Source organism: Rhea pennata, chromosome 25 (genome assembly GCF_028389875.1).
Source record: "Rhea pennata isolate bPtePen1 chromosome 25, bPtePen1.pri, whole genome shotgun sequence".
In the NCBI taxonomy this organism is placed as follows: Eukaryota; Metazoa; Chordata; class Aves; order Rheiformes; family Rheidae; genus Rhea; species Rhea pennata.
The window spans coordinates 6,793,185-6,931,384 of record NC_084687.1 but is presented as its reverse complement, the minus strand read 5'-3'; the positions used below and the strand labels follow the sequence as shown (position 1 = coordinate 6,931,384).

Here is a 138,200-nt window from a genome sequence, read left to right as displayed (position 1 = left end):
GCAGGTCAGACACAGGGAAAGCAACCTCGGCTAGATGCAACCCACCCTGAGAGGGATGAGCTGTGGGCTGCCTTGTTCCTGCGGGCACTGCTGCTGCTGTGTGCTCCGAGGCCCTTGGCAGATGCTTGCCATTGGGATGCTGGGCTGCAGGAGGCACCAGAGTGAGGTCACAGATATGCATATTACCCCAAATAGTTCAAAACATCCTCTTCTGACATGGTGTTGTGCCCCCCCCATCTACTTATGTGAACAGATGGTGGCAACAGAGAGAGCAGGGATTGAAAGGGCCAAGCTGGACTCCCCCAAAGGAGTGCAACTGCTCTAGCTCAAAGGGGCTATGTGACAGACAGGAGGTTTGCAGTGAAACACTGAATATTCTGGGCTATTTTTGCAGAGAAAGGTCCTTGCTCCTATGCTTCCTGTTACAACTTTTTTTTCAGGAGTTTCTTAAGACTTTTAAGTGAATATATTCCAAGAAAAATCAGATAACATCCATTATTTCACTATGTTTAGGCAGCAGCAAATTAGATGTCTTAGGTCTTATATAATAGTTATGAATTACTTAACAAAGTAGGTCTAGTGCTGGAATCTTCATAGATTGTAGGACTGTCATGGAAATTAATTTGCTTCTGAAATTACTTTGCTAAATCCTGTGCTTTCTCAACATGGGGAAAAGCAGTGTTTACAAGGACAAGAGTGTCATCTGCAGCGCAGGGAGCAGTAGCTGCAACATGGTTTAATTTGCATAGGCACAAAATGGTGGTTCTCTGTCTCACAGACTACATTTCCTAAAATTACCCAGGCATCGCAGATCTTAAGAAACATTGAGTGTATCTTCCTTCTCCCAATGAAACCAACTAGCTAAAAATAGTTTGCCTCCCCTGTACATCCCAGTCCTATAATTGGCTGAGAAAGGCAGCTTTGGAGTAATAATAATAATAAAGCAGAGTCGCTGTGCAGTGCAGCCAGGCATGCACAGACCCCTCCACCATAATGATCCAGAAAGAATTATTAATATGATTTTTTTCCTAATTGCAGCTTTAAAATAAAGATGGTCTAATTTAATAACATACTCGGCAGGACCATGTGGCCTCTCTGGCATTGCCTCTGCTTTACAGCTTCCCTGCTCCGCCCCTTTCTGCTTCAGTATCAGCTTTCCCGTTTTGATAAGAAGTAACCCACATTTGGTCAGATAACACTGTTTCAGCAACCCTACCTTTTCCCAGTCTCTTTGCTTTAAACTTTGATCATAATTAAGTGACCATTTAATTCTTCGGATTGAAAAACTAAAATAATTAACCCTACTTCAGCTGTGATCTCATTTGTGTTGTGGGTAGGAACAGAGGCTCTTCTAAGATACTCCTGGTTATTATTAGCATTAGGATATTGTAATAAAGCAATAACTCTCCACCTTTCTGCAATGCCTCCAAGTGTGTTGCGAAGGTAACGTGCTCCGAGCAACAGCATACTTTGCACTCCAGTCACCTCTGTGAAATGTAGAGCCTGAGGCATGTGGGTGGGTATCGAGCAAAACACTGCACTTGTGGCAGAGACTGAGTATTGCTGGTATGGACTGTTTATTCAAAATTGTTTATTTTTGTGTGAGCCTTTGGAAAACGAAAGGAAAATAACATTTAAGTCAGCTGAAATACTGAACTCTATGTGAAGCAACATATCTGTTTTGTACATCATATAAACTTTTTATAAATGACATTTCATGAATGTGCTATTTGAGTGTGTTTGTTCAGATGAAGCAAAGGAGGGGTTCTGCTGGCATCTCCTGGCAGTAGCTGTGGTGGCACTGGAGGACCAGCCAGCCAGGGGACCATGCTTAACTGCCTGATATGGATTTTCACTGTTGCCTGTCACCTTTCCAGGGCTTTGCTACTTCTTACCCCCTCCTTGTTTTTTGGGGAGGGGGGGAGTTATTTTGCTTTATACAACTTAAGAACTTGTTTTTAACCTCTTCTTTGGAATGGGGAGAGGAAAGCAGAAGGACAGCAGTCTGAAGGCACTGTCTGCCCCATGAGATTGGGTGCACTGCAGCAGGGCCAGCCACAACCAAAGTGGTTCTGGTTGGAGCTGCATTGTTGTGTCACCCATAATAACAAACTGAACTGACACATGAGGGAGCATGGCCAGGCAGTAGCAACTAACTGCTTGAACACTTAAGCAAGCAAGCAATGCCTCCTAATCGGTGCACTAGTAGCAAGAAGAAGCTGTTACTCTGAAACAGCTTCATCTAAATTAGGCTGAATGAATCCCCCACCCCACTACAGGTCACTTCTGTATCTCTTATCTACTTTGAACTGTATTTCTCAGAGATGTGATGGCTGGGTACTGTACTAACTGCTCTGTACAGATGAGGTTGTTCTTTTAGTGCAATCCATAGCTCCCTTGAAAGGAATGAAGACATGAAAGAAATTTGTTCTGACAACAAATTGGCAGAGCAGCAACTATAAGCTACTGGAGAGTCACTCCCAAACATTGCAACAAGGTGTAGCATGGAAAGAGTACATTGAACAGGCAGGGTTGAGTTTTAGGCAGGTTTGTGCATGCAAGTCAAATTTGGGAATTCAAAAGTACTTGGCAGAAATAAAAATAAAATTTTATTTTATTTAGTTTATTTAGTGACATTTGATTTCTTTTCCATCTCATTATCAAATCTCTTTGCTAAATACAGAAGATTTTTCTCTTTTTCTCTTCTTTCCTGTATGACATAGACAAGAAACACAATTTCTCATACTCAACTCGCCCAAAGTCCTTTATCATGAGTACAGGTATAATTCCTTTCTTTAAAGATAGGGATATCATCCTTATAAAGGGTGTCCCTCAGGGATACTGATGTTGGTCAGATGTGCATATCAACGTAAGCTTTTAAGCTATAACCACTTTATCTCTTTTTTACCCACTGATGCATGCAGCTTCATCCTGGCTTCTGAAAATGTGTGCAGGAAATACCTACATCCTCCAAATGCCATTGCTGTTGCAGCTGTACTCCTGAAAAATACATTCAAAACTCCCAGTAATAGTAGGAAGAAATATTGACTCAGTATTTCCACTTGCTGCCAGTTTAACAGAAATATGGTGATGTTTAAGCCACTTCTAAACATTATGTCTATTTTTACCTGAGTAACCCAATCAGAAATTGCTTCCTTGGTATTTTTTTGTTGGCACTCTGACTGCGGTCGCTTTGAGTCTTGGCCACTAGCCATGTTCCTAATGCCCTTGGTGTTGGATGGGGTAAGAGAGGAGAAAGAGGCTGATATGTTTATCCGGACCCCTAAATTTAGCTTGGCGGCTTTTGAAACGTGCAGATTCCAAACCGCAAATAGCAAGCAAGGACTTTAGAAAGACATTCAGCTCATGCCCTTGAAGTGTATTAGTGTGTAAGCAAGGGCTTTTGCATTTTAGGTAGCATTCAGCGCTGTCATCTTATGAAGGCCTGGACACAGGCCCCAGGTGGAAATAAGATCTTTGAAGAGGTGCTGAAGGATGGATAGAGGCAAATATACATGAGATCATGCCAGATGCCATTTTCCTGAGAATGTAATGCATAGAGAATTTTCAGTTTCACAGGTTAGAGTAAACTGAATTCAGAGAAGTCATGAAAGAAACAGAATAATAGAAATCAAACTCTCATGACATCCAGTGATGTAACTTACACCTTGAGCTATGTGTGGATTTAATACTTAGACCTAACCCAGTCTTAAGTGTTCTATATGTTTTCATGCTCTAGTTTGCCTGAGAAGTCCTTGCTATTACTGATTTCTTATTCTCTTCTTCTACTTAATCTCATTATTTATTCCAACTGATTGTTCACCGGTATATCCCAATATTCAAAATTTCTCCTTGCAGTTCACACATGGACTTTTGGAATGGATGTGCCATGCTCTATTGCCTCTGTGTGTGGACACAGTCTACTAACTGCAAGTGCTTGCATTTGTGTAATTTGCACTGGGCAGAACTGTCTGCAGTTCTCTTTGGTGTCAGTGTTTGAATGCAGGTGTGAGGAGGGCTCCAAAAATAGGACTGGGATAAGCAGACCACTTAGGAAATTTTGTCGTAGTTTAAGGAGAAAGAGGTTTGTTAAAAGCCTTTTGATCTACCGCATTGGATGAGTCCTGTCATTCGTTGTAGTTAGCGTGATATTAAATGAACCCACATTGAGGTCATCATTGTATGATTTAAGTAGGACTTTATGTGGCCATTTTGGTAGAATTGGGCACTAATACCTGTCTAATTTGCCACTCTGCAGGAAGCTACTCTTATCTAAAATCAAGTGCAAACTGTTGTGGATATGGTAACATGTCAGCTTGAGCTTTCAGGTTGACCTTTGAGTGTGCAGTAAATCAGGAGGCAGAAGAGTGTGTCCCAGGAAGAATGATTTTACCAAGTTGACTTCAGAATTGCTGGCACAGTTACAGTTATTTAGTTGTCTAATCCAGTTAGCTGTCCTTAAAAGCTATTTTGATTGTTCTACAAACCTCTTTGCTTTAAGCTTATAAACCCTGTGACCAGATGACTCTGTAGGAAGGAGGTGTGGGTAGCAGGGCACCAGTATGATGGGAAAAACATCTTTACGTGGTGCAAAGCTGAAAACAAGGCCTGAGCTTAGAAGGGGACAAGGCCTGATGGACTCACCTAAAGCTCCTGAATCTGCCCTGGTGGATTTCCCAGCTGTGACAGTTGAGAACAGCTGTACCTACTTTTTTAAGTTCTCCCTTTCTCAAAGGGCAGATTAAGAGACCCGTAACTTGTAAAGAAGGGCTAATATTGTGAACTAATGTACAACTGACAGAGTCTGTAGCTGGCTTGGACAAAGATGTGATTCTCATCTGAGTCAAATCCATTTATCATCTGTTTAGCTCTGCTTGCCACAGTAGTGATGCTTCTGAACTACTGTAATGTGAGAGCACTCAAACCTGGGCAGTATTTTCATGTCTTCATACAATCAGATATTTATGTCCCTGGTTTGTCTGTCCAGGAGGAGTACCATGAGGAGTAACAGACTAGCCTTCCCTGTACCTGAGGCCATGCTACAAACATGTAAAATTATTAAAGTTGGAATTGTGGGGAACTATTCAGCTGACTGTTTTCTTCAGGATGTTCCTTTTATATTTGCTAATGAAACTTCCATTGATACTAACAAGATGTTGAACTGTTCCAGCCTTGCAAAAGAGATCAAAATGCTTGGTTGCAGCCTAAATGAAGCATTTCTCAAAAGCTGGTTTTAATTGGATTCTGTTCTTTTTCCTGTAGAGAAAGGGTATTTTATACTTAATTCAAAACTTCCAGAGTTTTTGTGCAGACTTGGTAGGATTCCTCTTCCACTATATGTTGCCATTTTTTGACAAAAATAATTGTCAGCACAATGAATTATGTGGTTATGTATTTTGAAATGCAAGGGTGCACTTCAGCTGGTTTCTTAGATTCTAAGATTCTGGTCTTAAATTTATGCAGCTCTAGGAGGAGCGATGTTTTTGGCACTTACTGATATTGCTGGTACATCTAACTGTTACTGTACGAGATATGTAGTGTACCCCCAGCCTCTGGCCTGCTGACTCTGCTTTTTGGGAGGAATAAAGAGGGATATTTTTTTCTTCAGCAGTGAGTGGTGAAGACTGTTTCTGTTCCCTCTATTTTCTAGTGGGGCCAGGACCTTTTAGTTACAGTCACCTAGAGTTTGTTTAATCAACTTAAATAATATACTAAGAATCTGCTATGTAAAAGACTAAGCCCATGGATCATTTTAACATTGGGAAAGTTCTGTAACAAGATGAGCACTGTTAGGAGATGTGCCTCAGGACAGGATCTTCTGGGCCGTTTTTGCCTCCCTCTGGGCTTGCTGGGCCATTTGATCTGTCTGTGCTTTCCACCGAAGAGATTCCTGGGACCGAGACCAAACAATATTGTTAGTATTATTTTTTACTGTGTGGCCATTTTCGGAAGGATCTCAGTAACTGTTTTTTTTTAATGTATATATATATATTTTTTTTCCTTAGCTGAGCAGCAGCCGTAGCTTGTTGGAAGTCTATGGGGTCAAGGCATTTTGTAAACAGCAATGGGTACTCTCTGGCACAGCGGACGCACAGCTGACTGCAGGTACAGCCCCCATCTCCACATTAGGATACATGTGGGTCATCAATGTGAGATATGCTGTCTGCACCCCCCCCCAAATTTGGCCCTTTTTGGTTTCAGATGGGAAGAGTTTCTGAAATTAACTCAAAACCCACCAGTCTCAGCATAGTCCCCAGGACAGAGCAACACTCAGTGGGGCTGCCTGAGTTACAGGCCTCAACTGTTTTACTAGGTCAAACCAGATACTTGCTGGGAGGAGCCAATGGCTTCCATAGAGGGTTGAGAGTGAGTACTATTTGCAGTTAAGAGGAGAAGAGTTTGAAATGAATTCAGCTAGAGAGTTTTGCTACCATATAAAATATTTATTGATTTTTGCAAAATGTTTTCAAATGCATCTGTAATAAAAATAAGAAACCATGCTGTGCATCTTGCACATTTTTATACCAACAAAAGGTATTTTTCTTTCTGCTGCACAGCAGCAAATATAACCATTCACTTCTTTCAAGTCTTGCACTTGCAGTCTCATTTGGCCAATCCTTCACTCTTCTTGCTGGAACCACCACCTCCAGATACACCAGGACAGCAGTCTCTACTTTGTTGATCAGCAGATACCTCTCCAGATACAGGTCTTTTAAGAGGCATGCTGTCTGGTCACCATGCTCCTTTGCATCGTTGCTGGTTTATTACTCTTTTCCAAGATCAAATTCTCCTGTTTCTGTTTCATTTGCTCTTGTGTTGGGGCATCTTTCTTCTCCTCCTCCTCTAGCCTCTCTTCAGAGGTAAAAGGACTGCACACTGTCTCCACAAGACCAATAACAACACCAAAGAAAGCCAGCACGCTGCCCAGCATATACAGCTTGACCATTTTCCTGTTGGGCTTCTGGCTGAGCATTTCTTTGGCAAAGGGGATCAGCTCATGCATGGTTTCCATCTTTTGCAGCAGATTTGGAAGATGTTAATCCTATAAAACAGGAGAGAGAGGAGTGTATCAATTATAATCCAGCTGCTTATTCACATAGCATTTGGAGCGCTCCACTCAGCCCACGCTATTTACGCTACATCCCTAGCCCTGCTTTAAGCAGAGAATTTAATTTTTGCTGAAAGCCTGCTCTAGCAAAATGCATTTGCCTCAGCTATCTGGCATGTAGGAGTGGGACGCAGGCTACCGCAGTGCTCCCTCCCCAAGTGGACCTGGGCTCTGGAGCAGGACAGGAATGGTAGCAGATGGAGGAGGAGAGGGTCGGTCTGCTGGGGCCTCCGGTGCATCCCACCCGCTGCTTGCACCCCCTTACCTAGCGCTGGGCGGCTGTAGCAGGCGGGAGCGGTCAATGTTGCGGGGCGGGCTGGCTCGGCTCGGCTCGGCTCGGCTCGGCTCGGCTCGGCTCGGCTCGGCTCGGCTCGGCAGCTGCTGCCCGCCGGCGGCGGCCGCTGCTTTATATCGCCGGCGGGGCGGGCGGTGCCTGCGGCAGGGCGGGCGGTGGGGCCGGGCATGCCCTGGGCACGCCGCGAGCACGGGCCGCCCCCCCCCGCCCGGCGCCTTTGGCTCGCTCTTCACTCTGTTAGCCAAAAATAAAAATAAAACTGCGATTATGATAATACAATGATTATGCAATTCTCCCCCCTCAGGCGTTAACCCTTCCTCCCCTAAAATCAACCCAAAGGCTCTTTGGTGGAGTTGCGATGCAGCTGCTGCTTCTGTAAGAAATAGAGGTGTTTTAATGCATTAGTGGGAACTTTAGTGAGCTACTCCAGAACTTTAGTTGGAAGAGAGGGAGAAGATGGGAATCTGTATCTCAGCTTGTAAAACATCATGACATTTGGATCTAGGGCTTGGCTTTATGCTTGTGTAATATTCAATTCAGTAAAACAGATGTTTAGGTCTTTCTGTCCTTTCTTGCAATAAAGAAAGTAGTGGTAAAAAAGGCATCAATGAAGCATAGCAAAGATGTTACCCAGTGCATGACGCGAAGGCTTTTGTTAAAGATTTCTGTAGATGGCTCATAGCAGAGGGAACATTAGCTAAATTGCATGCAGAACGTGATAGCAACTCAGTTTATCTGAGATAAGAGATTAGCAGGAAATTCCTAAATTAACAAAAGCTGCAAGGCACCTGCTAAAACTCTATTTTCATTTTCCTGTAGTTGTTGCTGAAACACTGTGGCACCTTGTTTTAAGTGTAATCCCCTTGTGATTTATGTAAACTAAAGGACAGTGCATTTCCTTTTTTGGGGAAAAAAAAGAACATAGTTCTGTCATGCTTCTTCTTTGGCTTACTTTCAAGGAATATTTCATCAGTAACGTACAGCAGATTACATCATCTGCTTCTGCTAATGCCGAGTTATTAACTCTGTCAGTGTACATATACTGCTTTTTCTGGAAAAGCTGTGAACACTTCTGGTGGATGCTGACCTTAACGCAGTTGCTAAAGCCAGGAGAATTTGCTGGGATTTACAGCCTCTAATTTCACACACAGATTATGGAGTCTGGGCAGACTTGTGGCAGGGATAATGGGAATCTTTGCCAGGACAGTATATAGGAATTACAGCCTTTTGTGTGAATGGTGCAATAGCAGTGCTTTCAAGGATCGATGTGGAAAGCAGTTAAGTTCAGAGCGGGCCTCCATGAAAGGTGCTGTGAATGAGGCTGGTGAATCTTGAGGGCTGAGTCTTCTTGATGGGTGCCATGTTTTTGCTAGCTGCATGGGCCAGGCTTGAGCCAGCAGCCACTCTGGCAAATGGGAACTGATGGGAGAACTTGTGTCCATAGCAGAGGGGAAAAGGCCAGCCTGTGTTGGTTCTCTATAGCTCCTGCCCAGGAGAAACCACTCTGTGAAATGAGTAATTTTTATGATGTCTCCACTTCCCGTTTCCACAGCGTAATAGCTTGCTGGTGACGCTCCTGGGATGTCCATGCAGGCCTTGTACTGGGTTTAGCACAACTGAAGGGTGAGATTTGGTTTTGTTTCTGAGTGTGAGAGAAGAAGCAAGAATACAGCTTTGAAAAATTAAGGAATTCTTGGAACTTGTATTATCCAAGTCATGTTTTTCTTTTCTGGCAGGATTTAAACGTCTTTGCTTCTGCAAAAACAGTCTAGGAGATGATATGGCCAGAACTATGCCCTAAAATCATTGAACTGGCTCACAATTAAAACCGGCCTAAAGAATTGCGTGTGCTGGGATCATAATCTTAACCTTTTGTTCATAACCTGAAGGTGAGAAACTTGCTGTTAAGCTCCTTTTTTCCTCCCCGTGTACCAGGGCTTTTGAGTTAAAAGCTTTGAGGAAAGCCCCTAAATGCTGCAAGAGGTGGTAACCATGTGAAAATTGGCAGTGTTGGTGAGGTAAACAAAAGGTCTGCCTCATGTATGAATGTGTTGCTTAAATTTGGTTTTTATTCCTTGTTGAGCTCTTCACTGGGCGTGTGAGAGTGGGTGAGTCACAGCAGGCTCCTCACATCCCGCACGTAGAAGGAGGTTGCAGCTTCCCGGCTGCAGCCTGCTCTTCCCTTCCCGCTGTGGGAGTGGGAGCACGTTCTGCTGAACAGCGGGAGGGGAGAGTGCTTTAAGAAAACACTGCCAATGAAAACCTTTTTTCTTTTTTTTTCCCCCCAAGTTTTGAATGCACTTAGGAAATTGTATTGCAAGACTGGCCGTAAAAGTTGCTAAAGACTTGTCTGTCCTCCTTCAGTGTCTATCTTTTTTGAAAATAAAAAATCCTTAACTCTGCCAACTTGGCAGCAAAGGTTGCAGCCAATTTTTATGTTCATTTACTTTTTTTGTCCTCTGCAGTGCTTTGGAAACATTGCAGAAAAGATAGCTGGAGGAGACAGCAATTAGACAGAGAAAGTTCAAGGTCACTGTAACTCTAACCAGGAACAGCTGCTGGCTGGCATGCTGAGACTGCTGGCTTGTCACTGTGTAAGGTAGGCTCTCTCCTCCTTAGATGAGGATAGTGGTGATGGTATAAGCTGTTAGGCCCTGCACAAACACAGCACGGCACTATGTCTGAGCACTAGGTAATCCCAGAAACAAAGGTCAATATGAAGTGTTCGAATCATGATATTTTGCCTAAAAATTTTTGAAGCTGTATTTTTTCTTTGCCTCCTGAACCCTTTATGTGACAGCATCTTTCTCCATCTGAGGGCTACAAATTTTACCTCTTATTTTTTTAGGTATGTATGGAGATGTCCATGTAATCGCAAAATACTAAGAGCTGGAGATTCCAAGAAGAACACAGGGCTCAAAATAGTATTGAGAGTTAACCAAACAGACTTGATAATGATCTGTGGCAAATGCCTGCTATGGCATTACTCAGAAATTGTCTTGATTTAATTAAATAGTTTTTAATTCAATTTTGTTTCAAACTGAAGTAACAAAGTCTGTGCAAGCTTGTTGTGTGGACATTTAAATTGGATTAAGAGTGGATAAAAGGATTAATGATTAACATTAAATTAGACTAATTTTAGGTGCTCCTAATCTTATTTAAGGGAGTCTGCACAATGAGGTTGTCAGATTTAATTGCAACTTTGATTAAAGCAGGCTTTATAGCTGGGAAAATTGCACGAGTTTAACGTCATCCGAAAGAAGAGCTGAATTTGCAAACACCTCAGGTTTAACCTGAATATCGGCAGCTGATGGGAAGGCTGAAATATGTGACCACTGACAGTGGCTCCAAGGTGATGCCTGTCAGCCTGGCTCTGCTGTGGGTTTTGCATGCGCTGAGCTCAGTCCATGTCCAGTGCAGCTGTGGTCATGTGTGCAGTGCCTGAGCTGGGAGCTGAAGTAAAAGCTGCTTTGAAATTACCATAGCAGGGTGTTTGCAGGGAGGTACTAAAAAAGGTAGAGCTGTGCTGCCAGCGAGGATAACTTTGGTAATGCCTGTAGGGAATGGACACCCTCAGTTAAAGCACTGTAGCTCCTGTTTGTGGATGGGCTGGGGGAGATGTAGGAAAACAGTGAGCATGGGAGAGAGGTGATGGCTGAGCTGAATGCTTTGCACAAGAAATCGCACTCTGCCTGCTCCTGTGGGGCGATAGTCCGGGGAAAGTGTGCTGCTCCATGGGAAAACCTGTGGGGTTCATGTAGGTGGTGGTGGGAGAGCACAAGTGAGCTGAGAAAAGTGATGCTGAATGAGGAAGGTTTTTAGGTCTGCAAAGGGGATGTGGAAGAGTCATCTCCTTTGGCCTAAAGCTCAAAGGACTCTGTGAGCTGCTGAATGGGGGAGGTCTTTGGCTGATCAAAGAGGATCTGCAGCTGGTAGAAATGAGGAATGCTCTGAGGTCTGCACCCTCCTATCGCTGAGCAGGTGGTGTGTGTTGAGTTTCAGAGGTGTTTCTGGGGGCTGCCTTTGGCACGGCCAGCTTGCTCATGCCAGGGATGCTTGCTGGCATTGCTGAACTTGAGTGCCCAGCTGCGCCCACAGCCAGGAGAGGTGGGGAGAGTAGCAACCACAGCGTGAGCTGCAGCCTGCCCAGCCAGGGCCCCTCACGGGCAAACCTCCCACAGACTTCAGGACTGGGCTTGCATGAGCATCAGCCTGCTGTACACCTTGTCCTCCAAAATGCTGAAGTAAAATACTTATATGAAAAGCAGAACAATCCTGAAACTGCAGCAAGCCATATTAATGCCTGTCCCAATTAAAAATAAATCGAAAGATAAAATTCTAATTTCCTTCTCTGCTGCTATCTAGAAGTGCTTTCCAGCTTTTTCCTTTTTTTTGTCTACTTTGCTCCAACCACTGGTCCACGGCAAGGAGTTAAGTGATGTAACAAAAGTCCAAAATAACAACATCAGTTTTTCATAGGTTTCCAAGTCCAAGGCGGTTGGCTCTCCAGTGATGGAAGTAGTGCCTTGCTCTGCTTGTATCCAGCATTGCGATGCCCTCATCTTGGTAGGCTGGTAACGTTGAGCGCTACCTGTTTTCCAGGACTCAGTTGCATTAGTGTGTTATCTGTCAATCAGACTGTGTGGCTAGGTAGGACTGTGATGAATTTGTACAAGAATTTTAGAAATAAAAGAAGTCACCTGCCATGAAGGTCAGAAACTGTTTGGTTCAGCTACTGCTGGAGAGGCCCTGCCCACTGCAGGAGTGATTGCCCAGGAAACAGGGAGCAGAGCAGCAGCTGCCTCCGTCCCATGTCACCAGGCATCTGCTGTGAAGTGGTCTGGGAACAGGACACTAAAGTTTCTGGGTCCTGTTTACTAACAAAAGCATATAACTGAATTTAGGCTTGGTATATAAAATGTGGTCATTGAATTGTTGGTATCTGATGTAAAATAACTTAATAGAACTGCATTTTTAGGTACTGTTAACATTTGACAGGAACTCAGAAGAGTTTTGAGTAAAAGCTACTGGAAAAATAGGAAAAGCAGTTTTTTTTTCCTCTTTATTTTCTAAAGGAAAACTTCAGAGCAAACAGAAAATGTAATTTTTCAAAATGCACATTACATTTTGTCCAATTTCATCATTGAAATTTCAGAGGATTTCAGCAGAGTGCAAAGTCAATCATTTATTCACTAGTCTGTACTTCAGACCTGTTTGCAACCGTGAATGCTTTTTTCTCTTCTCTCTCTTGCTACAATGAGACAAGGAAATACTGAATCCTTTAAGAACATGTTCCTGAGCATGAAACAGTGGTGAGGGAAGTGGTCTTGTGTAATTTTTGTTTGTTGATAAGACCGCTATGGCTGAGTGGGATAGCACCTTTTTGTGATGCTGTATGTGGTGATAATAATGGCTATCATCTGGCAGTAGGAGATTTAAAGGATTTGCCACCAAGATCTTATATTAGCTTGGCAGTTTCTGCTCAACTTAAGCATTGTATTTAAAATATACCTGAGTTTCTGGCATAGGCATAGAAAAGCCTGCATAAAATTGAAAGAAATGGAACACAAGATTAATGGGAATTAACAGTGGTGGCATGAAATAACCCAGGTGATTTGTGTTTGTTCTCTGATTGGATCCAGAGGAAGTCTGGGGCATCCCTAGGAACAAAAGGTGACTTCTGAAGAGGAGGCTATATGAAGTAATGGTAGCAGTAATTTCAGTGTTTAACTACAGAAGGGTATCTAATATAATACCAGTTTTAGTGCAACTTTGTATCTGGATGCTCTTCTAGCCCTGACAGCTACCCTACTGCAGGCCAAGCAAAATTTCTTGTGCCTCAATATAACCTCCAAGTTTTTATTAAATCAATTGGATTTTATCAGCAAGGCAAGGGGGAAGATAAACTGGGAGGGACGTGTCTCCCTCAGTTAGCTTGTGAGTGCTTCTCAAAGATGCATTGCATGCAATAGCAAGTGTTTTAGTGGAGAACTCACTAGAAGGCAGACCAGATTTTCTCAGGCCAACAAAAATGGGGCATGCTGGCTCTCCATTTCTTTCCTCCCTGTTCTGTATTCAAATACTTTATTTCTTTTAATATGATTTACCTTGGAAGAAGATGTTCAACTATAATTAACACAATGCTCTTGTGCAGGCCCTAATTAGGAAAGTGGCCCTGTTCTGAGCAGGACGTTGTGCTGGATGACCTCCAGAGGTCCCATCCCACCTGAACTGTGCCATGGTTCTTTGATACTGCATTTTACAAAGTAGTGGGGAAGCTTGAGAGAAAATATAGAAATAACCACTTATTTCTGTTAGTGAAATTTCCAAAATGTTTATAGTATTGTCTTCGTATGTCTTGGTACTTCTACTGATGAAGTGGAAAGATTTGCTTCATCTTCCACATGTCCCATCTTCGGGCAAGGATCAGGCGCTTTGGACTTTGTAATACACGAGTTCAGAGGTGAATGATTTGGCGTCTCTTGGTGTGGAATGGAAGTTGCCTAACAGTTATCGATGTCTGGAAGAAGCAAAAAAAAGCTGAGAGCAGTCTGAGCCATATGGCTGTGCTCATCAGCTCCAGACTAATGAGGCTGTATCTGAAGTTGTAAAGTGCCATGTGGGGTGGGAGAGGGGGATGATGACACGCAGAGTGAGGATGGAGCAAAACACTTCCATTTTACCCAGGTAGGATCAAAAGCTGTGCACCGTGAACGCCTTATTTCAGTTTTATCAAGTGGAAGAGGACACCAATTGATAATTAGAAGCAAAAATAATGTGACTTCTATTCACATTGTCGGTGGAGATACGTGTGTGAAAGTGAGTTCTTAAAACACTCCATTATTTTAAACCTTCTACAATTGCTCTTTGCAGGTAGAAAGGCTGAGATGAGGTTCTCCCACAAAGCAAGCTGCTACTCCATCTGCACTGGTTGTGAGTACTGGGAGAGATCCCTCTGTCCCTTTTCCATTTGTGCACTCTGAAAGTTCCATTTCCCAAATGGTCCAGATTGCAGCTGGAAGCTTCCTTAATGGAATATGTTGCCCTTTTGAGAGCAGGAATATGGCAAAAATAAAGATGTTCCCCTGCAATGCTTTCCACTGGGATCAGATCTTCCAGTGGAAAGCAGACAGGCTTCAAAGAGCCTCTGATCCTGCCAGCTGTGCTGCCCACATGAGTGGTGCCCAAAGGGCTGCTGCGCTGCAGGGATATCAGTACCTGCAGTTGGTCCAGCTCTGTGCAGGATTTTATGGTGCACTCCTTGCTGTGGTGTACTGTGTTGTGTTTGGGCACGTAAAATTCCACTGCATGTGGGAAGGAGCTGCCCCATGTCTGCAGGCCAGGGGAGCTACTGTTTTTGAAAAACTGAGGAAAAAATGACATTCTTAAAAACAGACAAACATACAAACAAAACAATGACTTAAAGGCAAATATTGTCAGCAGCCTTTCCTTTAGCTTTAATCTAAATCTCCTAAAAGAGATCTAATCCTGCATTTTACATTTAGCAAAACAGTCCATTTATAACCTTTGGGATGGTTAATGTGCACAGGTCAGTTGCCTGATGCACATACCACGCTTTTGTGTGGGGCCAGTTGCAGCCAATATGTTACACTTGCTGAGCTACTGCTGTCTGGGAGGGCAGACGGTTTCTGAGCTTTTCTGACCAAGGCACTAAACAAGGAGGCCTCTTTTGGTTTATCTTCCAGCACCTGACCCATGCTGCAGAGGGGCTGCAAGCATAGGCAGCAGCCCATGTAAGCTGAGTCAGTGAAGCATTGACCTTTGGAACTAGCTCCCAGGGTAACTTGAATTTAGACCTAAACTAGGTCAACTCTTTTTCAGTTCGAAGTTTTATTTGCTTTCAAAGCAAGGAATACTGTTTGGGGGAGATGTATTGGAATTTCATTAGAAATTCCTGAAACACTTTTAAAAGAAAACATGACAATTAGCAGAGACAGCATTTTAACTAAAATATAGGCAGTTTTTTTTTTAATCTGCATTTGCTATAATGAAGAGATAGTTTGCTGGTCAGTTTTTAATAAAAATGAAAAAAAATCTATGGAGGAAATGGCATTTTATTACTGAAATCAGTAGAGATAGTTGTCAAAAGCTACAATGCGGATTGCGTATCTCGCCCCAAAAAGCCTTCCCACGCTTCCTTCTTCTAATGCTGCTTCAGCACTTCCAGCTCTGTCTTCTACCTCCTTCCATCCTTTTGCCACAGAAATTTGCATGAGGCTTGCAAGCTGCCTGTTCATCGCACTTACATTAATGACAGAGAATATCTAGGTTTTCAATCCTGGCTCTGGGAAGGGGAGAGTTGGAGCAGAAGTGACTAAGATTCTGAACTCCTGAGTGTGTCCTCAGCTGTGCCAAAATCCTGCTTTATGTCACTAAGCAGATCACCCCTCTGTCTTATTTTTCTGTTGTAATAGCAGCTGCCTGTATAGCAAGTGTGCTTTGAGGACTTGTGTTTGAGGCAGTTCTAATCCTTTGCAGAAAAATAATGCAGCAGCATAAAGTATTGTTCTTGTTTAATTTTGATATGCACTAGTTATGAAATTATGCTCCATTACCATCTTTTTTCCCATAACAGAGGTTTTAAGTTTCAAGAGATTAAGTGTTCTTGCATAGTGCTCTGCCCCTGATTTCCAGTTGCGTTTGTGTTCCTCTGAACTCTGGAGAAGAAATAAATTAAAAAGTGATTGGACACAGTAATTCAAGACTGCTCAGTGCTAACTAACTAGTCTCACACCTCAGCAACTGTATCTACTGAGTTTAGAAATCATCCTTGAAGCTCTCAAAGGAATAAAGACTTTGTGTGCCTTTAATTCTAACAGCAAGTAAATGTCAGATCTGTGAGAGGAAGTAAAACAGCTATTCATGCAGTAGTTGCATCCTTACAAACTTTGGCTGCCACTGCCTTAAAGCATTCATTACTGAGTTCATTCTGAGTGCAACACCAGTGGAGTTACTAGAGGATAATTAACTTGTGCCTCCCTCCAGCCACCCCTATTTGCTTGTCCCTATTTGTCACCAAAGTCTGATTGTAGAAGGAGCATGGGGAATCTGAATGCACATGGAACTGAGCTCTGGACTATCTGTCAAATTAAGCATTCTAATTTTAAAAATTGCAGACCTGGTATTTATTAGCCATGACAGAATTTGAACTTGGGATGCTGATTGAAGTACGTGCCACAAGCTGGCAGGACTGTTCTGTACACCCTCATGCATTTTTATGGGAAGATTAGTTTTTAAACAACTGGCTGTGATGCGTTTCTATTCTGAATACTGCTACCTCTTTTCACCTGAAACTTAAAACCAACCCAGCAGCATCTTTCTTGGTTGCTGCCAGACCACAGCTAGGGCATTAAGATTTTCCTAATGGCAGCCTATTGTCATGGGGTACAGAATCACATGAGATGGGAAGACACCTCTGGAACAGAATATAGAAGCTACTTAGCTGATCACACAAATACACCACTACAGAGTAAGGCAGCGGCTCAGAGAGCAGTGTGTTATCCTCTGACTCAGCAACACAACTTCCTGCAGGAATAAGTTTTATCTACTATCCAGGGAATGTCTTAGCCCAACCCTTTGAGTCTGTGGACTCTGACAAAGCTCAGGACAGATTGGTGCAGCTGTGGGCTACACGGAAGAAGCATTTGAAGTCCTGAGAGTGTCATTCCCTATGATCACAAAGGATTTCTCACTTTTTTTTTTTGTAGTGCACTTTTACCATTCTGTTCTGTATTTAGCCAGATGTAGCTGTACTGATGTATCTCAATCTGTAATGCATTTGTACTGCTTGACATTCACCTGAACAATGCTATTATCTGTACATTGCGAAGTGGGCAGCCTACAGCCTGGAGCTGGATTCAACCCACCTAGTATAGGGGTCTAAGATGGGAACATACTCATCCTAGGCTCCCTTTAAAGTTAATGGAGGGCAACATAGGCATCTCCAGAGAGTGAATAAATATAGTCAAAGGTGCTTTATCTGAACATTGAGAGTCCTTGTAAATGGATTAAATCCCCATCAATCTGATCAGGGTTTTTAAAAGTGGCTTGCTCAGGCACTGGCCCTCAGAGGTAACAGCTGAGTGTAGCTCCTGGTTACACCTTCACACAGAAGATGGTGTTTGGCATCCTCTGTGTATCCCTTTGGAAGAGCTTGAACGTCATTAGATGGCACATGTACTATGGTTGGGAACATTGCACTAAGCCATGCGGTTCCTGAACAGCCACCTGAGGTACAGCAACTGTGTTTGTTCTGTGCTTTTATTAATTTGCAGATAATATTCTGCAAATGACCTTGTTCCCTGCTTTTATTCCTATTTGAACTTGCAGAGCCTGAAATATCAGGTGATTGCTTACCTTGTTTCAGCAAGCCACTGGGGGAAGCCAAGAGGAAAAAAGCATGGAATAAAGTATTTCAGGTAACTCATTTGTTCAGCTTGTGGTCAAGGTATCATTTCCCCAGGCCTTACCCTGTTTGTGCAGCCAAATTGCAATGTTCTCTTCTTTACAGTAAGTTGGGGGGAGTATTGCCATTTCAGAGCATATAAATACTCAGAATGTATGGATCTGATAGGAAGGATGCATACATAGCATTTGCAGTCTTTTCAAGAGTTGTCACAAAGTTATGCCTCTGTTCTGCTACTAATGGGCCTGATTCACGAGGGGAAGGAAAGTTTAAGAGGAGGAAACCTATGGAAAGATGAGCTGAGCAATTTAGCTGAAGCTTGCACTGCAGATTAGGGGACAGCTCCATCAGTTTGAAGGGCAGCTGATCCTTCCAGCCTCATAAGTGTGATTTCTAAAAGCATGAGCACTGACTAGATCAGCATCAACCTTCCTTTTGCATATGGCTTTAAACCAGATGGAATAGGCATCTCTCAGTGGACATTCAGTCCAGACTCTGTGTCCTTTGCTGACTTGCAAGAATGTCTTGTCCTATATCATCAGAAGCTTTGCATAAGCCAAAACTTGTCATACTTCATCTCCTTTGTCTTTTCTGGGACCATTACTCTACTCTACCAGGTAATGAAGGTAGAAAGGTTTGCTGTGGTTTTTTATAAAGCCTTTATTAGATGTTTAGCCCTTTACTGCATACAGTTACTGGTATTGGTGAATTTGTCAGAGCTTGGAAACAGTTCTGTGTCTAGACAGATAAACAACCAGCATGCAGAAACAGTATCTGCAGCTCATGACAAGCTTAATCCTTTGCTTTTTCTGTAAAGTGTATCAGCATTTCTTTTCACTTCCTTTGACATGCTGTGAGCTGCTAGCTGAGGAGGGGAGGAGGCATCTTCAAAGGAAGGCTGCAGGAGGAGGAATGCAGCGTTACAGCATTGCTGAGCAGCTGTCTAAGGGCAGGCACACCCAGGTCTGCTCCCTGCTTACACAATGGTGCAGGCACACCTAAGGAGAGACGGAAGCTGAGCCAATGTTTCACATACTGTAGCCTTAGGGACAATATTTTTTTTCCAGCTTTGTTGTATGCACTTTCTGCGAGTTCCTGCTCCTCAGATCGCACACGTCTATGTTGTTCCATGTGAAGACGGTGGAGGTAGGTAGTGTACACTAGCAAAATGACAGAATCACAGATGCAGAGCAGTCTGACAGTCAGCCGTTGCTAGCTTAGCACTCCTGAAAGCAGGAGAGAGGAATTTATTTGGGGGTTGCTTCAGTGAAGCAAACAGCAAAGACTTGACAAAGGTTCCATTTTTCTGAAGTTTGGGAAAAGGGGGTTGTTAGAACAGGTGTTTTGGGGTTTCACAAAGTAAATGCAGAGCTTTTCACCTCTCCAGCTGCAGCTGAAACACAACACACGTTGGCAGGGCTGCGAGCCACTAGGAGCCGAGCAGCTGGGTGGTCACTGCACGGGTGAGTTGCAGTGCTAGCGCAACTTACTTAACATTTTTTTTTTTTTTTAGGCAGAGCTGTCAAAAACTGAATAACCTTTGGGAAGAAAAGGCCTTTAGTGCCATCTCACACACTTTGCAGGCACACTACAAAATTGAACTTAAGACACTGTTTTCATTAACACTACCATAAGCTGACTGTGACTACTGAATTGTGTCAAGCTGAATTGTGTCAAATGTAAGGAGACCTGATTTAGGTCTGAAGTAGGGGTGAAGGAATGCTCTCACCCGTGCGGCATTAAGCTATGGGTCTGGCTCTTCCACAGGCTCCCTTTGTGGTCTTGGTTGATTTATGTATAGGATGATATTCAAAATCATCTTGGTGTGATAAATATGGAGCCTCTTTGGAAATCTTAGCACTTTTCTAGGTACCTAAATGGGCACCTAAGTGGATGCATTACCAAGTCTGCCTGTAAAACCGTGTCACTGTGCTCGAGGAATTCAGGCTCAAGCCTTGTATATGAATATGTAGGGTAATTATAGTTCATATCGATGTCCCTAAGTAGACTTTAAGTTATCAAGTTTAGGTGCTGGCAACTGCATTGCCTTTCTAGCACAGTGCTAAGTGTGGTCTGCAAACCCTGCCTGGGGAGCTGGGCGAATGTGTGGGTGTGTGGGCTGTGCTGAGGGGCTCAGCTGCAGCATCTCTCTTGCCGGTGCTCAAGCTAACCGATTTAAAACCAAATTGGGAATGTTTTGGTAGTGTCCACACAAGACCCAGGTGCACTAGTACTGTCCCAAGCTGCAGATAAAAATTCACTTGATGGTAAACTATGGAAGTGTTCAATCACACTGCTGTCACCCTCCTGCTCAGTGACTTCTGTCTGCAGCTATATCCTGTCTGGGAGCTGCTGTGAGTTATACAGTATTGGGTGTGTATGTCTGAAGATGCCTGAATCACTCCCTTTATCGTATTACACCCACAGGTACTTACTTACTGAGGTGAGGTAGCTGTATGTTAAAAGCAAAGAGAGGAAAGAGTCAGCGCCTCAGAGCACTGCAGGCTTTCAGATCAGCTGTGGGATAACACCAGAGCACAAAAGTCCTTGCCTCGAGCCAGGTATGTGCAGTATACCACAGGCATCAGAGACAAACTGTGCATGCCTTTAATTCTTGATGTAAAGCAGGGAAGAACATTTCTTAATGCTGGCAGTTCTGTTGTTAGCAGGCTCTTGTGCAGGATTTCTGCACAGAACTTCTGTAGATGTCACTTATTTTGCAATTACTTCTACAGATTTCTTTTTTTCTGTCATAGAATAAGAATAGTTATGGACTATTTGAAATGTCAGCAAGTTTTGACCTATAATCAAATCTGAAAACGTAGGGCAAAGGGTGGGGCTGCTGAACAGAGACTGCACTGTGTGCATATAAAGAAGCAGCAGCCCAGTTGCTGTCCTTATCAGGATGTACTTTCTAGGTTTGTGTTGTGACTCGGCTTTGACAGGGGTCCCTTGCCCCCAGCTGATCATGCTGCTGGGAGCTGTGGGTTCTCAACCTCCCTGGGAAAGCAGGCAGTTGGGAATTACAACTCTGTTAAGAATAATGTGCTATGCTTGTATTTGTGGTTCACCTCAGTAATAATAATAATAAAAAATCCAAAGATAGTGTTTGGGGAAGAGGACGATCTTTGATATAGTTTGAGGGAATCTTGTATATGCTTCATGAGTTAGATGAAAAGCTGAGATTCTCTGCAGTTGTTCATTTTTAATGTATAATCTGAGGGTCTGATTATCCTCTTATTCTGGATTTTCACCCATGCTGCTCTTCTGTAGATCAATGAAATTACCTCTCTGTAAATTGTGAAGGAACATAAAGGACCAAGACTGTGCTTTAGACAGCATTTTCTGCTTCTTTTTGCTTACACTGCAAATTCTTCCCTAGGTGTGTCTTCAGCAGTATGGACTCTCACTGCCAACTTTGTCCATGGATGTTTTTTATATTCGTGGGTAAGCCTTAGCCCACTTGCTGTGCTTCTGAAAGGATATTGGGGGAAGCTGACTAAGTATTTCCTACCACTTGGGAATGACTTTGTCGTGTTTATAATTGGGGTGGTATATTTTTGTAATATAATGAACTATATTGCCTATAGCCTCCATAAATATTGTGTTTTAGGCAAGGTGGTTTTATACACACCTAAAATTCTTGCAAAAATAATCAGAACATTAACTTTATTGATGAGAAGTGAATGACAGGAAGGTTTTCCTCTTGAGATTAAGAAATACTGCTAGTGTAAGCATTGTATTAGCCATTAGGTTATGGTGGCAGCTGGGAGATTGGTGTTAAAGAGCAGTGCAGGTGTTCTGCAAAAGGATGCTCTCTGTCCAGGCTGCTACAGGTGGCCATGGGTGCCTACAGATAAGTGGGGGAAACCAGATGGTGCTATTCAGTATGATGGGCAGTGAACTGAGCATCCCTGAAGCCCACCATTGGGAATTTTTGGTAGGCAAAGAAGAGTTTCAGAAGTAATTGTTAGTACAAACCAATTATTTTAAATATCTTTCTTATTAAAAACAAAAGCAATTCAGGGGCAAAATATTTGTGTCCTATTTGACACACATTTATATTGTAGCTTTGTCTAAACATGACCTCATGATTGGTTTATTGGGGAAAATAGTTATCAGTTAGTAAGTGTGCTTTTGTACCACTCTCACATGTTACTGAAGTCTTATTTCTCTGCAGTTCCAGCTTTACCGCAGCTTCTAGATGCACAGAGATCCTGTTCTCATGGAGCTTGCTACCCATCAGTGGGAGACCTCCTTGTAGGAAGAATCCATCACTTGAAAGCCTCCTCTACGTGTGGCCTTACCAAACCTGAGACTTACTGCACACCATATGGGGAAGTATGTTCACCTCCTTCTTCTGTATTCATAAACCTTACATAGGAATGCCAATGGCTTTACCCATGTCATCCTTGCTACCCTTTTACAGTGATGAGTTTAACCTATTTCAGGTATTTGTCACCCTTCCAATGATGTCAGATAATCTCACCATTTTCAGTGTCATCTTGAACTTGTTTAGAGGCATGAGAGTGCTTCATTCCCATTTTGTTGAAGTGGAGCTGAATGTCAATGCTGTGGCAGGGCAAGGGCAGCAAATCTCTGAAGTCTGTGCCCCTGGATCATCCTGGAGCCAGAAAGGAAACTGATGGTGTTTGAGAGCAAAGTATGCGCTTTCACATCAAAAAATCCCAAGCTTTCTTAGCACCTCAGACTTTTTAGTTGTAAACTAAACCCAAATTTCAGTCACCAAAAATGGGATCATTTCAGGTCTTTCACAAAGATCTGGAAACACTTCTAAGTCATTGAATGTTTTTGATTAGGTTGGTATTGAGAGGATAGGAAATCACGCTGAGAGTGTAACATTTCAGCCAGCTGCAGTTGCAAATTCCCAGTTTCTAAATCTGCCACCAAAATCAAAGTAATGCTTTATGAATAAATCTGCACAGAGCTGAAAATATTGCAGGATTAATATCCATAACATGAACACGTCCTAAAGCCTTTCTGTGTTTGTCTGGAATTTTTAACTTCTATAACATTGTGGAGGAAGCTCAAAATGAAGTGGGTTAAAGGCAGGTCAGGTTATAAGGGTTTTGGAAGGGCTAGCTGGAGGACATACTTGAGAGGGAATGGCAGACCTCTCATAAGGAAATGTTTTCTATAGTGAAATCCATTTCCAGTAAGTCACCCTTCTGCTTCTAATTCCCCTTAGTGAAAAGGCCAAGATAAGGCAGTAAATGGATGTGTGTTACATAACTAGTGCCTTTCTCACTGAATTGGAGAGATTTTCATTCTTTTTTTCATTTTGGGCTGTTAGGTCAGAGTGGCTTGGGAGCTTTTATTTTGTATGAAACTGAAGCAGCCCCCTAGCCTGGACGTGTGTGAAAATGATGCCTCTCCCAGACTCTTACACTTGGTGTACTATCTGTAGTTTGTCAGGTCTTTTTCTGTGCTGGCAGTTGTTGTTGGACATTTCTGCAGTTCAGCTCCCACTCACTTTATTCAGAGCTGTTTTGCTGCTCCAAAGGAGCTGAATTGTTTACTTGCCTCCTCAATACGCAGCAAAACCCCATGCTCCTTCTCAAGGGTGCTATGGCTTATGGACAGGAAAAGATTGAGTATTTCTTTCTGGTCTGACAATGTTTTTCTTTCTAATTTCTGTTGGTACTGGAGCAGCATTGTGCACACATGTACCTTTGAAATCTTCACCTAACGGTGCCTTTTGCTAGAAGAGGAAGCCTGTTTTATAGGAAGTAAGCATCTTCAAAATCTTAATTAAGCTAGTAGTGTGCGTAATAGCTAGAGTGGGCTAGTTATTCATTTTATGTAAGGAATTTTTACTCTGTTACTCTGAAGAGCCTTCATTTGTGATAATCTGCATCATTTCTCATCTTCGAGTAGTAGGCTGGATGTGTTTCTTATGGTTATAATGTACCTGAGTAGAAATCATCCGTTCAGTGCAGAATTAATGAGTGAGGTCCTGCATTGCACAGGAGGGCAGAATGGTAGAATTGCATTTTTTCTGGTCCTGAAGTTCCTAAAATATTCAGTCTTTATATTCCTTATACCTTGTCTTTTAAGTACCAGAGTTAAAAGAAACTGTGACAACTAACACATGTCATATTAAAGTTGGATTCTCTACTTCTAGCTTTGAGAATGGAGTCTTTACTTCCCGAGTTTCTACGTGTATATGACCTTTCCTTTACTGAAAAGAGGGATGCATTGTTACTGCTAATAAATTCCTGAAAGACTCTTGTTTCTGTTCTGCAATTATAATGGCTGCTAAGAGTTTTGAATATCAGTTTCTATTTTTGCAGAAGGAGAAATCCCCCTATGTTGAGCATTTCTTGATCTCCCCCGCCTTTGATATTTCCCTAATATAAATGAACTTACTATTTCCTAGTCCAATCTCATAAAAAGTAGGTTTAATTTATATATTCTTATGACTTTTTTTTTTTTTTTTTTTGCTCTGTGTCTAGCTCATGTGCCAAATAGGTACAAATTTGGAGTCCATTTTGCAATCTCAACAGAGGGCATGGGATGAGAGGTTGCTCTCATTCTCTGTGTGCTGCTCCCCACTGCCAGCTGGCTGGTGCCTGCTGTCTGACTTTGGTGCCAGCCTGTGCTGACCCCACATACGCTCTTTTGCAATACTAGTAGGTCAGTTGCTGTGGGCATCAGTTTCAGCCTCTGCTCCATTGTCTGCTTCTAGAGCTCTGGCTCTGAGTCCCTCTAACCTTTATACTTTGCGCTACTGATTGCTCCATTTCTTGGCTGTAGGATCAGTCTAGTGAAATCCAGGAGGGACTCTGCATTGCCATTTATAGCACAGGGGACTGCAGCAATGATTAGGTAAGTGATGGGGGGTGGAAACCAGGCGGACCAATGGTATGGTGTCAAAGGAACTTACAGCTTGGGAAATGGCTGTTAAGTCAGCATGGAAAGTAAAAGCAAGAGGAAAACTGAAAATAGAATTTAAATATAAAGGAGCCTGGATTTGGAGTCCTGCAGTCACTGATGTACATGGAAAGACTCTCGTTGAGGTATTGTTTGAGGCCCAGTAAATTCATTCGTTTATTTAAATGCTAAGCACAGCATTTTAATAGGAATAGGAATATTACCTAGTCATAGGTAAGAGAAGGCACTGTACAATTTTCTTCAGATTAGGAGGTTCCACATCCTCTTGCCTGGCTATCTCTTCTGTGACAACATGACAGCTTTGTGGCACATTCAGCTCTTGACTTCTCTTCTTGGAAGAAGCAGTAACAGGACCTTGGCTTGTTCAGACCAAGCAAGATTAACACTTCTCTTTTACTTTCTACAGGGCTTATGCAGTACTTTCAGCTTAGAAAACATAAAACCAGAAAACAGCTACAGGTTTTCTAGTTGTTTTCTGGTTAATTGGTTTTGAGGTACCCCAAACACCCTGTACATCATTGTAAAGGCTTTTGAAAAAGAAAATAGGCAAGACGAGAACAAAATTGGGTTTCCCTGTGTTTACCTTGCTGCTCTGAATCCTACTTTCTACAGTGAAAGCAGTTCGTGTGTGTGTGTCAGTTCCATGGATCCTTACATCCTGACTTTCCCCAAAGGTTTTTCATGTGAGATACTAAAATTCTGTTTGCATAAGGTTAAAGACCAATATTTTCTGCTTTTTCTCACTTGCTTTTCATGAGCAATTGGTGGATATGAGCAATGAAGAGTAAGAAGTCATCTTTATCACTCTGAGCCTGGTGATAAAATGGGTCAGCCAGTTGAGGAAGCGAGAAGACAAGTATTAGATAGCTCTAATCCTTTAAACAATTGCTGGGAGGGAAGCGTGAGACTGTCAGGCAGAGAGAAATCCTGAAGTGTCTTTTACTGACAGATCATTGCAGTCATCTGGCTGAAGTTATCCTTAGCATCTCTCCCTGTAGTATCTAAGCACTGAATCATTTTTGACTGATTCCAGAAATACAGGCCAGTATCTGTGAAAGGGAATAGGTTGAAGATTCTGATGCTTCTGTCTACCTTATTGCTACCATCCAATGGTTACATATGCTTGCCCACTTACATGAGTTTTTAAGGGACCTCAGGAATGATTCTATATCACAAGAAACATTTCCAGTCCAAGTTATACTGCCTGCTGAATGGTTCAAGAGCCCTTAGATATGTTAGAATAGGCGAGTCATGCTAAAAGCCACTGTGCCTCTCAGTTCATTTTCTTTTCAGACCCAAGGAATGAATCAAGACCAAGTCTCCTATGGAGGAATATGCATCCCTAGAATAATGAAATAATGGTGGTTGGATGGGACCACAGGAGGTCCGAACGCCTGCTCAAAGTAGGGCTGCTAGTCTTGGGTATTCCTTCATAATGTTTAGGATTTGTACCAAATAATTTGTATTCCTGACCTGCTGAAGGTAACGCAGTAACAGTGAGCTACTGATCTATGCTTATCGCATCTTGCATTCACACACATCCTGTTCTGTGCTTCAGGGATATGTCTCTACTTGCAGAGGCTGTACAGAAGAAAAAGGCAGTTTCCCTGCATATTTTCTCCTCCTCCATTCTCTATATCCTCTTTCTGCCACATAATTGCAAATTTCCACATATGCTCTGAGACATTATGTATTCCCTGACAGACAAATTGTAGAGGCAGCCGGACTCTGGCAATGTATGCACTGTGCGGAGCTAAAATGGTACAATATGGTTTCTCCAGACTGTCATTCTAGCAGATTTAAAACAATGTTTTACTGAGGGGGCATAATGAGTGAACAGACTGGGTGAGGAAAATAGGTACTCACATGTTTGCTTTCAAGCAAGAGAAATGAATTGAACTTCATCTCCTTAAACTTGTGCTCTGTATGTCTAGGATGCTTGTCCAGCAGATTACATTCGCTGTTAGAGGCTGTGCTTAGTCTGGATTCTGGTCATTTAGTATGTATTTGGTAACTTTGAATATATTGGCCTTATTAACTATAAGACTCAAACTGTCCCTAGAGGCCACATACATGTTTATTCAAGGTATTTGCCCTTAGTCACAGATATTCAGCAAAAACCTCTGCTTTCTGGCTGTGAGTTAGCTTTGAGAAGGGAGGAAAGATACATGGGTTAAAGCATGTAGATACAGTTAAACTCCCTGAAGGAATATACTACCATAATTTTTAATTGATCACTGCTGTCCTTTACTGATATTAAATTAGGTTGCACTTGACGTATCAGGCCCCAAACACAACTGGCTCCAAACAGCGTAGCGCTCTTCTCGGAGCAGCAAGTGCCAAGATCTTGCTGGAATATTTATCACAAGAAGGAAATGGAGTTCTTAAACAAGAACTGGGCAAGACTATAATTATTCGCTGAGAACCGGCAAGGCCAAATCTTTGTTTAAGCGGTACTGAATACCTCATTCCTGTTGGAGCAGCAGAATAAGCCGATCCATAACCTGGATGGGTCATGAGAGAACTCTTCCTGAATCTCTGCCTCACTTGTGATTAGGGACAATGCCCCATATGGGCCACTTGTTTGAGGGATGGACTAGATGATCTCCAGAGGTCCCTTCCAACCCTACTGATTCTATGATTCTAGTATGCTCAGGCAAAGCTGAAGTTAGAGGAAAGTCATTTAACTGCTCATTGCCTCTGTAATGGTGTGCCAAGCATTTAAGATCTTGAGTCTGATCTACATCTAGCTGTGGGGTCCTTCTCTTTTCAGTCTGTTTCTTTAAATAGGCACAAACTATTATTTAGTATTTCTTCTTTATCCATTCTTCTTCCCTATCTCCTCTGTCACCTCTGAGTTTTGAGGTCTCCACTAAAACCAAACTGAGGGTCAGTTCACTGTATTTGTGTTTGGGCATAACATCAGAACTCAGACTTCACTGTGTCACTTCTGACTGGCTGGGAAGGATGTGAAATTGGGCATTATGGCTAAGTTTTCTATCTGTGATTCAAAATTGGAATGCAAGTGAGAGGTCTCTTTTCAAATAAAAATTGCTCACTTAGAAGCTTGACGATGACAACATGTCCATTGGTAATTTCTATGGTGTTTTCCGTGGAACATATATGGAGTACTTTACAGGCAAAATGAGACCTACTGCAGTGGCCTGGCATAAGATTGCCATGCTGCTGGTGCTAACAATTAAAATAGACTGAAATAGAATTTCATAACCTGACTTTAACAGACGCCCTTGTTCCTAAGATAACTTCCTCTTGCTGCTCATCTTATTTTGAATAACTCTCAGTCTCTCTATATACATATCTATAAATTCCTGCTGTCTTTCAGAACTTTCTAAAATAAACTTGGAATGGTAATTATTGTCCCAATACAATATTTATCATGCAAGACTACACTTGGTTACCATATGGGAGGCTGGATACCAGGAAACCGACTGACAGAGTGCCTCTTGTTGACATGAAACAGAATTGATACAAGACCACCAAGGTCTCAACAGCTATTAAAGGTCTTCATTTCAAGGCTTGAGAGAAGCAGCTTCCCATTTTTGCTGATGAGTAATTTCAGTTTATTTTAGTTCATGCACTTATGCCAGGAGGTGTTATTTCAAGGGCTCTCTACTCATGTTAAAATGGCAACTATAGCTGCTTAAAATACTTTGGTCAGAGTCCATCAGCTTAAAATTCTTTGAGGTTTGCTGCCTGTGCATGTATGGAGAGAAGGAAAGCATGGAAGGTTAATGAGTAACTGGTTTTACAAGCTCTTAAGAAAATGAGAGCTGCAAAGATCTGAAGCAGAACTGAGGGAGAATTGCACAGCCCAGCACTGTGTTTGTGTTAGGTGAGACTGTGTTCTCGTGCATGCACACACACAGTTCGCAAGTATCCAAATGCCATATCTTTGTCCTTTACAGGTATCAGTCACCTGCAGACAGAAACACATTCTCTCATACAGCATGCTGTGTGCATACTTCCCATTCTAGTTCACAGTCTTGGTTTGCTCTTACGTGTGGTGTGTGTGCATTTTTATTTGCAATTGCTAGATGTTCTTCTAAATAAATGCCCCCTGCCATTTATTTCTAAAACATAAATCTTTTTTTTTTTCCTTCGGTATGCTAGTTTTTCCTCTAAAATGACGGTCTCATGAACTACTTTTCAAGCAGCTTGAAAAATGTTTTCTTTAATCTCTGAGTTTTCATAACCAGTATTTTGGGTGATTGTAAGAGCTGCTTTGCAGGTTTGAAATGTAGAAGGGCAGAGAGCTGTTGTCAGAACTGCAGCTTCTTCTGCAATCCTGTAGGCCTTTTCCACACCACATCTCACAAGATCGCTCCTTGCACCTCTTACAGTGCATACATATTCTTTATGTCTCAGTAGCCTGTGGGCTGGCTGCTGGGGTTTTGCCATGTGCACCTGGGACAGCATTGGATTAGACCAAGTATGGGAGAGGCATGGGAGAGCTGGCGTCCAGGACTGCCCTGTGGGTCAGTGACCCAGTTTAGACTCCGACCACTTCATTTCCATTTCTGTCATGTACTCCCACAGGCTTGGTTTATTCCTGGCCAGCTCATCTCAGATGAATCTACTGAATCATTCACTATGCTGGTAAAAAAAGAGGGGGAAAAGCAGGGAAAGATATTTTCTTGCTAAATCTCCCTGCAAACCACAGCTAGATGGTCATTTTGGCAATTCCCTCTGTCCCAAGGAACTGTGAGACACATAGTCAGTAAAAGCAAATTCTCTTGTGCAATAGAGTTTCACAATTTGCTCAAAGTATGTGTAATGAAATTTGAATTCTGCTTGCAGTGTTAATTTTAGTTTAAAAAAAATAGTAAACCATTCCCCAGCTTAGATTTCAGTATTCAAGTCTGTCGCATTTTTTCCCTCCCTCCCTGTCCCCAAGCGCAAACCTTCTCAGTCTGCCTGGCAGGAGAGCTGCAGCTGGAGCTCGCTCAGAGCTACTCTGTGTTGGCCTCAGCAAGGCAAGCATGAGCCAGGCTTAACGGGCAGATCTTTTCCTTAATAAGGGATACATGGGACAGGTGCGATCCAAACAGCTGCAGATTGCAGAAGCTCCATGAGGTTAAATGATAAAACTTTACCAATAAACTGGAAAAGATTTTCACACTGAGCACAGCTCCAGGATGATTCTTGGATAAATTTGAAGGGTCTATCTCAGGCAGATACTTTCATCTTTGCTTAGGACTGCATTTTAAAAGGGATTGAAGCTTTATTGCCAAAGCATTAATTTCATTTTAGCTGCTAGAAAGTACTTTTATTTATGGCTGTGTGAATAGTGTTAATAAATATGCGTGAATAATTCCAAATAAATAATTTATTTGAGGTTAAACCTTCCTTTTCCCGTTTCTAATCATAGTCAGAATCCTGAAATTTAATATTATTGTGAATAATAATATTATTCACTAACTTATTTCTGTGGATAATTCCCATTGCTTTATGAAAACAATTTGCTACTAGTAGTCATTATCTGAAATGAATTCTTCTAGAATATGAATACCATATTGTATTGTTTCTAGATGTTTATAGATAGAGCATAAAGAGTGCAAATATAATAGAAACAGATCTGTTTAAACTGAGGATCTCCTTTCAATATCCATCTTAACTCTGCTGAAAGATTCCCAGGTCCATGGGCAGGGGGCTCAGTTCTACATTTTGCTAGAAACTAAAACCAAACCACTATCTGTGCTTAGAGCTCTCGTAAGGTGCTGGAGCTTCATGACTGCTTAACTTCCTTGTCATCAGCGAAGCACTATCCACTAATGATGAATGAACACAACCTCAAGTTGAGAAAGCCATCAAACAGCTGTGGATCTGCTTTAAATAATTATGATAACAGTTCTGTTTTCCATTCAAAACCAACTTATGCTTTGTATGATTTGGCTTTTGTGCAAGTGCAAGCAACAAGGTAATTTTGGACAGAGTTTTCCTTTGATTTTTTCTTCAGCTTAAAAAAAAAAAGTTCTGGAACTAAGTGCCTTTTGTAGAAACAGAAGAAACTTACTTGACTTAAATGATCCTGTTCAGGGAAAAATAAATGTGTAAACTGTGACTCAACTTTTTCATGGTTAGAATGGGAAAGAGAAATCTCCATTCTACCACCCCATAGCCACTACCTTCTGCTGCCTCGCCACGGCACTCTCCTGAGCACAGATTTATCCTTAAACTTGACAAATGCAGAGCAGCATGCTCAATGTTTCAATTGGAATCTGCTCATTTGTTTTAATAACAGGTGGGGAGATTTTAACACAGAGGTAGTTGTAAAAGGCTTCTTGTTACTTGCTCCGGGCACTTGATGTCTCTGCCCTGATGCTGAAAGCTGATCTCATCATTGGGGTCCCAAGTATGCCCCATGCCTATGGTGTGCCTCATACTACCCTGGAGACCTCCAGCCCTTGCAGCTAGAGCACCTTGTATTGCCTTCTTGTGGTCAGCACTTAACACCTTGTGTCGAATATTCTTCCCTTCTTCTCCGTGCTTCTCTCCTGTTAAACCTGGTTTCCTCTCAAGCTAGCTTTCTGAACCGCCTCTGCATTGAATGTGTCAACCTGTGCATGTCACCAAGCCTTCAAAGCCAGTCTCCTGCTATTGCAGCAAAATCTTCAAATAATCTTTGAAAATTTTATCCAGCTTCAGGATGTGTTGTTTTAAAGTGCAAAGCCCTCCCTGTTTCAAGGGTGCCCTAACCCAGCCTGTTTGCCATATCATGGCTGGCATTCCTTTTTGCCTAAACTAGGAGTTTCTTAATCTATTTTCTACTGCTTTTGACATGTTTCTGAGCCCAGTCATGTGCCACATGCACTGGAAGGCTTTCTGGAAGTTATGGCATTTACTGTTGTTTGGTTAGTCAAAACCAGGATATTTGTTTGTTCCTCAGGGACCTGTGATTTTTTTTTTTTTTTTCAGTCTCTGCATTCCCAATGCTATGTTTCTGTTTCCTTCTTGAATTACTTGCTTAATGGGAGAGCTGAACTTTGAGCTGCTCGACTCCCCACCCGCTCACTTTTCACCCACTGAGCTGTTTGCTCCTGCTTTGCACAGAGCGGAGAGTGCAGAGGGGCTGAGCTACACTTAGTTTTTTGGATACTAGAGAAAGGCTGGTCTGTTTGCCCAAACAGCCCTACTCAGTTCTGTGGAAAAGGCAAAGTGGTGCTGAAAAGCTGCAAAGAGATTTTTGTCAAGCACTGCCATTGCAGTGACATAAGGCCAAACAGGGATATGGTTTAAGAAAAGGCATTTTTTTTTATGATTGGCCAAAAGTATGTTTTAGTTAAAACAATTTTGGTTTTAGTTTTTAGCCCTTAAAACCACAAGCTTTTTAATGGGACATGAGGGGGTCCACTTGAGTTTTGATTAATGTTTATTACTAATTATTACTGTTTATTACTACTTAATAATTACTATATTATTACTAACTTGTTTAGCTGTCTAATAAAACAGCTTTATTTCATTTGTTCATCTGCAAGTTCATGCCTAATTTGAGCCTCTTCTCTGGGTGAAAGCTGAGTTCATGGCAGCTTCCCTTCAGCCATATGCTGATGGCTATTTCCACCTGCATTTTTCCTTTCAGTGGAGTATGAAATGCTGCAGGTGCGACTCTCGGGTGCCTCACTCCCACAACAGTCACCGTGTGGAAAATGTGCTGTCCTCCAAAGGGCACCTGCGCTGGTGGCAGTCCCAGAACAGTGAGTGCTGGGGAGGCTGGGATCCCTCCACAGTGGGCTTTCATGTATCTGAGCCTTCAGGCCCGTGCGTTCTACAGCAGGAATCCTGTCTCAGTTCCCCTGCCTGCCTGGGATCAGCCTTAAGTATTCCCAGCATCATAGGTGACTGGATGCTGCATTTAGGTCTTGAAAACAATTGAACAGAAACTTTTGTTTTCCCAAAGATATTTCAAAGTGGATGTTGAAACTTCAATTCCTGTTTTGAACAAGCCATTCCCTGTGGGATGGTAATTCCAAGTTTGTAACTTCATGTTCTCACAGACACTTGTTGACTTAAATGATTGGAATACTGTCACTGAGGGGAGGAAAAGAGGTGTTAAATTCAATTGGATTGAAAGATTGGAAGGAAGGAGGGAAATAAATGACTTGACTCAGACAACTAAGTGTTTTATTTTTCTGAAGTCCATGGTCTGCATCTCTGAAAACTGTTTCTTTGTGTCTCCAGGTGTGGATCAAGTCTCTCTGCAGCTGGATCTGGACAAGAAATTCCTGCTCAGTAGCATCATCCTTGACTTCAGGGTTTGTATGCACCTTCCCAACTTTCAAAGAAGCTACAAAACATAGTGGAAGGGCCCTACTGGCTCTTAGCAGGATGTGGGAATCCAGATGCAAAGTTGCTGCTGGGCTGCACATAAGCAGGCCAGGGACTGTGCCTCCATTTCTCTCTTCTTTTTCATTCGTATGGCTGTTTCCGAGGGCTATTAGGAGGACCAGAACAGGCTGGCTTCCAGTAGGTGGTAGGTTCCCATGTAACTGATTGTCTGCTGTAAAAATCTCTTTGATGCAAGCCTTAATCACAGATATGCCTCTTTTTTCCTCCTGGCCACTGCAGTCTCTCCTCCCTGCTGCAATGCTGATAGAGCGCTCCACTGACTTTGGCAAGACCTGGAAGGTTTATCAGTACCTAGCCTCTGACTGTGCTGCCTCCTTTCCTCGGATCCCTCAGGACTCCCCCAAGAACTGGCAGGATGTACAGTGCCAAGCACTGCATGCCCAGCATGGATACCCGTTACACGGGCGCAAGGTACGATTTATAGGATTTTGTTGCAGGAGGCTCCAGCATTTGTACATTCCTTGCAATGTGACCCTGTAATAGGGGCCAGATCACCTAAGTTACATTGCAGAAAGATATAGTGGCTTGGAAGTGCTGGGATTTGTGTGTGTCACAGGAAATCTTCTACAAATATACCTAGCAAGTGATGTGAGTCAGTGGACATCCAAGAGTGCTGAGGAGAGTCCTCTGGAAGATTCTTACTCCTTCCAAAAGGAAAACCCTTACTGCTTTGTGGGAAAGCTATGGGTTTTGTCAGTCTTCTGCTAAATCTTCAGCAGTTCTGAGGCCTTTTTTCTGCATTAAGTGACAGTTCTGCAGAGGAGGCAGGTTCAGGGCACTGTCTTACTGCTTAGGTTGTGAAAAGAAAGAACTTTCTACATTTTAATTTTCTTAATCGTTTCCTTCTAAGGTCAAATTCAGTGTCCAAGACCTGGCATCTACCATTTCTAACTCTTACAGCCAGATTGTCAACAGTAAGTGAATGACCTTCTGTGTATCTGAGAAAGGGAGGGGAGGGTGATGCACCTTATGGTTTTACCTGCATGTGATGGAGGGCACTGACTGAGCCTTGGTAAACCCTTCTGAGGGAGCAAGCCCTTTGCAAAGCAAACCTTCAGCTGCATGTCTGATGGCTGCCCTGACACCTCTCTGATGTATGATGTCCTCTGTGCACACCGCAGGTACAGCACTGACACAACTTTCCTTTGTGGTGCCCCTCAGATATGCTGCAGACTGGCATGTCAAATATCTTGAATGCAGGAGCAGGTTTTGGTCTTCACTGATAGTTCAACTACTGCTTTGTGCTGAGGCTGCTGTCGGTTTCTTGTTCCTAACCTTCAGTGCTAATTGTGATGTTCTTCTCCAGCTTGTCTCTGTTTCTGCTGCCTCCTCACATCTCTTATTGATCCCTAACAGATCTGGGAGAATTCACCAACCTGCGAATTAACTTCACTCAGCTCCCTCACATTGTGCACCAGGGTTACCGCTCACCCAGCACTTTCTATGCTGTGACAGAAATGCAGGTGCAGGGAAGCTGCTTCTGTAATGGACATGCCAACCGTTGTGCTCCTTCTGGAGATCAGCATGCCATGGTGAGTGCCAGGGTGTAAGGAGAAGCTGGGAGACGAATACTGTTTGGTATCAGTCTGTCCCTGAATCCAGCCCCATCATATGCCCTGGCCTCCTGTGTCTCAGGGAATACTGATCAGGAGAGTTTGGACAGGATGACCAGCAATTTGATGTGAGAGAATCTTATCCCTGGCCAGAGGCTGCTTTGAATCAATCAAAGGGAAATGTTGCCCTGTTTTGCCTGCAGCATTAGGGTGATGGCTGTGAGACCAGTGTAAAACTATTTCTTGTGTATGAAGGAAGTTAAAGGGCTTTACAAGGAGTTACAAAAGTTTGTGCCTGTAGGAGTTTGTAGTCTGGATGTAATTGCACCTGCTGTCACTGGGTCATTTGGCCTATCTGGAAGACACTGAAGTTTCTAGCAGGCTCCTTCATATTCAAAAAGTATTTGCCGATGTAGATTGCTTGTGTGAGATTTCCCTGTCTGCAGCCTGTGTTTGTCCTCTTAGCCTCAGTTGTGTTTGTCCTCAAGTATATTGTAGAGGTGATGGGAATTCATTGTTGCTGTGGGCTAGGGAGCAGCTTGTCCCTGTTGTTACGGTTCTTGCTGTCTGAGTGTAAGAAAGCTTGATCTTTCTGCCCTCATCTTTGTAGTGCTTGAGAACAGGCAGGTGAGCCAGAAACAGAAGCATGCCAGATGATACGTGTATCAGAAAAAAATCAAAAGAAAACTGTGAAATTCACAGAACATCCATAAGTAGCGGGTAATATTTTGTCTCTATTCCAGGTTCATGGACATTGCGTATGTCAGCACAACACTGCAGGGCCGAACTGCAATCATTGTGCAGACCTCTACAATGACCAGCCTTGGCGACCTGCAGAGAACAACAATCCCCACGAATGCCAGAGTAAATCCAACTGTCTTTCCCTCTTTCCTCTTCCTTAGGCCTTTCTAACTTCTGCTCATTCATGAATGATAGGAGAGGGAACAAATTCTGAGTCCTTTTACCTGGACACTGCTGGGGTCTGGATGTTAATATGAACCGTCTTTGCAAAACCTATTCCTGAAATGACTATACTGATACTGGTTTGGTGGAACTGCAATAGGGCTGATGCCCCCAGGGTCACAAACTGGATCAAGATAGTGCTCCTTTAAAACTGTCTGGCTGGTGCAAGTTTCACACTGCTGCAGTTTATGGGTGCTAATATGCATTGCAGATGATGAGGGCACCATCTAGTGACAATGTGGCAGAGCCTCCAGCTGCTAGGAGATTTTTACACAGCTGCAGTGTCAAATAGGCTTGCTTACTTTCTTTTTAGGGTGCAGCTGCAATGGTCACTCCGACTCGTGCCATTTTGACGCAGATGTTTACCAAGCCAGTGGTGGGGAGAGCGGAGGTGTGTGTGACAACTGCCAGCACAATACAGAAGGGCGAAACTGTGAGCGGTGCAAAACTAACTATTTTCGCAACCAGCAGCAAGATTTTGCCCATCCTGAAGCCTGTCTGCGTAAGAGCCTGGTTATACCTGTGTAATGTCTTCCCTGAAACTCCCACCGACTTCTCCTCAGACTCCTCATTGATGCTGTTTATTGCATGTTTCCAGCCTGTGAATGTGATCCAGACGGCACTGTGCCAGGCTCCATTTGCGACCCTCTCACTGGACGCTGTGTCTGCAAGGAAAATGTGCAGGGGGAGCGCTGTCACCTCTGCAAGCCAGGATTCACCCAGCTGGCTAACACCAATCCCCAGGGATGCCACAGTGAGTAGACCATGAAATAGCTACTGCTGCCTGGGAGCTAGCTCACATCTAGCCTTTGCATGCAGCATCTTTAGTAACTCTGAAAGGGACCTGGTTCTCAGCCAGCATTGATTTGGGGTTTCCAAATCAGAAACCTGACAGGCAGGGACTTATAAACCTCCTTACTTAGGGATGTAGTCTGTATCAGGTTTGAGTTTGGCAAAAGTTGTTGGAAGACTGGAGTTGAGAACATATGTAGGGCTGTATCCTCCATTGTGGGTGCCTCCCCTGACAAACAGAGGGCTTGTGAATCCATCAGGGCTGCTGAAAGCAATGCTGTGTGGGGCTGAGTGTAGCTGCACAGCAGCAGAGAGCTGCCATGGCTTGGGTTAGCACTGCCTGCATCAGCTGGGACTGGAGGGGGATAGAGGCCTCCCAGGGCTGCTGAGACCTGCTGCAATGCTTGGGTGGACACGTGGTGTTAAAGTAGGGGCACAGCTCCTTCGTGCCAAGCTCTAACGTTAAGGGAGAGAAAGGAGAGCACATCTTTCAGCAGCAGTAAGGTGCTTGGATGGACCTGACTTGTGGGAAGACAGGCTGGTACTAAACACTCAGTTTTGACAAGACTAAACCCTTCCTGTTTCAGGATGCACCTGCAACCTACTAGGATCACGCCAGGACATGCCCTGTGATGATGAGACAGGGAGGTGCTTCTGTCTGCCCAACGTGGTGGGAGCCAACTGTGACCAGTGTGCCGTTGACCACTGGAAGATTGCCAGTGGCCAGGGCTGCCAGCCCTGCAGCTGCGACCCTCGCCACTCACTCAGCACCCAGTGCAACCAGGTACTGTCAAGCCCTGGATACACGGCATTCCTGGGGCTGGGGCTCTTGCTCTAGGATGCTGCAATCCCTTGGTACGTGCTGCAGGTAGCTGGGCAGAGGTCGAAATTACCTGCTGGCTGCATATTCTGTGTGTCCTAGGGCAGTCACTTAGTGTCCCTGTGCCTTGGCTCAAATGTCAAGCTAATGATGCTCCTGGACACTGTGAGGATAAGTGCTTTAGACTTTAGGTGCTCTATGTGCTGCTCATACAGCTGTGAGACAGGTATGAGGGAATGATTTTGCTATGCACTTCTCCTCTCCCTTTCCCTTTCTTTTTCCAGCCAACTCTGAAAACAGTCCTGTGTGGAACTGCTGGCACCCTGCTGGCCCAGAGGGAAGTGGGGAGATAAGCTGTCAGGGCTTTGCACTGCAACAGCTGAGGATGCTGTTGACAACAGGAGCCAGTGTCCCTGCTGTGGCACAGCATCCTTATGTTACTGAGACATCAGAGCATCAAAACTACTTGTTAGATGGTGTCATCTTGCCATCCCATGTGTGTGGGACCCTCCAAAGAAGGGCAGTGCATTTCTTAATGCATTATGCTCTTGTTTTCTACTTTTCATTTCCTAGAAGCAATGTGACAGGCTATTCAGGAAAATGAAGGAAAGTGGTAATTACAGAGACAAGATTAAGCTATTGTAAAAGACCCAATACTTGTTCAGGAAATCCTAATATGAGATTTTCACTCAATAAGAGATTTTCACACAGGCAAGGCAGGTTAATTATCCTCATTTGTCAATGAGAAGTGTGTTTGTTACTTCGGGCTTAAGAGACAACTGGGAAAATTAAAATTAAATGAAAAAAAAAGATATATTATAAGAGACAAAGACAGGTCCCAAGCCAGCTCAGCACAAGGAGGAAATCTGAAACACAAAGGAGACCTAATTTCTCACAGATGATTCCTTTGTCTTTGAAACATAACCTAAAACCTGAACATCGTAATACTTGTAAGTGGGGGCTGTTTGGAAATCTGGACACAAGCCTCTTATGGTTGTGCCCAGGGACCAGCTGGGCCTGAAGCCCAGGGTGTGCAGTGCTGACATGTAATAAGATACAGTCTAAATAGGCAAAATTGACAGAGTGCTAGTAACAGAAAGAGAGGATTATTATTATTTCCATCTCATCTTCCTCTGTGGGAGGATGTCAGGGGAACAGAGACAAACTCTTTTCAGTTGTCCCGTGTGACAAGACAAGAGGCAATGGGCAGAAATTGAACGACAGAAGTTCCGCCTGAACATGAGGGGGAATTTCTTCACTGTGAGAGTGATGGAGCACTGGACGAGGTTGCCCAGAGAGGTTGTGGAGTCTCCTTCTCTGGAGATCTTCAAGACCCGCCTGGATGCAACCCTGTCTGACATGCTCTAGGTGACCCTGCTGAGCAGGGAGGTTGGACTAGATGATCTCCAGAGGTCCCTTCCAACCTTACTGATTCTATGATTCTATAATTCTGTATTGGAGAATGGCGCTTGCAAAGAGCTCACAGCAGACCTTTGCTCCCCTATTTGCTAAAAATCAACTGCTGTAACTGTGGACAATTTCCCAACGTAGAAGTGACTGCCACGTGCAGACCCCACGTGGCAATCCCTTTCTAACATCTTTGCTGGGCTGATGGGGAGAGTCAGAGATTCCCTTAGAAAGGTTCAGGTTGATGGCAGTGGTCATCAGACTGGTGAGAGGAAACCTCCTCTCTTTTGTTCTCTCTCCCTTCTACACCCTGGCAATAAACCCCAGTGCTGGCAGTGATGAGACGATCCTCTCCCTAGGACTGAAAGATCAAAGCTGTGTGCCTTCTGTTGTTTTTCCTACCCTTAGGTAGGAGACAGACAGATTGAAAACAGAAAGGATTGAGAGTGGTTCAGGCTCTACAGTTCAGGGTATGCTGCATGGAGTGGTTTGCATCATGATGTAGGCCTGAATTAGCAGCTGAGCTCACACGGGACTTAAACAGTGATGATAAACACAAGTGCTGGGAGATAGTGCCTGAATTCCCACACATGCCTGACTTTTCATTGTCACTCAAGGAGTTGGAGAGGTTCAACAACAGCAGAAGTGCCTGTGTAGGATGAAAATGTGACTAATTCTGTCAGGGTCTGACAGCAGAAGGGTTTAACAAGGGATAGTTAGAGAGAAAACTGATGTTGCATATCGGGCTGGAGCTTCCTTCTGTTCCAGAAAGGAAATGCAGGAGCCTTTGGTTGGAATTTCCTGCTACTGAAGTCAGCAAAGGGTCGGAATACAGGGCAGCTTTACTGATTCAAGAGCAAATCAAGAGAGGGCTTTCCTAGGAAGATATTCAGAGCTGGATCTCCCTAATGCATTTTTCTTGCTTCAGTTCACAGGACAGTGTCCTTGCAGAGAAGGCTTCACAGGACGAACATGTTCTGCTGTACAGGAGCAAGTTTGCCCAGATAGACACTATGGAGATGTCAGGGTAGGATGCACAGGTATGGAAGAGCCATTTCTCATTGGCATACTGTTACTTAGTACAGCGAAATCACTGGTTATCTGGAAAAACAGCATCTGGCCAATGACTTGACATCAGACTTTCCACAGTATTTTACAAGAGAACTTTCCTCTCTGGAAGAGCCTCCCTGTTTGGCTCTGTTCCTCTCTCCTATCTCTGGGTACCATGAGCAATCAGGCTTTGGGGACCTGTTTCTTTTATTGTGTCCATGCCATCTTCTTCCCAGACATGGGAAAGGGTGAAAGAGGTAGACTGAACTTCAGATTATATTGGCATTCAATTTAAAGGGCCTGATTCCCAACACCCCCTTTTAGTGGGATTGACCTCTGTATCTTTTCACCTTTCCATCCACTAGAATGCAACTGTGATTTCCAGGGCACAGAGGAAACGGGATGTGACAAGACCACAGGCCACTGTCTCTGTCGCCCAGGCATTACAGGGCTCCACTGTGACCAGTGCAAGCGAGGTCACTGCAGCACCTACCCCCAGTGTGAGCTATGCCACCCCTGTTTCCAAGCCTATGACAGCGACATCCAGCGCCTTAACACGCGCAAGGTCAGCCTGAGCAACTCGACTTCACAGCTGTACTTTGGGACTGGAGGCTCCCGCTTCAGTGCCCGCCTCTCAGAAATGGAGGACAATGCTCAGCAGGCCCAGAGCATCCTTGACGGTTCTCTAGTGATGGAGCAGGACTTGACCCAGCTGGCCAGCATGCTCACTGTGATCAGGTAAAGGACTTTAACTCGATGATGCAGTGCCCAGAGCTCCATGGGCCCATAGTGCCAACACACAGGCTTTGAGCTAGTAGAGTAGCTGCCTTAGCTAGATAGAGCTAAGATATAAGCTTTTTCTACGCACTGATTCGACTTGTCATACCTGATCACTTGGATATTTTCTGCTTTGTTTCCATAATTGAAAATGTTGCTAGGCTCACACAATTATCAGGGACACAAGAGGCCTGTGCTTCCAACATGCTCCTCCTGTGGGCTGGTCTTACCCTGCAAATAGAGGAGAGCATTTGACAGGCTTTTGATGATCATCTTGCATCCCATGTATAGACACAGGCCTGAAAGATGAGGTAGAGAGGACCCAGAAGAAGAGAGCTCTAACCTGGCTCTGCTATCTAAGGGCTGTGCAAACCTCTGAGGTTATTGTGTATACTTGGGCAGTCAATTCTCTGGGCAAAGAGAAGTGCCTCTTCTCCATGTGTTTGTAGCATCCCAGCACATGAGGACCTGATCTCCGTCCACAGATAATTTGCTCTGTACTTGAATACATGTTTTTTGCTTTTTCTCTCTCAGAAAGCAAGCCCAAGGCATAAATCCTGACCTTCATTTTCTGGATGAGACTACTTCTCTATCTAGTGAGCTTGACACCCTTAACAGAAGTTCAGTTATCATTAACACCCAGTATCAGACTAAGAAGAACCAGTTTGAAACCAGCCGCAGCACAGATGTTTCAGGTACAGTTGTACTATTTCTTAATTTGTGGCTGTTAATTTACTCAATGTGCCTGTGGGTCTGGTGGCTTTCCCATGGCTTGAATGTATAAAATGGAAAGGCTTTAACTGGCTGTCAGCTTAGGAACAATAAATAGCTCTTCTCCTGATAAAGAGAGAAACTCTTTCTATCCAACCTCTAATTTTAGCAATTACTAGCAATTTTATGCTAACAGATTATTTGCTCTCAAGTATTGAGGTTGGAAGACTCAATGTGCATGCATCATTTTCCTGATGTCCCAGCAGGCTGGCTGATTTCTCTCTCAGCCAGCACAAACTTTCTTCTACATGCAAAAGTGCCTCTCCTCCCAGGGCCCAGCATGAGCTATTAGAAAAGGGGGTGAGCCCATCTGAAAATGTGTCACAGAAACTGGGAGGAAGCTGAAATAATGAAGGTTCTGCACAGATGGAAAGGATGGAGGGGTGGGAAAGGGAGTCAGGCAGCTGTCACACACTTAGGAGAAGAGCTAATTAAGCCTTATGATGATGATAGTAGTAGGTTGCCATTATATCCCTGCTGCAGCTAATTCTCTCCAAGTATCTTACTGTCTTCTGCCTTCCCTCCTTTGTATGTTGCACAGTGTAGCTCAGCTTACCAGGGATGCGCTAATCCAGAGCACATGGAGAATGACCTCTGCATGTGCAGATTCACTCTGAATCTCTGATTGTCTAAGCAAGGTTTATAGATCTAAGTCCTGACTGTTCTCCTTTCAGGCTGCAATGGTAGAGGGAAGTGGGGGAGTGGTGGGCTCCACCTGCAAATGATGAAAAGGGAGCCCTTCCAAAGGAGCCCTTCCTCCCTCCCCCTGCCAAAGCTCACCTTCTGAATTGTGCTGAGCAAAGCAGGGGTTTAGCTCAGGATCAGCACCAGTGTTTCTTTTGCTCTAATTTTGTTTCGATCTTTGAGCCTCAAACTAGAATTCAGTCCTTTAGGAAGGCTATCTAGCTCACTACAAAAGAATGGCTGAAAGGTATTTGGAATTAGAAGGAGCTTTTTAGTTGTGCTTTAGTGACTAATCTCTGTTATTGTGTCCCCCTCCCCTCTGTGCACACATCCACTTGCAGGGTATAGTCAATGACTTTGTTTAGGTAGCTATGCTGCATTTATGAGTCATGAAAGCATTCGTGTCATTTATTGTTTTTTCTCCTGTAGGAGCCTTCAAGACAATCAGATCTGCTTATCAGACATCCACCAATGCCAGCAATCTCATAGCTGGTGCCTCCAGGCTGCTAGCTGAATCCAGAGAGAAACGGAAAAATGCTGAAGGACTGGAAGGGGGTTTTACAGACTATACCTCCACATTGCAAGCTCTCCAGGGCAAGATAGCCTCATCTCCCAACTTGACTCCAGTTATTAATAAGGTGAAAATAGAAAGTGATTTTCTGACTTTCCTGCTTGCATATATCTAGTTTTTAAGAGGGCTTTGTAGTGCTCACGAGTCAGAAGTCTTATCCTGTGGTCATTCATCTCTCCTCAAACAATCTAGCATGGTAGGATGAAATCTCTGGACAGAAAATCTCACCATAAAGAACATCCCAGCAAATTGCTGCTTTGGAACATCAGTGGGGAACAGTCTGAGCATCCCTTGTCTAGTAACAACAGATAACAAAGTACTGCACCCCCCCCAATCTCTTTTCAGACATACATTTTTTTCCTCCAAGGACTCTCTTATGTGTCAGTTTTTGTATCTCAAAGACCCACTTAATTTATGGGTAAGGTTCCTTTTCTTTCTCCTTCACTGCTTTGTTATTGCCATGGAGATCCATTTTAGTGTCTCCTAATGCACTGTTGCTGTGGAGACCACCAACATTCCATCTCTGCTTTTCAGGGCATCAGAGTGTTTCCAAGTAATCAGCCTGGGCTGATTTTTGCACTCTCTCTGAATTTGCTTGTGCCCATGCTGCAATGCGTTCTTTGGATGGTGACTCTAGAACATGACCTGCAGTTAAAAACACTCATGTGTAGGCAAAAGAGCAGGATCTTCTCAACCTGTTATCCCTTTAAAAGAAAATTGGTCAGGTTGCAGGGTTTCCAAGAACTGTGAGGAGAATTGCTATCTTGTGAGTAAATGAAATGTTTGCTCCATATAGACACACCCTCTGTTATATTTCATGAGCTGCTGGGATTTGGCTCCTACTTTGCTCCTGTTTGTGCTCCGGCTTATACTTGGAGGTGGTGACGAGAAGTTCAGTCCTCACAGTACTGTCTCAGATATGGGCATTCAAAGCCAGTATGTGTGTGCGTAGTTCTGACTGCCCTTCTCTGACATAGTCATAGTCTTTGCTCGTTTGGGCTTAATCACACAATTGGGTATATGTCACTGGCAGCCATGTTCATGTGCTTTGGCCACCCAAATCAAAGGGTTGGTACTTCTGACATCCCACATATCGCTTCCACTGCAGAAGTGTTGCAAGTTCATGCCCAGGTCCCTTGGCATGAGTCTGTCCAAAGAGCCTGGCATAGGCTAGCTATAATATACTGGTTTGTCTTCCTGAAACCACTGAGGTCTCTGTGCCACTGATGATGACATGGCACCAGTGAGATCTCAGTCCTATGTGCTGCTCTCTCCCCATTTAGATTTGTGGTGGTTTCAGAATGGAGAAGTGTACTCCTGCTCAGTGTGAAAGGTTGCTTTGCTTGCAAGACAACAGCACAGAATGTGGAGCTGGTCTGAGCTGCAAAGGCATCTTCCCTCTGTCACGAGGTGCCCTCAGGAAGGCTGAGAAAGCTGCGAGCGAGTTCCATAGCTTGAGTGTTCGGCTTCAGGAAACCACACAGCTGGTGAGTGCAAGGAGCATGATGCTTCCTGGGCCTGACCAAAGGCGTGGATGCTACTGTGCAGCATGCTGCAGGAGCCTATAGCTCTGTGCTCAGTTCTTTGTTATTATGCGACCTGGAAAGAACAGGTTGTGATAAAATAAACAATCTCAAACTTGATTTGAGACTTGATCTTTTGGACTGCTTCAGAAATTCAGAATTTCTTTTAATGAACATCTTTATGCTACCTCTGCAGTTCTTGGCTCTCATTAGCCTGGAAGCCATAGAGCTGAAATGCCATGGGATCTTTTCTTTTAGTATTTCCAGTCATGCAAGAAGCTCCAGAAATGTCCCAGGGAAGCCTGTCTTCCTTGTATTTTGGGATTAGTATGGCAGAAGGGGTAGGAATTTGAATACACCTCTGAATCTGCAGGTATCTGCTCTAACATTTGTTCGAATCTGGAATGTGTGTTAGCGCTGCTGCACCTTTTCTCTATAGCATTTCAGAGTTCTTGCATGGACAAAGTGGGTTTTCAGAGTCGTTCAAAATGCATTTCAAAGGCATTTTCAAATGCCTTTTTGAAACCTTATGTGCAAAACCAACCATCAATCTTTACCATTTACAATCCTCTAAGCTGAGGCATGTTAAAAATGGGTAAAAGCATAATTTTCAAGTGACTTGTCCAATTTCTTAAGGGTTTGTTAAGGGCTGATGGGATTTCATATTAAGTGAAATGGCTTCAGTAAGATATTGTTGTTCTCAGATTAAAGCAACAGAGACATCTGCAAATCAGATACAAAGCAATACTCAGCGTCTCGTGGAGCAGATCAGTATAACAAGGACCCAGATAAAAAGTGATGTCCGACGCATCCAGCAGTTCATCCAGAAAGTTCGAAACTTCTTGTCAGGTAGCACTGTGCAAACTTACAGTATGCATATGCAAGTTGATTTGTGCATAGGAGATCTAATTTTGTACAGTGATATTATATATGAATACAAAAATTGAATCAACTAAATAGCTTACCTAGTTTAGGCTCAGAGATATCCAGTTCATCTGCACATGAGTTTATTAACATGCCCAAGATAATGTGCATCCACAGAGTGTTTCCTGAGAAGCAGAGGAGAAGAAATTACAGCAGTACAAAACTCACTGATTTTTCTCAGTAGGTGAAGTTTGGCCAGCTGATTTGGTCAAGCATGATTGTGCCATTCACATGGAACCAAATTAATCCTGGATGTTTTAGCCATATTGACTTTTCTATCACTTCATCAAAGGCAAACCGGGCCTACTTCCTTTCAGGCTTGTTAAGAGCCATCCATTAATGGACGCCCGGGGTAAGAGCATACCAAATGTTGAGCTTGGCCTTCTGTGCTGTGGGGCTTTGTGGAGGAATTTTTAATGGCCAAATCTGGTGTCAAATCTCTTTGTTCTAAAACAAAAAACTGAATTTAACAAAAGTGGAAAGCTCTAGATTGACAGCTCTGAGGAAGAGGAGTCTTTCGTTTGTTTGTAGCATGAGCAACAGATTTCTTTGCATAATGTTCTCTGCCATAGTTCCTTTCTTTGTCTCTGGGGCTTGGGGACAAACATATTCACCCATGGCCTCTGTGCTAAAGCTGTCTGTGAGTGTTACCAGTTAGCACTGGTTAGGATGGCAGCTTCTGAGCAGCCTTCCAATGCAGAAGAGTTTGTCACCAACATTTACTGACCGGAGATAAACTCAGACCAGTCTTCTCTGGAGCAGACTATTTATCAGACTACAATTCCTTGTTGTCCTATAAAACAACAAGATGACTTACTGTTCACAGACAGATTGTAATAACATAATAAGCTTCATGAGCATTAGCTGAATAAGAAAATCAGGTCATTTGATGCTGCCTGGTGTTAATGATGAGTGAAGATATTTCTGAGCTAATCACTGGGCTAATGTCCCTTGGGCTTTGCCTGCATCTGATTCCTCAGATTTGTTAACTTTTATTTGTGAAATAAGAAAAGGCTTGTCTTGAAACACAATCTCATCTCGTCAATGAGATCTACTTGACTGGGCTTAGCCATCTTACTCTCTTTGCCAAATTAAAGATACAATTTTAGTACTTTTCTTGCAAATTTTGCTGAGATGAATGAAAAGTACATACTAAATATAAACTCAGTTCTCATTTTATTCTAAGCAGTAGGAAAACTTTTCAATACTGAAACAAACCTAAACTCATCGTATTTGTTCCCCCTCAAGTACAACAGAGTCATGTAAGTCCGTAAGAGTAATCAGTGAAAGGGTCAGTTCAGTCTACAATTAAAGACCTACAGCAAATCCTTGGGACTGTTGACAGAGCTTTTTATGTCAGCAATTCTAAAGCATCAAATACGCCAGAAGATGCTAATCAACATAGTTGGGACATACTTAGGAACTATTCTAGCGTGACTTCCATGCTGAGTGGTAACATAGACCCACTCTGGGAAAAGGAGATGTGAGAGGTGTTTTTTAGAATAATGGAGAAAGAATCACAGAGCATCAACAGAATGCTTAAAACCTTGAAGATACAGCACAAATCTAGAATAGACAGCAGAAATGGGTACATTCCTGCACACTTGAATATGGAGGAAGAAAATGAAAAAGGGGTAGGTTTAGTTAAAAGGACTACTATTACTGCTCCACTCACTCACTTGCCCCACAACTGAAGATGGCCTGCTCTGTCTGTCATTGAATGCTCTATCCACCTGAGCCCAGAAGGTTCGGTTTTTGGAGAATCAGATGCTGAGCACTGCCCTGTAGCTGGATCATAGTGTACCTAGACAGGTTCACAAATATTGCCTTGCATCAGGGATATGCAATCTGTGTCCTGTCTATACTCTCTCAGGGAATATGTGGTAGAACTGTTGCCTCCATCTTTTTGATGCTTCCTATTTGGTATCTTATTTCAGTCAGCATGGGGAAAATCACCTTCAGACTGAGCTTTCCTTTAAAAACAGGCACCTGCTCTAGCTAATTAAATTCAAAGTGAACTTTGGCAGCTTTCTGGAACAGAGACCAAGTATGTGTGAGAACATGCAGAGCTGGATATCTGCCTTCATGCTCCCTTGCATTTGCATTCCTACCTTTCTGTTCTTTTCTTCTATTTCTGACATTTGTTTATTTGCAAATTCTTTAGACACAGATACTGACCCTGCTGCTATCCACGAAATCAGTGAGTCTGTTCTCTCACTACATCTCCCTACGGATGCTGCTGCAGTCCTGAGAAAAATGACTGAGATCCAAAATTTGGCTACTAAGCTTCAGTGTCCAGAGAGCATACTGGCCCAGACAGCTGAGGATATTGCTAAGGCCAAGCAGCTTCAACAGGAAGCAGAACAAGCCAGGTCAGTTGGGACTCAAAGGCTTTTAGTAGCTAAGGCTTACACAGCCAGCATGAATGTGGTGATTCTCAGTTGGGTTTAAATCTAACTTTGCTGGAGCTGTACTGACTTGCATAACTGGATGTTTTAGCCCAGGGTCTTCTATGTCCGTACAGTACCTAAAAGAATGAGTTTGCAGTCTGTCTGATGCCAGAATACAAATAAGAAATCTGACAGCTAATAATAGATCTCATTATAGGTACTAGAACAAGAAGGTCTTTACCCAAAGTAATGGATGCTCTTTTCCTTCTCTTGAGCTCCCGCAATGAGGGATGATAGGCTTGCTCATGTACTACTTGTTACTGGTGACCTATATCCTAATTGCACAAGAAAGTGTGAGGGGATTAAATGGACTATTTATTTTCTGGGTGAAAGTTGGGAGGATTATCCCACAGTCCCTTGAAAAGTAATTACAGACTGTCCTTGCAAATTTGGAGCATCTGCTTTGTCGCATGTTGACTTTCAGCAATATCCCAGAGAGCAGGTTAGAAGGATAAGTATATAAACTCCTCGGTAGTGTCTGACACCTGCTTAACCTGCTGGAAGTGATGAGGCAAGGGAGTCTGGCTTTCTAGAAGAAGCTCTTATCACCCAGTTTGAGTAATTTCACTGCAGAGAAGTGTCTGTTGTAACTGGTTCAATGGTTGCTTTCCCTTTAATATTTTTTCCTGTACCATTTCCAAAAGAAATCAGTTCACTACTTTTCAGTTACAGTCCCATCTTGCTTTTTTCACTTGCTTATTTTGTCTCTGCCATCTTAACTTCCAACTCCTGCAAGTATCTACATTTACTTCTGACTCTTTCTCATGTTTCCCAGGAACCGGGCAAATGCTGTAGAGGGCAATGTGGAAGAGGTGGTTGGGAATTTGAGACAAGCAAACACTGTGCTCCTAGAGGCCCAGGGTGCTATCAGGGGCTCTAGTTCTTCGCTTCGATTCATCCAGGAGCGCATTGATGAAGTAAGTGGTGTACACTGACTTCCTAAATAGCAATATTCTGCCCTGTTCACTGCTCCTTTGTAACTTCCCAGCTTGATAGTATCCTGTACCAACACAATGTAGAAACTGGATCTGGTAAAGTCCTTGCTATACTTTCTTTCTTCTTCTTCTTCTTCGTCCTTTTCTTTTTTTTTCCTGTTGTGTCTCATTTGTTGTGTACTCCAAATTCCAGTCAAAAACTGCAGCTGAGCTCCCTGAGACAAGACATATCTTTTGCTGTGCTCGGTTGTACAGTGATGTCTCTAATCCCTGACGAAAACCTCAGTTCTGTAATTTGTCAATCAAGACAGAAATACTACGTTTTTTGGATGTGATTTCCTTCTTAATGCACAACACTGTTCTTTTAGATCAAGGCTGTTCTTGGCCCAACTGAGAATAATGTGAAGTCCATTGCTGGTCAAATGGATGGACTTGCAGAAAGACTCACCCAGTTGCAGTACAAAGCAGATCAGAATCGTCTGAGAGCCACAGATGCACAACAGACAGCAGCTAAGGCTGGCGAGCAAGCAAGGAGTGCTCAGCAGGTACCCAAGCTCGGACAAGTCAGGAATTAAAGTAGTTCACAGCTGTGCACTTATTGTCATAAGACAGCAAAGCCAGCTATGTCAAGGCACATTTTTGGGTGGGACAAGGAGAATTCCCTACACAGGCCACTACTTGTGCATTGTCATTTTCTCATTCATCTGATGTAATATCCCACTACTGAATTCTTCCAGGCCATTTCTCAATCCTAATGTCTGTTGCTGAAAACTTATTTTTGCTATATCTCCTATATGAGATAGCATGGCCCACATAGCTATCAGTCAGCACTGACATGGGTATGTATATGTAAGCCTTTATGAGTCTGTATAATAATACTAATAGCAAAGCTCTAGTGCACTATTCATTTACTATTTAAAATGGATTCAACATTGCAAAATCTCCTTTCCCCCAGTTTGTTTGATTCTACATACGCTGCATGTTTGCTTTCCCACAGGCGTTTGAACAAGTAAAACAAACGTACGCTGAGGTGAAGGGAAGACTGAAGCAGAGTTCAAAACTGGGAGTGCAGGGCAGCAGGGTACAAAGCATAAACCTGGAAGCAAAAGATCTACTTGAGGAAACCTTGGCCATAATGCTCAGGATGGAAAGTAAGACTCTTTGTGACCTAATGTAATAATCTCAGGTAGTGAGGAGGGGCCTCTAGAAGGGAGAGGGAAAGTGACTACAAGGAAGACAACATACTTCTGGTGGTGTGGTGGTATGCATTTGGGTTGCAAGCGCTGGTACTAAGCTAGTAAATCTAGAGTTAGTAAGGGTATGTACACCTGATATAGAGGGACACTTGTGTCTGCAAAGCAGATAGGCCCTTAGCAGCATCTTGGCTTTCCTCCTCCCATTCTCTTGATTTTTAAGCATTCGAAATAGCTTTGTTTGGTGACTCTTCAGGGCCAGCCAGCATGTGATTCTAGCTGACCGGGAGGCTGGAACCACCTTCTGTGTGGATGGAGAGTGAATGAATGCCTGGACCAGGCCATTGTTGGTGAGGGCCTTGGCATTGCTGGCATTGCTAAGCAGTGGGGCACATTGAAAAAGCTTCTCTAGGCCAGGTGCTCAGAAGAATGCTGCTTGGTGCTATTAACAGCAGGCATGTAGCACTGTACACCTGTTTCCACATGCAACAAGGGTTTCTGATATTGCTGAGCAGGCCAGCATGCAGTTTTCCTCCCAAAGCATGAAGTGCATACATATGAGCTTGCTCCTGCCCTACTGACATCAGTGAACAACAGCAGTACAGGTGTTCATCTGCTTCAGAAGTGTCCGGAGAAACCAGAGCTGTTTGGGAGAGAGCAGCAGCCAGCATGACCCTCCTGCAGAGTGGTTGGTGTGTGTCAGGATGTGCTTTGTGGCCATATCATGACCAGAGTGGGCATGTAACACACACACACAGGGAGCTGGCACATCTGGCTGATCTGTGAAACTTTGCAGCGCTTGTGAACTGAATCAACATTCAGAGCAGTTGTGTTCAGATTTTCTGAGGAGTAAGAGGGAAATGCAAAAGGAGAAGGCAGTGCTAACTGTCCTCCCTTTGCCCCTGCATGAGCAATATCTGCCCCACGACAGAGGTGGAGGCTCAGTCCAACCTGAACGGCCTCTGAAAGCTGGGAAGGGTAACTGGATATGTCTTCCTCCAACTGTGATCTTCCTGTAACCCTTTCTTTCCCTCTCTCCTCAGCTTTAGAGGCAGAAATTCAGAGAAGTAACAAAGCTTTAATCTCCAAGTCGGCAAGCCTTGTGGGCCTGGAAGAGCAGGTCGAAAGGATTCGGAATTCGATCAACAAGCGAGTCGCATACTATGACAGCTGCTGATGAACGAACAGTTGAGGCTCTGTCTTGCCATACAGTTGTATTGTCTTCCTTCTCTTCAGACAGTTACTTCTGTATTTATTTACATTTTCTGCATGAAGTTTTCATGTTCCTAATTCTCTGATATTAGCAAATTGAATTACTGGGTCTTTGGAAAATAGCTACACTGAGCCAAAGGAGCAACCGGAATTATGACGTTTGGTCTGGCTGAAGCCACCTAATTCTTATAGGAAAGGGAGACAGAAACCAATCTTCATTGCAAATAAAAAACATCCAGAAAGTTGCTATTTCTGTAGGAGTTTATAAACCAGTAATTTTTTTTTTCCTTATTTTAGCCAATTCAAGCTCTTGCAGCTGGATTTCACTGTTCAAATTGAAGCCTTCATATGAGGCCCTTTAAAACATTTTATCTACATGCAGTTTATCCTTAAAACTTGCTTTGGATTCAGTACTCTCCTCCTTTATTCAAAGAACCAGATCACAGAAACGTAGAATTTTATCTCTATCATATCTATATATCATACCTATACTTACACAAATAGCAGAAATGCAACTTCTAATTCAAAGATAGAGTCAAATTTTTTCTTTGACTTTCTGCCACAATCTGCTTATTTACCACGTAGCACTCTGCCAGCAGAATACTAGAGGGAATAGGTCTGCAGATGCACAGAGATTGCTTTAGAAGGGAGTTAATAGACCATTTCCACATCAAATTTCTATGAATAACCAACAAGCATTTTACAAAACAAAAGTCGGCTTTATTAAGCAAGTATTTATTGCACAGTTACAGACTTGGAAGCAGGGAATTTAGACCTTGCTGAGATTATTGTCAGACATGTGGAAGTTGCTAGCAGGTTGTCTCCTTTTGTAGTTTAAGTGAAGACTGCACAGCCTAGGCAGCTGTTTGACACTGAACTTCAGGGTACTGAAGGTTGGGAGTAAACAAAATCCCAGGAGTGATAGAGTGCAGATTGTATTAAAAGAAAAAAAAAGAGCTGCCACTGAGTAAAACTCTGCATGGCTTTGGTTTATAGGATTTATGCTGTGCAGTGCACTTATTATGCATTGGACAACTACACAGTATACAGAAAACAAAAGCTTATAGCATTGAGCAGTGTTGTATGAACAATATACACTGAAAATGCTAGCAGAAGCCTCAGACTTTCCTTTGCTAAAGTGCCATCTCCCAGCGTTAACAATCCAGAAACACTTTGAGGTCACTGCATTGATCAATTCCCAGGACTAAGAAGCGTGCAGCTTGTCACTGGTCGGTCACCGCTCTCTGAGAAACTGCTGCCCATCTGCTCCTGGCAGGACACAGCTTCCTGTCTTCTTGCTTGCACTATTGATGTCTGGCTTTGAAGTGCAGAAAAGAGTAAAACAGCCCTTCTGTTTCTGCAAGAGACAGAATTTCAAACGAGGTTTGAACTTTGTTTTACTAGACTGCTACCTTCAAAACATTCTTTTAATAAGCAGAAGCATCAGGGGTTAGGAACAGCTTAGATCCTTTTATATGCCATGTCTCTAAAGGGTTATTGCATGACCAATCATTTCAATTCCTATTTGGGGTCTGTAGTAAATCCTACCTGCATTTCTCTCTTCTATTAATCCTTTATATATTACAATTCTGTTCATATAATCTCATCAGTAGAGAATGTGATAAAAGATTGTAGCATGTGGCTCACTTCACTGTATCCAGCTTTTGTGGAGAACTAAGCATATATTCACCTTTGAGGAATAATTTTTCTTGCAGAATCTTAATAGTAATACTTCCTCCTGATCGTATATAATGCACTGAGAATGGTAACTTAATGAGTCTAGAATTAATCTGATCTATGGTCAGACAGGGAGGAATCTTTCACGATTGTACTTCTCTGCTGTTTCTTGCTCAACCAGAAGACAAGCATCTCCATGCCTTCTGGTAAGAAAACAACTTAAACTGTGCTGCTTGGACCAAACCTGAGAAAGGGACTGGCAGTTCAGGCTCCAGGAGCAGCCATGGGCTTAAGCAGCCCAGGGGCCACCCTCTGCTTATGGCCACAGTTGAGACACATGTGAAAAGCCCTGGTCCCAGTTGATGAAATTGTTGCAAAAAAGTATTAAGTCAATTTCTTTTGTAAGTCACTTTGCTCTTCTTGCCTTTTTATTTTTCATTCATTTTCATTAATGGGTTTAATGTAAAGCAGCTGGTGGCTGGACTGTGGTATACATACCTTTGAAGATGGGAGAGCCCAGTGCCTGACTTCCCCATCACATGATCAAACAAACTCCAGTTTGCCCAGTACCACAGTGAAAGTGTTTACCATTTTTCACTGGAACAAGAACTTCTGAGTTGAAAGGACTGTTTGAAAACGGAAGAATTGGAAGAGGGGAAAAAAAAAGAAATAGCAATAATTATGATCATTCTTCAGGTGCATTAAAATTATATTCTTAATATAAAGAGTATCAGCTGCTGAACATGAAGTATAGTTGTTGTGCCAGTTAACACTGCAGCAAAGGGAGGTTCAAGTTAGGCAACGCCAGCTGAGTAATTGGCAGCAGTAGCTTTGGCCATAGGCAATTTCAGTTTCTGGAAGGCTTGTGCACTAACGTCAGTCAAATATGGCAGCTGAAGCCCCATTAGCTCGGCTCACTGCAAGCTTTTCCATGTAGCCTGGGCAGTGTGCCTCCCCTGATGTTCACAGAAGCATAGAAGACATTTGGCTGGCCGCTATATACCCAGCCCAAAAGTTGGCTTCCATCCCTGTTCCTCACCCTTTATACCAGCGCCTGGGCTGGCAACTTAATGTGTCAGCCAATCATTTGCAGAAAGGTTCATCACATATATTTTGTCAGTGGTTATAGCTAGCAATTTGGATACCTACTGGGATTTTGCAGCTTTTTTAAGAAGCACTGTCTCAGAGCAAAAGGATGCCTTTGCTCTCTCATGCCCTACACAGGCTGAGCTGCAGCCACAAGAAGTTCTGTTTGGTGAGCTTGGAGGGTCTGGCAGAACTGGACTGCTGTCTCCCGGCAGGGACCCATTAATGGAGTGCTTTTGCAGCTTCCCCTCCATCATTCCTGTGTCTTGTTCCAGGTGTGTGGGAAGGTTTTGACATCCCAATGTGGGTACCAGAGGAAATGGTACGGTCTTGTCTTCATTTGACATTCCCGAGCTGACAATGTTAGGTGTGTTAGGTCTGGATGCTTCAGAGACTTGTATAACAGGAAGGTTGTTTTCACCCACTGCATGACCATTCATGTGGAGTTTCTTCATGTGGTGCACAACAGCTGCAGCATTGAAGGCTTGCTGAGAAAGAAGACAAAAATCCTGTGGTGAACATGTAGTGAAGCTGAGCTGTGTGAGCACTACAGGATGGAGGCACTGCACATCTTCTCTTAAGCAATAATTCACATATAGAGATGATAGTGCTGTATTGGTTAGCACTGTCTGTCTGTTTGGACAATATAGAGAAAGCTCATTCCATACATATACACCAAGGTTTCCATTGACTACAAACTGCTGATGCTTTTTAAGATCACAACCACTTCTAGATAAGGAAATCACAGGGAACAGCTATAAACTACCCCATAGTGTGAAATAGAGATCAGAGCTGAATTTTGAATGACAGTATCTAAAATGCCATGAAACAAGTGCTTCTAAAGAATTTCTCTCTCCACGTAAATTCCTACAAGAATGCTTGGTATAGAGGAAATTCCAGTTTATGTTCAAGGCTGAAAGAAGGAAGGGCTGGATTAAGCTTCCAAGAGCTCCGTTAATGGAGCAGCAATTTCAGTCCTACATTATGAAGGTAAAAAGCTTACCCTTCTACCCTTTACTTGTTGGCAGGGGTACTATATTGCTATGTTTGTGGTAAATCTACCACTATGTATTATGCAGGGGATATTGGTCTAAGAATACTATAAACACTAACTGTATGTGCTTTTCAGGTGACTTTTGGAGGAACTCAGCTTTTGGGTGCTTACCCATGCAGGCGAAGCCTTGCTTGTAGCTAAAAGGCAACAGCAAACAACTTACCCTCCATTTGCTCTTCGCAAAGTTTTTCTGAATCTGTGCGCTGACAGATGGGTATATGTCACGGTGAAGGGCTGTATTTCCATTAATCCTGCAGATGGGAGAGAAGAAAATGGGCTCATAGGCAGATGGCAGTTGTAAGGCATTCCACATTCTAGAAGCAACTAACTGCTTTGTATATTCAATCAGCAATAATTAAACCCAAAGGAAAAACAGCAACAAAATGTAACACAAATACACACTTAAAAGCTTGGAAAAGCTCAGAATGGGATTTCTTCTTTGCCTCTGCTTATGGAGGCAAATATTATGCAAATTGTACTTTAATTATTCATCATTTTCTTTTTTTCACACACAAAGAAGAAACACACAGGGCCACTCCAAGGCAGATAGTGATGTTAATGGGGATTAGGAGAACACCTCTCAGTCTCTCAGTTACAACTAAGCATGTGGATCTAAATGCGTAGGCTGGTAAATCCCCTTTGTCACTAGTTGGCAACGTTAACTCCCAGGAGTTGTGTTCCTCTCACCATGGGTGCCTCAAGGCTTCTTCACACGTAAACCTTGTGTTTGGATTTTTCTCCAGTAAATGTCTAATGAAATCCTTGGCTGTTCGGGAGAGGAGGAGGAGGAGAAGCAGAGAGAAAAGATTATTTTCTTGTTGTTCCAAGATATGATTCTAGCAGGACATAGCAGACAAACACTGCAACTATCAACCTCAAGAAGGACGTGCTACTATTGTGTTATTACATCAGTAAATGGATATATTTATAGTGAAATGTTCCTTATGAAAAAGAGATCTATCCGAGGATGCACCAAACTTTATGCTTAAGTTACATGATTTTAAGCAGAATTTTTCACTGCCAATAGAAAGCATAAGAAAATCTAAACATAGCAGGCTTGTCCTATCCTACTTCCTTTAAACCTTGGCTTAAAGGGAACTTACATCTTTCCCAATCTTTTTCTTTGCAAGGAGGGTAGTGTTGCTTCCTATTACATCCAAACAAATCTTCTGCCAGATTTTTTTGTATGTATATGAGGAGGATGTTCAAAAAATGCTGCTAAGATGTTGGTGCAACCAAAACTACCAGGGCAGGCTGCTTTGGTATCATCACCCCCACCATGGGCGGCGCTGGGAGCCTCTGCAATCGGATTCCACAGCTGGGGGTTTGCCGCTCTCTTAGTGTAACTCAATTTAAATGTGCAACACTTCCTGCTATTCACATCCCCGCCGGTGTGTGGGAAGGGTGCTTGGGAGATGCCGAGTGTTGCAGCTTCATTTCTTATGCAATGTTGTCTGCTTGGGCTCATCTGTGATTAAGAGGACTCTGGATTGCAGACACTGCATTTGTGAGACAGAGCAAAGTGTTTTCCAGTGTCTGAGCTTTACCTGACTCAGAGATATCGTCCCAAAATGGCGATTCAAACTCATAGTAACCTTCCTTAATCTTTTCAAACAGTTTAGATTCAGTCTCTTCATAGAAAGGAGGATACCCACACAGCCTGGAACAGACCAGAAGAGAGTGGTACTTCAGTGCCTCAGTCCATGTATGCACTTGCTCTTCTTTAGCTCTATTCGGTTACTTGTGCAACAGGATTGGATGAAGAACAGAAGGGACCTCTGTAGCTCCATCTGTCCCTCACATCTCAATGCAAAAAGAATTAAAAACTTAACTGCAGCAGCAAAAGGACAAAGCCACAGCTGTTACCTAGCTGCATGGTGTGGGAGGAAATGAAACAGAAAGTACTGAGGAAGATTGAGCAGTATTTGTAGACAACAGAAAAAAACAAAACATGGGATGAAGCATGTAGTGGAAAAAATGCGTTTCCTTTCATCTCCTCCCTGATACTTAATTCCCCAAATCCCTTTGCTTTCTATGATCTAGTGAATTAGTGCAAAGGAAGAATATATTGCTACTGTGAGCACAAAGCTGGAAGGTCCAGATCAACACTTTCACTCTGCAGAGGTATGTGAAGCTGTATACAAGGTGGGTACTCCTGGGAAAATAAGTGGGATGCTCACAGGATATAGGTGATGACTCCAATGGACCAGCAATCAACAGCTTTGCTGTATGGCTTTTGAGTGAGGACTTCTGGGGCTGCAGAAAAGCAAAACATAATCAAGAAAACAAGCAATATTAAATGACTCAATATTGGAGAAAAAGGTGATTTCTAGTATGCCTGGCCTCTGACATGCCTCTGTTTACTGATAGGATTAATATGTCCTTTTTGTATCTACTTTAGGACATTGGGTTTTTGGAAGTGAAGCACAAAATAATAGAATGGTTGAGGTTGCCAGGGACCTCTGGAGATCATGCAGATCCCCCTGCTCAAGCAAGGTCGCCTAGAGTACATTGTACAGGATTTCATCCAGGCAGGTTTTGAATATCTGTAGAGAAGAAGACTCCAACTACATGACACATAGTACTACTATCATAGAAACAACCACTGAGACTTTCTGCCTGCATCTTAAGGTTTCAACCAGTAATCTGTGGATCAAGCTAATGCCTTCTGGCTGAAATTAAACAAAGCTCCTTGTGCTAAAATTCTTTTAGTAATTGTTCAATGTTCACATACATGGTGCATCTGTTACTAGTACATGCTGTTGATGTGATTATATATTTCCGTCTTTTCTGCTAGGCAGCATACTGTAAAAGTGTAATCTTTTCTCCGGACAGACCACTAGTGAAAACCTGTTCCTGATCCTTGGCTTACCAACATATCCTGGAGTCCCACAGGCAGTGGACATGATGCCGTTCTGTTCCATTTTAGACAAGCCGAAGTCTGTGATCATAATTTTGGAGTTTTCTTCAGGAGTAAGGTAAAGAAGATTTTCAGGCTGTGAACACAAAATTCCATGAAACAATGGAAGGTCATAGGACGGAGCATGAGCTTATTCCTGATGTGTGGTGGTTCAGGAGTTAGGGTAACCTGCTGGGCAGTGCAAAGAGTATCTTGGTGCAGTCTGCTAACAGAATCACTATGCTGTTTCATGTGGTGCCTGCTTCTGTTTTTGGTGTGAAAAGCTAGGAGTCAAACTTTGATTTGAGGGTTTGTAAGATTACACTATGTGCTTTAGAAAAGTCTGCAGATACATCAATCTATAAGGCATTGTTATTTCAAGGGAACACGTTTCACCTTTAAGTCTCGGTGAACTATTCCATTTTCGTGGAGATACTTCACAGCTGTCAAGACCTGGTGGATTACCACGCTTGCATCTTTTTCAGTGTAAACTCCCCTTTCCAAAATTCGGTCAAATAACTCTCCACCAGATACCCTGTTGAAATGATAGTTCAGAAAGAAAAAGACTGAACATTAAACAAATCTAATTGTGCTTTCATGTTTGAGGCAAGCCAAATTTTCAGCCCTTTTACAACTCTATCTACAGCTCAACTGTTCCTATACTTTGGTGTACTTTGGCCTGCCATACTTTGGTAGACTTAGACACCAGCAAGCACTCTTAAGTATAGTTTTTGAGCATCAATAAACATTCCTGGTGAAGCTAGTGAATTCAGGTCAAGGTTGTGATGCAACTGCCTGCATGTTTGAGCCATGGGCTTTCAGAAACATGCACAGAACTGGTACCAGTCTGCGTTACACAACCTAATGCACAGCCTGGTGTGCATTTTTGTGTAACTTCTTCCTTTAGGTAAATTTGCAAGTTAGCAGTAGTAGCCAGGTTATCTGAAGCTGATGCCCACTGCAAGGTGCTTTCTTTGAAGCTGACATGTTGCCTACTTTCAGTTTCAGAAATCCTGCATGGCATAGCTTTAATTAGAAATGCCTCTGTCTCTGTCCTGCTAAACTGGGATGAATTAATTTGCATGAATAGATCCTAATCTGGGTTTAGAAATTTACTGCTAGAGTGAACACAGGCTGAGAGAGTATGAGAAATGTCCATGTTAGTTCAAACCATGTAGCTTTTACTTCATTAGTGAGGAATGTTTGTGCACGCAACTTTTAAATGTGACAAACTCCTGTACATAGGTCCTGACCTAGGATGCATAACCTTGGTCCTACCACTGTTCTTTCTCTGTGGCCTAGAAAGATGTGACTCTGCTAATACTTACAGTTGCATGACCAGGTAAAAGTGGGTTGTGCTCTCATAAATATCTTCCAGAGTCACAATGTTTTCGTGCTTTATTCTGCAGAAATAAACATGGGTCACAGATGTATCTGACAGAGACAAAAGTGTTTTTCAAGCTGAAAGCCCAATAGTCATCTTGCTTTAATCATGAAAGAAAGTTCACTGAGCTACTTTGTGGCTGTCCTCCTTTGCCCTGTGTGGTAGTGTCTTCTCTTCAGGCATCAACAATAAAGAACTAGACTCTTCATCTTTAAGCAGCTTTCTTCTCTGCATCACATGTGTTATAAGTACTGAAAAAGCATTAACTCTAACTTTCCCTTCCCTGAGTACTGCTCTATTTAATCTATCCAGTTTCTCAGATTTGGGGCAGTATGGCTGTATTGAAGTTACAGATACAGTATGAGAATAAGAAGAAACTTTACTAGTATATTCATTTACTATAATAGTTATATATTCTTGAAAAATAAATTATTTTTATTTTATTTTATTCTCACTCTTGCACTTCTTAACGTAAAACAATTTTGTGCCCTGGGAGCAGGAGCAAATATCATTTGTTCCTAACCTCAATTCATGTAAGTCTCAAGAGCTACTTGTCTTGGGAAAGGACGTTTGTTTTACTTTAAATTAAAAAAATTATATATATACTCACTTTTTCAATACTGCTATTTCATTCTCCAAGCTGCTATCCCTAGTGAGAGGAGATTTCTTGATGCATTTCAGAGCAAAGAGCTTGCCAGTGCTTCTTTGTTTCACTAGGAAAACTTCTGAAAAGGCTCCTCTGCAGAGAGGAAAAGTAAGTGCATTTCAGCAAATGATGCTGTTATGAACTAGAAGGAAACTTACAGAAAGGAAGGGAAAAAGCCAAAAAAAAAAAAAAAAAAAAAAAAAAAAAAAAAAAAAGGAAAAAGGAAAAGGGAAAAAATTCAATTCTAAGTGGATGCTAACTGTAAAGCTAGAACTAGATCATTTCCAGATTTCCAGCAGCCCCAAACTTAGGATATTCAATGCAATAGTTATTCAATATATAGAAAAAGCCATTTTCTCTGTATGTAAGGAAAAGGTTATATTTGCATAGTTTATCCTGAAGTTGTGTAGAGGGAGTTAACAAAAAGATCCTTGCAGTGAAATTAAAGCACATTCTTCAGGACAGCGACATGTCTGTAAAGACAGCCAAACATTTTAGTCCTGTGTCTGCCAGGCTATGAGTTAACTTTGCTCTTACTAGACTCAAGAGCACACCTCAGGGAAGGAAGATGGCAGGCACACTTTTTAACATATGCTTCAGTGATCAGTACAGAAGAAAGAGGCACGATCCAAGGTTTCCCAGCTTACTGCTTTCAAGGAACCTTGGCACTTTAATTCGTTGGGACTGAGGATGCAGTTTCCAGGCTGAGGGCAATTCCAGCTGAGGGGCTTTATTAAAAACTCTCTCTCTAATGGGACAAGCTGAAGTTTGAATGCTTGTTACTGTTAACAGCCCTGTGGAGAGATCAGTAGCCTCCATTCTGACTTGACCAAGTTAAAGTTGTCCTTCACTTTTCCTCTTCAGCATTGCTGGGAAGGTTGAAATACCTGAATTTCAGTGAGGAAGACCCAATTATATTGCAGTTTGGGTACATTAATCAAAGTTCTATAGATCTGAAGTGCAAAACAACCAGGGAACTTCAGCCTGCTGCTTGATGTTTTCATTTGACACCCAATATCTTTTCTTTTCTGTGGAGCCTGCTTATACCTGTTTATTCTTAGTTAAAAAAGCTGCAATGAGTACCTAGCATGTTCCTGGTAAGAGTACAACTCTGTATTATGAAGAGTAGATATTTATAACATCCTTAAAGTGTACAATCCTGTTAAAGGATTTTTGTTGGCACATGTCTTGGGATAGTGACAATGCATGCTTTGCTAGGTCAGTCCTCAATAATCCTCATCAAATGATCAACAGATTAATTGATGGTAGTTAAATGGAATGTGCTGCTGTGTCTGAGAGCCTTGAAGGGCAGAGTAAAGAAGGTGAGGTAGGCACAGCAGATGTACATCTCAGTTAGTATGCTGTTGTGGCAAAAAAGCAATAAACAAGGGCAAAAAAACTATGTCTCCTATAAGCTGAAGATTATATGCATGTAAGTGAAGAATCCAGCATATTCTGCAGATAGATTTGACTAAGCACAGAGCTTTACCTATCTAGCATGTGGCTATTTGCTCATGATTTTGTTAGCTAATGGCAACCAGTTATGCAAAGGGAGAGCAAGAGTCTAAGCAGCTCCTTGCTCTTCTCACCTCCCTCCTTATTCTAAGGGCCTACCTGAGTACAGCCAAAACCATGTAAAAGACATTAGGGTTATGAACAATTAGGTTCTGCAAGTGAAGCAGTCTGACACAAGGCCTTCAAAGAGGTAGATTTGGAATCTGTTTTACTCAGTAATTTATATGCAATGGTCTCTCTCTTTTGGTTCAAAAAGCAGTAGATATTGGAGCCTTTTACACATTTTCTCATTTAATTCAGAAGATTGTTTCATGGAAATGCCTTTCAATTTCATGAGAAGTCTCAAGCAATACTCAGGGATGTTCTCTTTAAGATCTCTAATCCAGCAGTTGTGGATATGGGGAGAAAACAAGGAGCAGGGACTATGGAGGTGGCCAGGATTGCAAGGGATCTCTAACTAGCATCTCCTGTTATCCCTATGTGAGACAGGTTACAAGTCAGTGTTGGCTAGTGGTCTGAGCCCGCACAGCATTGCTTATGTTCCTGAGATGCCTCTGAAAACAGCTGCAAGAACTTCAGAATTCTTAAGCTTCATAGAAAACTGATTAATAAATTTCTAGGTAGTTTTAGCTCCCAGATCCTAATTTATTTTCTTCAACTAGTTGAAGCAGTGCATGTGGAATGCATGCATATTTTTTCTAATACTGACTTTTCCTATCAGTGTAATAGTAGGAAATGAACAACCTACAAATCAGATGCTAGGGCATCTGTTCTGTATTTCAGTCCCAAACAGTTTATAATAATTATGGCCCTTATTAAAAACTCATGAATCAACAAGTTAGTGAAGAGAGAACAAAACATTTCTAACCTCTTTCGTTTAGAAGAATGTTTTTGGATAACTTAATTTCTGAGGCTGGCCAGGAACATCACAATTTAAAACATAGCTGAATTCTGGAATAAATGTTCTTTTGAAAGTTTTTCCTTGTATTCTAAAGTTACGGAAAATTTGGATGTGATAAAATTTCCTGTTAGAAGTAGTTTAGTTCTTCCTCCACCACCTTGAAATATTTTGTTGTTTCATTCATATAGACAACCATGTTAAACAGTTTCCTCACAGAGGAGTTGCATACAACTTGGGCATCCTTGTTCTTGGTTCATTCCTAAACTGAGTTTGGCAATATGAGATAAAATACATGACATATTATTATGGCTGTTGTAGAGCCATCCTTTGACCTTGCTTAACCTTGCAGCAGTGGATGACTAGTGTCTTCAGAGGGAAAAGAGCAAAACCTTAAATATGCTGCAATGTAGGCTTAGAGGGAAAAGAAGAAAGAGAAGGCATCATCTAGAGCTGCACTGCAGGGTTGAATGGGGAATGAAGGCTGTTCTCAGTATTGCCTGGTAAATACAAACCATGAATCAGAACGCAAGTAACAAACGTGCATCTGTAATGTAACGCCCACCTCTTTTCTAGAGATTGCTTCATATCTCAGAAGGAGATGTTTTCTTGTGACCCTGGCAAATACCAGAAAGAAAGCAGCTATACTGGGCTGGGAAACATAGTATCTAGATGCAGACTCTGTCTGGAGAGTAGCTATGGTACTTACGATCCCAGTGCCTCCATGAAAATGAAGTTTTTTCGGATATTGCTTGTCTGTTTCTTCCAGGAGCTGCTGTCATCCTCTTCCTTGCGGCCCATCTTCTCCAGAGTGGAAGTGGAGAATTCTGTCAAGAAGGGCAGGAGAGAAAGGATTGATGTGCCAGGTACTCACATGAAGAACAGGAATAACTAGTGGCTGATTGGATTCAAGGTGTCATGAATGCTGTTTGCTTGGTCAGAGGATTCAGACTTGTCAACAGCTTTGAAATATATGAATTTTTATGCTTATTTTGTTACTTACAGCTATTAGTGCTAACCATGTCACTGTGATTATGTCCCAGTGTCAGTACAGTTTAATATTAGATCAGCTGAACAGGCAACTGGTGACCATATGGTAGTATTGTCTTGTGGGTATATTCATTTATGCATGTTGGCAATTAAAAATGTTTATATTGTGCTTTATATTTAGTGGTAAAAAAACAAACTGGGTGGTTGCTAATTTTAACTAGAGCATCTATGACTTAATGGATTGAAAAGTTAGGGATGCAGAGGGATTGTAGTTGAGCTGCTTTATTGCTTGAATATTAAATAGTTTAAAGAGCTCACAAATGCAGAAGGGGAATCAACATTAAACATTTCTGGGTCTGCCTTGTGTAGTTTGTTTTGCTATCTTCTTTAATCTTTGTTAATTGACAGATTATTTTGGCATCTGAGTCATCACCTTCCTATTGCCTTTTTCTTGCAGGGAGTCACAATGCTGTGAAATACCAGCACTGTCTGTTGGGTAGCCCATGATGTAGCACAGGGGTGCTGGCCCCAGTGAGAGCCACCTTTCTCCAGCTCTGTGCAGGAGGGGTGGCAAGAAGAGCAGCTGCTCACCTTGGTGAAGCCTGTCCAACTTAAAGGGCTTGTGGAGGCAAAATGCAAAGGGGAATCTAGTTAGAATTTTACCAGGCTGAATAATCCAGCCTTGGTCTAGGGTGGCACAATTATCAAGCCACAAAATCAGGAATATGCAGCTTCTGGAGTCAAATCCCTGCTCCACTGGATGGTTGCTGAGCACTTATTATCTAAATTTAAATATTTAATTGCACAAAATCTGTTTTGTTGCTAAACACTTCAGAAGGGCTAGGTGCTCAGCATATCTAAAATTTAAGTACCTGATCTGGGTGCTAAGTCTTCGGCCACCCACATTTTAAAATACTGGTGTGAGACTGACTCTCTCGATCTCACAAGTTTGCTGAACTGGAACTCCAGAAACCTGGGCTGTGGCCCAGCACTGCCACAAAGGGCTCTTTGCCCTTGGGAAGCCCTGTCCCTCCCTCCTTCCCCTTTCACCTCTAAGCTCTTTGGAGTGCGGACTGGATGGCGCTACTGTAATGCAAAAAGTAATGCTATCATCACTTGTGGGAGCTCATCAGAGTGGCGTGAGAATTAGTTAGAGCTTACACAAAGTTTGGAAGGTATGAAATGTTATACAAGCATCGAAGTGCTCTTAATAAGATCAGGTCTAACATTACAGAACTGGAAATACACTGGAAAGTGAACAATGAAGTCCACAGATGAGAAAAATTTTCAAAAAATAACAACTGGTGAGGCTTGTTGCACTGTCAGGATACAAAAGAAATCCACTGAAAATATCCACTGGCAGAAGGGGATTGGATGTTGTCAGCAGTGCTGTCAGCACATGTCACATCTCCCTCTCAGGAGCAAGGATGCTGTTCTCTAAAAGTCTGCAAGACGCAGCTGAGTCTTTGAAAGACAAAACTAAATCTTTTGTGTAAAAACAATGTGTTTGGAAAAGAAAAAGTATTAAAACAGACAAAAAGCAGAAAGATCTTTTTCAAGACAGGCAGCTTAGATATTAAATTCTTCCTGAACCTAGTTTATCTCCTTAATTAATGTGGTTTGAGGATTTTGAGATCCTTGATACAATTTTTTAAAGGTTAATTTAACATTATTGGAAGCAAAATTGACTCAACAGCGAAGTTGAAGCCTTCAGTCTATAAAATCACTAAAGACTAATTCACATTTAACTTTTATTTACTTTCTGGATTCGATGCATGTGTAACTCCTAGAAATACAAATCTTCATAAAAATCAGCTATATTTTGCTGTTTAAAATCAGTGAAGACGAAAAGTTTACCACAAAAATGATGATCAAATGATAGAGACCTCTTTCTGCTAATATTTTGAGTCCAAAAACTAAATTTTCATCCCCTGTGCCACTCATTCAAATTTCTGTGGAACGGAAACTTCACAAAAAGAGAATTTTAAGCAGAGACTTTCAGCTACTGATGAGAGCAAATTTTATTCAGTTTAACCAAATGTAAAACATATGATGCCACTATGATTTTGACTCATGGGTAAAATTCAGATGACCTCTCAATTTCTTTTCCAGCCTACTGTCAAAGAATATCTAGTAAAAAAAAAGGTAAGTTAGCATAACGCTTGTGGGCCTTAGAGATAAACAGCATTTTAATCTTCCTTCCTGTCCAGTTACTATGCCAAACTGTGGCCTGGTTAGCACCAAACTGTCTGAGATTGCCACCCATCCCCATGGATGTCGGCAGACAGCCAGAAAGCCCTTTGCAAAGGGACAGAGATGATGGCACGCTCAGAGAGCATCTGCATCGCACCCTCCTTGGCATGTGAGAAACAACCTGCTCCCACTGTGAATGTGCTTTGCATGCTGCTCTCCACCATCCTTTTCCAAGACACAGAGGAGCCAGCCGTGTAGTCTGCTGAACTCCCCTGCAAACACCACAGGAGAAGAGCCCAGGAGCTGTATGATGTGGAGGACGTGGACGAGACAAGGCAAAGCTGCAGGTAATATGCAAGAGTTAATTATACACCCCACAGGTAGGGGGTGAAAGTGAAGCCAGATTTTGCCATCTCTGGCAGAGCACTGAGGCTCAGTGTAGCACCCAGCCCTCTTCCTGAACCATTACCAAAAATAAAGCAACAGTGTTGCAGAAGCTGCTCTCATCAGGTGCGCTGTGTGATTCTCCCCGGCCTGCCCCCGTTGAATCTGTCAGTGGATTGAACCAGGATCTATGTAAAGCATATTTGATTATTTAAGGTTGCTTAAACACAAGTGTAAAATTTGCCCAACATTTACTAATTTAAGCTTGATTCTCAGTATTTTCACATTTAATTCCTTACAAATTCTACATTTTTTTTTTCTTAATAGATTTTGCATCTGAAAGGAAGATGTGTTTTTTGTTTAGTCTCTTATGAATCATCTGTTCATTTTATAGTTTCTCCTTCTGTTACTTTATGTATATGGCACTTTGTTTTTGCTGATATTTGGCAGAAATGATGGATGAATCGCTGTGACTCCATACATGTGTATTTGATTTCCTGCTTTCTCAGTTTTTCTGTATCATTATGAACAAGTCATTTCCTGCCTCAGCCTGCCTTTCTGTGAGAAACGAGAATAAATGGTGCTATTTTGAGAGCAAAATAACCAAATGTTTGAATTGCCTAAAACGTAAAAGCTGTGTAGGTACTGAGATGATAAATACTTGCCTACCTTTCTCTTTTTGGGGTTGGATCACATTTTTCTAAATACTTTTCCCCCTTTCTATATAGAAGAAACTATTTGCACTAGGACTTTGTACATAATGGAGCCTCAAAACCTAACCATGATTACTGGATTCTAGGATGTGTGATTTTGCTAATATATGCTCTGTGAAATTGTCCTTTACTTTTTTACTTAATCTGTTTAAGCCACTTGTTGCACTTTGCAGCAGTTCTAGAGAATGCAGTGTTTGACAAATACGTCTATTTTGTTTGTTTATTCAGATTCTGAATTGGTCCAACAATGCCCTGACCTTTCTCAATGCTAGTGCATGGTATGTGGATAAACAGAATTTAATATATCTATTTGCTTAGTTGAAGAAGCTTTACTTTTCACAAGAATAGAAAACATAATAAAATTTGGACAAACAGACTTTGTGCTTGAGCTAGCAGGTTTTCCTGCCATATGATGTGTCCGTCTGCACATTTCCACTGTTTGTGGGCTCCATGCTGACCTCCCGGTCACACGTGCATCATTCCTGGTTCTCGGGGCAGCTGCCCTATCACAGCAGTGCAATGCACACACGAAGGGTGGGGTACAGCACACCTGACACACCCTTGCACAATGCATTATTATAAACTAATATGAGAGAAGGATCTATATCTGCCTATTTGTTCTCCTTTTACTAGTACAAGAACAATAGGGCATTAAGATTGCACGATAAAATGGAAATGCTCATTAATTAATGCATGTAAAGACTGTTGGAGAAAAAAGAGAAAAAGAAAAGTATAAAGTATTGCTTTAATTTGTTTATCATGCCACCCCCCTCATAACAAATTAAGCAGTAACCGGACTTAATCTGAACACTATATGCCAAAAGTAGCTTCAATATTAATGTCTAACCTTTGGGCTCTTCTAGAGACTAAGTCAATAAACGTTGACTGCTGCTGTATTCTCTCTGATCCAGCAACTGATGCTTCATTGCTTAGAATGTAATGAGTGTTATTATGACCTTGTTTAAATATTTCCTGAAGAAATTTGTTCAGCTTTCATATCTCACAGTAACAGATCCATCTACAGACAGACATTTTGCTTCTGAATGGATATACTGTATTAGCAAAATTATTGTAAAATGTGATTAATAATCTTGTGACAAAGTTACATGTGGAAGGGGAAGATGCATGCTTCTTTCATGATTTTGGCTTTAGAATTAGAAAGAAGTTTAGATTTAAAAAGGATGAGAATACAAAGTCAAAGGGGTTTAAAAAAAATCCACCAAAACAAACATTCTGTGAATGAATGAGTTAACTAACAGGCCAGTCTGTGTGTTCAGGGACAACCAAATAAGAAACAGAAGACATGAGATCGCCATTAGAAACAAGTCTACATTAAACATTTTGTATTCATTCCACTACTCCATTGATTCAAAAGCAGTGCATTAACTTAGGAGTCCTTGATGAACACTTGCAGAATCACATTTTTCAATATCAGTATTTCACATTTCTTTAAAGAGTTTTGAAGTAAAATGTCATAACCCAGCTTTCTATGAAGTTGCTATATATAACATATGAGCGCAGTAGAATATTAGACTAAGAGTCTGTGCAAAGAGGTGCTCCTGTGTTTTCCTGCTGAAGGATGCAGTTCATTTTAGAAACAGGTTAACCAGAATCCAACTTAATGTCTACCTGCTTTGTTGTACAGAATAGACAGGAAAAGCAAAGGGTTAATAAGGAAATATTTTGCTTACCCAAGTTAGCACAAACAAAGCAACTCCTGTTCTCTGTTCCTTCTGCTCAGCAACCCCAGGTCTGTAGGGATTCAGCCTGCCTTGGTGCTAACAGTCAGCCAGATTGGAGGGGAGGGATGAAGGAGATGTCTTTTATGTGACGGTAACTAGGCAGCATTTAAAGGCGAGTCAGTTGACACAAGAATAAGCTGCTTATGGGTGTGCATGTGCATGCACGTCTCTGTCAGCGGCAGCAACGCTACCTGGCAGTGCTTTGCCGGCAACCAGAGCACTTCACCAGCAGGAACTGGTCAATTCATGGTTAATTTTGCTCTCCCTCTGAAAGGAACAATGCACGGGTTTTCCTAGCAGCAAGGGCTTCTCTCAAGTAGAGTTTGGTATTAAAACATTCCTTGGTGGAACGCAAATATAATTTGTCTTAACCAAGTGAATGAATTCTCAATATAGAAGATGTCCCATTTTCTTCTATAGGACATTGGAAGGGCTGCAGGCAGGCAGAGATGCACCATGCCAACGGGGACTGTGCTTGGTTTTCAACTTGCTGCTTGACCGCATGGACCATGGTGCTCCAGCACAATCACCAATGCCAGGAGTGTGATGCTCCCCACCATTTTTTGACAGCACAAAGCCTTGGACAAAAGTCTTTGCAACAGAGATTAGTCTCAATTGTCAGAATTTTGGACTTCTTAAAACCATCCAGTGTTTTTATTTTGATTTTCAAAAACTCTGTGTTTGACTTCTGGAGAAGCCTGACATGTGAACATAGGAAATATTAATCATGCTTTGAATCTCTTCTGTAATGGAGAACTTTTAGAGCTGACAATAATAAATTTATTGGCTAAACTGTTGACAGTTTACACTGCTATCTAGAATAACGCATGAAAAAAAGTGCAATTATTGCGAAGTTTTGCTTTATATCAGGAATAAATCAACTCTAAGGCAATACACGATAATCACATTATTTTCCTTAATATTGTTTTCTTTAGTAGCTTTGTTCCAAGTAGAAGTCTGTTTAGTATTCTGCCTTTCTTTCTTGGCAAACTCCACAGTGTTGGGGATTTTGGTTAGAATTTCTGGATGTGGATTTGAATCATAAGATTTTCCACTAGGTAGTGGAGGAATTTGCATTGATCTGATCTTGAAAGCATCATAAAATGTCACCTATTCTTCCACTTGGTATCTTCAGTACAGCAACTCCAAGGGGGCCAAGATTAGAGTGTTATTCTGCCTGTGCCAATCATTGTAAAATCATGATGCAAGAGACGGTCCATCTCAAAAGTCCTAGTGCCTAAATGAACATGAAAATAAATGGAAACAGAAGCAGGGAGATGAGGTGATTGCCCCAGGGCTGTGGGATACATTGGTGTCCAAGATGAGAAAGGACTTCAGGTGTTGGGTGCTAGATGCTGAGTACTGTGCTAGGTGGCTAATCGCTAACTCCTCTGGTGTGGAGAGAGGCAATTCCTTCCTGGTAGCATAGGTGAAAGATCAAAATCAAGGTATCTTGAAGTCTTTTGTGCGTCATTTATGAAGGTGCATACACACACACACACACACACACACACACACACACACACACACACACACACACTTTGGAAATACAGGTCAATGCCTCTGGTCCTGCTGCAGCACAGACATTTCATCTGCAGAAATTTGCTTGATAAAAAGCAGGCAGGTAAAACAGGAGGAGGAAGTTTTCAGTTTACGAAAGTCTCATTCTTTTCCATTTTGGACTATACAACTGCCACAGGGTTCTCACTGCATTTAGATTAATCTGGCAAGATACTGAAAATTTGCATTGCAGTGTTATATATATATGGAACCTTTGCCCCTACTCTAAGATCGCACTGACAGAAATGAAAGGTGATTTTCATAGTAGAAATCCTCAGCCTGTGAGTGCAAAGACCGCCTTCGTCTAGCTCCTGCAATGTTTTAGCATATGTTGCCCTCTAGTGTCGCGTATTTGCTAAATTCCAGTTGGACACACAGGAAAGGCTGGTAGTACGTTTTGCTCAGGAAACAGCCCTATTGAAATAGAAAAGCTGTTAGCCAGTTGTGCTTCATAGGCTTTCATCTGCATCTACTTAATTTCAGATTTAAAACCAAAAAAAGAATAAGTCAGTATTATTGTCTTTTCCTCCGTCATATACAGTTTTCAGCTCATTTCTTATTATTTTAAAAGGTTTGGGGTACTTCTTAAATTTTCTCTAAAAATCTTTTACTTTCTTAAAAGCTATCAGCAAATCATATCTTAACTATAACTTAAATAACTGTACTGTGTTGTTAGTGCATTAACTATTTGGTGGTTAAGATACTTTCTGGGTGCTAAGAAATGCTAGTTCGTTTTCTATCTTTTCTGCATATGTCTAGGGCCCTCGATCTCAGCTGAGGGCACTAGGAGAGAAAGTAAGAAAATTAAGTAACACAAATAACTAGTAATGAGTGAGGCGTAGGAAAGGAAAGCATGGTAGTGTGCCCCCATGCAGGACAAGTAGATGAACGTTCATTTATAATTTTATGTGCCTCGTGTACAAGGACTGTGCAGCCAGTTGCCATCATTGCTTTATGATTTTGAGATGAAAATAAAAACCATACTAACAGAAAAAAATTGCTTTTTCTAGGTGGCTTATTTCTTACAGTAGAAGAGCCAAGACTGTTACCTTTTGGAAACTAATGCTGTGAGAAGCAAGGGGCAGCCTGGACTACGGAGGGCATGTTAAGGTAATTTCAGCTGGATGGACTTGTGTGCACAGGAGTGTGGTGAGTGCCATCCAAACATATTAATGACCAAGGCATGACCAGGTGGACATGAAGGGGTGAGACACAGAAGGAAAACAACAATTCCTTCCTTTATTGAACTAGATTTGTTATGGCCTTAACTTCAGATAAAGTGCCATCACCAGAAGAAATTGGCAGCCACGTGTGGCTGAGATGTGAGCGCATTGTGCTTGCTGTAGATATATAATTTGTATAGAAGGAGCAAGACTATAGTAAGTGAATGCTAGCCATCAAATCAGGGAGAAATTTAACTGAAAAAATGGCTTACAGAACAGGGCTATTCAGTATGTTAGAGCCGCAAAGTTCCCCATACTGTCGATATTCAGAGTTTGGCCTTCAGAAATACACTGAGAAAAGCACCAACAATCCAGTGGGAGTGAAAGGGAAAAAGTTCCCTTGTGTGCTTTCGCTGTGAAATGATTCATTCAAGATGGTGACTCTCAACCTTGCCTGATAGAAATCTGGGACAACAGGCAATTCAGTTCAGGGACTTCGGCTGAGCTCTCAATGGGCTTGAGTTAAAATAGCAGTTATTAACCAAAGACACTCAAGTAACAATCTAGTTTTTAAAGATGTGAATCAGGAGTGAGGAAGGATGATGAAAACCAGCAGCACAATGTGCAAATTACAGCAGCAGCCCATTTGCAAAGATGTTAGAATGGCCCCTTCAGTCTTGTCTCAGTGGTTCTGCAGCATGGGCCCTTGCTGCTACTCTGAAAAGCAGTGGTGGACCCACAGATAATAACATACACAGGAAATCTTCAAGAAAATCAGCCCTGGTTGCAGGTCCTGGTCCTAGGTGACGGTTATCAGACAATGCTAGAGCAGTTGGCCTGGGAAAAGAATGAAATGGGAGAATTTATCTCATGTATCCTCTGGTGACAAGGGAATTCAAACATTTCTGTATGTCTCTATGAAGAAGTGAGAAAAGAACTTTGAATATTATCAGTGAGAAGGCAAATAAGGCCATTTGCATTGAAGGCACAACAAATACGGTTTTATAGCAGTAAAGTTTCTAAACATGACCCTGAATGTGAATACAAACTCAGACAGTGAACACAAAGACCTAAAAATCTGTGTTTTGGGGGAGCTTGAGTTGATTGTAAGCATGTTGGCCCAGCCATACCAGCAGTGTCATCCACACTCACATGCAGGAAACTGGTGCTCAAAATCTACCCAGCCTAGTGCTGCTGGCTTGCAAGAGCCCCTGAGTTAAGCATAATTATTAGCTGTTTTTGTTATCCTCACTCAGCTGTAACGTCAAAGGAAACCCCGGACTGGGGCCAGCAGAGAGCACTGTCGTACAATCAGTGAAAACAACATTTACTTTGGAACAAAAATAAATAAATAAGGACTTCCATGAACAGCCCATCTGTGATTTCTGAGCAGTTGGTAGGGGGAAGGTATTACTCTAGATGAGCTCCTTGAAGTAAAGTGTAATTTAATTATATACTCCTTACAGATGAAATTTGTAAGTATTATTTGCTTCTCTCTCTTGCTTTAAAATAGACACTGACTACAAAGCAACAATATTCATTTATTTATAGTGTGATTGTGGATGAGTTAATCTGAAACTAGATGTTTTTTCTTTGAATCTCTACTGTCTCTGTTGGAAGGACTTGCTCTTTTCTACAGCCTTGTAAAATGAAGTGGTTAAGTTGTCATCTGAGTTATCCAAAGAACTTAGTAATAGATTTTCCACATTCTTCTTAACCTGCTGGTTAAGGTCCATTGAAATAAGTGGTAACCATACATTTTAAAATGGTAATGTACCATGTCATTAGCTCCTAATAAGCACATGCTATTGATTAAGCTGTTCAGTGGTAAATTTACTCTAGAGCTTGATTAGCTCTCCCTGAATAATCCAGATAGCATGTCTCTTTTAATGCCTCTGTTTTCAGAGAAAAATGTCTTTCTGGGACATGTCCTGACCATGCCCTCTACCAACTGATATGCCAGAATTTGCAACAAACCTGTGATCAGACATTGTAGGTCTGTGTTTTAACTAAATTTCCTCAACTTGAGAGTAGGTGCGTTTGAATCAAATTTAGTATGTATTGCACAATTACAGTTCATATTGGGTATGTTTGAACATCCACCCAGATGCTTGACCATCCCACTTACAGACTAAAAAGTCACTCACATTCCCAGTCTGCATAGTTCCTGTGATATAGTGTATTTCCCATGTTGGTATTTCATACTCAGAGTTGACTAATGGGAAGTAGCAGCCAATTAGGGACCTAAAAGGGTCTTTCATTAGCTTTTTGCAAAATTAAGTACTAATTATGCAGGTTTGAATAGATGTTTACTCAAGGGGTTAATTAGGCATCCATAAAAAGCAAAACTTAATTTGGTGCATCTGGGGAGGAGAGGTTCGGGAAATCATGGGAACTGTGGGCTATTAAGCGCTGCCTGAAAAGCTTTGAGGAGTTCAGCCTTTTCATCCTGGGCCATGACCACTTATCTTTGTGGAGAGCAACAGAGGGAGCAAATGACTTACACTGGACAGCCCAGCTCCTGGTTTCAAGCAGGGTCTGGGAGAGCTCCCTGCTCTCTCAGCTGAAGTTTCTATCATTTCCATCAGTCTGAGCATTGTGTCACCCTTCTCCTGACCTGTTCCAGTTCTGCAGAGCCCAGAGCTGCTTTTGATATCCCAGTTATCCAGCAGCTCCCCAAAATGTTTTTATGTCTTAATCTCTAATTAATTTCTGTGGCCTTTATAAGAATTTGTTAATCCTTAGAGGATTTGTCCCAAATATGTCCTTGAATGACATGTCAGGCTTCATTTATCCTTAACTGCCTCCACTAGTCGGCACCTTCCTGCCTCCTGCTATTCTGTGGCCTGCTGCTCCCTCTTGTGATTGCAACAGAAATTTCAGCCTGCTAAAAAATCTGGAAGGAGGTTATTTCTGAAAGTGTAAATGGCTCAAGGTCTCCTCTGCTCCTTCCCTGAGCACTGTATGGAAAACAGGCTTCAAGCTCAGCATCTTCTAAAATTCATCAATAAAATGATTATTTTAAGAGGTCATTTAGCCAGCTTTGCACCTTTGAATCAGGATACCTCTTTGTTATGTGATCCAAATTGAAGAAGATTAAATAAATCCATCATTAAAGAAAAAAATATTCAACCCAATAGGTGCAACTGAAATTCAGAATGTCCAAAACCATTATTTTTATACCATGTGAGATAAATGTCTATTAAAAAGCAAAATTACTAAGGCATTTTCAGTAAAAATACAGGGTTTTATTTTATTTTAATACATCTGTCAAGACACTGAAATTTGCCTTGAAGACTTTATCAAGAGCATTTTTTTGTCTGCTTATTACTGTGTGCAATAAATAATCAAGGAGATAACAGTATTGTAGAATATGCTCCACTTTTGGAAGCCACATAGGAGAAACAGCGTTAAATATGAAGAGGACTTTGAAGCATCAGAAAGGAAAAGGTCATTTGTAATGAACTATGATATTCTGGCTGCTTTTATGTTATCCAGAGTTGGGAGGTAGCACCAAGTACTCCCAAAATACCCTGCTCAGTGTCTTTTGATGTACAGAAACTTACACAGTGAAAATACATTTTTCAAAATATTAGAGATTGGTGTTTAGGAAGTTGCATATGAAATGATTTTTTCATGACTCTTGGCTGGATTACCTGTTGTTCTTAGGTGCAGTATGGTGTCATTCTAATTTTGTATATGTATGGTACCTTCAGCATAATTCACATGGCACATGTACTGATTTACACAATTTATTTTACTCACTGTTACTTCTTCTCTGACACTACAGACTAAGGTTTAAAGAATATGCAACCAGGGTTATGGATAGAAAATACCTAGGAAGTATAAGCATGCCTGCAATTAGGTGAGGCAAAAAGAGTGGGAGAGGCACAAGGGCTAGTTTTGGCAGGATCAGGGGTGTTTGCTTTCTTTTTTTAAGGGATGACAAGTAAGCAAGCAAGATCCGAATTTTATATCTGCTCTGAAGACTTCTCTTATTCTCTGTAAATATCCAAAACATATCAGTACTTGGTAAGACAACATGTCTGATGGATTTATGGGTTTTTTTCATCAGCTTACTGAGAAGTGGAAGCTACATGACAAAACATTTCATAAGCAGTCACAGAGTCCATCTCTCAGCATGTGGAAGTATTGATAAAAGCCTACCTTGCCTGAAATTGTAAACTGCACTTTAGTAAACTGCACTGCACCTGTGATTGGAGCTTTATAACATTATCCTTCCACGTTCCCCATGAGACCTAACTGGCCACAGCACTTGAAAGTGTTCACTCATCTAACCTACATGTAAGGTGACCACAGAAACAGATTAATGTAATTTTCCAAGGTGAGGTCATTCATAATAGCCCATTATCTCGTTTTGGTGATGTTCAGAGAATTTGTTATCTTCCAAGCTCCTGCTGGATGTCATTATTCAGAATATCTGTTTTCTGACCATTTAGAAATTGCTCTGGGATGCCTGCTGGCAGTTAACATGTCTCGTATGGTATAAGGAATATATTCAGGTACGTTTAAATAATTTTGTGTCTGTTCTGTTTAAATAGAAGGCAGTTATCCTTATGGGTAAATAGGCTACCTCCCAGGTACTCTGTCATCTTTAGACACACCATACAGTCAGTTACAGCAGCACTAAATCAATACCACTTCAGGAGGAGCCTTCCCACTTCCCTCCTCTAAAATCTGACAGTTCACAAGCCTGCTAATGGCTCACATGTGAAGGTGACCTGCCAGTCCATTTTGACTACATTGTTCAAGTGCATCACTGCGGTGGTGGCATAATGTTTTTTTTTTCTTTTTTTTTTTTCCCTTCTTTCTCCTGGAAGTAAAGGTTTCCTAAGAAGTTTAGAAAATAAGATTAGAATAACTGAATAAAGAAAGCAAAAATTATTCAAATATGTGCTAGATATCACCAGGCTCCCACATCTGCACAGGCCCTGTGGAAGGTATGGACAGGAAACTTGAATGCTAATGAGGTAACGATGAATAGTATTAGTCAGGTCTAAAGGTGGGAAGATACAAATAATGGTCACCTGGAAGAAAATGATTTTTAGATCCAGTTTTCCCACTTCCAAATCCTTCAGTAAGACCAGCCAAATGTGGACTGGGTCCCAGTGACTCTTGTAAAGTCTGAGTCAGAGTACAGTGATGAGCACAAACCCCCAAATTAGGGTGGTGCAGGTGAGGTCCTAAATCCAGCACTTTGCCTATGGCTTTTCACATGATACCATAATGATCACAATGCTTAAAAAAGGCACTGAAAAGTGCTGTAACTTCAAAGCAGCTGAGATTTATATTGATAGGTTTTGTAGCAGAGCCACCTCCCTCCTCACAGAGCAGCACATCAGCTTTGAGAGGCCAGACAAGAGACCACCTGCCTTTCTCCTGATTTATTACTAGAGTCATCTGGTGCCATTTGATTCCACACAGTATGAAACCATTCATTATTTATATTGCAGAGAACTTGAAATAGCTGTCAGGTGTCCATTTTCAGGTTGATTTTGGCAGGGAGAGAAGAAGGGTATTCTGAGCATCCTTATCAAAGACGCAAGATGTAAAAGAGAAATTACCCGTCAAGCCGTCTTGGCCAGCTGCATCAAGATGGGATGTGTTATTTCTCTCTACGAAGTAGTTTTGGATTCCTGCATGTGTGTGCACAGTCCTGACTTGCCAGGAGGAGATACACCTCCTGTGTAACACTGTCAGGGCTCTCACAAGTAGCTTCCAAAAATATTGAAAGAATCTAGTACTTTTTTTTTTCTTTTGGCTTATAACAGTCTCTGTGATTTGAGCTCCGCTGCTGTCTGCCTGTCATGTTCTCCTGATCTTAAGCAGCTGTTTTGTTTTTGCTTTGTAAATACAATTTTCGGATATGATCCATATAGTTTTGTATTTTTACAGTTTCACTTCAGATTTCTGGTTCATAATAATCTCATGTCTTGAATCACAGCAGAAGTTCTAAGCATATCTCACAAGGATGTGTATGAAAATCTTCAAAAAAGTTTAGATTTGCCATGGTGATAACACTTATGGGCTAGCTCCACACAAAATTAAGGAAGGCTTAACATGAAAGCTTCACTGTGTGTGTATGTGATTTGATCAGTGCTGTCTTCTCATAAGTTGACATGTAAAAACAGATTTGGAAAAATGATGCAAAGGGCCAGACACAATAGGAGTTAGAAGAAGACATGGGATTCAGAGCCAGGAAAACCAAGCTCCTTAGGCTAAGGTGGCTCTTCTGGAAAAGAAAGCCCTCTGTCGGATGCAAACATAGACCTGAAATAATTCTGATAGGTTTTACTGAATTAAAATAGTGTTATTATTAATAATACTAGCATTAATATTGATCATAATATATCATATTGATATAGTATTTATTAATATAATATAGTAATAATTACTACGCATAATAAATTAACACTAAGTGTGAGTAAGAGCTGAGCAGCAGAGTCCAGTTTACTGGACGATTCCTAGCATAACAATTTCTCCTTATTTTTTATTTCCTATTGCCTTTCTGCTCTAGTTTTTCAAAAAACTATCACACATGATATATTAGTGCAGATCACTGCCAACACAGGGAGCCAAACAATGACTATCCTGAAGGATGCCAGCTCCTCAGGGGGACAAGGAGGAAGCTCGCCAAAAGGCAGATAGTTTCCAGAACCTACTAATGAACTTGTAGCAAAATCCCAGAATGGTATGTTCAGGCATCTCACTAGTATGAAAAGCATTTATTCAGCATGTTTTTTTACTATGTGCTCTTGTTCAGCACTAAACACTTCCTATTTGATTTATTAAAACCAAACTAACAATTTTTCTGATAATGAAGTGCACCGATCATGCACTGTACGTGGATGTGCAGCTTTTTCCAGCCATCACAGAATGTCTCTTCCATTGCTGTTCACATGCTTTATCACATATTATTTGTCTATTCTTCATAAAGCTGAGATGGAAATGGCACTAGTCATACCTGGAGTATAATTGGGGGCAGACACATTATTTATGTGGGAGTGTATTCTCTCCTACCAGTATATATCATTAAATGAAGTATAGATAGAAGTATACGTAAGGTCATAAAAATCTTACAGAAGTGATGGATGGCTTTTAATATGTTCTTGTTTTAGGAATGACATATGAAATGGCAACTCACCAATCTGAGCATTCTGTTAGGCTGCAGGCTGCTGGAGGCTGTGCTGACTTGTGTCCTTTCCATGCTGCAATGTTGTGTCAGGAGGCCAGTAAGACAGGATGGAAGGGTCTGCTGCCTGCAAGAGATGTAGCAACATGCTAGTGGGGTTTGAGTCCATCTCTGACCTAGATACAGAAAATTATAGAAAATAATATAGAAATAATATATAGTTATATATTGTTACAGAATAACATAATAATAATACATAGTTACAGAAAAATTAGCAGGTGAAGTTGGACTAAAAGACAGTTTTAGAACAATCAGAGTGGAAATGTCCTTTCTGACATGGGATGTGAGGTGGCAGTTATGCCTTTGGTGAGCTCCTGCACTTGGTACCCTTGGGGGTCTGGCCCTACATTTTTGAAGGCACCATCTTTCCACGTTTTCGGTGGTCCCCAGGCCCTGTGGTTTGGACAGACTCTCCAGTGCAGGCACTATTTGCCTTTCCAGCCTGGTTGGTCTCTTGGGATGGGATTGCAGAAGGGGCCATTTCTCATCCCCTTGTCCAGATAAGAACTGCTGAGCATTTCAGGCATGTCACTGGATTTCACAGCACTTCTGTTGAGCACTTCAGGCATTTCACTGCATTTCACACTGCTGCTGCCAGGATGGTATTTTTTTTTTAGTCGACCTTTAATTCCTGCCCTGTTTTCTTCATTGTCTTTTTAATATCTTTGGGCAGTGTCTTTAGCAGCCAGTAATGATTCTCAGGAAACAGCTCACTGGTTTTCTTTTATCCAAAATATAGTTTAGGTTCATGTTGCTCACTGCCTCTTCCTACATGAAATGGACTTTTGCAGATACTGTGTGTTTTGCCACAGCAATAGTTCATATTAAATTCTATCATAAAGTTGTTAATTTGCAACATATTATTCCTTGAGCAAAGATTTTGTCACAGAACAGCTTTTGGTCAAAAGGAATATAGTTTCCCAGCGTATTATGGGAATGAGATTAATATATGCCTCTTGCCATACTGCTTTCTGTGTGCAGATACAACCCTCTAGGATTTCACAAAATTCACATCACACACAGGCTAGTGTTTCACATTCTGCCAGTAAAATCATGTTTATCAGTAGCAGTTCATTCGAAAATTATTAACATTTTGAGGTTCAATATTTGCTTCTCTGCCCATGCCGTGGAAGCCTACACTCGCTTCTCTCCCTTAGTAAAAAGAAATTAAAAGCTTTTTGTATAAGGAAAGGAAGAGAAAATCAGACCATTTTCCTGAAACCACAGATTTCTCAGATATCTTTTTCATGGTGTTTATTACAGCCTTTCATCTCATCCCCTGACTGTTAAGACTAAATTTTCTGCCCAGCAACAGATGGGATACCAGTTTATTTTTAGCATTTGTTTGCTTTGATTGAACCCTAAATACTATCCTGTTTTTAAGTCCTTGAATTACCTTGGAGCTAACAAGTTAGGCTGAATTTCTCTGTGTGAGGAAATTCAGGAGAGAAACTACCTGTAAGGCAAAGACAGACATAAGGCATAGATTAGGGATAAACCATCTCCAGCAAGGTACAAGTGGAGTGGAACCATCCCAGCTTTATGAAAGCAGAGTTTTACTTTTCACTTAGGAGACTTGAAGTATGTTATAACTATCAAGTGGCACTTTCATTAGTAAGTTATTCATACTACAGAAAGGAAAACAGTAGAGATTAATTCCACCTCAGTAGAGGGCTAGATGATTGTATAAGGTCTTTTTTGGTCTTATTTTTTCATGAATCTAACAAAAGACAAACAAATGGGTGGCACTGCAGTAAGACAGGCATGTCACCCTCTTTGTACAATCATGTGCACACACTTCTTTCTGGGAAAGTAATAGTTACATATAAATAATGTCATTTCTTTTGTCTGAACCAGTGACTCACCTAGAGAGCTGCAGAACTCAGGAACTTTCCTGCAATTTAAAAAGGATATTAAAGGAGGGGAATAAAATTTATCCCTCACCTTTGCTTTTCAGAATTTTCTGCCTACCGCTGTCATTTATTTGTATGAGACAATAGATATGTTGGTAGCGAACTAGACAGTTGGCCCTTCTACTCTAATAAACCTTCTTGATAAAAAAAAGTTCTTGTTGTTAGCGGCCAGCTGGAACCCAGCCGTGAATTCATCCCAACTCTGGCTTGCTATTACTGTGTGAACCCCCTACCTGCTGAGACAGTGTGAGACGAGATAGATGGTGAGACAGAGCAGCTTAACATAGAGATGCAGACAAAGAAATACATTTTTGTGTCAAAATTAGAATATCCTGCCGTGCAGGAATCTATTACATATTTGGAAGGGGTTACTTCTACTAAACACATTCACATAAAAATAAAGTAATACTGTCTTTTGCCTTATGGATTTTGAAAAGCTAAAGCAGAATGAAAAGGAGAGAGACCTGCTGCTGGGAAGCAATGTGCTGCTTTGGTTAGGTGAAACAAAACACCTTCACCAGCCTTTGGCACCTACTTTCTTGCTTTTGGCTCAGAACAGAGGCTAACAGCCTGAAGATACAAATATCTAGGCATCAGTTTTTTTGGCTCCAGAAACAAGTTGAATCAAATTCTTACTTATTATTATTAGCATTCAGCAGAAATCCTAGCTTTCTCCCTCTCAAGACTAGGTATACTTTCGGATGCACAAATCCTTGCTGAAATTTTAAGGAATACTTTATAATATTTTCTATAATTAACATAATAAGGGTTGTTTCTTCTAATTGGTGAACTTATCTGCAAGCTGTCAGCCACTTTTGCCTAAAAAATGAAGTATTTCCCTGCATTTCCCTGAAAAGGTCTTAATGAAGTTCTGTCCATTTCTGGAAAATCTAAGTCTTTGTACTTAATCCAGGGTAGAACTGTATACAAAATAAGAGAATTAGAGAGGCTGGTTAAAAAAATTCAATCATTTCTATTAAAAATATTTTACCTCTGGTCTACTTGCACTCATACTTTCACTTTTACAAAAAATTACACTTCAAGCACAGTCATGGAGAAGTCTTTTAAACCCCTTAGTTGTGTTTTCCCTACTCTAAATAACTTTTAGTAATGAAGTCTACTGGAGAATCTATGATTGGATTCCTCACTCTAATGGTTAATTAGATACATCTAAATAAGTTCTTTTTTTTTCCCTTTGGATGCAATTCCTTTTCCTTTATCCAAACCAAAATACACTGTTCTCCAGAGAGTTCTTATTTGAGAATTGACCAAAGGTAATTATTTCAGATAATTAAGATCACTAAGCAAAGTAATTTAATTTTCTTCCCCGCCTTTTCTTACCCTCCAAGAAATGTAAACGTCAGTGTGACATTCTATCAATAAAAAAAAAAAAAACTTTTAAAAGGTTAGGTTAGCAAAGTATTCTATTAAGTTAAGAGAGATTAGCATAAAGTGAAATCCAGTAAAGACATTTAGTACAGTAATGAAATTTCTAATTGGATGAATAGTTTTTGTTCCTAAAGGCCCTTTCTCTCTCTCTTTTTTTTCTTTTCTTTTTTTCTTTTTTTTTTTTTTCAATTCTGCATCATTGATGAGAGTAAGGAAAGCAGGTACAAAACTATGAATCTAATTATCCAAAAATTTATATTGAAATCAGCTGTTCTGGACCAGGCCTGGCTCTGGCTAAAGACCGTCAGGTGAATGAGATACAGAATCACTGGCAAAAGCTGAATTCCATTGAGATGATGAGGGCTCCACCAATGACAAGTGCAACAAACCCTATTTAGCAAGGCATGTGTTTAGGTAATAAAAGAACAAGCTTTGGGGATTTTAAACTCTATTCAATACTTTTCTGGACTTCAAGCTCAGATCTCATCTATGGCTGGGGTAAGTCTTCCTGATCTGCTTGGTGTTGTCTGAACCTAAAAGCTTTGGGCTATGAAAAGGTGTGTGGGCAGAAAGGGGATGCTGAAATGGGAGAATATGCATTCCTACTGGGATGGACATGTTTTTCACTGTTTCAAAAAGTCTTGGTTGAACTAGTAAGAAATGGCCTGGACATTATAATTGTTGGTAATGAGTCTGTGTATCTTAAGCACTTCCAGATTCTTTTGATTATTTTAATTTAGAAAAGACAAATTGACTATTTACACTTTATCTTAAACTGCTTTGACTTCTCTCTTGGAATCTATTAGAAACCAATGTGGCTTTTATGAACACTTTTAGTATAGTGCAGGTTTGTTTTTTCAGAGAAACAAAAGATTTGGAACAATTTAAATGTGATTTTGCAGCAAGGTCAGTGAGCTTGGAAGGGATCAACACTATCTGCGATGGAGCCAGTGTAGAGAGGCCAAGGGGCAGCTGATCAGACACCAGACCTTGTCTTGGCTACTGCTGGAACCACTGGAACAAGCTTTGCTCTGTGGCTCTGAGCCACTGATGGTCGGGAGATGGGGACTCTGTTCCTGACAATGCCCTGGTCTCCCCTGTGCTGCTGTGTGAGGTTTGGGAACGTGAGGCAGAACTAGCTGTCCTGGATGTCCTGGCTCCAGGCTGCCCAGCCGCATCCAGGGAACGATTGTGGTGTTCTGGAGTAGTAGCTGTTTAACACAGGAACAAGCCTTCTCAGCTGCTAACTTCCAACGCTTAGTTCAGGGTTTTAGCTGTATAATGACTGTGTACTGCTTCGCCCTGTGGAAGCTTTCTGTGGCATGTTCACTACAATTTCTGTTTTACAAGTGTCGCCATTCACTTAAATACACAAACCTCTTAGCAAACCCTCAGTGTTAGATTTTGAAGCCAATGTAGTCAAGTAATACAAATCTACTATCTTAATCAGTATAAGAGGTTACAAAGACGTTAACACTTGATCTTGTAAGGCTGACTGAAAGGACTAAAGATTGCAGAATTGGATGCCTGTGAAATAGTATGGATGTAGGTACTATTGTTTTTCTTAAATGTAAATTAGTAGGTTGCCGTATCACCCAAATGAGGTAATGTGCTTGTTCGTGCTACTCTGAGCATTCCTCAGATGTTGGTTAAAGGATACAAACAATCATGGCTTGTACTAGGGCTCCAGGTGGGAACTGACAGGAAGCTCTTACTTCCTTGAAACTTGGATGGTATAAAATTTTGTCAGAAATACTAGGAATACCATCTAGTTGTTGTGGCTGCAAAATACAACATTTACATTTGTTTTCTAAAAAGCCTTGCTGCTGCAATGAGGAGGCTCTTGAGGGATGCAGGAATACAGTATGTGTCTAACACTGCACCACCATTCCCTGCAAATGGCCTTGTTTGTGTCCTTTGGCCAGCGCAGCTGCCGTGACATGACTGCAGTCCATAGCACAGGCACAAGGTCCACTAGGTGGCAGACAAACTTTTTTCCTCCCATTTTGAGACAAAAGTGAAATACCTGTTTCTGTATTGTTGAGATGCAGAGCAGCTCTCCTGCAAGGGGCAGTAGAAAGGAGGAGGCAGGGAGTGCAGTCCTGCAGATCCCACTGTGCTCAGTGCTGCCTGCTGGGAGGACATACGAGAGAAAGGGTCACTGCAGCCTGGGCTTGTTGCAAATACTTTTGGCCATCACTGGAAATAGGGCACCACACAAGATGTACCTTTTGCAGACCTGTTCTTCCTAGCTTGGTCTAATCTGTTGTGGTTTGTGTTAGGAAATTCCTGAGACCCAGATAGCCCTCTGCAACTGCTAGAAGCTCTAAAGAGGTAGGAATGGTGCAGACAAGGCATAAGTGATGCTTTAACCATATTTGTAGATCTGATTTAGCGTTTGGTACAGTGTCTGAAGCCTTTGGCTACACTGTTTTTATGAACTGTCAGTCCCTGCTATAAAATTTGTATAGCTTGGGGCCCTGATTCTATGCTGAAGTGGCTTCAGCTGCCAGTATCTTTCAGGATACCTGTATCTATCAAGTAATACTCAGCATGTCTAATGGTGGTAAAATCTCGGTGTAATTAACTTATTGTATTTTATGATGTTTGATGTGCCTCCTTGGCATCCAGAGGATCTCAGATCTTTGATCTAAAGGTGGTGATTTATTGGGCAATTACACATCTAAGCATCATCAGTCATGTGGGAAAGAGGTGCTGTGATCTCATCAGTCTGAGGAAGTGACATGGAAGGACTTTTATCAAATGAAAGGGGGGGGCTGATGGATGGGGAAGTCAGGGAAGTATTGATTCAAGCCAATATATTATCTTCTGCATTAATATTGTGCAGACAGTAGCAAATAGAGACTCTGCAATAGTGTTAGTATTTTCTCCTGTGATGAAGAATTGCCCTTCAGTGAAGTATCATTTCAACGAGGAACGATGCTTTTGGACATTAAATGATTTCTTGTGGAAATGTTAGTAGTTTTACTGAACAAAAATAGATAAAATTCATAATTATTCTAGTGTTAACAGCAAGAAATGGTGTGTGCTGAGTCCTCTTGGGCATATGCTTTGGAAGAAGTTTTGTGCATGTGCTGCCCTGTATTTTTTGGTGTGACTTTGAAGAGTACGTGACTAGCCAGAGTCTATCCAAGTTAGCCCAGCCAGTGATAGCCTATGGTTATTTTGTCACTCCAAGAAAAAGAAGTTGCAGATCTTGAAGTATATTTCTATAGCTGCATTAAAATTGTAGTTTAGGATGTCTGCTTATGGATAAACTGTATTGCAGACCTTAGGACTAGATGGTGAATATGGAAATGTGATGTTAGGAGAAAATTTTTAATGTGCTTAGTCCTGTTGACTTTACAAACTACAAATTGCTCCTGAATCGGGGCCAGAATATGTATTATGTGACATGGGCATTCTTATTCTGTTACTATTTCTTTTTAACTTGAAGGTCATTGCTTTGAGCTTATGAGGCTTTTTTGTTAGTGACAGATGCATCCTTCCTGCTATCCGATATACTGTGTAATACTGGATTTATTAATGTATCACTGAAGTTCTTCTCATATTCATTATGAGAAGGCCAGATGCTGATAGGAAGAACTTGTGCTTTGAAAAGTACCTTCCTCCTTCTCTGCTGGCTCTCACCAGGAAAAGCAAGACAAAGAAAGGGAGGGAATTAATCTTAAACCACAAGTGCGTCAGAGTCACTACCTGCTTCCAGAAGTCATTAATAAGACAACCAAATAATGAGACTGGTGTCAGAGACCTTGACTTCTGTTGACAGAAGAGGGCAAACCACTATGCAGTGTTTTTGTTTTACTAGGGACCAGGCTGCTTTGTACAGGATGTAGCATAGCTGTGGACTGGTAGCTGCTGATGGAGATGATTTTAGTTCAGTGGACCACACATGTTATGCAACTTTGGTACAGATCCCCACCTCCATTGAAAGTCAAGGTGTTAGTATGCTTATACAGACTGTGGCTTGCATTTCTGTACATTCTCAAAATTGAGGGAGAACAAGTGAAACTGTCAGCCTACATAAGTTAAAATATACTGAATTTGGCCCATAACAATGAGCTTTCTTATGAATAGCGTCCCTTTTTCCAGCAGATTAATCTTTCCAGGCTGAAAGGAACCAATGACACTTTGCTCTTGGTATCTGTTATCCAGTCACTTAGCATGCTTTACTTGAGGTACTTTGTTGATTTCTCTTGAATTTTCTGTGTCTGCAAGATATGAATCCAGGCTCAGAAGTAGTAGTATCAAGGGTATCAAGGTCCTCACACAAATATTTCTTATCTTCCCTTGTGAGAAGGCTGAAGACTTTCACCTGCAGGTTGCCTATACATCACAGGTGGGTGGAAGTTGTTTTTCAAGTTATGGGGATAAAAATGCTGTGAGGAGGATGCTTTAGATGACTTCACCTGTTCTTCAGGCAATGAAAGTGATAGGAAGTTTAAAAGAAAATGGAAGCAAATTTCTGGGAAATTTCCTTACCTTATTTTCATACATTTTAATTCTATATTTAATCAGAAATATTCACAACAAAAAGGATTGTTGAGCTATGTAAGAGTTTTAGAATATGTTTGAGTCCGTTTCTAGTAAATGAGCATTTTAGTCAAAGTTGATATACTGCTCAGTTGTACTGGTTTTCTACTTACTGCAGCTGTGCTTATAAAGGACATTTTTGCAGAATTTCCTTAATACTGGCACAAAGACAAGTCAAGAAACCTGTTTGTTGTCAGAAGACTGGTCTGCCTTAGGACAGTAGGCCTGATACTCACATTCATCATATAAATGTACCAACACTTCCTTGGATCCTGTTGGTTTTCTTGCTGGCACTGCTCTGGAAGCAAAGGTGTGAGCTCCCCCCTCACTGCTGCTCCTTCCAGGTGATCACACCTGCATCACCATAGCTAAAGTGTGACTAGGGTACCACAGCCCAACTGTCACTGTTTTACAAACAAAAATCTGATAAATGAGAGGATGGATGTCTTTTCCCTTGGTCCCCACTGGAGGTCACTGGAACATTGTTTACTATTGTATTTTAGAACAAAGGAATTAAAAACCTGACGTTTCATGAAATTAATGTTGGGTATTTTCAGAGTTTTATATATGAAAAATATCTAGATTGCTCATAATCTGTACCTGTAATATGTATTTCATAAAATTCTCTTATACCCTGAGGAGACATGGGAACAATATTCTATGAAATTATGAATTGATAGGTATGCTGAGAAAGGCTCTCTGCAATGAGTCATATATGCTCCACTTTCTTTGTTTTACCTTAACAGATGTGTCCTAAGTGCAAAAATATATCTTAAGACATTCTACACTCAGTGGGGAGCCTATATGTTGCCATCACTGATTATTTTATTACATTGCTTATTTTCTTTCCAAAAGATAAATGTGGTGTTTTGCAAAGGCCATCATATTAGGGCCTATTCAGACCAAGGAGACAAAGAACTTTTTTTTTTTTTTTTTTAAAGATATCCCTATGTATCCTAGTTATGGACCTTCTAAAACTCTTGGAATCTTCTGTACTTCATGCTGGAGCAAAAGCATGTGCGAGGCTAACAGGATCTAATTATCACCAATAAGAAAAGTTTGGCAGCTTGTGACAGAATCAGCAATAAAGTGAAACAAAGCTTCTCAAAATGTTTGTGACTGATGTTAGTAGTCTGAATAATTAGTATTAACTAAAAAATCTCTTTATTTCTCTGATATTTGAAATCAAGAAATTCTGAATTTTGGGTGATATCCAGCTTCATTATAGCATTAGGATTTATATTTTAGTCCTCATATGTAAAGTACATGTTTCCACTGAACCAACTTAAAATGATAAATCATGTACTATTCACTTTAAGGGGTTTTTGACCACAAAGGTGTAGGCAGCCTGACCAGAACAGTGCACTGGTCTCCACAAACTGTGTGGGAGGGTAGGGGGCTCTTCTGTTTGAGATATTCATGATTTCTTTACTTTTTTTTTTTCCTCACAGACAGCTGGTGGATCCAAAAGGTCTCCTGATTAGTCTTTCAACCAAATGAATAGAAAAACAAGTACATTAAAAATCTCAGAATGCAACACACTCAACAAACATTTTCTTCAGTTAGAAACACAATTTACTGTTGAAAAAGTTTAAGAAGCTTAGACTATTTGAAAGCTGGGGGTCTTGGAGCACCAAAGGAGCGGGGGCAGCTGAGACCACCTCCATAGCAGGCACTACATAAGCATTACTCTGATATGCTTTCATGATGCAATTACCAAATATATCAGGTAGATTCTGGTGAATATGTTAAAGCAATATTTCTCTTGGCTTGTGACGGTCATCGAAATCTTCATGGGAAAGTTTAATAGCTGACAGCATGTTTTGCTGTCTTCTCTGATCTCTCCTTCCAAGACCTTTCTAAGCTTCCCAATCAGAAAAACATAGCAAAGGAAAAGCTCTGGGTTTAGCTATGTTTAGCTATATGAGTAGAGATATTGCATCTACCTTAAGGCAGTGTAACTGATGTAGCACAGCTCAACAGGTTTGGAGGGAGTCCTGAAGGGGCCTCTTGCAGATGCTAAAATCAGTTGAAGCAGTGAATGGCCTGGCTGAAGCTTTTGCTTTGGAGATATAACAACATCAGCTGAAAAGTTAAATGGATGTCTTTTCTTTCTGCCTGGAGATAGTCTTACTGGCGAGTCTAACCAACCTACTCATCTTTATTGGCTTGTCTTTGATGCCTGAGCACTCAGGAGCTCCAGGTGACTGGAGTTGCTCCTCAGTGTGCCCCATCTTCTACAACCAAGAACTCATGTGCTGGCCTCTTTTCATGGGAGGATGAAACAGCAGACTCCTGAAGGCAAGTGGAGGATCTGCTGTCAGTCTTAATGAAAATGTTCATATTACAAAGACTTCAGAAAAGTAATGCTTGATTATGTTCAGTGGGTAATTTTCTGAACCTAAATCATAGGTTCATCTTGAATTGTAGATGAATGCAGGGGCCTGAGTCCTGAACCACACAGATTTGATTAATACATTGAAATGATGAGATGCTTGATTGGAATAAGAATGTATTTGCCTATAAGCTATCTGTAATATATTGTGCTTGAGAAAGATCCACAATGAATTTGTGAGCACTATGCTTTTGTGATGTGCGTATTCAAATGGCACAGGCAATCTCATGCTTATTGTTAGTACTGAAATAATGTGATATTGAGGTCTCTGGTCTCTCCTTGTTTGCACCTTTTGGTGGAAGTACAGGCCAAAGTTTGATTAAAAATAGTTGTGCTCCAAACCATTCAAATGCAAATGAAAATGTCTTCTAGGAGAAAGGTTACTGGATTATAGATAAATAATTTGTGATGAATTGTATGCAAGTGAAATAAGCCTGTGGGCACTGGCCTTGCTTTGGGGTAGGGAAATAGTTTGTAATGGGTTGGTATTATACACAGGCTTATTCTCCTGTGATTCTGTGCTACATTGCTATACCAATATGTCACCTTTGTTCTTGCATGCTTTTTAAAGCATCTCTAATTACAAACTATCTTATGTATGGAGTGAACATTTCCTGGTTAAATGTGATTGTTATTTCCAAAGATCAAAGGTGGGCAGTAGAAGGATGAAAGATGAAGACTCAGGCTGGATTTGGATTAAACAGGCATAAGCAAGCCATCATTATTTTGCCAGGCTCATTTCTGACCTATCAGCTTGACATTTTTTGGGGGGAGGGGGGAAAAGATTTCCTACAGCAGAATGTAAACCTGAGCTGACATACTTTATTCATAAAATCAAAGTAAAGATTGCAATAGAGCAGAATAGGCTAGAAGTTTCTCTCTATGCATTTCTCCGTGCAATTGGTTTATGTTTTTAACTCTGTGGCAGCCTGGGGGGAGGGGAAGGGTCTGCTGTCAAACATTTTTTTCCTCCATAAACAATGCTCCAAGGAATAGTCCCTGTAATCCTGGCTTTCCTATTTGTCAACTTGATCAGCCTCAGAGTTCAACCTGGTATTGAAAATCTAGGGAGAAAAGTGGTGACAAACTTTTCTGCATAGACCTTCTTGCATCCCAGGAGAGATGTAAACACGGCCTGGTAGGGTGTGTAGTTAGCCAAGTGAGAGGCAGAGCTCTATTTACATCATAGCACTGAGACTCTGAAACAGTTCTTTTCTTCTCTTCTGCTTTTACTTCATTTAAAAGCTATCCTTAAATGTTTGCACTAAAACCCTGGAGTCCTAAGAAAGAAGATGGAAATAACTTGACTGTTTTCCCAGGAAAGCAATTAAGAAACTCTGTTAATAAGAAATCAAGTTGTTTGTAAATTGTAATGGTTTAGAACATGCCCTAGGGAAATTGCAAGCAAATAGGACGTTTCATTTTGTGCAGACCTTTGCTAGCCAATCAGCTCTGCCTATGTCATAGATGTGATCAATTAAAAATTACTTGGAGATGATGACACGTTCTTTTAATTTAACGTGTCTAGCTAGAAGGATTTTGTAGCCTAATGATTAGAGGCTAGAAGAGAAGTTCTTTTATTTTCTTTCTACCCCACTTAGGAAAAAGGGAAAACATACTGCATCTTGCTGTAGTCTGGAAAGGTTAGCAGCAAAATCAGTAGGAAAGTGCACAGCAGTTGTGCAAATTAGTTAATATTGCATGCAATGACCAAAGAAAGGCTTTAGTGTGCTGATAGCCAAACAGTATAAGTTGCACTTACTTGAATAATGAGACTTGTCTCTAGTGTGGGTAACACTTACTGGTGACTTGTCAGTGGCTCAAACATTGAAAGATGCCCAGAATGAGATTTACCAATTAGACATTGCTAATGACTGAAGTCTGTGTTTGGTGCTTTATAGCCAATGGAGAGACACATCTCCAATAGGACAACAGACATAAGTTTTAAAATGAGAAGAATTGCTCTCTGGAGGTGCTGTTCTTTCTCCATTGATTTCTCATACCTGGCTGTTTTAGAGGATTGACTTAAAACACACTTTATGTGAAATTAACCCTAGTGTGCACACCCAAACTATGCTTCCTTGTGGAAAAAATTTCTTTAACTGAAGTGAGCCTTACTGAAAAAAGCCAAAGCTGGTGGCTACTGCACTAACCAGACTGAGTCTGCAGTACAGACTTGGGTCGAATTTGTGCCGATTACCAACGCAGTGATGGCATGGAGTGCCTTCTGACTTATGCTGGTAGAATGAAGTGGAGGAGATGGTCTGATGTGGTATTGTACTGGCCAGTCTGCTTTATTTTGTACTTGTTTTCTGAAAACTTCTGTTCCTCTTGGTGTGTATACCATAGTCTTCTGCACAATCTTGTTGGTAAATTGATGCAAGCTGACCCAAGTTAGGCCTGTACTTTGCTGCTGGAGATCAGAGATGTATAATAGAGGTGAAAAAATGAAATGAATGTGGGTAGCAGCTTGGAAGCAAAAATACTAAGATATTAATATTTTTTTTCTTTCAATGTCATCATTGCAAAGTCCATTTCATTATTTTAAGGCTAGGCTTGTGCTTTTCATATACTAGGGTTGGCAACAGTCCTTACTGTGGCCTTTTTGGGGAGCAATCCTGCCAAGAAGTCTTTTGAGCTTCAGAATGTGCTAATATTTGATGCATGCAGATGTCTGCATTTGAGCAAAAGTTTACATACTGACTTGGTAGCAGACAAAAAATCTTAATGTGACGAGAATACAAGATAGAATAAGACACAATACTTGCGTATGAGGCAGGCAGGTGAAAAATAAGAACTGATTGACTAAGATGTTAGTGTTTACTCTTACCAGGATATGTGATATGCACGTGGTCTCCATAGGGCAGGATTACTGTAATATGTGGAACTACATTTAGTTTTCTGTAATGTATACCTACATATAACAGAAGATTTCATTATTGCTGTGACATGTTTCTTCCAACTTGTTCACTCCTATGATTATTACAATTTGTTTCTCTTGAAATTTCTGTAAAGCATGACAAGATGCCAAAGTTATGGTGAGTTACACAAAGGACTCCTTTGCATGTTAAAGACTTCGTATTGTCACTTGACTGAATTTGGGAAAACATCTACCACTGTGAATGTCATTAGAGAAATATGAATTCCACTGCTCATTACTGGGGTGTTGTGACAAATCGATGGAGGAAGGACTATAATGTGGCTGCATATTTTTTTCCAGACCTTGTTGATCATTTTACTTCTCCCAATCTCTAGCAGTCTCAATCCCTTGATAATAAATGCAGCTAGCATATGAACAACCCTCATACTGATTTCTCTCCACTGGAAGGAGTGGTTTAAAAGGGGGGGGGGCATTGAACGTGTTCATTACTGATAATTAGATTTACTGTGGGCTTTCAGAAAAGCTGCTGCTTTAAAGCAAACTGCTTTTATCTCCTTTTATATTTTTTTTGTTTGTGTAGTTGGTTTTGTGGTTTTTTCCTTTGTTCAGTAGCTCATGTAGGTAGAGGCACTTATTTGCATTTTTCTGCCTCTGCCAGCAGTGGGAAAGCCTGATGGGAGCACACAAGGAAGCATTCTGCAAGTAGAGCAATATGTGGGGTGTATTAGACCTGGCTGCAGGTACTGACCTTTGCAGACCCTCTGCAAGGCCAGCCCTGCTCATGCTGGGGGCGTTGCAGTGATGCCAGCTCAGAGCAGCCCCTGCCCCAGCTGTGGAGCCCTGGCTTTTTCCAGTGCTTTTCTGCAAGAATGTGGAAGAGTGAAACTCCCTTGCCGTAGGGACAGCAGGATTTTTGGCTCTTGCTCAGGGTCTAGGATTCCTGAGAGAATTTCTCCTCCTAGCTTGAGAAGGCTCTGACTCAATTCTTCCACTGACCAAGAAATGTCCTCCTTTCTCCAAGGCTGTTTCCTTAGTGCTCAGATGCACTCTGGATCAAGCCTTGAGTTTCTATGGACTATGAAAAATCTTTTTTTTTTTTTTTTTTTTTTTTACTGCCTATAGATCCTGAGCGTACACATTTGACATGAGAATTAGCTACCACTAAGTATGAGACACCACAAGTACTGTTGACAGAGCAGCATAGGTATTGGATGGAAATAGCAAGGGAGAACAGCTGCATTATTCTGTGTTCTAGCTGCCCTCTGCTTCCCATGTGTTACCTTAAATCAGTATCAAAAAACAGTGTTTTCCTAGGAATTTAAGTGGCACAGAAATTCATCACACTACTTTTGTCAGGTGTCACTGTCCTGTCACAAACAGGTGAAAATATGACACAGAATAAAGAAAGAAGCTAAGATGGAACAGAGCTGTGTTCATGCATTTTAATTACTGCCTTGATTTTCCCATGCATTCAAAAAGTTTTATTTTGCCAGCGGAAGCAGGAGATGTGTTAAAACTCGAGTTAAATATGATCAAAACTTACAGCAGAGAAAAGGAAAGGAGATTAATGTTTCTCTTTCAGCAAGTGCTAGATCTGGAACTCTAGGGCTGACTCCCCATGGGGCTCAGCCCCAGCTTTAATGCTCTGAATGCGTCACAAGAGTGTTGTGAGGCTAGTGCAAGTATTCTCCTATTAGTAACACAACACTAGCTATGAACTGGCTTGTTCTGACTACTTCTGCTCCCAAACACTTGGGTTACCCCAACCTCTCTTTGTCTTCACATTCTCTCCTGTCTTGGGCATTGTAACTGAACGTAAATGTCTGCATCCCCTTGGAGACCCTTTCTATGCCTAAATGATGTAGCAAATTGTGCAAAACACTTTTTCTTAGCCAAAGCCTTTAGAAGCAGCCAATTACTTCTGGGTACTTCAAGCACTGCTGAGGATCCTGATTTTTACAGAAGTTCTAGACTTCCATCCTTTAGGAGTTGGACTTCTTGAAAGCATTTTGAATTTGACGTTATTTGTAAATATTTAAAAACTTTGACAAAATGATGGAGAAATCTGCTCAGCAACCAGAAACATTTCTAGTCTGGAATTTTTTCAGTCTACATGGTAATACCTCACCTTCCATTCTTGCTTGCATTTCCCCATACAATTGCATAACACCTGTCTTGGGCCTAGGGTTAAAAAATGTTCTTTGCATGGTAGTAATTGCATTGGGATTGCAAGAAGACAAGGGCAAAAGGCAGGCTGGGGACTAATTCAGATGAATACCCACTGTTTGTTTCTGCTAGTTTAAAGAAAGTTTTAGACAAAGTAATTAATGTTTTGTTTTTATAATTAATTAATTATATAATTAAGTATATTAATTAAGTAATTAATGCTTCCAGCTTTCTTCTTGAGGGATTAGAAGTAGTTGGTGCAATGGAAGGGATAGGATAGGAAATGGGAGTCAGGTGCACACAGACTAAGCCAAAACATATGAAGAATGGGAATCCATACTAAAAAGCCCAAGAATGCTGAATTTCTTCACAGGGTTCTGACTTTTCTCAGTGCACCTCAAAAGGCAGAGATAGTCACCCTGGTCTTGGAGTTGTTAACGTTAGAGATGTTTGAAGTGCAAGGTATTAAACTGGGAGGCACAGGCTAGATGTGCTCATTCACCTCTGTCCTTCAGTCTCCGGAAGTTCCAAGATCTTTTAAGTAGAAAATAGGTCCAGGGAAGGAGCAAATGACATTAGGAATTGAGAGGTGTGAATGTGCTACCACAGGGATTTGAACTTGTCTCACCCAGTGTAACTTCCTCATGGGCCCTGCAAGACTACGGTACTGTCCTGAAACTCTGTCCTCTTAGAAGAGGAAGGTCACTAGAAGACTCAGAAGAGGTAGTGGAGGGATCATCATGGGGTAAGTGGGTCACAGGCCTAGGCTCGTTCTGTGCAAACGCAGAACTCATAATTTCAGTAACTACCTCTGCTATATGGATGATCGCAGAGAAGCAGCACTGACCCAAAGATCTGTGAAACTGAGAGAAGCAGCAGGTGCTCAGTACCTTGAAAAATCAGGTACCTTTCACTTGTTCTCTGTCTAGAGAAGAGCTCTCCTGAACCTGACAATGTTGGAAACAAACACTGAAACCCTTTCTCTAGGAACTATGTCAAAAAACAAACAGGAAGGGTCTAAACTGTTCTGTGCGGCGGGAAAAGAACAAAGATTCCCTAATGTCTTTGCCAAGATGAGTTGTATAGATGGATATTACAAAAGCAGAGCAGGAAGAATGCTACCCTGCTGATAGAGATGGTGTAGATTTGCTATCTGCTTGTTTTAGGACTCTAAGTTGTTTCTCCCTTCTGCTTTCTCCATTTGCAAATTGTGCTTTCCTCAGTAGAGCACAGACCTAGGAGGAAAGTGCTATGTAATAGCTTTTTCACACAAAGGGCACAACTAGTCAGCCCAACACATAGCCACTTAGTGGCATAATGACTAAAGAGATTTGCAGGTTTACAATTGAAAAAGCTGGATAGCCTTTACCAAACTTCCAATAAGAAATTAAAGAGCTGAGCTATTTTCTGGTCAAATTGTGTATGGTATCCCTGAAACTAAGCACTTGTGGTCTAGGATTTTCCTGTATGTGCAAGTGAAAACTTACCAGCTGAGCATCAGTTCTATGACATATAGGAGGAAAAGCAGAACTGAATTAACTTTTTTATTAGTAGCTGGAATGAGCCAGGTAATTTGTGCAGAAATTGGTCAGTTGTGTGCTTTCATTCAGTTTTCTAGCGGGAACCTCCACCTTTCTCAACATGTTATTTGCTTCTGAAGCAAAAGTTATTTCCCAAAGGTGGCTGAGCATGTGTAGCTTTATTTCATCCCCATAGTTATTTCCAACAAAGGCTGCTGGAACACAAAGTATCAGAAAATATTCCCTTTGCGTTCAGAAAGCAAAAAGACTTGCTCAAACCCTGTCATCAGTTCAGAGGCGTTTAATAACCTCCTACTTCACCAATCAGAATAATTAAACAGGCTCTTATTTTAAATATTCATTGTGTCCAGATTCTGTGTTTGGCTTTCTTGGTCAATTTGGTTCTTGTTAATCTCAAGGAAGGAAGGACTGTTATCTAGTGCTTAATTTGCATTAAAAACACTATAATTTGTAAGTAAATTGGAAAGCTTTTAAGTGAAGAGGGAACATCAGTGACAGTCAAAGCTCTCCTTTGTTTTTCAAGCAAAATGTTCCAGAAAGATGCTCTTCCTCTCTTGAAGTTACATAGCAATAAGAATGAAGCCTTGTAATTGTTCATTAATCCATGGCTATTAGGAAACTAGTGGAAGAAAGAGCACCAGACAAGAAAAATGCAAAATATGCTATCTTAAGAAATTGATTTTAAATTCCTGCAGTTAGGTAAGGGAGAGATTTGTTGTCAGATGAGATCTGATGAGATGAAATACGGCTAGATTCCAAACTGCTGCTGAGAGGTGGAGCTGGGAGGGCCTTGGCTGTGCGACCACAGCTGGGATCTGCTGTGTGATGTTGCTTCCTGAGCTGAGAGCCCCATGGGGAGGCTGCTACAGGGCAGCTGTGCCTCAGGCTCCTGCCCAGTGACACTACTTGGGGCCTGGTAGCTGGAGAAAAGGGGCTGTGAGTGGGGTGGTCATGCTCCTGCTTCTGGTATAAAACTTGTATAAAACTTGATTGATCCAGCCCAAAGAAAATGTTTTAGTGTTTTGACTTTAATAATGACCATGCTAACACAGCAGCTTTGCTTTGCTTTTCTTTTTGATGTATTTAATTGTACAGACATTTCTTGAAAAATCTTCCTCTGCTGTATTGGAAATGTTTGTTTCTTTATTGTTTCCCCATCTTGAGGAGGAGAGAAGAGTGAAATGCAGCAGAGGAGCTTATTTTGATGCAAATCTATTGTTGATAATTGCAGTTTAAAAACCTTCTCAACCTTCAGCTGAACAATAAGTGAATAATGGCTGTGAATTATTAGCTATTCCACTTACCTTGAAAATAGTTCTGGCATTGTTGTGAAATTTGAATGTATTCATTTTTGTACATCTCCTTTTGTTTCTTTAACATGTGTGTGGTTCTTGTGGCTTTTATTTTTCTCTACAAGATCTATGATAGTTTTGCATTCATATACATATATATATTTTACTATGGGTATGTAGAGCTAAAATCGATTTAAAAATCTTTCTGCCCTCTTCATGAGCTGAAAGCTGAAAGGCTTTCACAGCCTGCAGAGGTAGCAAAGAGATACCTGATCTCAATCAGCGAGGCAGGACCACAGACTACTAATGTGTAAATACAAAGGTAAATTATCAGAGTAAGAGGATGAGTCATCTTCTCAAATCCTGGGATTTAGTATACTTTCTCACATACTCTTATCAGCCACCTGCATGGGACAAATCGGGTTGGGAGAATAAGAAGGCTGGATCATCACGGACAGAATTACTGCTGTAAAGTTCATGTGCCTCTGATTTGAAGCTGCTGCTGGCTTATTACTCATAGTTGAGCATACAATTGATTCAGAGGACAAACACTGAGGTGTCAAGGATTTGATTGTTTCTCAGCTGCCTGAGTGTTAGACCCCGTGTATTTTTGACAATGCACCTCAATTAGGTCTTAAAAATAAAACTGGTAGTACATGCTTTGTGAAATTGGAGGAGCAGTGATGGATTCCTTGGAGAACTGAGCTGCTCAATTTAGGTTTGAGCATGATGTTTCTCCACAAGGGAGCCACCAGTCACAATAATTACATTGCTGTCTTCTCACAATATGATTTATTTAGATGTTGCCTTATGAATTAATTTGCTCTAATTGCTGCTCTTCTCACTGTAAATCAAGGTTTCTTGCTTTCTGGAGAGTAGTGAACATGATCCTACACTGAAGTAATTAGTCCAATTAGAAAGGAAAGCAGATGTGGAAAACCAATTACTTTCAGGAATATGTCTGCTCCTATGTAGTCCAAATGCTATTCAATCAAAATGTAGTAGTAATTTAATAAAACATTGTTTTATTCATAACTCTGTTCAGCATTAAGACTCCCCCTGGCTTTTTTTGTAAAGAAGCCAGTTTTGGTAAGCTTTGGCTGGTGAGCGAGCTTTCTTTTGACTTGCTCCTAATTTACACAGTTGCAATTCCACTTGAAGAAGCCACATGGGTCCCCTGCAAATGAGAGCAGAACTGCTTTCTTCCTCAGTAGCACTAAACCACTCTCCCTGCAGCAAGAATGAAATTAGCTGCTGTCCTTGGCAGTAGTATGTTCGTCAAGAAAATACCTGACAAAAATGCCCAGCAGAGGTGGAAATGAATGGTTACGTTTCACTGTAGCTTTGCCCAAGGCTACAACTGCACTGACAGACCAGATGGGAGTGAACCCCCAGCTGCTGGCTGCACCATAAATGCCTCCCAGAGCTCTGCCTGTGCTCACTGCTTGCATGAGGCATCTGTAACCCAGCTGCAGACAGCAGCAGAACACTGTTAGGTGTCCAGGGGGCAAAGATGTCCTGACCAAAGGCTTCAAGAGCTGCTGTTAGGGCAAATGCGGAAAAGCAGCACTTTTATGCTGGCAGCAGGGGTTCACAATTACAGCAAGATCTGGCTGGGCAAAGTTCCAGTGAAGCATTTTGTGGTGTCATTGGTATGTACAGTGTTAAGCTGGTTGTGCTTGACAATACCAGTGGAGTTTCACTGATTGATACTGGTTGAGGGTTTAAATCTCTGAAGCTCAAATTACTTTGTAAAACTAGATCTAGAGGAGCAGAAATCCAGGCACAAAAGGGAGGAAGCATAGTGTTTAGTAGAGATCCAAAAGGAAATCAAGAGTTGACAGCAGACAGTTGCAGGAGCTCAATCTCTATAAATACATATGAGAGCTGGGAGGATGAGTCATGCTGCTGCAGATGAGCTTCTAGGAGAGGGACTGGTGCTGCACTTGAAAAGGCGTGAAGAGAGAGGAAAAGGGAAAGCAAAGAAAATGCAGAACACTAGTCCTTTCTGTCTATACAACATTCTCATTTACATCAGTAGTGGAGCAGAGCAGGGCCCAGCAGTGAAGTGATCTTTATCTGCAGTAGCAGTGCGTGGGGCTGGGGTGGTCTCTATACCTCTCATATGTATTGAATCTCTGGCAATTGTACTGATTTCAGCAGGAATTTTTCAAACTTGTATTAACTTGAGAGAGAACAGAATGAGGCCCAGTAGCATATAAATGTTTATTTTATCTTGCACCTAATTATAGTCTTGTACAGCTTTTGTCCTAGAAAATAGCCCCAGTGTGATTTCAGAAGCAGAAGTACTCCCTGCCTCTTCTGTTCAGTGCAGGAGTCAAGTCCGGCACTTATGCCCAGCCTGAAATAGCAGCTAAAGCTTCTTATTTTTTTGCAGGAGAAGGGGAACTGGACTGCAGCCAGCACTCTCAATCAGACTTGATCAAAGCATTTTTCCAAAGAAGTTCTTACTATAAACATTTCCATTGGGCAGGAGCCTGTATGCTTGGAAGTAAGAGTTTCTCCTCTATCCCACCCCCATCATGCCTCTCTGTTTGGAAATAGGATTTATTCTACAAAGGAATACAGAAGTAATCGATAAAACATTAAGTGCAAGAAATGGAGGGAAGCAAGTGCTCAGCACTTTTCCCTCTAATTAATTTAACAATGCAGTTCAGACGGTTGTTGCAGGGCTTCGTGGAGGGGAGGCGCATCCAGAGAAACAAACACAGTGCATCCATAATATGAGCGAAACAAAATTAGAATTGCCTCTTTGGGGTTTTTTTAAAGCTCTTCATTAAAATACCTGCAGAGGAGTTTTGCACTGGAAGTACACCCATCTATTTTCTTCTATCTGCTGCACAGAAGACAAGCATTCTCATAATTGGGCCATTAAAGGAGGTGTTGAAATGTTACTAATTGTCAAAGGCAATTAAGTGTAGCAACATGTCACAGGTAAATTAATGAGACTCCAGGTGTTTTGAACAAACTGCATTTATGTGAGCGTAAAACGATTTCTATCTTTACTAGCTGTCTGCACAGTTTTGGTATGTTTTTTTTTTTTTTTTTTTTTGGTGTGGGGGGACTCCATTATATGCAACATATTGCCCAGCCTCGATTTCTCCATTTTAGAGGTGCTGTAGACCCATTACTGCATTCTGTGCCTTTTGAAAATTAGGCTATATATGACCTTGCAGTTCACTGTTGGGCCTTGTTTTAATGCTGAAAACATGTGCCTTTTCTTTGGTTCTCCATGCCTAGCTGTCAATGCAGCCTTGGGCTGTTAGAGTTCAAATGACTTTACTGTACTGTTCAACAGCCCGATAGCAAGGTGGTGCAAAGAGGCATCTTCCTCCTGCTTTCAGAAGTCTGTATTCATATTTGTTGTGCTACTTCTCTCTTATGCTATGCAAGTTTTGCAATGTTCTTTTTTGCTTTAACTCTGTTTCAGTGTAAGTCAACTTTTTTGTTGCAGTTGCTTTGGATGTACACCATAGTAGTCTGGGCTAGTTTGGCCGGATTGTGACTCAGTATTTGTTTCTGAGCATGTTAGGTAGCTGATATTCCTTGATGTGATGTATTATTCATTCCTCAGCATAAGAGACTGCTTTTGGATGGTTGCTTTTATCAATAGTTATCTGTCTTCATAAAACATGTTTGACTTGCAAAACTAAGGATTCAAAAGAATTTTTTTTTTAAGGGAGTGTTTACTATACTGCAGGACAATTTTATTCATTTGGAATCTGCTTGTCCTTTTTTTTTTTTTTTAAGGATTAGTTTTGGAGGGAAGAAACAACTCAATGAAAACAATATCGTACAATGTCATTGATCATATAAATGTGAAGTCCTATATGATCTTTAACTTATTAGTCAACCAGAATCTAATATATTAAAAAATACCTTGAGCATAACTGCTTGGTTTATTTCATGCTTGACCTGCTGCCCTCACATTATTTCACCTTTTACTTTCTCATTTATATTCACAGCATATTTAGGCAATATTATTCAAAGTGGGAACCATTATGGTATAGAAAATATTTATCACAAAATTTCTGGAAGTTTATTTAGAACATGGAATATGCGTGAAAGAAGCAGTGGTGACTCTATTATGCTATAGCAATTTCTTTGCTTTGTAGCAAGCACCACCCATGTGAAGGTGGAGATGCCCGAGGCCGCTGGCAGCAGTGGGCAGGTGCTGCAGGGTATGCTCTCCCTGCCAGAGCTGGGCCCTCTTGGGCCCCGGCGGTCCCATGTGTGTCTCATCAGGACCTCCTTGGTCATGTGCCAAACTTATTGAAGTATCACTTGTACCAAGAAAACTTAGGTTGTGTTGCATGTTTTCATCGAGGAAAAAAAGCTTTTTTTTTTTTTTTTTTTTTTTTTTTTTTTTTTTTTGTAAGCATTTTTTAACAGAATGGGGCTGTTAAGGCTGGCAAATTAGATGGTTTCTGTGAAAATTTTTTCACTTACATACTGCTTTCAGGCCAGTACTTCTGGAGTCTTCTTCACAAGCTCAGTGTTTCTGCTTCCTTTCATGTGAAATACATTTGGTCTAATAGCACATCAAGTGACACTTCATAGTTCTCTGGATTCCTTTATGGCTCGTTATTTTTAAGTGCACCAAAAATACTGCTAAAAATAAGAAAATAGGGATCTGGCCTGAAGTCCTCAATCTGTGCTAGAGATAGCAACAATTTTCTGGTTTTTGCAAATTCTTCTTATTTTCATAGTATCTGCTAACTTATACAAATAAAACAAAACCCATTCAAAAACCTTCTTGCACACAGGCCTTTTCTGTCTGAAGCAAGACTTTCCCTTGTTCTGTTCCTTCCTTAAATGTTCCATTTCAGCCAAGTCTGCCTATTCAGATTTTTTTTTTTTTTTGACCTGACCAATGCAGAGAGCATGGAAGTTTCTGACATTCTTGGTCTAAGAGGCCCTGCAGAGAAAGATCCAAGCTTTTTGAGGCAGTAACCTGTATCCAGAATTCCCACAAGTTTAATTGCTTTTTTTCCCCCCACTTCTTTCTGAGGTTGGCAACCATTAATTCATAGAGACTTTGGTGGTGCTTTATCAAGGCCTCTAATGAGATGGGTGAACAGCTGCTGCAAGTGCCTCAGTGCGAAGAGTGAATTCAGAGACAGGAAACTATCACAAGTGCCACTGTAGTTTGTGTTGTGCTTTGCAAGTGGCATCTTCCCCTCGTTTCATCCCTTTTGCTGTCATTCAGCTTTTCTTTGATCCCAACATGTTGGCACATCATTGCCCTGTGCTTGCAGCTCAGCTGCTGTGTTCCCACCTTGTAACTTGGAAGCTGTGTTGCCATACAGGGTTGCACAGGCCTCCCCTGTGAAGCATGTGCCACTAGCTGAATTTGTGATTGATAACTATAACTGACCCAAGGCTACTGTCCTCCTTTCAGACCTCTGAGAAGATGTGGACAGAGCTTTGCAAGGGTGTGTGTGTCAACAGACTGCAGCGGTGCCCAGGAAGGTGCCTTGGGGCATCCTGAGAGAGGTCCCTGCCTCTGCGCAGAGAGGGAGGCCTGAGGCCAGGAATGCCCTGAAAAGCTTCTGGGGAGCGTTGTTGTAAGGATAAGATTGTCTTTAATTTTCCCTCCTTTTGTTTACTCAGATGCAGACATCATAGAAGACCTGAGCTAACCGCTTATCAGGAAATTTTTCAAAGATAGGCAAGAATTATGTGTCAGTCTCTATCTCAGATCCTCAGCAGAAATAATAGAACTTTTGTTTGGAAATGTAGTGAGGGTAAATGCACTAACAATACTGCAGTTCCCACAATGATTTGCATATAGCAATAATGAACACATCTCTACATCTCTAATATCTTACAACCACTCACTTTTACCATCTACCAGATAGACTTCATAACTGGATTTTCAAAATGTGATTATTATTACTTCACAGAAATTTTAGAACTGGTAAAATATGAGAGAGAGGAACATGCTACAGCTTGTACACATAAAGCGTAAGTATCACATACATGGAAATTAATTTGGATCAGTGCACTGTTTAAAGCTTTGCATTCAGTAAAATATTAAATCTGCTGAAAAGCATAAGAGCCATATTTGCAAAGGTTCTGCAAGTGTTAATTACAAACAGTTATAATGCTGTTATCTTTATTGCTTCATGCACAACTATTTATAGGAAGACTTGCAGTGACCCATGATCATTGCTGGGAATATTCAGTTTTAGCTTTTGAACAGATCATGGGATTTATTTTCAATTACAGTTTATATAAAATATACTGAGATACTGGATTGAGAGTGGCCAGCAGCTGTATCACTCTTGCCAAAAACATGGCATACTGCCCTTCCCCTGCAGCTTACAATGCTGGAGATACTAAGAGACACCACAAAAGGGTGGAACTGTCACATGGTCCCATAATTGCCATGCTTTGTTTCTTTTCTGCTCCTGATGTATTACATGCCCTCCCTACAAAGATTTGTGATTGTGTGTACGTGCATGCGTGTGTTTGAGGGTGGGTGAAACCCTAATTGTATATTATTAAAATATTATGATTTTTTCCCCTTACAAGCTGTAGGCAATGTGTCACCTCCCTAATATCTTGTGCAGCTGGCTTTGACTGGCACTTACAAGGTTGACTCCCAGGTGCTGCATCACAAATCTTTTGACACAGTGTCAGTAATTAAGTGTACAATTAAGAGAATGTCTGCAATTAAGTTCAATCAGTCAGTCAATCAAATGTACATTTCTAAAGGGTTTCTAAAGGGCCTTTCATCCAGCCTCCCCTCTGCTTAGGAGCTCTGTGCAAAGTTAACACCAGACATAATGCAATGTTTTTTTTTTTTTTTTTGAGTCTAACTCAGAAAAGTCTGTAAGGTTTTTATTATAGAAGGGAGAGGGTATTGGAGGCCTAGCTATCTACAGGGTAAACTGTTTTTAGATGAGTAGTTTAGATGCAACAATAGGATACAACTTTTAGAAGGGTTGAAAAACTTTTAGTATCTGAAAGATCTAAAAGCATCTACCCAAGGTATCTATCTCCTTGGGTATTCATCTCAACTCAGTTTGGTCAGTTATTTCTGATCTTCCTCTGTATGGGGAAAATCAAAAGGGGCAAATCCTGCTGCTATGAATTAGCCTAGTTCCACTGCATACCAGGCAGCTCTTCCAACTCATGCCAGTATGTTTAATTTTTGATAGGGAAGGCTTTCTTTTTTTTTGGAGTGACCATGTACTACTTTTCAGGCTGACTTTTTTTGTGTGTGTGTTGCCAAGCAAATGAACTTTGTGAGTGAAAGCATTACCTGGGTTACTGTAGTTATTTTAAACAGTTTTTTCTTAAATATAATAGCCTGTACCATGCTTGAATTATTTGATGCACCTCACTGCAGTGTATCACATATATACAGGTGAGCTTGTGCCACACTTTCTGCGCAAAGCCCTTTCTGGGAACGCAGCGGCTCAGGCTGAGAAGCACATAGTGAAAGTCACTAGTACTGTAGCACTTGATTTGGGCTTTTCTAATGTCATTTTTTCATGGGAGTCTAAGAATTGTGGCCTTAAGTTAAAGGGGACACTTTGTAATTGGCTTGGTCTCTGATCTTGCTAATATGTGTCTTTTTCAAGAAAGAGACCTTTCTTGATAGGCTTGTCTTCTACATGGCTTTAGTTTATGTTCTGTAGTTCCTGAAGTCAGAACTGGAATACACACAAGATGAATCTGTTTACACTGGGTTTTCCATTCTCCCCTCCCTAAGCTGCAGTGACAGACACTATTAAGGACTTGGTATTCATAAACGGCAGCACAAGAGGGTGCCAGGTCTATGTACATAATTGAACTGTGTGTCATTGTTAATGAGCCTGCAAATACAAAAGCGTGGATTTCTTGGAGCTAGGAAAGGGTTGTGTTTCTTTATGAATGTACTTGGTGTTAATAAGGGCCTTTGGATAAGGGCATGCTTAAAATAATGCTACAAGTAGCAATACTGGCAACATAAGAAAAAGCTTTCAACCAGATCAGCCAAGCCTAGCAGCTGGTGGTGTGATAGTGCTTTTATCTCATTCACCTGGAAGTCAGTGTTTGTCTGAATCACCAAATCTGTCATCGTTGCCTGCTAAGGTCTGGAAATGCTCGGTGTTTAGACTGTGCATAGTACTCAAAATAACTTGAGTTTTTTCTCATCTCTAGTGCCACATCAATGTGAGTAGCAAGCTGTGATTTCTTTGATAACAATCTTGCATTTACATAAGACCTGTCATCTCTTTTAAAGGAATTTTACTAACTACAGAGTACATTGAGAAAGAATTGTCCACAGCAGTGCGCATTTCTGGCAGGTTGTCTGCTGTCTCTTTGCATTCATTGCTTTAATGTATGGAAAGCAGTTAGGTGAAGTGTGCTTCTTCACATGAAGAGGTGGGGAGAACAAATGGCTAAGCAATACATTACTGGTAGTGCTGTAAATATTTCCTAGCTTATCATTAATACCCGCCTGCATATCTCTTCAGTGGTAGGGCTCACAGCGCCTTGCAGACAAGATCCTTTTACACCTAGGGAAGGCAAAGCCAGCTGGGAAGGACAGGTGAGAAAACAGCTAGTACAATAGATGCTTCAGTGTGTCCTCATCAGAACCAAGCAGTTTCCCAGTGAGGGGTGCTGACCCTGGACTTTGCTCCCCAGGTCCTGGGAGGTTGGTACCATTATTTTTGCACTGGTAAATAGCAAAGAAAAGATGTGCAACTTCTGCTGATGCTTTGTGCGTGATACTTACCCTTTTGCACTTTCACTTTGTCTCAGCTTTTCTTCCTCCCATTATCTTTTTACTATTTGTTGACATTTTTATCGTCACTTTCATTAATCATTATCAAAGCTCTAAGGAATGCTTCTGTAAGGTCTCAGTGTTGCTGAGATGCTGTGAGGAAAAATATGAAAAAAATTTAGAATCTCTTTTGGGTGATTTTATATTTCAAGAAATCTATGGAGAGGGAATATTGTGAGTAGGGAAGTAGAGAAAACTGATACAGTAAAGGGTTTGCTAAATATAGATTTGAAAAATGTTGCACTTCTGTTATTACAATAACTTAATTTTGGAATCAAGAGTGTGGCTTTAATTAGCATTAAGCAGGAAAACTTTTTTGCAAGATGTCCCAGACAGGCTGCATGTCATGCTTGAGAATGAGCCTGAAACATCAGAGGCTTTGGGAAGTTTTGCTGTTAACTAGAAGAACTCAGTATCACATTGCATTATTATGTGCAGGCAGAATGTTGGGTTTTCGAGCAGCAAATCTCTTGCAGTGGCATGTGTTGTGAGAAAAGCCATCAGCAAGCAGACTTTTGAATGCTTTTAAATCAAATGGGGACGGGGCAGAAGGATTAGGCAAGCAGCTGAGAAATAATGCAAGACAATTTTTGAAATCCAGTACTAAATTTATCAAAGTGAATAATATATTCTGATGGTAGAAGGACATTATTTGTTTTTGTTTTAAATTTGCCAGACCTCACTTTTTCTTGACTGTTCGTCTCAGGAAGGTGAGGACTTCGAAAAAGCAATTACAACTGGTGAATGATTAGTGTTAGATATAACTTCTGTGTGTCAGATTAACACTTACATCTTAAAAGATCTATTTCATGCTCAGCCTGAAAAATCTAAATTCTCCCTCAACTTGCATCTTATAATAAAATAAATGTAAATAAGTAGGTCTAAAACTTTAACGGAGTCTTGCCAGATTCTGAAATCACCATAGCAGGAAAACTAGATGGAAGCACGTGTTGCTAGTAGACTGCTTAGAGAAAGATCTTTTAGGAAATGCTGCATTGCATGTGCACTGAAAGGAAGTTAGTCTGGTTTCTTTACTGAATATAGGCCCCTAGAGGGAAGATGACTGAAAGAAAAAATGAAGCTATGCATCTAGCTTATCTGCTTCAGGATTTAATTTCTTGCTAATAAGGTATTTAAGCTTTCAAGAAAGCAGCTTGTGGTCCTTGTAGACTTTTAAATCTTTTAAGTATTATGCAGAAAGTACATGTTTAAGATAGGTCCTTACTGGAGTTTTTCAATAAATACTCGGGTTATTAAAATACTTGGTGTATTGCTCCTCTCCGTTTCTCAGCACGCTTGATATCTGTTTGGATGCTTGGTGTATCCAAATTTCCATGAAGAGTGTTTCCCTCCTTTGTGTCAGTGGGAAGTAGTTCCTCTTGTTGCTGATTCAGCTCCATGTCTCTTGTGCTTCACTCCACTGAAATCTGGTTAGGTATGAGACAGACTCCGGTGGAATGAAGGACAACAGAATCCATGGATCAGTCTTAATTCACTCAAAGTGCAGGCAAGTTTATCACATGTTAACACATCTTTTAGAGAAGCATACCTGGTACATTTGTGATGTTCAAGTCATACGTAGGAGGCATGAAACTTTACAGTCAGTGCTTATGTGGGCTGCTATAGGCTGAATTTTTTATTTGCTTGCTGATTTCCCTATCCAAACCATTTCAGATATTCAGGCTATCTTTTTCATTCACTTTTATTTTTAGTCTGTGACAAAATAGCCAATACAGTTTGCAATATTAATGGTGAGAAAACTGAAGGACATGGCAAATTCTCCATAATTTGAAGGTCTTTAAACAAATGGGAACTTCTCTAAATCATATTCTGTAGCTCAACTGTTAGAGCTTTTATGCCCTGTTATAAGGGAGGTCAAACAAGATAATAGGTATAGTTCCTGCTGACATTAAACCCCTGAATCTACAAGACGCAAGGAATGCACATGTGGCATTTTTTCTACATACTTGTCCTTTTTTAAAGATCTTTGGCAACAAAAGGAGGTGTTAAGCTACTACTTCCCTTTAGCCCATATAGGGGAAAAAAAATAATCTGACTTGATAGCCTCACATTGGACATGGTAATCAGTCTGCTTGAGGCTTGTTGTAAAGCATGGGCAAACAATAGTACAGAAAGGAAGAGTGCTTGTTCAAACGTATTTCTAGCATACTGCTGTTCTTATACCTCAGTATGTCTGTAAAACGAAAAATTTATATTACTGGGATGCCCAAAGGTGCTATGAAAACACAAGTTATGGAGCTCTAAGCACTGTCCAAACCTTCTAGAGACATGTATCCTCTTCCAAAGAACTTTCCATCTATGAAAGAGATAAAAGCAAAGAAAATGAAGATTGTCAAAAATATCTTAATATCTTAAATTGCATCTAATCAGTGAAGATGTTTAAGATTCTTGCAGAGCAATCTGACTATAGACTGAGACTTTACTCTTCTGGAGATGCCCTGATTTTACCTGCAAAATTAATACAAAAATTTGAATACAGAGTATATACATAGATTTGCATGTTGCCTCTCATCTAAAGAACTTGAAATATTTTTTAAAAAAATCCAATGTGAAATCCTTAAATCCCTTGAATGAAATGGAAGCTCATCATTTCACAGCATGGGATGGCAAATAGTTTCTCCTTCAAAGCTGAATCAAATGATTTGGTGGCTTTTCTTCACAGTGGCTATGAGGTCAAATAAGGGACCAAGGCCAAAGCTTCTGTGATGCCTGGAAAAAACTGGGACTTTCAAAACTGCCTAATGGAATAAGTGTCCAGTTCTGACTAGCAACAGGTTTTGGTAACACTCACATGCACTTAGATAACTTTGGAAAATTTCAGCTTGCACTTTGTGGTTTAGAAGAAAAGATTGCTTGGGGTGCAAAAGCTTAACTTGGACACGAACTGAAATGCTTGGCTGTACACAGAAAAGGCAGAGTTTTTTATCTCATCCTTTACAAAGCCACGGAGGTGCTGACAGAAGATTTAACAGAACAAATAGCTTAGCCTATTCCCCCTCCTCATTCTTTTTCCTACTCTTCCCCTCCTCCCCCCCACCCCCTGCCTCCTTTCATTTTAAATATAAACCTGCTGTTGTGTTGAAGCCTTGAAGCCGTTCCCTTAGTTTTGTCAAGACATGTTAAAAGCTTTTTGGATAAGTCCTGAGAAAGGGTGGCCTAGGCAGGAACCCATCAACAGAAATTCCTCCATGCAATCCTGGCTTATTTGAAATGCCTTTTATCTGGCAAGTTGCAACGAGCTTTAGTACTGTAAATGCCTAATGCACAGCCTCCAGCTATTAACCACTTAGGGAACTGGTGCCTGCTCTTCACAAAGCCAATATGCCTAGAGGAGAAAATAAACTGCAAGGCTTGCTTTGGCTTCCTTCAGGAACACTTCAGATTATTAAGTGGAGGTTCTTATCAACAGAATCTTGCATTTAAAGAAAAGTAATACAAACTTGAAATACCTGAACCAGGGATCCACCTGTAACAGGTAACTAGCCCTCACTCTTGAACAGCCAATTTAAAGTATACTAAAGGTTACCAGTATCTTATCTTTTAGCCTTTAATTACAGACACCACTGACTTTTTATTTCTCCCTGAAATCTTGAGAGCCAGGCTATAGCCTTATGCATCTACCTAAGCAGAGAAGATCCACTGCTGCTGCAGAAGTGACAGACCTTTAACTAAAGGTCAAATAAAATTGTACTGGACTCCTATGTGAACTTTAAAGTGAAAGTTTCTATATTTCTTTGTCTACAGGGGCCAGAGATGAAGATGGATGCTTTGAGTCAAAGCTTGTTGTATTTCTGTTGTGTTAAATGCATTGCATTGGGCCAAGTGACTGCAAGCCTTGAAACTTTCAGAGCAATCACCTTCCCTCCCCCCCCCCCCCCCCCGCCTCGCATGATTACGGTGCAGTGTAAATGCAGATGTCCTGATCTAGCTTTTGAAGCAAAACCTTTCTCCTTGGAGCTGACTGCTTTTGGCCTTTCAAGGAAAGACAGCTTTGTGTTCCATTTAATTTAGAGTGAGTTGTACAGAATAAGCTAAATTTGTGATTTGCTTTACAGACTTGCATTGCTGTTAGAGAAGAACCTGATTTTACCGCAGTAGCTGAAGCAGTTTGTAAAGCTCACAATTCCTGATTTTAAAGGTTGAGATGGCCTTTGGACTCTTAATGCTTATACATGAGTCAGTGGAAATAAGACATGCACACCAGCAAAAGCAGTTATAGTCCCCTGGCTCCTCAGATTTCAGAGATAAGCTCTACTCCTTAAGGAAAAAGCCTGATTAGTCTAATATTTCATCCATATTGCCATAATGCCATATTAAAACAGTACTTTAACTTCAAAACATTTTGCAAATGTTGTCAAACTAATGTGGATTAAAGTTGCATTCTTTATAAGGAAAAATAACAATCATAACATGGAGTTCTTTTGAGTGACTACTTTTGTAAATCTTTGACTTTTTCATGATATATCTGGATATATAAGAATGTATTTTTCAAGTCATTAGTATACAAAGTAAGAAAAAGATCAATTAATTGAAACTAAGCTAAATTTTTACATGTAGTCCAAGTGGTGGATCGAACTTGGTATTCATTGCACTAGTATAAATCCAGAGCAGCTCCTTTGGTTTTAACTGAATTATTATCCCTAAAGACAAATGATACTCTGCACAATTCTCATCAGTTTAGGAAATATTTTGGTTTAGGGTTTAATTCCTGCTTTGAATAACTTAGGTATTCTATGTCATAAATAATAACTATGAGAAATGTTTTAAAGATGCTTGAATTTTTTTTCTTTTAAAAGCTGTTCCCTGGTCTCAGTTTTCAAACAGCAAAGCACAAACACTTTGGTGTTCATATCAAATAAGTTGCACTTTTGCTGTATGAACAGTTTTTAATGCAGCCCATTACAACCTTCTGTATTTTCTTTCCAATGGAATAGCTTTCCAAAGAACCCAGGTCTATAGAAAGATTCCCAACTGCATCACTCTCACAGTTAACAAGTTTTATATGTTACAAAAGGACATGTGGTCTTACTGTTCACTCACCTGTCTTGGTTAAATAGGTAAAATCCCCATCTTGCAACAGCTTTGCTTAAGTTTAAACCAAAATAAAATAATAATAATAATAATAATTAAAAAAAAAAAAAACTAAAGAGACAGAGAAGTAAAACCAGCTGGTAAATACATTCAGGGAATGTTCTTTCTTCACTTTTTCTTCTCTTCAAAGGGAATTCCGGAGAAAGTGGAACACAAAAACGAATGGTCCTTTACTAAGGTTGTGCTATGCATTTGGTTGTCTTGCCCAACCAGACAGACTGGAAGAGAATAAGAAGATACAAAAAGGAAAATTTTGTTAGGGTAGGAGGAAAGTAGGAAGAGTAGAAGCAAATGAAATAGTTTTCTTTAAACAAAAAAGCAAGAAACTATTAAAAAAAAAAAAAAAAAAAGTAGAGCTAGAGAAGGCAAGTTCTGCCCATTTTAAGGTGGTGTCCCTCAGGTGCTGTCTTTATTTACGCGCCTGCTCAGGAGGGCTCTGGTTACGCGAAGGCACAGCCAATGGAGAGGGCACCGGGCGCCAGCTCCTCCTCTGCGGCGCGCTGGCGAGAGCAGGCCCTGGCTTTCAAAGGGAGCCAAACCGGCTCGAGGGGGGCGCTTGAATCAGTCCCAGGCAAGACTAAAGCAAGCTGGATGACTCCAGTCCCGGTGTTAAGTGAGGGGTTGTGATTACTCTCCAGCCTGGGGACAGAGATAACGCAGGAGCCACAGGCATCCCATCCCATCCAACCCAGGTCTTGGTGCATGGAGCTTGGAGTCTGCCCGCTAACTGGCCCGTGGCCGACGGAGCAGGCGTGCCTGACCTTGCTTGCTAGCAGAGCTAAGGAGAGTTTCTGAACTAGAATATTTTGGTGAAAGCAGGTGTTCAGTGAACCTGAAACTTTGTATGGATTCATGATATTTTTGCCAAATGATTAATTTTGTGAGTAACGTTGCAACTGAAGAACAGACTTTTTTTTTAACAGTTCCAAAGCAAACATTTTCAGACAACCTTCTAGTTTCAAAGGATTTTTGATTTTATAAACATTAGTACTGTAAATGACCAAACTGGAACAAAGCACTCTTTTTTTTTTTTTTTTTTTTTCCCTCAGAACAAATTGCCCAATCTGTGTATTTGCTTCTCTGTGTAGAAACCATTTTGTTTTGCTTTTCCAGAACTTGCTAAGAAAATGAAAAATTTATTTGCAAGCTAGCCCTGGAGCATGTAATGAATTGCAAGATTGGGACCATAATACAATCGCTGTAATTCAAGCAGCAAGAGCCTGCAGTAGGGGTAACTCCTTGTAATGAACTTGGGTATATGGACTTTGAAGTGTGGTGATACTCTCTCAGAGCACTTCCATGCATTCAGGTTCATTCCAGCTCTAAAAGTAGTCAGGTTAACTGCTCAAGTTCAGTTGTAGTGTATAATTGATGTGAATGCCTCAAGTTTTTCTTTTCTTCCATTTTTTTTTTTTAATTAAAGCTTTATCTCTGCCTTCCTGCTTGCAGAGAATCAAACTGACCCTGGGGTGGTTCTTGCTCCAACCTCTGCCCTCGTAGCTGCCAATTCTCAGTTTGGAAGCTCTGTTGGGCTGGGTTTATCCTGTCTCTGTGTTTGGGAACTCATGTTTTTAGCTGCATTTTTAACTTTGTGACGTGAGACAAGAGTAGGGAGTTCTGGTGTAAATGGGCTGCTGGGCTGGGCACAGGCAGCTGATCACGACCATGCTGTGCGAGCCAGGAGCATGTGCCATGTGCTCGGCCCGGACAGGGAGGGGACCTGTCCTTGACCTCCTGAGCTGTGCTGAGGTGGGAGCTCTCTGTAGGCCAGGCCTACCATGGCTCTATCTTATATTCAGGCAGATTAAGTCTACTGATCCACACAAAGCAAAATATACTGGAAAGGTGTGTTAATTGAAATAGTAGGGAATGGATGACTGAGTAAACATTAAACTTAAATGAATCCTGGATTGGGTAGACTGGAGATTCAAAATTGAAGCTGCTTTGGTTGTGGCACCCATCACAAGGCTGGCTTGCTTTTATCCTGATTGCACAGAATAAACTTTTATAGTAGTATCCATTGTGACTAGCCACAATTATCATAGAATCAGTAAGGTCAGAAGGGACCTCTGGAGATCATCTAGTCCAACCTCCCTGCTCAGCAGGGTCACCTAGAGCAGGTTAGACAGGGTTGCATCCACGCAGGCCTTGAATATCTCCAGAGAAGGAGACTCCACAACCTCTCTGGGCAACCTGTTCCAGTGCTCCCTCACTCTTGGTGAAGAAATTCCCCCTCACGTTCAGGCAGAACTTCCTGTGGTTCAATTTAAGTTTATATTTTTTTGCCATACTTTTAAAACAGAAGTGAACATATCAGTCAATAAATGCTTCTGCTGGAGATGTGAACCAAATTGTTTTCTATATGAGAAATATGGACTAGAAGATTATCATTAGGATATCTTATTTCTATTATCATATGCATTGGTTTTATTTTCTTAGGACTGTACTAAACAGTAGGCCAAGCTCTCTCCAGTTTTGTATTGCTGCACAGTTTAAAGTCAGGACAGTAGCTGCTGCTTAAAGCAAATAAAGGTCTGATTTGTTTTCATTTGCTAGTGTAAAATAACTAACAAGTACTACTACCACTTACAGCTACTGTTAAGGACCAAGATATAGGGGACTAAGCATGGAATGAATAGCTAGGTAAGAACATAATGTTGTTCCATAATATTCGGTTATTTTAACTATCAGTAGCCTTAAACTTTCAACACATACCTGTTAGATGGAAAAAGCTGCCAACACATCACAAAACTGCTGTTACAAGCTCACAAGCCCTGCTGATAGAAATACGTCAGGGGAGGAAGGCTCTTCTCTGCAGTATCTGAAAAGCACATTCCACAGTTTGACTTAGAAGGAAACCTGTGTGGTCTCGAAGGCTTGTCAGTTTGACCTCTAAACTTGTCTGATAAATGGAATCAAATTATTTACTTGGTCTGCAGGTTTGAGACATCAAATGACAGGAAAGCTCAGGGCCACAACTCCTGAAATTGCCCACTGTTAATGCAGTCCGTGAGCAGGTGGGGAATAATTACTTGAAGGTTTCCCCTCCTTGTCTCCTGAACTTACTTGATTGGAAAAACTGCTCTGTGAATCAACTGCTGCCTGCATAGGAATAAGCATTAAACAGAGCCCTTACACTATGCATTCTTAATGTTTCCAACTGAAGGAAAATAAACCACAATAATGCCCTGTTTCACTACTACTTTGCATTGTTTCTATGACTCTGTGATCTGGGGTAAGCAGCCTTCCTGCACCGTTTCTCTCTGCACCACTTTCTCTCATGTGTGTAGAAGGAAAATAATCCTGTAAACTTTCTGAAGTGAAGCCAGAAGCCTTGTCTTATTGTGGGGAGCTGTACTTCCCTGCACCATTCTGCTCTAGTCTCCTGAAACTATAGCCGTGGTAAGACCTGTAATACATACTGATTGCAAATATTCTGTGGGAGCACAATTCAGTCTTGCTCAACACTGAAATGAGCTTGTGTATTATTCAGCTCAGTCCACATCTTTAAATGCTCCTGTCTCTTTGAAGGTGGACATGTGCTGAAGCCTATTGCCGTGAGTAGAGAGAAATACTAGCTGCAAAATGAAGACTAAAACCTTGTAAGAAATGTCTTCCAAATACAGCAATACAGGAAATGAGAACATAAATTTGCGAAAGGCTAGCATGAGAAAGTAACTATAAAGCAGACTTTTAAAAAGTAATAATTCAAATGACTGTCACTTGTAGTCTCAAACAAGTGATGTAGTGATAGTTGAGGAATAACAAACCTAAGGAAGTTTTAATCTTATCTTTTCTTCATTATTCACATGGTAAAACACTATTCCAGAACAACTCGTACATGAATTCTACTCATTGCTGACGTGCAGACATCTCTTTGGAATAATAGAACTATAGTAACATTAAGGCTAAATCTACTGGAACCTGGAAGGAAAAATGTAGAAAGGACTAAGAAGTTTCCAGGATACCTGTCCTGGTTAATTTGCTTCTGCATTAAATGGCCTTAGATCCTTAATAGTTTGAGATAGCCAAGACTTGAGGCAAACTACTTATTCAACAGGGCGACCATACAGAGGTCAATCAACTAATGATGGGATCAGTAATTTTTAAATGTTCTCAGACATATTTGCTCACTTGCAAATTGCAGAGGGAAGAAAACTGATTACACCAACCTTCTGTCATCCTCACCCTATCCCCTGGTTCCATACAAGTATGTTTTCTTCTTCACTTCTGCATTTAAAAGAAAATACAGCCTCTGTTCTGTTCCTGTTCTCCCTTTGGCAGTGGGAGTTGGCACTAACACACCTGGTTCTGCAGCTTAGTTAAATATCAGGCTCTTCCACATTACTACATTTGGCTTTTTTCTTCCTTTGGAGGAATCAGATTCAACTGTATTCTCTATCTTCGGCAATTCTGTGCCTCATTTCTGAAAGCTCAGTATTAATAAGCCTGCAGTAGAATGGAAAGATGTCCATGTTTTTTGTTGCAATATCCAGGAAATAGGATGGTTTCAAAGTACCCTCTGCTGAAATTCTAAACTTCTGTTTGTGGTGAATGCATAGGAAAGTAAGCCAGACTGTGCAGAGCTCGTGCCTACTCTGTACAAAGTCCTTGTGTTACATGGTAAGTGTGCAAAAAACAGGAGGTGGCATTTCCAAAGCGGACTAAGTTGCAAAGAGATCCCACGTGGGATGTTAGGGCAGAATAGCCTGCACAACTGAAATTCTTCATCTGAGCAGAGAACCTCTCACACACAAGCAGGGTGAGACTTCTGCCTCTGAGAGTTGCTCTCAAACTGAACCAGAGTGAAAAGTATATGCTAATATAATGGGATATTAATTTTCATTTTGTCATGACTTTTGCAAAGAAGTTTTTGTTTTTATGCTGCTTCTCCTTTTCCATAACTAAAGAAAAAAATAAACAAATGTGAAAGGATGGAAAAACAAAAAGGAAGAAAAACATTTTTCAGGGTATTTAATTCTCTCTGCAATAGGAACACTTTCTATTGAAATACTTGCTTCTTAAGGAAGTTTTGGAGGAAAAGTTTGTATGCATTCTTTGCTTAGTTTTATTAAATTGCTTCAAAAGCTACTGATTTAAATCCATTCAAGATACCATTGAAAAGAGCCAACAAGCTGTGACCTGCATCCTTGCACCACTATTTCTAGATGCCATATTGAAACATGGACATGGCACTTGGGGTTTTTAAAAGGATGCTGCTGACAAATCACCGTAGCTGTATGTTTCCCACCAGTATTTATAGGATGGTAAACTAAGAGTTTAATAGCAGCTTGAGGGTGCTGAGACACTGGAAAGAATCTTTTCACTTTTTTACTTAAGTAGAAAACTAGAACACTTGTTTCTTCTGTGTTTAAATTTGGCTGTTTCAGATTCTCATATCTGAGGAGGTATGAAATACTAGCTAGCTGATTCAAGATGTCTTAATCCATGGAAAAAGAAAGAAGCACAACCTTCTATTGCATATGGCACTTTTTTCTTGTTTCAGTATCCAGGAAAAACCCCTGACCAGTGCTCCTGTGATGTAGGCTTGTGGGAGGGAAAAATGACTTTTGCAAGGAACAAGCTTAAATAAACTTGAGTAAGAACAAAATGCAATGTCTAAAGCTGTTGATAGTGCAGGTATCAGGATACAATTACATTGCTTAAATGAGGTAACACGAATATGAAGCTGTTTGAAAGGACAATGAGGCACCTTGGTGCCAATGTATCCTGTCTCTCCCTAAATTGTGTGCTGTGTAAAACCTGCACACTGCCAACATAGCTACACCAATACCAAATCCTTGCAGAGGCCAGAATTCCACTTGGGCTGCGTCAGCCTGCTCTGCAACTCCAAAGCAGCTTCGGGGGAAAGGAGGAGACTTGGAAACTGCTGCCCTGACTCTGCAAAGGATTTCTAAAGGGGCTGTCATAAGGGAAGGGCTTAAATAACCTTCAAACAAAATAATTAAAGATTGGTTATACCATAATTGTAAAATAATATCCTAAGGCTCCAAAGGTATCAGCCCTTTTTCTCCTCTGTCTTTGAAGATAAGCTAGAATGGCCATGTGTTAATTATTTAGAGGTTCCTGGTGTTTTCTGGGTCTGCAAGAGGTCAAGAACTGAAACTTGGAGTAATTCTTGGATTTTCTCTTTAAAAAAAAATCATTTAGTTATGTTTTGCTTGATTTCTAAAGCTGTGTTTAAAACAGCAACATTTGAGGAAGATTGATAAAAACGTGATTCAATTGTCTATTTTCGTATTCCTGCATTTGTTAGTTCTGCAATAGATCACTTTTTTAGAGTTACTCACAAATGCCAGGCTAAACATTGATTTATGTGCAACAAATCAGTATTTGTAGGACAGCTTTCATGAGCTACCCTTTGACAATCAGTAAGACCAATAAACAACACCAAAATAATGCTTTTGGCTGGATAGCTTAGACTTGTTGCTCTCGGTAAATTTAATTGTGAACTTTCAAATCCTGGAAAATACTTCTACAGAGATGCTCGTTCTGCATCTCTTCTATGAAGCTATTGGTCTATACTGTTCATGTATATATGCATTTTAAGATCACTGCCTGTTCCCAGTATAGTCTTGCCTGCTTTGTTAGCCAATCAAATAAGTGATTGCAGAAATTCAGGACTAAGGACAGAATGTATCCGGAAGCTGGTATAACTCATTGAAAGATACAGGCAGATATCTACAGGGATGTGTGGTGTTTAGACTTTAAAAAGGTACGGAGGACAATAGCACAAGGTGAAAAATTCAATTACTCGAAGATATTACCTGGAAAATATGGAGGTCATATTTCTCCCTTGATTCTGTTTTAGAGCAACATTGAAAAGTTAAATTCCATAATAGGCCTTTTAAGAAATCTGACAACTTTTGTGTTGGAGAGACAGAGAGATAGTTTATTTTCCAAGTAGCCTGTGGACTAAAGGCAGGGTTTTTTAACTAGGAAAGTCATGAACAATAAAGCCAAGCCCCTCTGAAAGCACTGTGGGGTCTGCATCTGCAGTTACACTAACTGTAAATCAGAAGTATTTCCAAGGAAGAGAACTTGATTACATTATTGTAAACTCACTTGTTACAGCCTGGGTCTATCATATTATACAAAAAAGCCCACCCTCTCAGGCAGGTATTGATTTATTATATCAGTATTGATAATTTTTTGATTATACATAAATTAAACACACTGCTTCATCAAGACTTTCTAGAAGCTGTTGTAGTCTTTCCCTGTTACCTGGATCAAAGAGACCATTTTTGTGAAGTTCTGCTCAGTGTGCAAATACAAGAACAGAATATTAGATTTCATAATTAACCAACGAACCAAAATCAAGCCAGCTTTGCAGATGGTGGGCTAATGTTTGAACATGACGACAGCATATTGGTAAGCTAGGTGTTGCAGTGTGCAAGGCTGACCTTACAATTACAGAATGGCTATGTCTAACTTATCTTACCATGTTCATATTTAAGGCAGAGATGGGGATGCTACTGACAAGTCTGATGTTTGCAGATAGTTTTCTCCTAGTTCTTGCAATTAATCTGTTTGTGACTTCATGTAGCCTCAGTTCTATTTCCTACAGAGTAACCCTTTTGGCATATGTTGAAGGTAACAGGAAATTCCTTTTGAAAAAAAGTTTCTTAAATTATAATTTAAAACAGCAACTCCTCTTCCTGCAGCAAGCTCACGTATCCCAAAATGGTGAGCACGTAGGAAAGCCAACCTTGTGCATACAAAGCCATTACGCTCTTGGGAGGGACTGGCCATTGCCAGTAAGGATTATATAAACTAAAGTTGATATAGTTCTGAGTTGAGAATACTCCTTCCTTTTTATGGATGATTATTGGAAGACCTAAAACCAAACAATTCCAAGGAACTCAGTCAATATGTATGTACAGAGTGGCCTGTTACCCATGGAGGAACTGGCTGTTTTCTGTCCTTAGGGTAAGGTATGCTGGGACAGGGAGAATGGCTGCACTACCCAACCCATTCTTCTCTCAGCACATCCAGCCCATTTCTGAACTAAGGAAATTGCTGTTCGATAGAGAGGTTCCTCCTACCACTTGGGAAAAAAGATGGGTCAATTTTTTTCTTCTATGACAACAAAAGGTACCACAGAGCCACACGGTACAATGATGACTTGCCCTTTCTGTGCCAGATTTTAAGTGATGCACTTGGGCACTAACAGGACCCTGCATCTTTCAGGACCCTTATCTTGTATTTGCTATTTAGTGGAATTCAGGAAGCCAGTGCAGTACAAGAACCAGTTTTGCTGATGGAGCATAAATAAGAAATTATACATGAGATTTGTTCTACTGCTTTATGCAAAGGGATGCCCTGACCTTTAGTTAAATACAGCCATGCAGGAACTGACACTGACGAAAAATGCTTGCCCCACAGTGTTTATGAAATGACTAGATAAAACAGTGTTGCTAGTGCTTGTACCACCAGAATTTTCTGAGGTACCTCGTTTCTTGTAAAACTATGTGCACTTCTACCTTGGGATTATGTAGTTGCTCTGAGTAAGTATGTCTGCACGCTTAAAAAAAAAAAAAAAAAAAAAACTCAGCAATTGTTCTGTCATCCTTACAAAACTGGTGCTGACAAAGCTGAAATTCAAAGTGGAGTAGTGAAAAGTTTGAGCTTAGTTTGGATAAGTATTTTTGGTTTTTGGAGGATCTTTCATAATCTATATTTTCTGATTTTTATCTCTGAAGTCTAGAAAACTTTCTAATAAAGTGATTTTTCATGGTTTGAGCTTAACTGGAAACACCAAGAAATGCTTCTAGTTTTGTTTCTTTTTGCACTTTTACTGATTATAAGTAGGAAGCAATTTTGAAAAAGTTTTCTACAGAAACTACATGTCTATTTTCTATGCTGAAAGTCTTTCTCTAGTACTTGACACATGCAGTTAAGAGAATATCCTTGAAGGAAGTGACCACGTTGAGAAGGACATACGTAGTAATACAAATCCTGATTCAGTCCACTTTCTCCTTTAACTGGCCCAGAGAAGTTTTCCCCCTTCCCACGTTCTGTGATTTTAGTGCCCACCTCCACAACTAGTTCACCACTGTGAGTGGATTTTGTGGGAAGTATGTGTTCCTTGCGCTTATTTCCTGAACATCAGTCAGATCTTCCTGTAAACCTGCTCCTTTAATCTGTTCTAGCATGTTGAGCTGCAAATCTTTTTCAACTAATTTTTGGCCTTTCGTCTGCAACTCTGAGCAGTTTGTGAGTAACCTGAGCCCTTCCCTTTTGTGGACATGAAGATACATGCTGGCTTATCTCAGCAGCAATTTCAACCACAGCCAAAGACACACCTTTGGGAACGGTCTTTTCTTTTGCTTTATTCAGCTTTGTATTGTCTCAACTTGTTCTGCAATGCTTTCTAGAACAACAATACATCTTTGAGTGAACAGGACATACAAGCTTTCAATGCATGGCAATGTCCCCTCAAATTCAAAGCAAACATTATAGTATTTGTAGCCAGAAAGAATTTAGACACTTGAGTGTGCCCCATGTCACCTTCTGAAAACCTAGCAGAAGAGAAGAATATATAGTTCAGCCATTACAGTCAATAACATTCATATGCATAGATCCTTGCTTTAGTTATATGATGTCTTAAAAAATAAAGGCTTCATTCTTCTCTTCTCACCAAGTCTAATACTGATAACATTTAGGAATGTGCATACGGAGACTGGCAAATGTCTAATACATTCTGAAATTTGAGGCTTGCTTTGTTGAAGGAAAAATAATGGTTTTCATTTCTAGTAGGTCAGCAAGCAATGCTTTCAATGGCCAAGTCATCTGATCTATGAAATTTCAGTGAAAGACAAGCCCCATACTAACCCTGTACCATATCTCTCCTGAAAACAAAAGGAAAAGATGAAGCAAAGCTGGGCTGATGGTTGTAGTTTGAGTTAACCTTGCTGCAGTCTGTGATTCACAGTGAGGGCTCAAGGCTCAACCTGAGATTCAGCATTATCAAAGATGGACCCTACAGCACCTTTCCATCATTTTGTGTGTGGAAACAACTGGGCCTTGCTAACTCAGAAGACTCATTAAGATACAAGCTGGATAGTTTTAAGCATTCTGCATCTTAGCCAATGCTCTGATCTTTATGTAGACTGGAAGCAAATAGAGGAGTAGTGGTGCATGTGTGGCTTTAGTTGAGCAGAAGATGAAAGGGACTGTTTCAGAGAAGTATTTGAAGTATGTGACTTTGGCTTTGCTGGATGTTACTGATATTGAGGCCTAGCCAACACTAATGTTACTAAGTTATTTTGGTCAGAATTGTGATGTTCCTACTAGGGCAGTTATTTAGATACTGCTGTAAAGGTGACAAGTTGTAAGCCTACCTTTTCTTAGTAGAACTTGCTTCTGGGAATTTGTAACAATCATTCATGCTAGTATATAGCGCCAGTTTAATAGCAAACCTCTGTGCTATCTGCATGTACTTTACTGATTTCAAACTAGGATAGCTGTATCAATAAACTGTGGTGATGAGGTAGGAAGCATTTGCTTTGAGTTGTGTATGTCTTAAAGTACTTGACAGCCCATCTCAGCCCTGATTCAGCCTATACTAGTAATAGCCAAATTGGCTGATGTAATGGCTGCCATCTCTGCAGGGTACGTGGATTCCATTTCAATTTTTTCCCTAGTCTTCTGTCCCTCCCACTGTGGGATGCATAGCTTCAAGGAATATTCACTTGATGAACAAGGTCTACCTAAGTAACTTGGACCACACCTCGCGGAAAAAAATATTTAAAAACTGCAAGGTACTCCACTTGCAAATGATGGGCTGTTATTACCTTCCAGTATAAGACAAGCAGAAGACATAAAGATGCTGCTTACTAATCTACTCTTGCATTATTTACTGTTGCAATGCACATTCCCATGTTCTCCTGTCTAAGGTGACATCTTAGCTCTGGATTTTTAATGATGACAATTATAATGAGATGGAAGAAGCAGCTCAGGTTTGATTAGGATCTCTCTGCCTTTTAAAAAAAATTGAAGATTTCTAACTCTCAGCAAAATTCCTGCTACATGAGACCATGTTTTACATTGTGCCAGTTTGCAAACCTTGATATAAGGGTTTTCTGCATAATCTCTGTTCACCATTGTTCTATTACTGGTTTAGAATCAAATGTTAGCTTGCCTTTCCTGATGTTATCTTGTATTTTTATGCTCTGAGAGGGCTTTTTTGGATGTGTAAGAAACCAGTGTTAAATATAAACACAGATACTGCCTCAATCATTCTTGCTGTGCCCTAGAATGAGAGCTGTTGTACAGTTAAAATGTTTTTCTTTTCTTTTTTTTTTTTAACTTCAAATTGACTCTATTCCATGAACAATGAAAGATCATGCTAACTACTCTAAAGATGCACATAAACTGTCTTGACTTAGGATGAGCAAAAGGGGATTTTGTTACTATCGCTATTCCTGGAAATGATTCCCCTTCATCCTTTTGAAAACAATGCAGAGTTCTTCCTCTGCCTATGTGGAGCAGTCAGAGCACCCAGGGGCTGAGCTTTTAGGACACTTGCTCTGCAAAGAGCAAAAGAGAGCAAGAGAATTCACACCGGTGCTGCAGTCCCTCTGTCAGCTACATTTTTTTTTCTCAAGAAGGCTGTATAAGCAATACTGACATGGGGGATTCCACTGTGCAATGTAAACCTTGCATGCTCCTTTTCTGCATAAACTTATCCTATTGCTCTTAAAGAACAACCTCAGACTTGGCAGTGAAGTATACTCCTGCTCCATCTCCCTCTATGCTTCTGACAGCCTGTGTCTGATGTCCTGATAAACCTTGCTGACTTGCTCTATATTAAACCATGCTTGAGTTTGTCTGCTCCTGAAGTCACCTTGTGTATTGGACCATGCTCTGAGACCACTTTCTCTACAGGCAGATAGTCTGTTTTTAGGGGTGTCCTCAAGGCACCTCAAAACAGTTCAGACATAATCTGTCTTACGTGATTGTATTAGACTGTTGTGACAGAACTATTGCAAATTATCTCCTTGCCTGTATGCCAGGGCAAGGATAGGTGCAGAGAGTACGTGACACAACTCTGCCCCATTTAAACTGCTTTATCTGAGTATAGCGCTCTTCATTTTGGGAGAGTTATTCTAGGTGTATACAAAAAGGAAGCAGAAAAGCAAGCCGAAACACTGCAAGTATTTCAATGCCATGCCTATGCCTGAGGCTTTTCATTGCTAACTGTAGTGTAAGTTGGTCATAAGACATGTAAAATCTTAAATGAAGCTGGAGAAAGTTAAGATGGGATCAGGATGACCCTGATTCCTGTTCTGTCCTGTGTAAGACTGATACTAAGAGTAAGACTTGATTGTGGACTTTATTTCCAGTAGGACCTGTATGTGTGTGTCCCAGATCACTTTGCATGTCATGAAAAAGTTGTTATATGGAAGCAGAGGCTCAGTTACTGCTTGTCTTGTCTGGCTGGAAAAAATGATGCCCTAGTGCTGGGGGAGGCATCTACCCATCTATCTGTCTGGCTCTGGGTAAGAAAACTCATCACTGCTGTATCAGTGCCTTGTGCCCTTGCAGCAAGTAGTCTGCTATCTGCCCCTGAGCCAAGCCAGTTATTAGAGATGACCTGATGGACACTTATTTAAAGGTTACATAATGCAGTTCTGGACTTCATTAGTTTTGGAGCATCTGCTACCCATTCAACAAGAATCACCCCTTCAAACGCATCTGAATATGAGCAATGCTGTATGCCATGGCTCACACTGCAGCACTGTCCTTTGGTAACATCCAGCAGCCCCCAATACGACAACCAAACTCATCTCCTTTGAATTAATTTTTTTTAATCTAGGCAGCAAACATAGAACAACATACTTCATCAATGTATTCCTTTGGAATTACTGTAGTGGGGGCATCAAACAGCTAGGGAAATCTGACTTCATTCACTGTCTTACAGGTATATTTGGTTTCTTAGTCATGCGCAAACTGTTTTTTGTCTGTACTTGCAAAACCATGTAAAAGCACTGGATTTGAGAAGCTGGTATTCCCTCCTGTTGCAAAACTAAAGTGAATTAGACTGGTGGGATCCTATATTTGCATTATTTACAGTATTTTCATTCTATTTGAAGTGCTGTCTTGCCTGTAAGAGTGCAGTGAGCCGGTCTGCTTTTAAGGGGCTTGCTGGGGAGCTCTGTGCCAAACTGTGTAGTAGGACAGCAGCATTCCCTACATGTAGAGAAAATGGTGGAGTAATGTTTGCTAGCAGCTGCCTAGGTTCAGATGACTGCTTTGAAAGACACGAATGGAGTTTACTGCATGTTTGCCTTACATTGAGATCTCTCAAATGTCGCTGGAAGTGGTGTGCGTAATATGTAGATGATACATAGCAGATAAGCAGCAGCTCTTCCTTAGGGGATGGTTTCTGCCAGAGGCTGGCTGCGTTTACTAACAAGTGATTCACTTAAGCATGCTATTCGAGTTACCAAGGTGTAGCGATACAGTCTCATCTTTGGTCTGTGTCTGTTGTTAGAGAACTCTGTTAAGGGACTAAGATACCAATCTCTCCCTACTGTTCATTAATTTCTATTGTATGCACATACGAGTATGGAATTCAATTTTTGAAAACATTAAGTGTGTGATTAAAAGTAAGCACGTGTCTTTGGAGGTATTGGGCAGCAAAGCAGAATACTAAAGTTAAGAAAACGCACAGATGCTTTTCTGGACAACAGACAGACCTAGGGACAACAATTTCTTTTTATTTTGCATGTATCCAAATACATAAATAAAACACATTAGTCTCAGTTATTAATGAAGGAATAAAAAGCAATATTTGAAAATCAACCAAGCAAAAAAAAAACAGTAGTTTCACATTTAGATTGTATAATAACAAAAATTAACACTGATGGACACTATAATCCCTCACCTTGAAGACAGGACAATGCAGTGGGAAGATATAGGGTAGTTCAGGAGACCTGATTTTCCTTGTGAGTTCCATGAGAGGAGAATATGTTTTAAGTTCATTCTCATTTGTATTTTAAAGCTTCTTATTCTGAAGTGCAAGACCAGGGGCTACATCTTCAGCTGGCATAAATTTGCCCGGCTGCATGGAGATAACTGATTTATGCTGGCTGAAGATCTGGCCCCAGATGTAAGAAATTGAAGCAGGTGGATGTAATTTCTCTAAATTTCCATTTAAGCTGCATATGCCTGGAGCACCAGAAATTGAACAGTACTTTCCCTAAGAGTAAAAAAGTTATTAGCTTCATATTTGTGTTAGTGTTTCACTGCTCTTCCTCTCAACTTGATCATCACATGTAGCCACAGGCTGTCTCTGGCAATGATTCTGTCTCCCCAATAAAATTAAAAATCACTTTTGTTTCATATCTTTTTAATAAGACGTCTTTTTTAATAAAGGACTCTACTCTTTAATGGGTGATGCACTGGTGAACAACAGCTCAGATTATTGCATTTTCCTGATTTGAATTTCTCTTTCTGCATTCCAGCTATAACAAACTGAAGTAAAAATCCCCAAAGACTCCACAGCACAAAGACAACTGTTTTGCTACCATAGCTGGGCTGAAAATGCTGCTCAGTCCAAGTGGATGTGTGGCTGTTGTACATCTTGATGGAAGGAATAGATTCTGTTCTTGAATGTATAATATAAGCAAAGGGAGAGGCATAGGTTTGGGAACATGTGGGCTAGGTCCATGACTTTCACTGGAATAAAGAGTAGTTTGAGAGCTGAGGCTACCCCCGTCATAAGCAATTAATACCTTTAGGATAGGTGCTTATAAAGGAAAAAAGACAAGACACAATGATGCAAAGGAAAGAAAGAATTGTTAGTATGGCTACTGGCTGTGTGCACAGGAATAAATGCACAAATGCACACAGGTACTCCCCACCATTCATTTTTGTTTTCCTGGAGAGATGAAGCATGTATCTACTTCCCCCCTCCTGCCCTTTGTTTAGAATTCTTTCATTTGCAGTAAAGATTCTGATCCTGCAGCAAAATCAAAGTGAGCCCTTGGGTATGACAGTTGCACTGTTTAGCTGTTACACCATAGTTAATATTGTGTCAGCCATTTAACACCCTGCAGTATTTATAGTGCTTTATATCTCAACCGTGGAATGCAGCTTCAGGCTGCAGACAGGCACAGAAGGTCTCAGACTAGCAGCATATTATAAACATGGAGAAACTCTAGTGGGATATATTCTGCCTTTTAATGTCTGGACTGCCTGCACAACTAGTTCTGAATCCTTGGTTCTGTCAGGCAGGAGACTGATCCAGGCAGTGACAAATCTGCTGCTTTCAAACCATTATGCGCAAACAGGCATGAAGCTGGGAGATGAAGACCATCTGACAAATTTTTCAGCAAAGGGCCCCTTCCTCTGGAAAATGAAGCTCAGTTCAATGAGCTGAAGAGTTCCTATGTGAAAGCAATGAAGACTATCAGATCCCTGGAGGATCTAGTCTCAGGCAGTGTTCTCCTTAAATTTCTGATGAACCTACAAACTGTTATAGCAGGGCTACAACATTCAGACTTAAGTTTCCCCCAACTGCTAAGACTTTGATTCCATCCCAAGGATACCATGGAGACAGAGCCTTGGGAATGACATTTCTAGTGTTCAAAAGAGATGGCTTCCCTGTCAGACCCATGATTTGATGTTTTTTTTTCTACAAACCAAACAGACAGCTACAACAAATCTATTTTTGTAGAAGTAATGAAACATGCATGCCTGAGTCAAATATATGTTCTTGTTTAGCAGCTGCAACAAGGGATTGTTATCCATGTCATTTCTTGCTCACAGATTGTATGTATTTTATTTTACAAGACAGTATTTTTAAAATTTTTCATGACAGGGACCCCTCCTTTTTGCCTATGTCTAAGGATAGGACATCTTAATATAATTATAATTCAGTCCTAATCCAGATCTGAAAAAGAGTGGGAAGAATTAAAATGTCTTTGGGAAAAAAGGTACTCAGTAAGACTTTTGGGGTAAGTTAGATTGCTCTAATTTATACATTTATACGATAACCATAAATGGTGGGGACAGGTTGACAACACCAGAGAATAGCAACATACTCTGCCATCTTTCCAACTTTCTATGTTGAGTGGATATTTTTGTCCTGAAACTGGGTGAGTAATTGAAAATATATCAGGAAAGCATTTATTTAGACTAAACTACATAGCACATAGTTTCTGATGTTTGCTATTAACGGTTCACAACTTGGTTGCCTCATTTGCAGCACAGGAAAAAAAAAGGATCCAGCTCACCATGCGTTTAGGAAGTTGCAGTTACTTGAAGAACCTTGCCCGACTGTGAGAACGTTGTTAAACGTGCTGTCATTAGTTAGAATGATTCCTTCCCCTTACACTTGCCTGTAGGAAAATAAACCTTGATCTTTTGCATGCTGTGGGCAGCTATTTTATTCTGTCCTGGAGAGGTTATTCAGAGAGGGAGACACGTTCTTTTATTCTTAAACCCCACCAGTGCTGAAGCGAGTTACCAGGCACGCAATGGTAAGGTAATTTGACCTGAGGCAAAAGTACATGTAACTTCTTCCTTTTTCCTCTTTCTTTGCACACCTATTCAACAGAGCGCACACGACTTCTGAGAATGCTTATACCTGAGCCAAGGTGACCTGAAATCCAGATCCCAGCATGTAGCCCGCTTCATTAATTTGTTCTTCAAAATCCACTGTGCTATCCAGTGACTAAGCCTGGCACTGAGGATATTTATGTTTCTGGGAAATCCCAGACTTCAGCTATATCCTATTTTGGATAATTGCAAGCTGTCTCTGTAATCAATCCTGGCAGCTCCAGCTGTTTTCTTTGCTGCTCTGACCTGTTGCAAGGTGGTGTTATGTGCTGCTAAACAGCTACAGTTTTTGATGGTGGTGAAGGGTATTGTAGTATAAATATCACATGAAATACTTTTGGGCCTGATGGAAAAAACTGTAAGAATACAGAGAACTTTACAAATCCAACTACAGCGATTAGCTAGGCAAACACCGCGTTGCTCGTCTTGTTCATTTTGAAAGCAGCAGCCTTGCTAACATGTCCAGGGTCATAATTCAAATAGTTTTTGCAGCTGGAAACATAAGTCAGATCTGTTTCCTACCAATATGTTGTCTACTAAACTGAAATGAAAGCAAATGTGGACTTTGTGCTTGTAGTACTTAAGTCAAAACAGTCACCTTCCTTAACTGTTGAAGCTTAAAGATGCCATGTAAATGCACAAAGCTGAAAATGAGCCCGCTGTAAGGCAATGAAAATATTAGATGCCCTCTGCTGTTAACTGTTCTAGAACAGTAATAGCTTCTGTCTGTCTGAAGTAAATGATTCTCTAAAACTTTCAGAAATAAAGTAATTTGGGGTGGAATGAAGCATTTTGTTTGACCCAGAGCAAAATGCTTAATTATGATGGCATGCTTTTTAAAAATGACAGCAAAGAACACTTCAAAATAGGAAGTTATTTTTGAATAATTAAAAAACAAATCTTTAGTTTTATTTTAAAAATCTTTTCCAGAATTCTTTAGATTTTCAGTTCAATTTATTAGAGAAATAGTTCAATGATAGTGAAATTAATGTGAGACATTATGATGTTATTAAATCTAAACTGGAAATAATTTTAGTTAAAATAGACAATCTATGCCTTAGCACATAAGTAATAGGCTATATCCCTAGCCCCAGAAAAAAGACAGAAGGTTAAATTTTAGAGATTTGCTGACTACTCATTTTATTCAAATAATTTATGTAGATTTCTTGCCTCTCTGTTTAGCTTATTATATTGGCTTATCTGTTCCTGGGATTGTTTCAAACACAGACCTGAAGTAAATTTGAGCCAGATTTTTTTCAAAAGTGAACAAGTATTACAGTTGAATCCTGGGAGTTTAGTAGGCTTTGGAAAGAGCACATTTATATCCTATATTGTAACGTGATTAATCTGCAGTTCCAGAGAATGGTGCTTTCACGTGATCAGCATCTATATACCTACATGTTCACACAGCCCTGCACGCTCTCAGGATGGGATGTTGTGAGCTGCTGCACGTCTAGCAGTTGCAGCCATGATACTAATGGCCAGAACTTGTCAGAGAGCCCAGGCCAGGTGTACGTCAGTGGAAGTCTTCCAAAAAACTTGAGTTTATTTTGGTGCCTGAAAGGGAAGCTACTTCCAGGAAATTCTTAGTCTATGTGCCTCCCTTCATTATCAAACGTGTACAGGTGTTTCTGCTCCTGATGGCTGCTGAATTAATTTAAAATTACTTAAAAGCTGCAAAATAATATCAGGCTGAAGATGACACTGAGCCTTTCTGTCTCCCTTGGATCTTGAGTGTGAGGATTGGGATTGCTGCCCATCACTGGAGTTTCTGAACCTATCGTCCTACACCTTCATTCTTGACAGATCCTGACCTGTTTCAAATCTCATTCCAGAGCTCGAGATTTGCTCAGTTTCTTATTTTTGGATGTTATTCTGCTTAGATCATTCAAGTACCTAGAAATACGTGAATATATTCATCACGTTAATAGGAAATAGGGCCAAAAAGGACCTCAGCCTAAGAAGATTACAAAATAAAAAATACTGTAAAATGACCGTGCTTGGGTATATGTAGGTTTCCAAACTTTGTTTTTCAAAGGCATATTCTTGTTTTTACAGTGGGTGCAACTAGAAGATGCCCATTCTCAAGGCAAGGATTTTACCTCTCCCACGTTAGATTCTCAACGTACAGGATAGGTTCACTTATCTCATGAGATGAAGACAGACAAATGCCTGCGCAGCACTTTGAGATGCGCAGTGTGATGGCTGTGCTGTCACTAATGAGCTAACATACATCAAAGCTGTAACAGCATCTGCTTTTTGAGCTCCTCTAGTCTGTTCTCCCAGTGATTTAATGCAGGCGAGTATGTGTCCATTTCTGGCAAGCACTGCAGGGTTAGAGGAGCTGTGGTTCAGTGAAAATAAAAGATGGGAGCATCAGCTCTGGCTGGATTTGTTTCCTTAATTCTGCTCAAAGAAAAAGCAAAGTCTAACAGAGCAGCTGTGTGCTCTCACTTGTAATGCCATCTGCCCTCCTCTAATGCCAGGCTCTAATGTCTACCATCGCAGACCTTAATACTGTTGAGTTTCAGTTTGTTGGGGTATACATTCCCATCACTGCATCCTTTCTTCCAAATCTTCAAAGGGAGTAAGACATATGGGGCATACTGGAAGAATCTGTGCAGTTAATTTTTTACACTTGTAAATTAGGCATGATTTTCTTTAGACTTTATTGAGAAACTAGGTCTGATGCCATTCTGCTGAAAGAAGTAGACACAAATAAAGGCTAAGAGCATAGTAACCTTTCTCTCTTCTGCATAGTACCATTGCCTTTTCAGAGTTTTGAATCCAATATTTTAACTAACAGCAGAATGCTTGACAGTGCTCTGCTGACCTCCCTGACTGCTGCCGTGGTATTTCTCTTTAGGAACCTTACACATAGTCAACCTGTGACTGAGGAGAACTGCTCTTGCAGATTTTGGTTTGGGGGTACTTGAACTCTGTCAGGTGAGAGTTCTGTTCAGACCCTGCTCTTTGAGCCCCAGAGAAGTCTGTAAGTGATAAAATTTCTTTTAATTAAACCAGAACCTTCAGCTCCTGTTGTTACTCATGTGCTGTGGTCTCTGGGGTTTTCCAGTGCACAAAATATAACTGTGGGCTATATCATCAGTGACGGCAAAGGAAAGATGATACAGTTGCAGTCTTTTTGCATACTTCTAATCCTTCAGCTTTTCTGTGCCGGTTCATACCTGTGGCGCAAGTTTCAACAATGCTGTGCTCAATTCTGAACGAAATCCACCCAAACCCGGAACTGCAGAGTTCAAGGGAAAAGACTGCTGCCAGGGAGGTGCTTTGGCCAGAGCACTGGCTACAGCTGCGGCTTCCTGGTGCTATGGCCCATCCTTATAGAAGTATTTAGGTACCTCAAAATCTAAATATGCAACAAGCAAAATTTAAAAGAGAAAACAAAAATAACTGATTGATTTCAACGTATTTTTTGTTTTTGCTTTTTCCTTAGGAGACCTTTAAAGCAAATTTAGCTTCAAATCATGGCCTTACCTTTACAGCTAATTAAAGCAGAGTAAGGTACAGTTAGTATTGACTTATCCAGTACCATGAATGTCACCTTCAAATGCTCATCTTGTACCCAAATCTTAGTAGTGCTTTAATCTAGACTTTGAAGCACTCATTTATTCCAGGTACTTGCAAATATTCTTTTGTTAACATGAAATATCCAAGCGTCAGACTCTGTTAGAACCTGAATGTGAAAAGTAAGGTAAAGGATGGTTGAACTGCAACAAATAAAAATGCAGGAAGGGCTTCTGACACAGATAAGTGCACCATTGTCCCTATTGAAAATATACATGATTCTAAACCAATTTTTGTAGTCACAAATTTCTGAACCAAAATGCGTTTGTATTTTAAAAGCATTATAGAGTCAGGCTTACCAGGGCATTTTAAGCAGGTAGAAGCTTAATTTACCTGTTCTCTTGCATAGGTAAAATCTGTGTCATCCTATTCAGGCCTTGTGGATTTGGTTGGCTCAGAGTGTGGGCAGAACTTGGTTGCCAGAATTAGCCATACCTCCTAAACGTTCAGCAGTTCTCTGTGACGAGAACTCGCTTGGAAGAGCTCAGCAGTAAATGCTCATTTGAACACTAGCTACATATCATTGCCAGATCATCTTTCCAGCTGACTGCCACCATCTCTGGGGTGATGCAAAGCTTCTGGTAATTTTAGAAGGAGAAACTGTTTGTCTTTTTTATGGACTAGCACAAACAACTAGGAAGAGAAGTAAAAATCCACTTTTAAATTTCTGTAAATTTTAAAAATATTGTGGGCATGTCTTGAATAGCACGCACCCTTTCTATGTTGGCCTTTCATGTTCCTCCTCCCACTTTTTTTTTTTTTTTTTTTTTTTGGTATAAGTAATGACAGAGAGGAGAAGATTCCAGGTGCATGAGCCACAAGAATTTTACTGGTTGAGGTTCAGAAATTCCTAGCCTGAGGTGAAGGGAGGAGGAAGCTAGAGGAGGAAAAGAAAGAAGAGAAATGAAAAAATAAAAGTAGGCTCCACCACCTGCTATGTAATGATCAGTTCTAGAGATAAGGCTGTTTTAAGGTGCATTCCAGACATATGGGTCCTGCCCAGGCACAGCACAAAAGAAAAGGGAGACTTAAAACAACAGCCAACTCCTCCTACTCCCATAATCAGGCGCGCACCCATATGAGAGAATAGCTAACCCTAATAAAAACGTCTCTCCTTGACAATGTTTTCTTACAGCTTTAATTCCAACCCCCTTTTAAACACATGCACATACAACCCTCTAATCAGGCTGACACCTGTCACTGGAGTTTAAATGCACGGAATCCAAAGCAAATCAAAAGCTAATATCATGTAAGAGAGCCTGCTGGCAAGTGGTACATGGGGTCTGGAAAATGCCACATTCCCTTCAGTGATCACTGCAAGGATACTTCTCTTATTCATTGAAAAATTAAATGAAAAACATTTACGTATTTCTCCCTTGAAATTGAAAGATTCCCTACAGTTATCCTGTGCGTATGTCTTGAAATTAAAGTAGGATTAGACTTTGATTTTACACCTTTTCCAAAATGAGGTCCCCTGTTATGAAAACCCAGGACCTGATTTTGTTCTTTAAACAGTTGTACGCTGACGTACCCCTATAGTGGTTTTGAGAGAAGTGCGTTAAGTATGGCTGCCGTTCTAACGAGGTGCAGAGTCGTTACCTGGCGAGCTGGAAGCATGGTAGGAACTGCAAGATATGTCTTCATAAGGCAGTGCTAACATCTCTTTAATTAGTTTGTTTTTATATTATTTTTATGTTCCTATGACTGAGCCATTCTCACTGGAGGCAAGAATGAGGACTTTACATTTTTTTTGAGGACTTTACATGCTGCTGATAGTACCATCAATTTACATCTCAGGGATATGAGACATGTCTTCCTGTGACAAAAATAATATGAAGTTGCTAATTCATTGGGACTTGCCCCAGTGCAGTGCAAGCGGAGGAAAGAACAACGGGCAATTGTTACAGCATCTTAGAAAAACGCTGGTGTGATAAAAGTGGAATCACCCAGTAAAAATGCGTCATAAAGCTCCTAAATTTCAGCCTTGCTCGTTATGCTAACTCCAAGCCAATTTTCTCTCTGTTGGGCTGTAAAATTCAAGTGGTAGACACTAGGTTTTGATGCAAGAATAGGAACATATCTCTGCAAAACTGAAATTTCATCTTCAATCTTAGAGAGATTTTTTTCTTTTTTTCTGGTAAGATAGGTATTTTTATTAAGAGAGTTACTTTCTTCCATACTTTAATCACTGCTTTCAAACTTCTCTGAAATCAGTATTTATTTGAATTTTAGTAAGAGCAATAGTAACTCACAAGATCATGCACTTTGCTTGTATAAGTGATAAAGCAAAGCAGAGGATACTTTAAATAGTACCAATAATGTCATTTCTGCTTTTCCTCTATAGTTACAGTACACACGTTCTGTTTAATTCAGGAAGGAAACTCTTTATAATTTCTACTCAAAGAATTATTTTGCTCCTGAGGAGCTTATTAAAGTTTGATTGTGTTTGTATGTACATTATGGGCTGTAATTAAACAGGGGAGACGTGCAATTCAGCATCGGTATGAATAACAGAGCAGAGAGGCTGCCCCTTTAGGGCATGGGGTCTTCCTAGATGTGTGCATACTGTTTTCTGGGCAGATGATGGGGATTATTTTGCATGCTTAATTCATCCAAGACTTGACAGCTGTTGACCCAAATGTGAGGGTGATAGGAAACATTAGGTACGTTGAGACTTTTTGTATGAATTGAGGGACAAATAATTTCAGGTTTTGCCTTTAACATGAGGAGAATTCTTTGGAAACCATGCAGCAATATTAAGAAAGTACAGACAGTTGCAGCCACTAATGCTGTGTTACTGCATAAATATTCAATGCAAAAAGTAATGAAACTACAGAACTTAAAAAGAATTAAAATCTCTGTTGTCATTTAATACTCTGCTCCTGGCATTTCACTTTCAATAATAAATGATCTCTCTTTACAAATAACTAGCTTTAAAATTAAATTCTTATAAGCTTTCTTATGCCCTCAAGTGAAAGAACTTTATTTTAGCTGCATCTTCAGAAGCTTGTGGTGAAGGAGTCTTAAAAAATCCACTGTCCTGTTGGGCATTTGTGCGAAACCTTCAGAGAAGCTTGCACAGGTCCTAGACCTCTCAAAGCAGGGTAAAATGAGATTCAGGTTGCGGCACTCTGTTAGCCCTTGATAAAAGAGCGAATTTCAGCTGTAGTGCACTATTTGCTTTTTAACTAGCTCTTCTTAGGAATGTACATGTGAGATTATAGTTTCCTTTCAGGAAGGAAATGGCTACTGCAATTAGCCATTCTCATTAAAGCAGGAATGCCTTCAAACAGGGACACCAAGGAGTAAATGTTTTGGAACAGGTTGCCAGACTACATGACCAAAAGGTCTGGCCCTTGGCTTGGAAACCTGGGCTTCTTGGGTGAAATGGGCAAGTGTTTAGGAACATCTGTGAGGTTGGGGGACTTGAAAAGAGTGAATGCTGTTGAGAAACACATCATGAAATAATGAAAAGTGCTTAGTGTTTCCTTTTTTTTTTGCCTTTGAAGGTATTTTGCCAAGTGGCAAGAGAGAGGCAAGGGCCTCTGAGTAATCCATTCCTTCAAAAAGTGCACTACCTTTAGCTCTCCATATCAGACTTTGCCAAAATTCACATGTGAAATTGGATCTGGGCCTTAGAGTCACTTGGGTTTACCTGGCTTCAGTTGGAGCTTCAGCTACTCAGATCTGCAAAGGTGGTATAGATGTAGCTGTGTCTCATTTGAGCTTGTATCCTGACACGCCACATAGCTCAGTTAATCACCTGGAATAAGACCAATGGCAAAATATTATCTTTTTTTTTCTCCTGCTCTCTCTTTTCTCATATTTCTTATCCATTCAAAGCCATATAATTTTTCAGTTTTATTTCTCTTAGGATGATTTCCAATTGCTTTTGGGGGCATCTTCCCAAACCAATTCCTCCTCCTCTCACATAGTTATATAAATAATTGCAACATCAAACTTTTTTTTTTAACAGGCGGGGTTCTAGCTTGGGAGGAGGTAGTGAAGACAATTATCTTTCTTCAATATTGGCATTAACTGCCAACATTTCTGTAAATGCAAACATTTCTGTAAAGGATTGCACTGCTGAGCTGTTTGACCCTGAGTTAATAGCACCTTCTCTGCACATAAGCACCCTGCCAGGCACAACCGCGTCATGAGAATACAGGCCGCTTTCTCTTCACAACCTGTATCACTTTCCGTTCCTCCGCAGTCTCACACTATTGTCTTTCTTGGAGACTGCATGTCATTTGTGGTTAGATCTCAACCAGCCTCTGCCTGTACAGGACCTCTGAGGTAAAGTAGTAATAATAATAAATAAGTCACTGCAGCATTTTGATGTGGAGATGGACAATCCTTCATTCTGTTTGCCTGAAGGGCACAACTTCTCTCTCCCCTCAACTAAGGAGAAAAAAATCTTTCTGTTTTTATTAAAAAAGATGTGACAAGTAGTAATAAATGCTTGTGTGAACTGCTGAAGGCAACTCTCTTTATATCTATAGGTGACGACTTCTCAAATAGTTGTATTCATGAAATCTTAGCCTGATTTCTCTCGTCTCCCAGAGCCATGCTTCAATCTGACGTTAGCTGCACTGCTGGCTGGAGGGCAGGAGTATCTGAAGTCATTGGAGGTGCTATACTTCTGTACCAGTGTAACGGATAGCCCTTACTAAATGGCTGTGGTAGGACTTTCACCGCATATAATCTTTAAATGTTTGCATCATACATCCTTCTATATCAGGCCCTTTTCTATGTTATTGTTTGAGTACGGGTCAGAACTGTCACCTTCGTGGTAGATGGAGTAAAAAAACCTCAGTCTGAATTGGAATGACAGAGGTCAAACAGGAAGGAAAGGAGTGTTGTTTTACTGTTTTCAGTATGAAGCTAAGGGCAGGGTGCATGAACTGCTGAGACGGCTCAGAAGCTGGAACAGCCAGGGTCTGCCTATTTCAGTAGATTTGACCAACAATGGAGATATTTGAATTTTATTAGAAATGAATGTGAAATTCAAATTAGGGTCAAAATAGAAAATATATCTATAAATATTTGAAAAGAGCTGAGCCAAGGCAGGTTTCTTCCCTTTTGGGTCAAAGGCAATGTTGATGTACAGGGGTGTTTTAACACTTTTGAGGTGACAGTTTTATACAGTCTTTAAAATATATATTCAAATCAATTCAAAATGGGCTACAGCACACAAAAAGGTTAGACTATCCTTTTAGTCATTCCCTTCATCATTCCTTATTTGTAATGCCTTGGATAGTTTTCTGACCATTTAGTCCATTTCTGTTCAACTTAAGGCAGTTTCCTAGTAATTACTAGTCTCATCTATTTCCCTAAGGTCTCAAAACGCAAAACAATTCTTTGCAAGACAGAGATTACTTTTTATATGCTTTAACAGAAAATTTAAAAAAGCATTAAAATGATCTAGGGTACAGTTATACTGCTGAACCATTTTCTACAAGACTTCATTTAGCATATATATAGCAGATGTTATGTGATTTCATGTAGGAGGGGATTTGAGTCTGTCCTTGATCATACCAGTGGCTATTGAGCATAATTACTTTTGATGTTAACGGGACAAATTCTTAGAGGATGCAAACTGATGGTATGTCATGATGACATCATGAATTCAACTTAATCTATGCAGTCTGAGGACCTACTGTAAGAGCAATATCCAGATGTAAATGAGAAAAAAAATCAAGGCCAAGGGATAATGAGAAGAAAATCAAGCCCAAGGGATTCTGAACCCATAGATGTTAGGAAAAGGCATATGTATTTCTCTGCTGAAACTCTTGTGCGTCTGACATAACTTTTCCCTCGTATATTTGTCATTGAACCAGGAACTACATTCATTTTCAGCAATCAAAAAGCTAGTGTACAATACTGCTACACTTCCTCTCTTAAACACCCTTAATTTCCATTGCAATATCTACCAAATTGATAAAATGGTTTTTCAAGTGCAAAATTTCTAAACTTTCAATAAAAGAAATTTCATTTCTCTGAGAAAAGAAAGAACAGACCTATGTACTAATTTATCCTGATTTTATGGCATAAGTTGTAAAAACTGACAAATTTCTTTCATGCTGTATAGAGCAAGAATATAGTTAAAGGTAAAATTATAATAATTCTAATCTCTGACATAGCACTTTATTCACACAGATAAATTTCTTTGTAGACGTGATACCAGACTGCTAAGCCTGTATATCCAAGGAAACTGAAATAGCTGAAATGGATTTGCCTTGACTGCTGTTTACATTTTACTTGTGCTGACAAGCTGCATGCTGGTTCACGATCCTGTTGTGCTATATACTCTGTAAAATAAGAGACCATTCTCTGCCACAAAGAGAGTACAGTGTAAAAGGAGGAACACAGATTTGATCACTGGAGGTGCAGAAGGATTAAGTGACCTGTGCAAAGTCAGACAGATGTAAAGCAGTGATTAAATCTGTTGCCTCTTGGCTCCTTGTCTAGTAGACGGGCTGCTAGAGAGGGGTTTCTTTCCGGTGCACTGGATGGTAGGCACTGAGTCTGAGTCCGTTCAGATTGGCGGACAAAGAGCAGGGTTTCTGTATGGATATACTTCCCAGCTAGAGAAGGAAAGGGTATGAATGAGACCAAATGCTAAAGGGGTAGAAGAGTTTTGGCTATCGTGTGTACAAGCCTCAGCATATTGGATGCGTGGGTTTGCTGACATTTTTGACAGCCTGAGGAGAATGATATATTAACAGCGCAACTGTCCAAGGTATGAGAAATAGAATGAAAGTCTGGAAAAAGCCACAAGAGAGCTGTTAGCTCAAGAAATGAATGTTGTGAGCAGAGACAGAGAAAGTTGGAAATGATGAGTGAGGTGCACAGCCCCACGGACCTCTGCAGAATATGTTGAAGATAACTGTGAAAATCTCCCTTTCCTTGGAAAATGCAGAGCAAGGGTATGAACTGAGGGAGCAGAACAGACATGGTTTCAGGAGAACCTAAAGGGAAGTTATGTGGCTATCTGAACTAATGATGTGACTACATTTATTAGGAGCAAGAGGTGAGAAGAACAGGACACATTCGAGGAAATTTGAACTTAGGCAGCACATTCTTGAAGCTATGCTAAAAATTAGTGCATCCAAAAGGAACTTTCATACACAATTAGTGCCTTGAAGGTACACCATATTGTCTTGCTCATATGATGTAAAACAGGGCTCCTTACCAATGTCTTCAGTCCTTTTGGACTGTAGGAATATTCTACCTTAATTTGTCACTAGAGAAAGGAATTTCAATATTTTATGAAAAAACACTTTAACACATGGCTTTGATGAACACCATCATAATTTAAGTGTGATTTAACCAAACCTTTCATTGACTTGATAAATTATACCTCTCTATCATCTACCCTATGGGTTTCCTTGTTTTTCATCTTCCAAGTCCCATTACTTATTAATTTCCCTGTAATACGTAATTGAGGTAGAAAAGCATAAAGCATCCCGTTCAGAGATGATTTACTAGCCTGTTAGTTCTGAAGCAACATAAGAAAAAGCAGACATTTCATGATTTTCCTCTTTGCATGTTTTCTTTAGCAGAACATACAAAGCAATGCAGGCAAACTTAAGACTTCTTTGGGCATGTAACTTCTTTTGGGCTAGTAACTACAGTTACTAGAGCTCTCTAGAAGATGCAATCTGTGGAAGATTATAGAAGCACAGTCATGACAGAATTAGCAGGAAGAGGGTGAGCAAGCTTTACCTCATACTTATTATGTATGATAATGGATGTAATATCCATGGAAATGCTGACGGGCTTTGCTTGGAGAGGAGGAACTGCAGGCCAAGAACAGATACACAAAACAGCATTATTTATTCACATCCCCAGTCAAGCTTCTGCTAGAATGTTAATCTTTCTACAGGGAGCTCATGAGAAACTTTGATTCCCTCAGTATTTGAAGCAAATGACTAGCACATACCATGAATCAGAGGGGCTCATTTAGGAATGAAGCAACCATTATTCATTCTGCTCTGGCATGAATGAGCATCTGGCAGCACATTCTAAAATTCTATGAAGACAACAGGAGGCAAAAGAAAAAAAAATTGAGCTCCCATATACCTCTTGTCAGCTCAGCAGGCAGCATATGAGGATTGGAA

General features: G+C 40.9%; 3 protein-coding genes across 3 annotated transcripts; 1 reads left to right on the top strand and 2 right to left on the bottom strand.

Moving 5' to 3' along the window:
• Window positions 1-6,422: 6,422 nt before the first annotated feature.
• On the bottom strand, window positions 6,423-7,503 carry G0S2 (G0/G1 switch 2). Its single transcript, XM_062595060.1, has 2 exons — window positions 7,374-7,503; window positions 6,423-7,042 (listed from the first exon to the last, which is right to left on the bottom strand). The coding sequence occupies exon 2, from the start codon at window positions 7,010-7,012 to the stop codon at window positions 6,713-6,715; it is 300 nt and encodes a 99-aa protein (XP_062451044.1). The 5' UTR covers window positions 7,013-7,042; window positions 7,374-7,503; the 3' UTR covers window positions 6,423-6,712.
• Window positions 7,504-17,605: 10,102 nt separating this feature from the next.
• On the top strand, window positions 17,606-52,634 carry LAMB3 (laminin subunit beta 3). The gene is made up of 24 exons (XM_062594821.1): window positions 17,606-17,656; window positions 18,936-18,975; window positions 22,010-22,170; window positions 32,345-32,459; window positions 32,944-33,017; window positions 33,331-33,522; window positions 33,962-34,025; window positions 34,468-34,657; window positions 35,288-35,291; window positions 35,408-35,528; window positions 35,941-36,129; window positions 36,226-36,381; window positions 37,007-37,203; window positions 39,575-39,686; window positions 40,062-40,434; window positions 41,008-41,168; window positions 42,358-42,566; window positions 43,783-43,986; window positions 44,727-44,871; window positions 47,111-47,318; window positions 48,172-48,313; window positions 48,700-48,876; window positions 49,329-49,482; window positions 50,568-52,634. Exons 1-24 carry the CDS (start codon window positions 17,606-17,608, stop codon window positions 50,699-50,701), a joined length of 3,573 nt encoding a protein of 1,190 aa, XP_062450805.1. The 3' UTR covers window positions 50,702-52,634.
• A 314-nt stretch (window positions 52,635-52,948) lies between these two features.
• Window positions 52,949-62,696, bottom strand: CAMK1G (calcium/calmodulin dependent protein kinase IG). The gene is made up of 11 exons (XM_062594826.1): window positions 62,605-62,696; window positions 59,447-59,575; window positions 58,781-58,855; window positions 57,849-57,987; window positions 57,426-57,549; window positions 56,734-56,809; window positions 56,101-56,213; window positions 55,241-55,319; window positions 54,717-54,804; window positions 53,563-53,987; window positions 52,949-53,039 (listed from the first exon to the last, which is right to left on the bottom strand). The coding sequence occupies exons 1-11, from the start codon at window positions 62,694-62,696 to the stop codon at window positions 52,949-52,951; spliced, it is 1,431 nt and encodes a 476-aa protein (XP_062450810.1).
• Between the last annotated feature and the right edge of the window lie 75,504 nt (window positions 62,697-138,200).

Excerpts from the sequence above, each read along its gene's own strand:
- G0S2 (XM_062595060.1), bottom strand. The coding sequence starts at position 7,012 with ATGGAAACCATGCATGAGCTGATCCCCTTTGCCAAAGAAATGCTCAGC.
- LAMB3 (XM_062594821.1), top strand. The coding sequence starts at position 17,606 with ATGGTTGGGAACATTGCACTAAGCCATGCGGTTCCTGAACAGCCACCT. Across the intron at positions 34,026-34,467 it reads TTACAGCCAGATTGTCAACA|ATCTGGGAGAATTCACCAAC; the intron begins GTAAGTGAATGA and ends GATCCCTAACAG. Across the intron at positions 39,687-40,061 it reads TGTCAGGGTAGGATGCACAG|AATGCAACTGTGATTTCCAG; the intron begins GTATGGAAGAGC and ends TCCATCCACTAG.
- CAMK1G (XM_062594826.1), bottom strand. The coding sequence starts at position 62,696 with ATGGGCCGCAAGGAAGAGGATGACAGCAGCTCCTGGAAGAAACAGACA. Across the intron at positions 59,576-62,604 it reads TTCATGGAGGCACTGGGATC|AGGAGCCTTTTCAGAAGTTT; the intron begins GTAAGTACCATA and ends TCCTCTCTGCAG. Across the intron at positions 55,320-56,100 it reads GGACGATATCTCTGAGTCAG|CCAAGGATTTCATTAGACAT; the intron begins GTAAAGCTCAGA and ends TCTCCCGAACAG.